We start from the raw sequence: 144,179 nt of genomic DNA, 5'->3' as shown, positions 1-144,179 counted from the left end.
CACATATTGATAAATTCCTAGCGAACCTACTGTTATCTTTGATGGTGATTTACTCCAATGCTCCTGTTATCTTGGACTAGAAATATCCCACATGAATACACATAAGATTAACCGTTATCACCTGGTAGTATATAATAATTATGTGAGAGGCATATTTCATACAAAACTTACTCATTACAAATCAAAGTCGAATAGCAACCGCCTTAGTTCAGGATTTCGAAATTGCCTTGCATGGCCAGGTGGTTAGGGCGCTCGACTGGTAATCTCAGGGTAGCAAGTTCGAATCCCGGTCACATCAAACATGCTCGCCTTTTCAGCCGTGGAGGCGTTATAATGTGATAGCCAATCCCACTATTCGTTGGTAAGAGAGTAGCCCAAGGGTTGGCAGTGAGTGGTGATGACTAGCTGCCTTCTCTATAATCTTTCATTGCTAATTTAGGTACGGCTAGCACAGATAGCCCTCGTGTAGGTTTGCGCGAAATTTAAAACAAACAAACGTTTCGAAACACTGATTACATGATAAGCCAGGCATGGTCTCCTAATGTGAGGGTCACGAACACAATCGTCCATTATGGTTGCTGTTTGGGCCAGCTACCGTAACGCAAAAATTCTTGGCTTAGATAAATCTTCACTGCCAATCCCAAATTAAATGGGTTTTGGTTTGGTTCGTTTTGAATTTCGCGCAAAGCTACACGAGGGCTATCTGCGCTAGCCGTCCCTAATTTTACAGTGCAAGACTAGAGGGAATGCAGTTAGTCAATACCACCTACCGCTAACTCTTGGGCCACTCTTTCACCAACAAATATTGGGATTGATCGTCACATTATAACGCCCTTACGGCTGAAAGAGCGAGCATGTTTGGTGTGACGGGGATTCGAACCAGCGATCCTCGGGCCAACAAGAAGGATTAAGGTCAAAATAGGAAGAGAAATGACACAATCCTACTGAAATAAAAACTCCCAAGTATTTTCTACTTATGTTGCACACACTGTCTTTAGAGAACGATAAAATTACGAATACTGAAAGTTCATTTAACCAAAGTAGAATTTTGCCGGTTTAGTGTTAAGTGATGGCAATATATAAACTAATTGATTTATCAATTTGAAGTGAAATTAAATATAATTTTACTGTATTTTATCTCTTTGATCTTTCGAACTTTATTTCGATTTATAAGTTTTGCTAGTTGTTTTTAAATTTACGTTTTATTCTGAATACACGAAACCACTTAGCGCACGTCATGTGAGAGTGAAGCGTGCGAACATCTGTAGGGTTGAAATAAAGACATTTGCAAAATTTGATTATTATTATTTTTCACTAGTTTAGTTTCTAATTCTAAATATTACAGAATAGAAAAAAAAAACAGTTAAATGGAATCTTTAACATCGTTTCTTAAGATAATTTCTTAACGTAGTTGGGAATAACTGTAACTTTTCCATTAGAAAAGACGTAGTTTTGTGGAGCCTTCTCTATAAATAAACAAACTACATCTGAATGCATTTTTCTCAATGCGCTTTACTTGACTAAATCAAACACTGTTTATGTTTCTTCAATGAATTATAAAATGTCGTCCATTTAGCTGTTACTGCAACAGTAGATGGCCTAGCGCGTAAGGCGTGCGACTCGTAATCCGAGGGTCGCGGGTCCGCGCCCGCGTCGCGCTAAACATGCTCGCCCTCCCAGCCGTGGAGGCGTTATAATGTTTTGGTCAATCCCACTATTCGTTGGTAAAAGAGTAGCCCAATAGTTGGCGGTGGGTGGTGATGACTAGCTGCATTCCCTCTAGTCTTACACTACTAAATTTGGGACGGCTAGCACAGAATTTGTCGTTATTATAACCCATAGATGTGAGGACCGAAGTAAATGAAGGGTTTTAAAAGTTTGTGAAGGGAACAAGCTTGATTTCATATACTTTCACTTTAACTTTTCTCTGGGAACATTTATCGTTAATTGCGAATTTTAGGGGTTTCCTAGCGTAAACCGTGTTATTTTGCTGTAATATTTGAATAACATTTTCCAAACTTTGCGATTCAAAAGACTTGAAAGGAAAACTTTTCTCAGATCATGTCAGATCAGTTTTGTTTGTTTTTGAATTTCACGCAAAGCTACTCAAGGGCTATCTGCGCTAGCCTTCCCTGATTTAGCAGTGTAAGACTAGAGGAAAGGCAGTTAATCATCACTACCCACCTCCATGACTTGAGCTACTCTTTTACCAACGAATAATGGGATTGACCGTAACATTATAACGCCTCCACGGATGAAAGGGCGAGTATGTTTGGTGCGACAGGGTTACGGGTTCAAATCCCGTAATCTCTAAATCTATTATTTTTTTCGTAAAATTTTGTGTGGAACTTTACTTCAACCTGGAAATGCTAAAAATAGAGTTTTAGCTCATTCCGAGACTATGTTAGACATTAAGCTAAAACTCTATTTTTAGCATTTCCAGGTTGAAGTAAAATTCCACACAAAATGTTACGAAAAAAATAATAGATTTAGAGACGCTATCGCAATTGTTTGGCTCCTATAGAACACAGCAGTAAACAAAGAACTTACCCACTCGCCCTCTTGGCTGGCATCAAGCTAACTATTTTTGTGTTCTTGGCTATTTGTTCCCATTATTGTTCATATTTTAAAGAGTAAATACGAAGGCCTTGACTTTGGCGTCAGTGGGATAATTCTCATCACCTTGATCAATGGTACTTTTCCAATTTCAGTGCAACTCGCCTACAATAATACTGGACTGATTGTACTGTAGGTTCTAGAACTAGACTTCAATCGACGAAAGTGCCATCTAGCTGTTTCAAAAATTTGTTCTTCAATGTACAATCTCTCTTTCACTTCTTTGAATGTCATCAACTAACACAGCAGTGTAAGAATAACTTTTCTCTCACTACAATCTTCTAATAAAGCTTGTTGCGTATCGTTGACAGATGAGGATAGTTTTGTGTCATCGGATTTCATATAAATGTCATTTCCAGTCACGTTCATAAGACCATCTGGATCTCCTGGGAGTAACATGGTAAATAAAATCTTTAATATAGTCATGCAGAACACAAGCAATCGATTGTTTTTGTCAAGAGCACTGAAACTGGATACCATCCGTAGAGCTTCTTCATATGGAAAGCTTGATACCTCTGTAGACTCGATACCAAAGACCTGGTTCCTGTGCCGTATTAGAGTACTGCAACAAGACCTTGAACGCCTTGCTTTCACACTTGAGTTCTCGGATGATATGCGCCGTTTCTTCAGTGTAACAAAATCTAAGGGATTCTCAAAAATATTCGTCTTCATCACTCTTCAATTGAGAAACGTAATAAATTTTCCATTTTTCTTTCTTCGTGTCTTTAATTTGTTCTATGGCTGTTCCCACTTTTTTTTCGTGCCATTTTGACCTCCGAGTTTAAATCGTTGCACCCACGCTGACATCGAAGACATTTCTTACAATCTCCACAGATACACACTGTGCACCTACAGGCTAATTTCTTCTTTTACTTTATTGACGTTGTTTTATCAATACAAGTTCGATCCTGACCCAACAAGTTCACAACAGCAACTGTGTCACTTAACAAGTGTAATTATTTTGTTGTAAACAAATATAACTATATACAATATATTACACAAATTACAATGTACAAAATCATATAATACTGTTATATGTATATTATAATAAATACTATTCATCATGATTTATAATAACGTGTATATTTGGGGTTTTGTTAAGTAACTGTCCAACATGGAAGTAGCTGGTACATATGAATATATTGTATTATCAATTAAAATATTTTAACCAACAAAGACTTCTGCTAGAATTGTTCAGTGTGTGTGTGTTTTCTTAGAGCAAAGCCACACCGTGCTATCTGCTGAGTCCATTGAGAGGAATCGAACATCTAATTTGAGCGTTGTAAATCCGTAGACTTACCGCTGTACCAGTGGGAGACAAAAATGTTTACTTCAGGAACTTAATAAAACATTTAACAGCATCTTTCAAATTAAATTTTTATGTTGAAATAAGTGAATAAAACTCTGAAATCAACAATGAATAATGAATCAACTTCTAAATCGTAAATAGTAAATATAACAATATTACAAGGAAATAAAAAACCATTTATATATATGTAACGTAGTATAAAGTCATTGATAGCCAGCAAGTCATCGCTGCAGATCGAATCCATTGAATATGTCAGCAAATATAGGTTCGCCTAATTAAGTCAGAAAGAATATATAGAATATTATACATAATAAGTATATATATATATATATATACATTCTAATAAAGACAAATAATCCTAAACAAAAATAAAAAACACTGTACACATTAAAAGGATCCCCAGGGTACAAGATATAATGTGAGATATAAAATGTAGCCTAGGTTTTGGAGGTTACTACGGAAGTAGGACCCATATTGCAGTAGGAGATACACCGTTTATCTGTCAGCCTCCGTTTGCCAGTCTCACATGAAGAAATTTATAAATAATAAAATAATCAAAGGAATAGAAATAAAAATTAGGAAAGCCTGATGTGAGTGTTAAAGCCCACAATGTTCCACATCTATATCACCCTTCACTGCCTCCAAACAGTTGTGGGAACATGACTGATCTCCAAAGTAAATAAATAATAATAATAATGAAGTACTACCACTAGAAAGTAATTAAGATAAACTTACCTCCTAAAGTTCGCATTCCAGCCCAATAGTGGTAAAGCACTAATTAGTAGCCCAGTAAACGAATTAAACTAGCATGAAGGGCCCTAACTAGTTATCTAAACTTACTAGTATAACACCCAACCACCACACGTTAAGTATACTGTAACCACCAATACACAAAAGGAGATATACAAAACTGTACAATTATACAAAATATAATTTTATACAATATAAAAATGACTATAATTTATATTTTCTCTTAAAAATGTAGCGAGTATAACTTTGCATAGACGAGAAAATGAAGCAGTCGCTATGAATTTTGAAAAGTAATATTGATTCATTAGTGGTTCCTAGAAGCACAGAGACGCTACACACATCTCTGCCAGCACCAATCATAAAAAGAACAGATAGAACCTTGGGTTCATAGCTATTAAGTGTAGCTTTTTCAGAAACAAAGTAACGAATGAATGTCTAACTATTTTTTATACATTTTAGGTATTTGTGAACATAAAATAAATTATTTTATAAAAAACAAGTGAATGCAAAGACATATTTTAGCCCATATGTGAAATAAAATTTGACGATAATCGCTGTTTGTTTACAGCTAAGCACAAAGTTACACAACAGGCTATCGGTACTGTTCTCACCACGAGTATCAAAACCCGGTTTGTTAGAATTATTATCTTTCAGACATAAAAAAAAGGCCCGGCATGGCCAAGCGTGTTAAGGCGTGCGACTCCTAATCTGAGGGTCGCGGTTTCGCATCCCCGTCTGGCCAAACATGCTCGCCCTTTCAGCCGTGGGGGCGTTATAATGTGACGGTGAATCCCACTATTCGTTGGCAAAAGAGTAGCCCAAAAGTTGGCGGTGGGTGGTGATAACTAGCTGCCTTCCCTCTAGTCTTACATTGCTAAATTAGGGACGGCTAGCACAGATAGCCCTCGAGTAGCTTTGTGCGAAATTCGAAAGCAAACAAACAAAAAACAAATATACAAAAATCACTCATATGACCATCAAAGTTGTATTTATTAACGACAAGCTTTTGTCACATAAAAATGTCGCGTTTAATTTACTGTGACCTCGGGTCATTTGTTCTTGTTTTGATTTTAATTTCACGCAAAGCTACACGAGAGCTATCTGCGCTAGCCTTCCCTAATTTAGCAGTGTAAGACTAGAGGGAAGGCAACTAGTCATCACCACCCACCGCCAATAGTGGGGTTGATTGTAACATTATAACGCCTCCACGGCTGAAAGGGCAAGCATGTTTAGTGTGACGAGGATTCCAACTCGCAACCCTCGTAGAATTCGTGAGGGTACTACAGGTGGAAGGGTCCGCGAATCATGTTCGAAATTTAATAAACAAAATATTTTTTTTAAAATGTATCATTTGTAGAACAAAATTATTTTTGTAAATTGTATTCGTATGTATTAAAACATTGAATTTCGAAATACAGCGTTGCGTTCATGTACACGTAATTTTTTTCTTTGAACAAAAACCATCGACAGCTTTGTGAGTCCGCGAAAAACATCTTTAGTTAAAAAGTTTTAAGTTTTCTCGGATTACTAAAGGTAGAGATCTGCTGTCATAAAATATGTACAGATGTGTCAGTTAATACTTGTAGTTCTCTTTGCCTTTAACTCGGGATGGAAATGTCGCGATCTTCTGTTTATTTATTTATGTCTGTCTTCGGGCAGAGTGAAAAGCTTGCATTTTGCAGTTCACGGAGAAAACCAGATTCCCATACTTTATTTATATACTGCTAGGCTTCAGTTTGTGTGTTTTATCAATGCTATCCATGTACGTGCTAGTTGATTCTGCAAAAATAATCTTTCGACATTTAGCGAACAGTAGTATTGACATTCACGTGGCTTTCCAATGTGAACATAGATGGATTAAGTTATAATTCTAGAAATATCTTCGTTTGCTTTGACATAAAGAATTCCTTTCGCGATATAAAGCTGTCAATACAGTGCAAACACGTCGTATATCAATCTTTTGCATATCATTCTGCCAATACTGTGTTTCTGAATACACTTTTGTTACCGGGCACACTATGTTACAACATTGCTAATCCAGTTCTTACATTACATTACGTAGAAGACGTTTTATACAAACAGTCAAATATTTAGTTGTTGGGTTGGGCAAAATACCCACATAAAGATATATATGAATATATGTATGTACATCACAAATACGTATGTGAACGCAGACGAGAAAGAATTAGAAATGTGTCGTCATTTTGCAAGTAAATATCGAATATAATGAAGACAGTTTTGAAGGTTGCATTTGAGTTTGTTTGCCAATTATAAATATTTAAAAGCGTAGGTGTTGGATAAATATTTCTTTAAACAGGTTGCTACGTCTAAAACGTTGTGACCTGTTTATAAACTATTTTTCCTCGTTGTAAAAACTGTAACAACAGTCTGTCTTCACTCCATCTACCTCGTGGAGTCGAACCTCAGATATTAAAATTTTGTAAGTTTCTCAGCTTACCGTTAACCTATCGTGAGATTAGTAATGTTAGTATTCAAATGATAGATTGTTCGTTTGTTTTCAAATTTTATTCAAATTTTATGTTTATTAACCTTTAAACAGGTTGCTACGTCTAAAACGTTGTGACCTGTTTATAAACTATTTTTCCTCATTGTAAAAACTGTAACAACAGTCTGTCTTCACTCCATCTACCTCGTGGAGTCGAACCCCAGATATTAAAAATTTTGTAAATTTCTCAGCTTACCGTTAACTTATCGTGAGATTAGTAATGTTAGTATTCAAATGATAGATTGTTCGTTTGTTTTCAAATCTTATTATGTTGCAACATTATATCATAACCAGGACCATCTTACAAAACATAAGCTGTCGTGGAAGAGTCGAGTGCAAGATATAGACATCTATTCTGGTATTTCACCATACATCTTGGGTGTAAATAATACGACAATAATTAAGTTTATTAACCAAACTAAGGACACACTCTAATCGTATATTCGTCGAGGAAGAGGTTGTGTGGGGTTTTATTTGTTTGTTTGTTTTTTGAATTTCGAACAAAGCTACACGAGGGCTATCTGTGCTAGCCGTCCCTAATTAAGCAATGTAAGACTAGAGGGAAGACAGCTAGTCATCACCACCCACCACCAACTCTTGGGCTACTCTTTTACCAACGAATAGTGGGATTGACCGTAACATTATAACGTCCCCACGGTTGAAAGGGCGAGCATGTTTGGCGCGACGGGGATGCGAATCCGCGACCCTCAGATTACAAGTCGCACGCCTTAACACGCTTCGAAATGCCGGGCCCAGCGCAAGACTAGACGGAAGGCAGTTATTCATCACCAGCCACCGTCTTCTTTTACCAATGAATAGTGGAAGTGATCACAGCATTATGACGCCTTCTTGGAAGAAATGGCAAGCATGTTAGGTGTGAGGGAGATTCGAACCCATAACCCTCAGATTACGAGTCGAGCATCCTAACCACCAGGCCAAACCGGGCCTCGAGTGATCTAGTTGTTTTTCTTGCATTGGAGGATAGGTAAGTTTAAGTAAATGTGGCCCTTGCTTTCAGCAATCTTTCACATGTTTTGTTTCATTCAATTAGTTTTCGTTTGTAATCTCTTCACCAAATCCAATGGATGAGCTAACTCGAAATAGAACAAGGAATGGTAATTATCTGGCTTTCTCCAGCCACGAGAGGTCATGTTTCTGATTAATCAACCTTATTATTTTGCAGACCATTAATCTTTTAACAACAAAAACAGAAGAAAACAATAGGGCACTTGAATGGATTTGGTTTGAATTTCGCGCAAAGCTACACGAGGGCTATCTGCGTTAGCCTTCCCTAATTTATCAGGGCAAGACTAGAGGGAAGACAGCTAGTCATCACTACCTTCCGTCAACTCATTGGCTACTAATTTACCAATGAATAGCGCGATTGACTGTCATATAATAACGACCCCAGGGCTGAACGGGCGAGCATGTTTGGTGCAACAGGGATTTAAACCCGCGACCCTCGAATTAAGAGTCGAGTACCTTAACCACCTGGCCATTCCGAGCCTGATTTGAATGGGGGAGAGAGGTAATTTTGTGAATAACCACTGATTCTATTTTATCATTTTTTAAATTAATTATACCCATTGTGATTCAAAAATTCTGAGATATTTTAACACTTATAGTTCTTTCTAGATAGACCCCCCAGTGCCATAAGACTGTGGACTTACAACACTAGAATCCAGATTTCGATACCCGTGGAGGGAAGAACACAGATATCCCATTGTGTAGTTTCGTGCTTAATTACAAACAGACAAAGCTTTTTTAAATATTTAGTCTGTATGAAACACCAAAACCTTTATTGTCTAGACTGTTCACTTACTACACTTAAATATAAAGTATTTGTAAGTCGTTGTGCCAAGAATTGGGAATTTATTCGATAAGATATCAGAGGACTAATATAATTGTGATACATAATAAACGTAAATAAGTGTTATAGAAATGACGTTTGACTTCAACATCAACCTTGTGCACGAGATATTTAAGCAATGTTCGAATTCCACTGTATGTATTGAGCATGGTTAAAATAAACCACTGTAAAAAAGTCCATGTTTTAGTTTTCTATCATTACAGATGCTAAAAACATGTGACATTTAATCAAAAAGTTATAATCTCTCCATCTCAAAAGAAAGTTTCAGGGTTGTATTGAAATATGGGATGTTTGCTCATTTTCAATCTACCAACCATCGCCAGATGAAGAAAACGTGGTTAATGCACTCGACTCATAATCTGAGGGTCGTGGGTTCGAATCCCCGTCATATCAAACATGCTCGCTCTTTCAGCTGTTGGGGCGTTATAGCGTGATGGTCAATTCCACTATTCGATGGTAAAAGAGTAGTCTAAGAGTTAGCGGTGGGTGATAATTACTAGCTGTCTTCCATATAGTCTTACACTGCAGAATTAGGGACGGCTAGCGCAGATAGCCCTCATGTAGCTTTGTGTCAAGTTCAAAAACAAACAAAAACAATACTCACACAAACTTCAAGCAAACGAAAAGCATATCAAATTGTTATTTAAGCTGCTTAATAATGTAGAAGACATGATTGCTGTATGATACGTACAAGTGAATCTTCAAATCTACAAGTGGATTCTTCATCAGTGAAATTGTGTACTAGTGACTCTTCAAATCTACAAGTGGATTCTTCATCAGTGAAGTTGTGTACTAGTGACTCTTCAATGAAGTTGTGTACTAGTGACTCTTTAATCAATGAAGTTCTCTACAAGTGTCTCTTCAATAAAGTTATCTACGAGTGACTCTTTGAGGAAGTTGTATACAAATGATTCTTCAATGGAGTTATCTACAAGTGACTCTTCAATTAAGATGTCTACAAGTGATTCTTTATCAGTGAAGTTGTGTGCTAGTGACTCTGTAATGAAGTTATCTACAAGTGACTCTTCAATTAAGATGTCTACAAGTGATTCTTTATCAGTGAAGTTGTGTACCAGTGACTCTTCAATGAAGTTATCTACAAGTGACTCTTCAATTAAGATGTCTACAAGTGATTCTTTATCAGTGAAGTTGTATACAAATGATTCTTCAATGAAGTTATCTACAAGTGACTCCTCAATTAAGATGTCTACAAGTGATTCTTTATCAGTGAAGTTGTGTACCAGTGACTCTTCAATGAAGTTATCTACAAGTGACTCCTCAATTAAGATGTCTACAAGTGATTCTTTATCAGTGAAGTTGTGTACCAGTGACTCTTTAATGAAGTTATCTACAAGTGACTCTTCAATTAAGATGTCTACAAGTGATTCTTTATCAGTGAAGTTGTGTACCAGTGACTCTTTAATGAAGTTATCTACAAGTGACTCTTCAATTAAGATGTCTACAAGTGATTCTTTATCAGTGAAGTTGTGTACCAGTGACTCTTCAATGAAGTTATCTACAAGTGACTCTTCAATTAAGATGTCTACAAGTGATTCTTTATCAGTGAAGTTGTATACAAATGATTCTTCAATGAAGTTATCTACAAGTGACTCCTCAATTAAGATGTCTACAAGTGATTCTTTATCAGTGAAGTTGTGTACCAGTGACTCTTCAATGAAGTTATCTACAAGTGACTCCTCAATTAAGATGTCTACAAGTGATTCTTTATCAGTGAAGTTGTATACAAATGATTCTTCAATGAAGTTATCTACAAGTGACTCCTCAATTAAGATGTCTACAAGTGATTCTTTATCAGTGAAGTTGTGTACCAGTGACTCTTTAATGAAGTTATCTACAAGTGACTCTTCAATTAAGATGTCTACAAGTGATTCTTTATCAGTGAAGTTGTGTACTAGTGACTCTTTAATGAAGTTATCTACAAGTGACTCTTCAATAAAGTTGTCTACAAGTGACTCTTCAGGGATGCTGTCTACAAGTCTTGCCGTACAGCACTGATACATTTTTTACCTCTGATAATTTCAAAATGGCATATTGACGCATGATATTAAGCTATTTAAACTTGATAAGACAGATAGCTGGAAGCATACGATGAGAGTATGAATCCAGGAAAGTGTTTGTTGAAGGGCAGATGTAACGAAGCAGTATTGTCGCTATAGCAATAGCGACAGCTAAGAAAAGATTTAATTCTGTGTTGCAATGTTCAAGGTATTTACATTTGTATTTGTTTTTTTTTTCCATACTTTGTTTCACTGCAGTTCCAATGGAAAATCTCACGACGTGAAAGTAAAAAACATTTAGCAACACCCAAGTAAAAATTAATAAGCACTTACTGTAAATAATGTATAAGTATATATATATACTTGGAATTCTTACGTATACTGTCCAGTCTATTTTATGTTACGTTTAACGATATAATGAAGCTCCCTTATTCTGATTGGCTCACAAACGAATTTCCTGACGTTTCACTGTCGCAATTACGTTTCCTCTCTTTCCTTCTTTTTTTTTTTGTTCAAGCTCGTTTTCACAATATTTACTTATTTCAGTCAGTTATGAAATGTAAGCTTACGGTATACTGTTGGGTTGGGATGGGGGTGTTAGTTATACTGTTGGGTTGGGATGAGAGTGGTAAGACGTGCCCCGGATTGAGTTATTTGGATTTGAAACACAGAATATATTCTGAACCTCAGCATAATAAATGGCTTTATGCTTTGGGATTGTTTGTCTCAGTGAATTGTGACATCATTCTGAGAAGGGCCCGGCATGGCCTGGTGGTTAAGGCACTGGACTCGTAGTCTGAAGGTTGCGAGTTCGAATACCCGTCACATCAAACATGCTCACCCTTTTAGCTGTGAAGGCATTATCATGTGAAGGGTCAGTCCAATTATTCGTTGTAAAAGAATAGCTTAAACTGCTAAATTAGGGACGGCTAGCGCAGATAGTCCTCGTATAGATTTGTGCGAATTAAAACAAACACACAAAACAATCATTCTGAAGAATATTGAAATATAATTTTTAAGACATAGATACTTGTATGTATCAAAGAGAGGCTATAACTAATAGTCTACGTTTTCATAATGTCACCCGCTAGTACAGCGGTAAGTCTACGGATTTATAACCGTAAAATCAGGGGTTCGATTCTCCTCGGTGGACTCAGCAGATAGCCCGATGTGGCTTTGCTATAAGAAAACACGTACACACATTTACATAATAAGGTTCCTTCGATATTAAGTTATACTGTAACTTAACAGTTTCCTCGGCAATCACAAAATAACTGAGCACGTTTCTGTTGACGGTTAGTACTTCGCTGCTAACTTATTGTTCGTTGAATCCAGAGGCCCTCAACTATTTTAGACTAAGGTCCATCTCAAACCATTATACACCCTATCTAACGGTATAATATAAATTTTAAATAATAGATATTATTATAACAGATACTAAGATAACAGAATCTACAATTATATAGTATATTGTTATAGACACTATAATAATAGGTACTATAACAATATACTATATAATTGTAGATACTATAATAATATACTATACAATCATAGACTCTACAATAATAGACGATCTAATTCTACCTTTATTGTCATTGCAATCTGTTTTCTGCAAAACATCTTAAACAACGTTGTCTAGTCATATTCAGTGCAATCAATGAAACTGTCGCTGAACGTACTTCTGTGTCCTCTGTCATGGAAACTTGAAGGAGAACAATGCTATAGACTTTTATTGTTTCTTTTTTAATTTCCCGCAAGACTACACGAGCACTATCTGCGCTAGCCGTACCTAATTGAGCAGTGAAAGATTATAGAGAAGGCAACTAGTCATCACCATCCACCACCAGCTCTTGGGCTATTCTTTTATCAACAAATCGTGAGATTTGCCGTAACATTATAATACCACAAGGCTAAAAGGGCAAGCATGTTTGGTGCGACGAGGATTCGAGCCCGCAACTCTCAGATTACCACCTACAAATACTGATGACCGATCTTTCAAATAGGTCGTTTTAGATCCGTTTAGGAAACAATTACACTACAAGGAAAATGATAAAGGAACACGAAGTAGGTGACCATACCTTTTATAAAGAATGTGGCTAAGTTTTATAATTTTGTTTACGATAATTCGTCCGTTGTTGACCTATCCCAAAATAAAAAGGCACGATCTTGGAACATACCAGTAGTGTTGAATAGTATTTTCTTTTGTAGCCGAGACCATCTTCTGAGGTTGTTCATGTGCTTGCTACGAAGTTAATGAGTACGGTTCGTATGGTTGTCACGTCTCGAATTGATTACATTGTTGAATGTCACTGTCCTTTCACTAGAGTGTTGGGGGTTTTGGTGGCCACTCGTTTGACCCTGTAAGCTTACTGACTCAATAACCGTGTAAAAATAAAAAAATGATGTCCATCAGGTTTGGCCGACTGTGATTAGGCTACTTTACTTTCCAGGTCTGTTTTGCCGCTAGAAGTCGCTCTTTCCCTATCATCCGATACTTTATTTTGATTATTTCTATTTTCTGTTTCTTTTTGTAAGTCTGGTTGGGTTGAATATTTGAGAAGTTCAATTTATTTTCATTCTAACATTCATTTATTTTTATTCTAGTAATTTTCGTGTTTGATGTTTTTTATTTATTTACGTTTAAGACACGTTTTTTTCGACTGAGGAATAATAAAGTTATTTTTTTTTAATTTCTTCTAACTCTGTATGTTTTTATAATTCTCACACATTATAAGTTAAAATATAATACCCAAATTTTATATGGAAGTCAAACTAGATTAAGAACTTAGCGTTAAAAGTGTAATAGGCCTAACATAATGTATTATGACAAGTGTAATAAATTAAAATCATGTTTCGCTAGCTTATAAAATGTCTTCACACTATAACAGTTGTCTTGTAATAAATGGCTTATGTCAAGAGTGTTCCGGTGTTTGTTATTACCAGGCCAGGCTCAAGAGCTCTCAATTGAGCGAAATGCGTCGTCAAAAAGGATATGGCGAATATGGTGTGGTTGAAATAATATTATTATACATTTCTCTTACACTTGAAAATCCCTAAAGGACTACATTAAGAATACAGTGTTAGAAATACAATAGGCCTACTAAATGTCATATGACAATTATAATTAATTATAATCATAATTTGCCAGCTTGTAAAAGACGTTCACATAATGTTTTTGTTTGTTTTTGAATTTCGCACAAAGCTACTCAAGGCCTATCTGTGCTAGCCGTTCCTAATTTAGCAGTGTAAGACTAGAGAGAAGGCAGCTAGTCATCACCACCCACAACTAATTCTTGGGCTACTCTTTTACCAACGAATAGTGGGATTGAACGAAACATTATAACGCCCCCACGGCTGAAAGGTCAAGCATGTTTGGTGCGACGGGGATGCGAACCCGCGACCCTCAGATTACGAGTCGCACGTCTTAACACGTTTAGCCATGCCGGGCCAGCGCTCACATAATATCAATGAATATTCTAGTTTCGAATACGTTTACTTCTACACCAATAACATTGTTCAATAAACAGCACATAGAGAGTAAGACAAGTATTTTTACAGAATGAATCAAATTTGATACGTAATTTGTATCTGTTTCTTTGGATAACAAATAATTGATTAAATAAAACGTGGTCAGTGCGCTTTTAAATAATTATGGGACGTATCTTTTATCATGCACATTGATTACGCCCTTTTAAGTATTTCCAGTTTTTCTAAATATTTGGCCATGTCGATATTCGCGGGAACAAGCTTTCTGACCCGACACATAAGGACATCTATTCTGGGGCTGTCACAGCCACCCCTGTCCCATACACGAACTACAATCTGTATTAAAGACTCGGCTTCGCGCCAGTTGGCAGTCGACTTGGAGGGAACATGAAAACACGTTTTTTCACATTAACTCTCCCGTTCTTTGGCCGTCTTGTTTCCGTAAAGACTGGAAGTTTTCCTAACTAAGCTACGCATTGGTCACAGTTTTTAACTTATCGTTTTCTTTCAACTCGGTCTGATCCACCAACGTGTGGCCTTTGTGACACTCGAGTCGTGACAGCTCACGTTTTACTGTCGTTTCTAACGTTGTTCAATGTCATTGGTGATGGTGATACTATCCAACGTGGTCATGTTTTTGGGTTTTGTGGTCCACAGGACTTTTTAAATTCTACCTACGAATGTTTCACATAATATTGAGGCTTTAGTTTTAACTCAACTTAATTTTACATTATATAGTATTTTATTTTAGAGAGATTTACCAGTTGTTTGGCGCCAGGTATTTATTTTTTTAAATTACTAATTTGTAAAAATTTACAATATATCGTCAGATACAGTATTTATATAAAATTCAAATAAACAATATTTTTGCTGGTAATTTAAGTTTATAATATCGAGGGCCTGGCATGGCCTAGCGCGTTAAGGCGTGCGCTTCGTAATCTGAGGGTCGCGGGTTCGCGCCCGAGTCGCGCCAAACATGCTCGCCCTTCTAGCCGTGGGAGCGTTATAATCCCACTTTTCGTTGGTAAAAGAGTAGCCCAAGAGTTGGCGGTGGGTGGTGATGACTAGCTGCCTTCCCTCTAGTCTTACACTGCTAAATTAGGGACGGCTAGCGCAGATAGCCCTCGAGTAGCTTTGTGCGAAATTCCAAAACAAACAAACTTATAATATCGAACGGAAAACAAGGGTTTATTGTTTGTATAACTTTAAAACAGTTTTCAAAATTAACATTACGCATTGATTTATTACTTAGAATGATCGAAAATCCGGTACTTGGAATAAAGCCGTGCTAATCTTTGCTGATACTTTAATAAGATAACACGTCTCATTAATCTTGTACCAATTTAATCGTTTCTTTGAGATGTTGTGACGTTGTATAGTCACTTAATTTGTTAAAGCATAAGTGTCTCGTCAGGCTTATAGTTATGTCGATAAAATGTAATCGGTGAGCATAAGTTTGTCTTTGAATATCACACAAAACTATACAAGGGCTATCTGCGTTAGCCGTCCTTAATTTAGCAGTGTAAGGCTACAGAAAAGGCAGCTGGTCATCACCACACACAGCCAACTCTTAGGCTCCTATTTTACCAACGAATAGTGCGATTAAACATGACGTTATAACGCCCCCACGGCTGAAGAGCGAACATGTTTGGTGGACGGGTATTCGAATCTACGATCCTCAGATTACGAGAGCCTTAATCACCTGGCCATATCGGGTCTGAGCATAAGTTTATAAGTCGAAACAAGTACCGTGTTTCTCCGAAAATAAGACAGGGCTTATATTAATTTTCACTCCAAAATATGACACTAGGGCTTATTTTCGGGGGATGTCTTATTTTGATATATTAAAAAAATGGAGTTACAAAGTAAAACTATTAAACTAACCATTTAAAATAAACTATTATTAAACTATTAAACTAACTGGTTAATACTTAAACAAATAAATTAACTAACTATTAAACTAATTAATAAATTAATTTTTTTTTATTTCTTTCCTCTTCCTGCCACTCTTAACTAGGGCTTATTTTAATGGTAGGGCTTATATTAAAACTATCCCCAAAAATCACACTAGGTCTTATTTTATGGGTAGGTCTTATTATCGGAGAAACACGGTAGTTAACATTAAATGTAACAACTTTATTTACTTACTTGTACTTACATTTACGCAAACGTTATAAATTCTGTCTCCAAAGGCTCGCGTATTGCATAGTATGTCAAGCAAAGTGAGGCTATAGATCATATCACGTACGTTTTATTTGCAGTCTGTATACATCTAACATGTTTTGAGGTGAAGGCTGTATATCTTACGAAGCACGTTATACAACACTTAGTAACGTTATTTCAAATTTTATGGCTATTAATATTAATGTGTTATGTGTTGAAAGGAATAAACATGTTTTAGTTGTCTGGAAATGCCGGAGATTTATATCTACGTCCCACCGGCGGGTTTGTTTGTTTTGAAATTTGAGCAAAGCTATACGAAGGCTTTCTGCGCTAGCCGTCCCTAATTTAGCAGTGTAAGACTAGTGGGATGGCAACTAGCCATTACCACCTACGGCCAACTCTTTGGCTACTTTTTTACCAAATAATAATGGGATTGACTGTGACATTATGTCGCCCCTACGGCTGAAAAGGCGAGCATGTCTGGTGTGACAGGGATTTAAACCTGACACCTGTAGGTTACGAGCCAAATGCTCTGACTACACAGCGGCAAGTCTACGGATTTACAACCTAGAAATATGGAGTTCGATTCTTTACGGTTGAATCATGAAATAGACCAATGAAGCTTGGCTCTAAAACAAGTACATAGGCAAAAATGAAAACTTTATGCCTATAGCCCAATCTGGCCTAAGAAAAAACAATTTGTAGGCAGGAAAAAAATATTCTCTATATTTGATCCACCTTTCAATATTTCTTGTTATTTGTTTGCCTCAAAGCTATGATATTAAGAGAATAACAGATCACCGAAATTCTACTTTTATGAAAGAAATTGATTTTATACATAGAATACTACTATACGAAGACAGTGTTATGTTCATTTTAGTTCATATATTTTGACACGAAGCAGAGTTGGTTTTGAAAAATAAATGCTTTCTATAATACATCGATGTCATGCTAGCCTGGTTCCTGCAAGAATGATTGAATATGCAGCTGAAAAGTTTCCTTAAATCAATCTGTCAAGTTTCGATTTTGATGTCTAGTGCCGCCAAGTGATGAATGAGGCAATATTTTTCGGCAACGGTTACTATGACCGACTCTGTGACTACTGAACTTGTCTAATGTGGATTTCTGTTAACGCTTGCTATTAAACTGATGAATCAAAGTTTATATGCAAACTATTAACAACACATATGCAAACACGTTTGTTTTGACTAAAGGATGGATTTAATACGAGAAACTGCCATTCCGCCTACATGAGCGCATAGAAACATTAGTTAATATTGTTACATACTATTATTTAATTTGGACGAGTTTTCGATTTATTATGTTACTTATGTTAAGGTATTACTATTTGAAATGACCGGAAATTTTAATTTGAGCATAGTTGTTAATAGTATTAAATTTGTGTTATTTGCCAATAAGACTGATACACACAATTCCATTTTTTACACAAATATATTTTAATATACAAACATAAAAACACAATACAATTTAAAATAACGCTTATTACTAATAGTGATTATAAATATTGATTTATATACAACAGCTTTACAAACAATATTGATTCTTATATCTGGTCTAGTACTGAATATTTCGGCCTGGCAATGGCTAGGTGGGTTAAGGAGTTCGACTCGTAATCTGAGGGTCGCAGGTTATAATCCCCGTCGCACCAAACATGCTCGCTCTTTCAGCCATGAGGGCGTAATAATGTCACGATCAACCCCCCATTATTCGTTGGTAAAAGAGTAGCCCAAGAGTTGGCGATGAGTAGTGATGACTAGCTGCCTTCTCTCTATCCTTACACTGCTAAATTAGAAACGGCTAGCGCAGATAGCCCTCGTGTAGCTTTGAGCAATATTCAAAAAACAAACACGAAATACTGAATATTATATCAAGGATCCAAGTCCACGATGAGCAAATTAATTCTGTTCGTTTGTTTGTTTAGAATCAAGCACAAAGCTGCACAAGGGGTGTTATCTGTGCTCTGCCCAACACGGGTATCAAAACCCGGTTTATCGCGCTGTGAGTCCGCAGACATACCGCTGTGCCATTGGGGGGGGGGGCAGCTTAATTCTGAGCTAATATTATCCCACATCATGCTTAAGTTATCTAGATCGGTTTGCTTCCCTAGCGACGTCTTTCTTGGCTAATCTCAGCACTCCCTTATGAGTTCACTTTTTACGGCGAGGGAGATATTTAATGTCCTAGCAAAAATAATAACGTCCGAAGTAACTCACAGAAGTGCAACGGTTCGTAATGTTCGTAATCTATAACTTTCCTGGTCTAATTCTGTAGTTTTCCGGTTAATAAGACGTTAATGACCACTATAGCTTCCTAGACCTAAAGCGTACTGACTATAGCTATCCAACAATAACCTCTGTGTCTCTCGGCGTGTCAGATTTTATATATACAAATCACGAGAACCTCTAGGATTTTCAATAATGCTCTAGGGTGCAATCGCAAACACATATTGTTGATTCCCACTGTCAAGAATTCTCTATAAGTTTCGCAATACTTAGTCAACAATATAGATCACATACAATAAAAAAGGAAAACTATACCCGAAACAAGCGTAGGTATTATAATACGCGTAAAACGAGAAATCCGTTACAATATAAATATTATCTTATTATAATCGATTTTCTGGTGTTAACTCGTTGAGAAGTTAGAAAATGAAAGCGTGATGACATTTAATAATAATTACAAATGTTTTTATATGTTTTAACGATTTCTATATATCTTTTTCATGTACAAATAACATGGAAAGAGAGAAACGTCTCACATATGAGTTGTTACAATTATTCCTTGTTAATTAGAAACGTTTTGTTTACTTAACATCATTCGTTAATTAAATACTCTAAATACACGTGTTGTAAAATGAACATTTTTATAGAATTTATTTTTTCTCATCTATTGGTTGATCTATTAAAAAAGCTTTTTTTTTGTTTTGTATTTTCTAAAAGGCCCGGCATGGCCAAGCGTGCGTCCGAGGGTCGCGCATTCGTATCCCCGTTGCGCCAAACATGTTAGCCCTTTCAGCCGTGGGGGCGTTATAACGTGACGGTCAATCCCACTATTCGTTGGTAAAAGAGTAGCCCAAGAGTTGGCGGTGGGTGGTGATGACTAGCTGCCTTCCCTCTAGTCTTACACTGCTAAATTAGGGACGGCTAGCACAGATAGCCCTCGAGTAGCTTTGTGCGAAATTCAAAAACAAACAAAAACAATTTTCTAAAAACCACCGCAATATCAACTATCAAATGCTCTTTCAGCATCTTCTAGTTGCTTCGGTGTTCTTAAAACAAACCTCAGTTTGTTAATCAAAGTAAAAACTTAATAAGAAAACTTATTTTCCATCGGTGGACTCAGCAGAATGTGGCTTTTCTATAAGAAAAACACACTTTTCACACATATTTCAACACCTGGATTTTTTTAAAAAAACAGTAATGAATAAAACATAACGTTAGTAATTCTGCGGCGTAATTCAATAAATAATTCAATTCCATATGGATTGTGTCTTTTTTAAAATATAACGTGTGGAAATTTCTTTCTTTCGAATTGTTTTGGACAAAGCTACACAGAGCGCTTTCTGTGCAGAATTCACCATATATATGAAATGCTAAACTATACAATAAAGTTAATACTCTCTCCCTTACATTTTCACAACTGTAAATCTAAGCCTCCCCTCCAGTGGCACAGAGGTATGTATGTGAACATACAACGTTAGAAATCGGATTTCGATACCCGTGGTGAGCAGAGCACGGATTGCTCGTTGTGTAGATTGTGCTTACTTCTAAATAAACAAGTAAATCTAATGAAAGTGCACTCATTTTCTGGTTAAGAGCTGTTGTTGTTTTTTAATTTAATGGAAAGAAATTCTAGCACTCACATGTGAACGTTTTTATGTGAAGGGAAGATGGTACGGATAAACTACGGTTTATAAAGTACGGTAGGCACAACATCACATATGTACAGGGAACGGTTGGTAATACTACTGGTGTTGTAGGTTTTAGACAGTGGTTGGTAATGCTACTGGTGTTGTAGGTTTTAGACACTGGTTGGTAATACTACTGGTATTCTACGTTTCAGACAGTGGTTGGTAATACTTCTGGTATTCTACGTTTTAGACAGTGGTTGGTAATAGTACTGGTATTCTACGTTTCAGATGGTGATTGGTAATACTACTGGTATTCTACGTTTCAGACAGTGGTTGGTAATACCGGTGGTGTTCTACGTTTCAGACAATGGTTGGTAATACTAGTGATGTTCTAGGTTTTAGAGAGTGGTTGGTAATACTACTGGTATTCTAGGTTTTAGAGAGTAGTTGGTAATGCTACTGGTGTTCTAGGTTTTAGACAGTGGTTGGTAATGCTACCGGTATTCTAGGTTTTAGACAGTGGTTGGTAATACCACTGGTGTTCTAAGTTTCAGACAGTGATTTGTATACACGTGTTTTTTGTTCATAATTCAAACAATACTCAAGTTAGAATGGTTCTTCTGAAAGCACTTACGGCGTAAGGGGTAATTAGTAAACGTCAGGCGTTTCTTGTAGTTTTAAGACATTTTTAGCTAAAACTACTATTAATCTGTGTAGTTTTTTTAGTCAGTCTATACCACGTTTCTGTTACATAATCAGAACCTGGATGTTCTATCAAACGAAACTTTACCGAGTCTGATAATTTATGAAACGTGTTTTCTCAGGAGATTAGTTCAGTCTTTCGTCGCATGTTTATATATTATTCGTCATATTTTTGTTGTTGACTTCCCCGGATCGACGGCGAACCCGTATGTTCTTCATTCCTGTGATAAGTTTTCATAATTCAACTTCTCTTCCAAATCACTGAAACATTTGTCTGATATGGCACATGATAATGTAGCGTTTCACATTCTTCAGACAATTCTGCTCGATAAAACTGTAAACAGATAAATGTAAATTAAGATGACAGGACGAGAAACTTTTTTAAGACTAGCACTTAAAATTTCGAAAGATTCGATACATGTCGCTTTAAAGTTATCCGTTTTCTTAAGATTTTGCGCTATGTTCCCGCCCTTTAGTCTGTATAGACTTGTCTTATAGCTCATATCTTGTCTTTACTTCAACGTGATGTGTTAGTTGGAAAACTAATGGAGGTAGTGTGGTCCGCAGGTTGTACACTTGGAAATACGCACTACTAAGGCAGCAAGTAGCACATCTTCCTGAATAAATATCACGGAGGCGGCTAGAGATGAACCTAGCAGGCAAAGCAAGTTAGTTTTATTTCTACTATGGTTTAAGCTCCATCATACGGTTATATGAACAAAATGTCTTGAAACGTGATGGACGCACTTTTAGAATCGTGTATCATTAATGTTACATTAAGCAGGAACTGCATAAATAACTTTTGGTAAGCGTAGATCCGTTAATGGCTTGTTTATGCAGTAGGAAATCCAACTTTAAGAGAATATATTGCAGTTATTTCGACAGGAAAGTCTTAGTTAAGACTTTCTGATTTTGAGACATCTCGTTCACTTGATGTTCTCACCTCATTGTCTAGTTTAATCATAACATCTGATAGATATATCTGTTAGAAATAGCATGTAACGGGGTGGGAGTGGGCGTTCGTGTGTGAGTGAACACCTCGAGAGTGAAGTGTGAACAAGAAATATTGATCACCTTCTTTTAGGCACTACAAATTTAAACTGAATAGTATTGTGTGTGTACATATATAAATTTGCGATAAAAGCAGAATATTAGTCCCCATAGTCCTATTGCTTATTTAAATTCCTGATTGTTGAAAAACAATAATTATTATAAATGCATAATCTTGATATGTATTTTATATTTTTGTAGCTACGTTTCTCTTTCCAGTTCTATAAAGGGTAGGCCCCCGCTAGTACAGCGGTATGTGTCCAGATTTACAATACTAAAATCAGGGGTTCGATTCCCCTCGGGGTATATATCCCTTTGTGGCTTTTCTATAAGGAACACACACACACTGTGAAGGGTAATAGAATTGTTTCACTAATTAATTTATAACAGAAATTCATTACTTCAGTAGTTTAATTTCTCAAATTTATTTAACTATTCTCAAATGGGTTAATTATTTTCTATTATCCAAAATATATCCTTCTTATTATTAATATTTATATTTTTAATTTTATCAAATAAAATATTAAGTAATTTACTTAATAATATGATCGATTGTTTAATAATTGTTATCACTTAACTAGAAATACATCCGTTTAAATTTTTATTGTTTTGAAAATTGGTTTATTCAAAATTATATAAACCCAGATATTTTTTTCTTTAACTCACAGATATATAGATAATTTAATTAGTATAAATAATACTGAAATAAATAATATTATTTACCTTATTTATCAGGTAAGATTAGAAATTGAAAATACTTGAATATATAATGTATAGGCACATTATTTAGATTCAGAAATTAAAATAACTGAGAATGATATTAACCTAAATATTCTTAATAAAAGAAAATATTTTACTTTTCCTTATTGGCCCAGCGTGTTAAGGCGTTCGACTCGTAATCCGAGGGTCGCGCGGGTTCGAATCCCGGTCGCACCAAAACAGCCTTGCCCTTTCAGCCGTGGGAGCTTTATAATGTGACGGTCAATTCCACTATTCGTTAGTAAGAGAGTAGCCCAAGAGTTGGCGGTGGGTGGTGATGACTAGCTGCCTTCCCTCTAGTCTTACACTGCTAAATTAGGGACGGCTAGCGCAGATAGCCCTCGAGCAGCTTTGTGCGAAATTGCAAAATTTGTAATATATTACAAATTCCATTATTAATGTTGAAATATTTAATAGATTTCATAAAGAAACTCTAAATAAAATTGTTAAATATTTTGTGATAAACATATAAGAAGTTTTAATGAATGTTTCCCATAAGTATTTTCAGTTTTTATTATTTAAAGAACTTGACATTACTTTATGTGGACGAACACTTTGTCGCATATAAAGGCTTGGGTAAAATCAGAAAAATTTTACTTGCAGTGAACTTATTGGGTTTTCTTTGGAGTTATAATAGTTAGTTTAGGTAACTTGGTTGGTCTTTAATAACCAGCTCTATACTAATATAATCGGCCCCGCATGGCCAGATAGTTAAGGCACTTGACGCGCAATGCGAGGGTTGCGGTTTCGAATCCCCATTATACCCAACATGCTCGTCCTTTTAGACGTGGGGCGATATAATGTGACGCTCAATCCCACTATTCGTTGGTAAAAGAGTAGCTCAAGTGTTGGCGGTGGATGGTGATGATTAGCTGCCTTCCCTCTAGTCTTACACTGCTAAATAAGGGACGGATAGCGCAGATAGACTTCATGTAGCTTTGAGCGAAATTAAAAGAAAAACAATCAAACCAATCCCTTCAAATTCGCTTTTCTTCAGAGTCGGAAATTCAGTTTGTGCAGTGCGTCACGTGACTCGTGGTTATTTGGAACAGATCGCCTAGTTGCTTTGCGTCTTTAAACCCCAAATAACCGAACAATCACGTAGCTCGTGTTACTTACGAGTAAAACGTGCTCTGTTTTTGTACCTCCCTTCTCTTAGATTCACGATGTTAGAGAAACACATAGGCTCAAGAAATCTTTTAAAAATGCTTTATGTTAAAGTACATATTTTGTAACCTTTTAAAAAGCCCATGAAGCTAGTTTGTGATAGTATAAAACCACTATGAAACCAATAACTATATGAACAAAATTCCTTTTAAAAGTGATATTCAGATTTTAAAGTACATTTTGTAACTTAAAAACAAACTTACAACCTCCCGTGTACACATGTGGTGACAACTTAGTTTCTTTTACAAAGAAAAGATCCTTAGTGAAACTGTTGTTTTTTTTATATAGATGCAACGACAATAGAAAAGTTGATGAATACTTTTATGAAGTGAAAATTCTTTATTAAACTCTCGTTTTATTGTTATATAAACAACGACAATGGGTATTCTGATGGACACTTTTATGAAGTAAAGATCTCTCATTGAATTATCGTTATATTATTATAGGAACAACACAACGGGTATCCTGATGGACACTTCTTTCGTTGGAGTGTTGTTTATTAATATTATAGAAACAATGACAACAAGTATCTTCAGAGATACTTTCGACTGTAATAATGAACAGTTTCATGTCTTTGTAATGTTTTAATGCTGTTAAATGGACTAATTTATTGTACTTCATAAAAGATTTGTCTGTAGCAAAACAGACCTTACTTTTAACAGGCCTTGAACAACGGTGATTTGAGGTAAACAAATGAATGAAATGCAATCTCTAAACTTTGCACAAACTTCGTGGAATAATCAAAATGAATACGATAGAAACCATTTCCAGTCAAGCAATACTTTTTTCTAATCAAGAACGACTGATTCTGCCTGATAAGTTTACTATAAACATTACACGAACAATGATTCTCAAGTTTTCTATACTGGTGGCTTTAAAATGTGTAGAAAAATGTTAAAAGCTGTGATGGCCTAAGTAATACGATACATGTAATTGATATCATAAGGCCTAAAAGCACTACAGGAAGGTTTATCAATTTGATTAGAGTGTAGAGAATACATATAAAAATCGAACAAAAGTTACTTTTGGCATAATTTTGCTGTAAACGATTCTATTCAGATGAAAGTTGAAGACGAACCAAAAACATCCTTTTGTCTCGAAAAAAATGTTATATGTTAAATCATAACTTTAAGATTCCTTCTGTGGGAATAGCTATAAGAAATACAGTAATCCCTAACTGTTAGATATTGGCCTGGCATGGCCAGGTGGTTAAGGCACTCGACTCGTAACCTGAGGGTCGTAGGTTCAAATCCCTGTCAAACCAAACATGTTCGCTCTTTCAGCCGTAAGGGCGTAATAATGTGACGGTCAATCCCACTATTTGTTGGTAAAAGAGTAGCCCAAGGGTTAGCGGTGGGTGGTGATGACTAACTGCCTTCCCTCTAGTCTTACACTGCTAAATCAGGGACAGCTAGCGCAGATTGCCCTTGTGCTGTTTTGCGCGAAATTCAAAACAAACGAACAAACTGTTAGATATTAATGTGAGTAAAACTTGTATTTGTTCTCCTGAAATAAGCATAAAAATAGAAACATAGATCATGTTTTGTTTGCGATATTTTTAGTAACATAAATTAAATACATCTTAATAACCAATTAAAATATTTTAAGGATTAAGTCTTCTTATTTGAATCATGTCTTGTAAGAATATGTTAATGCTGTGTCGGATAGTTGTCTTGTATGAATATGTTAATGTAGGTACGTGTATGAATGTGTGTGTGTTTTTAATGTCGTCTTTTATGAATATGTTAATGTTGGTACGTGTATGAATGTGTTAAGTCTTCTTAGTTGAATCATATCTGGACTTTTTGTCACATTCGCACTGTGTTGGTTATTGCTCAGGAAGAATCCATATATTAAAATAGAGCATGCAATAGTTATTATCTATAGAATAACCTTCCAACAAACTTAGAGTATGCAGTATGCACTACCTGGAAATAACTTTGCAATAAACATAGAACACAAAGCGATTGTTGCTCAGGATGGACCATCTATTTTGTTCTACCATATTTTTTTTATATCTCATACGTAGAAGATGTTTATTTATAAAACTGTTTTCACATTAGTTTTGTAAGTCACATGGCACATAGTAGAGGACTGCATAAAGAAACGGCCATGATGACAAATTCATGGAAATCTTGGAACACGACAAATAGAATAGAGATTGTTCGACATGCTGCCAGGTGAAGTTATATCTTCGTCATTACAGCTAAACATAACACAGTTGACAGATATATTGACCAGTGGTTCCACTTAAGTGGGGTAATAAAAACTAGCCTATGTCCATGCTTCTAAAGTTGCCTTTTTCAGGATTGTTCGACATGTTGCTAGGTGAAGTTATATCTTCGTCATTACAGTTAAACTTGACATAGTTGACAGTCACATAGACTGGTGGCTCCTTTTAGAGTGGTCATAAACGGTAGCCTCTGTTCAAGCCTCTAGAGTTGTCTTTTTCAATTTTGCTCTCATTAAGCCAGTTATGTCAAAAAGACATTTAAAGTTTTATTGTTCGCAAAAAAATCGCAAAAAATGTTGTTTTATAGTTCAAAAAATAATTAACTAAGTTGACTCCTGAGTGACCTCCTGTGAAAAGACTGGTTGCCTTTTAATCTTTTGAAATAAAAAAAAAACCTTCGGACAAACACGTTGCTAAGACACCAATATCACAAAAGAAGAAATTCGTGTGCTTGCTCGTGAAAAATGCTTTTAACGAGGTTTTAAACCTTTTTTTGAAAGTTTCCGACGTCTTAGAAGGAAAAGAACGTTCTATCAAATAATAGTATGCAGGATATTTAAGATCGAACTACTAATTAGTTATTAGATTTGTTTTAATATCGTTATTACTATTAAATAATAAAAAATAATTAATTTATACTGTGCGTTTTGGTTGACAATTTACTGTTTCTTTAAAGGAGTCACAAGGAAAATTGTACGATTTGACATTACCCAAGATTCGATCCTGGTTCTTAAGATCACAGGGTTTGTCAGTGTTATCTGATAGCCTCCAGGACAATAAAATCCACAACCCACTGGTTCAACAAGAATAACAAACGTATAATCAAAAACACTGGTCACCAGTACAACAGTATAATCAACACCGATAGTCACGAGTACAAAAATATAATCAACAGTAATTGTCACCAGTACAAAAGTATAATCAACACCAATTGTTACCCAGTAAAAAAGTATAAGAATCTGCATTGTCTGTCTTTCTACTAGTAAGTCCAAGAATGTAAATTTCCAACTGTATTTCTGTCGATGATGAAATGTTTGTTTGTGGATGTAACCTGGTTCTACAGTCTAATTCATATTTTGTATGTTTTCGTGCTCGGTTACCGAGTTTGGTGACCTCTTTGTCCAATTTTTAAACTATTGTGTTTTTTTGCAGGTGATACAGTGAATTATATTTTTGGTGGTATATGTAAAGAAGTGTTGTATGTTGAAAGTTGTGTTTTCCTTGTATATGTTTGATGATGTGTACGTTTGGGCATGTAACACATCTACTTCATTCATATGTGTAAGTTCGTTTAGTAAAACGTTGTTGTTTGTTTTTAGATTACTGTGTAACAGGATTTCTGTTTTTTCTGTAAGAGTAAATGGGTGGGTTCTTGAAAAGGGATTTAGTGATAAGGTCAACAAGTAATCAGTAATTGTTTAGTGTAATATCTTTGATCTCTTCTTGGTCTGATGGTTAGTAGTAGTGGAATTCGATAGATGTGTTTTTGTTATGTTTTCTTGATAGTGTGGAAACTTTGATGTCGGATGTATGAGCTTTGGTGGCTCCATCGTGAATGAAAGAATCAGGGTTGTGTGTTTGACAATGTTTTCTGTCTTTAGAATTAGATTTATAATATTTATCGTCACTAAATAGTTTTCGTTGTCGTAAAACTTGTGAGTCAAGCATTATCCTTTGTTAGTGTACAGGAGAGAAGATTCTAAGTGTAAGAACGTGTGCGAATGTGTTTTTCTGTAATGTGCACTAATGGACAGATGGTTGGCTTGTATGTATACATTAATGTAGGTACTTGTAAGAATGTGTTTTTTTGTAATGTGCACTAATGGACAGATGGTTGGCTTGTATGTATACCTTAATGTAGGTACTTGTAAGAATGTGTTTTTTTGTAATGTATACTAGTAGTCAGATGATCGTTTTGTATTCATATGTTAATATAGGTACGTGTATTAACGTGTGTGTGTTCTTAATGTCGTCTTGTATGAATATGTTAATGTAGGTACGTGGATGAATGTGTGTGTGCTTTTAATGTCGTCTTGTATGAATCTGTTATTGCTGTGTCAGATTATTCCCAAGTAAAGTCCAAAGATGGGTGGGAAAATAAAAGTGTAATATATATTCTAAAAAAAGAAACGCAAAAGGCAAAATATGAGACATATTGTTAACAAGTTTATTCCGGGTAGTTCTGTATGACATGTGTGAAACTTTGCACATTCACTGCTGAACATCCAAAGTCTGCAAAGGCGAAGTCCACGCTCACTAGTTGAAGTTTAACGTCACTCAACGTCAATAACGAGTATGTCCCCCGTGAGCATCAATAACTGTTTGGCATCTCCTGCCCATGGAAGCGATGAGATGACGAAGCACATCCTGGGAATGGCTGTCCACTCAGCCTGCAAAGCTGCTGCAAGCAGAGGTAGTGTCTACAGTTGAGGTTGTCGTCGTCGCAGACGTCGGTCCAACTCGTCCCAAAGATGTTCGATGGGGTTTAAATCTGGTGATCTGGATGGGCCAGGGAAGAACGTTGATGTTGTGGTGTCTCAAGAAGACAGTGGTGAGTCGGGCTGTGTGAGGACGGTCGTTGTCATGTTGAAAAACGTCGTTGACGTTCACCATGATGGGTTGCACATGGGGCCTAAGAATCTCGTAGACGGGTGCGCACGGTCTGATCGGAAATCCTACGCAGCCCTGGTAAGGTTGAGACAGTAGACGTCGCAGTGGTGGTCCTATCCCGAAGGTGACGTAACCGGATGTTGCGATCTTGTGCGGGCGTGGTCACACGAGGTCTGCCAGATCGTGGACGGTAACGAGTTGATCCATGTTGTTGGTGACGATTCCATAGCCTTATGATGGTGCTTGGGTGGACATTCACAGCTCTGGCAACATCTGATCGAGATTCGCCAGCTTCCAAGCAACCAATGGCGTTGTTGCGTTGTGCTTCAATCAGTCTTGGCGTAACTGTATTGCGTGTCGGTGGCTTAACACTGAGCTATGAAAACCGAGAACCCGTCACTTTTATAGGGATTTTGCACATGTTGCACTTGCAGAACATGCAGATCTCTCAAACAAGTTTATTGGGCACGCATGTGTTTTGGCGAAAAATCCGATGTTTTCCTCCGTTTTCAAAGTGCACAACTTTTATTGTCATTTTGGTCTGACAATCAGTGCCTTAACACGTGTAACATCACATACTGTGAGCTTATAACGTTATTACATATATTTCTCTTTAAAATAACAAAAATATCCCTTTTGCGTTTCTTTTTTTGAAGAGTATAGTTTGTAATTCAATACTAATCGTTATATGTGTAAAAACGGCTGATATGGATAGAGAAAGCACTGTGTAGAGGAGCAAAGAATCTTCTTCCGTCACCGTCAGGTTAACAAAGAAAGGATAAGGTAACTGACCGATATCTGACCACATGTTTGAAGGCTGTTGTGTAATTGAGTGTAGGAATGTAGAGGGCGTGCTTAGATATTGGATATATTTATTAATATAGGTATAAAGGTATATCTTTGTGTTGGTTTCTTCCGTCATCGTCAGGTTAACAAAGAAAGAAAAAGGTAACTGACCAATATCTGACCACATGTTTGAAGGCTGTTGTGTAATTGAGTGTAGGAATGTAGAGGGCGTGCTTAGATATTGGATATATTTATTATTATATGTATAAAGGTATATCTTTGTGTTGGTTTCTTCCGTCATCGTCAGGTTAACAAAGAAAGGAAAAGGTAACTGACCGATATCTGACCACATGTTTGAAGGCTGTTGTGTAATTGGGTGTAGGAATGTAGAGGGCGTGCTTAGATATTGGACATATTTATTAATATAGGTATAAAGGTATATCTTTGTGTTGGTTTGTTTAGGGCTTAAGTTGTTGTATAAGGCTTCTTTAATTTTACATTTGTTTGTTTCTTTATTTAGTATTTGAGTGTATTTTATGGTTATGTTGTGTATATTTGATTTGCAGTGTTCGAAAACGTGTGAAGGTGACACAGAAGTCCCAACCACTAAAGCCTGCAAGATAGTCTTAGAACTCTCTATCTGAGACCCTAACTCATTAATAGACACTGCAAATCAAATAAACACAACATAACCACAGCAAACACCCAAATAATAAATAATGAAACAAACATAAACAAATGCAAAATTAAAGAAGCCTTACTTATACAACAACTCAAACCCAAAATAAACCAATACAAAGGAACACATTTATATCTATATTAATAAATATAATCCAACATCTGTGCACGCCCTCTACATTCCTACACGCAATTACACAACCGCCTTCAAACATGTGGTCAGCTATCGGTCAGTTACCTCTTCCTTTCTTTGTGAACCTGACGATGACCGCAGAAGGTCGAAACGTTGTTCGCTCCTCTACATAGTGCATTCTCTACGCATACCAACCGTTTTTACATATATAATTTTCTCTAAAAGTGGGTTTCCTCGTCATTATGTAATATCAGGCATTGATGCAATTCATGGTAGGTCGTCGTAATATCATGGGTAATGATCCATTATATTGATTAAATACAAAATTTTCGGTGTATCCAACAAAAAGGGTAATAAAAGTGGAACCCATTTTAATCCCCATAGCGATTTCGGCTAAACCTAGAAGTTTGCGTGTGCTGGAGGGTCCACTATGGGTCTTTTGACTGAGAAATATTCCAAGGTAATTTAGTCCTCATTGTGTTTGATAGATGTGTACAGTGTGACTATAGTGAAGACGTAGAGTTCCTTACCACATAAGTATGAGTGCTTGATTAAAGTAATGACATGCGTGGTGTCCTTTATGTGTGTCTGACACGACAAATGGTGATAAAACTTCGTTAACCTGAAGATGACCTAGGAAGATCGAAACGTTGTTCTATGCTTGTCACTAAACGTGTTAATACCCATATCAGCCGTTCTGGAATACATTTCTATTTCAAGTGGGTTTCTCGTCATCAAGAGAAATATCGTTAAGGTAACCAGAAATTAGCAGATTCGATGAGCCGGCGCGGGTGTCCATCTTTATGGATTTTAGGGAAAAGACAGAAAGTGGTAATTCTAGGTTCATTTACTATGACTTTCTAAGCTGTAGTACATAATTCGTCACTATGAATCATACCTTCAATTACTGATGTTGCTAGGTTCTTGAAGTCAGAAAGTGGGTTGTTTTGGAAAGGAGTACACAAAGTACTGTTGTTAAATTGTTTCACAGCTATAGATCTTTGTCTACTTTTGCATCAAGAATGTCTGGATGACGTACGAGTATAAGGAACATTTCGTGACAGTAATCACGGCCAGATTAAAACAACTAATAACACATAAAATGTTTTGGAGTACTTTCATGGCCACGATAAAGGATCGTAATTGGTGTAAAAACCGCTACAAATATCCATAAGGTACTGATATAAATTTTCAATAACAAATGTAACTGCCACGTAGGGAAATAAAAGTCCAAAGAGAAGCTTCTAACTGAAATAGACTAACTATCAAACCCTCATGTGTCAGTCAATCTTCTTCATCATCCTATATTAGATCTATAACTAAGAAACAGTTGAGTCGTATCGTACCTGACAAATGCTCAATAGAACAGCACCCGTGGTACCTGAGCACGTGTGCAATAATTGATTTTTGTGAGAAGCAGTATCAAAGAGGTTCAAATTCGGCACACGTGAGATTCCAAGAAATACAAAACCTGATTTTAAATTCGAATTCAGCAACTCTACACATGTGGTCTTAGGCTATCTTCATGCCTGGTTTCTCTTTCAGATGAAATGTAACTCTATTTGGTAAGAACCTAAGTCAGAAACACCCTCGGGTCATCCTTGTCAATCTGCGAATTTTAGTTCTGCTATATCCAAAACTGCTGGAAGAGTTAGCCAGACGTATCTGCGGACTTGAAATGACAGAAACAGGATTTCGATATCTTTGGTGGGCAAAGCTTTGTGCTTAACTACAAGCATACATACAATGCTAGCGAACTAGTATAAAACACCAACGCACCGCTGTGTGACTCAAAGGCCTTTTCACAGCTCACAGAAGATTGAATGATAAAAAAAAACACCTTAGGATGTCTATCTGAAGCACCTGTGCCTTTTGTAATGTTAACCACATTTAGATCGTGAGTAGGGAGAGGTTATGAACAGCTTCAAATGGCTGATTTGGAATCTCGAGAGATGGAAAAAACACAAAATTCAGCGCTACATTCGGGAACATCACCTGGATTATATTCCAAGAACATTCCAGCCCCCTCTCTTGACGGAAGACTACACCATATACATGAGGACACCTCCCTCTTGCTGCACCCGAGTCTTCCCCAGTTTTGGTCCTGGTAGTTCCACTTCTCTGTGAAGAGTTGACTGGACGTCCATACATATAACGCTACTAGCTAATTTGACATAGGAGTCCCACTTTATTCGATTAAATTACAACATTGTGGTTGAAAAGGTTCATACTTTTGATAGGTTAAAGGGACGTTAGTTATGGTAGTATTAAAGGGACGTTAATTATTATATTATTAAAGGGACGTTAATTATTATATTGTTAAAGGGACGTTAGTTATGGTAGTATTAAAGGGACGTTAGTTATGGTAGTATTAAAGGGACGTTAATTATGGTACTATTAAAGGGACGTTAATTATGGTACTATTAAAGGGACATTAGTTATGGTAGTATTAAAGGGACGTTAATTATTACATTATTAAAGGGACGTTAATTATTATATTGTTAAAGGGACGTTAGTTATGGTAATATTAAAGGGACGTTAATTATTACATTATTAAAGGGACGTTAATTATTATATTGTTAAAGGGACGTTAGTTATGGTAGTATTAAAGGGACGTTAATTATGGTGCTATTAAAGGGACGTTAATTATGGTACTATTAAAGGGACGTTAGTTATGGTAATATTAAATAAACGTTAGTTATGATAGTATTAAAGAAACGTTAGTTATGGTTGTATTAAAGAAACGTTAATTATGGTACTATTAAAGAAACGTTAGTTATGGTACTATTAAAGAAACGTTAGTTATGGTTGTATTAAAGAAACGTTAATTATGGTACTATTAAAGAAACGTTAGTTATGGTACTATTAAAGGGACGTTAGTTATGGTACTATTAAAGGGACGTTAGTTATGGTACTATTAAAGGGACGTTAGTTATGGTAATATTAAATAAACGTTAGTTATGGTAGTATTAAAGAAACGTTAGTTATGGTTGTATTAAAGAAACGTTAGTTATGGTTGTATTAAAGAAACGTTAATTATGGTACTATTAAAGAAACGTTAGTTATGGTACTATTAAAGAAACGTTAGTTATGGTTGTATTAAAGAAACGTTAATTATGGTACTATTAAAGAAACGTTAGTTATGGTACTATTAAAGGGACGTTAGTTATGGTACTATTAAAGAAACGTTAGTTATGGTTGTATTAAAGAAACGTTAGTTATGGTTGTAAAGCAAGAACTGAATAATCTTAATGATAAATTGTTTTTGAACTATTTAAAGGTTATGATGAACGTACCAACCTGAAACTAAACATTAAATAATAATGATAAAATATGTGTAGTATTTTTGTATTGGGGAACTTACAATGTTATAATAATAATAACATGTCTATAGTGCTTTCATAATGGGGAACCTATAATGATACAATATTGATGAGATATGTATAGTGTTTTCATATTGAGGAACTTAGAATGATACAATAATGATAACATATATGTAGTGTTATCGTATTGGGGAACTTTTAATGATACAATAATGATAACATATTTAAAATGTTTTCATATTGGAGAACCTATAATGCATTGAAAGGAAACAGTTGCACGTAAAAGACCAATCTCAGTCTTTCTAACTAGAGCACTAACACATTAGCACAACAGTCTTTTTGAAAAGGTTTGCTTCCTGAAAAGTTTTTGCTGATTGTAACAGGTACCTGGTGGGTATGCACAAATATAGTTTTGGTTTTGCTGCATCACGTTTCTAAGAATTCTAAGAAATAGACAGTTAACTGTTTACCGTATTTAATTGCGTTTATATTTCTAATACGACTTTAAGTTCAACATAATTAAAAGTGTTTTGCTCCTGATTTTCGTTTGTATTCAATGTCCGGTGCATCACGTCGCAGTGTCCAACAGTAGTCAGCAAGCATTGTAGCAATGTCCTGGTAAAACTAAAGATTTCGATGAAACGGTATGTGATGGGCAAATTTGGATGTGATTTTCGTGATCAGCAGCCAAAAATCTATAAGGAACACCCAACAGTGTTTAAGAAGCAAAAACTTTGTTGTGCAGTGTAATATGCTTTCCATTTCCCAGAACATGGTGAAAAATACAAACGCTCTATATTATAGGGTTGACCTTTTAGACATGGTACGCTACAAAATAAAAAGTTAGCCATTTTCTATTTCACTGCAGCTTTTAGGATGATGCTATTGCGTCATGATGTAATATTAACTGTATATAAGAACCAATAGCTTATACCATAACTACAAGGCATGTCTTACTTTTATATCCTAGCAAGATATCCTGTTATCTGGCGCTTATTGGTGTTTTTTGTCTTAAAACTGTCTAGACATAATCAAACCTCAATAACGCTGCTTACGGCCTCTTTTTTGTAAATATCAAAGTCTGTTTCGCTGAGTCTACTACCAAACCAATGATATTAAGGCCCATCAAGCAGAAGGAATTGTTTCCAGTGAATGTTCCTCATGTGTCTCTGAATAAGTTGTATGACCAACTTCATTGGTACTCTTACTTAAAGACAAGAATTTATATGAATTATATTTCATTCTGTATAAGAGCCAGTAAACTTTGACATTTAACATTGGAGCAAACAACTCTCGATATTTGTATTTTTCTTATAGCAAAGCCACATCGGACTATCTGCTGAGCTCACCGAGGGGAATCGAACCCCTGATTGTAGCATTGTAAATCCGTGGACATACCGCTCTACTAGCGGGGGCAACAACTCTCGACATCATTCGTAGGTTTTCTGAATCAGATCAAGTGATCCAATAAAATTATATTTTTATTATTTTTTATACTGTCATCCAAGTGGGTTAGATTCATGTCGGCAATTTTGATAGCTTAAAATGGTTTGGATGATAATATGTATGTGATTGAAAATACCTTTTAAAGTATGTTCATACTATATCAGTTATAAAACTACCTGGATGATGTCAACCTTTTAAAGTATGTTCACATTATATCAGTTATAAAACTACCTGGATGATGTCAACCTTTTAAAGTATGTTCATACTATATCAGTTATAAAACTACCTGGATGATGTCAACCTTTTAAAGTCGTATAACTTACAAAATATTTTATTTTGTTGCGTAGATTAAAGACTAATGTTGTTTTATTGTAGTTAATACCAAATCTATACGATGGGCTATCTCTGATCCGCCCATATGGAAACGCGGTTTCTAGCATTGTAAGTCCGCAGACATCCCGCTGTGCCGCTCGTGGGCTCAATGTGAAGAAAGAGCTGAAAAACGTCATGCACTTCAGACTTGCTTTGCACTGAAGAGAAATACTTATAATATTTGAAATAAGCACGAATCATGACGCTTGTATGGATTCTGTTTCCATGATGTGGTTGGAAGACACGTAGCCATGAAAAAAAACCAAAAAAAAACTTAACTTTCGCCATTAAGAAACGTTACAAATTTAACCTCGTTATTGACATCTGTGTGGATGGTTTCTTTGAGTTGGATAACATATTATGGTTTCATTTCATTATTCATACTTTAAAAATCATTAACATATTTTTACTTGATATAGAGTAATGGACAGTCCCTTTGGCAAACAGTGAAACATTTTAGGTAAGTTGTTGCCCGATTCCCCAGCGGCTTAGCAGTAAGTATGAAGATTTATAACGCTAAAACCATGGTTTCCATACTCGTGAAGGGAACAGTACAGATAATCCATTTAACACCTGTCCTTTTCATTTTATATTTCTGTTTTAATTTGCTTTTTCTGTTTGTGGAAGTTTCTTTAGGCCTACTTTGAAACGTATAACCTAATAATTGAATTATTTTTGTTCTTCAGTCAAAGAAATAAAATAGATAAAAATACATCTGTCAAGGGTGTGAGTCAGATGTATAAACACTCAAGTTTTATGCAAGCTCACAAAAGAAAAGCGTTGTTTAGGTTTGTGCGTTACACTCATTATTATCGTATTAAGTATAATATTACCACATTGACAATACCACTACTAGCAGGTACTTCGCCATGCCTAACAACATGGTGACAGAAATTAGATCGAGATGCAACCAATGCATAGAATTATAAAAATGGATTTGTTCTTATTTGTAACTCCAGTTTTGTTTCTTTTGGCAACATTATATTTTAGCTTCTACCTAATAGCACCAATTTCTTATTATTTTCTTAATACGTGTTTTTACCATTAGAGCAGGATATGATATGAATCACCATCCTTTGGACATTCGAATTCGCTTGAATGTCATCCACTGCGTATTACGTAGTACGATGTCGTGATGTTGATTTCTCCTCGTAAGACAAAAAGTTCTGACGTAATCTCCCAAATCTTTTAGCAACGAAAAAAAGTAATACACTTATATATGCCTACCTTCACAGTTTACCTCTTTGTTGACAAATTAACACACTTATATATGTCTACCATCATGTTTTACCTTTTTCTTAACAAAGTAACACACTTATATATGGCCACCATCACGGTTTACCTCTTTGGTAATTCGCTTTTTTTAATTTTCTTTACATGTCTCCACACAAACAATATGGCGGAATTTCATTAAAGCTGAATTATATAATTACTTTACTCATTTATCAGTTATGTAATCCTGACAAACGTTGAGTGCTTCATCGTCTTTTTTAACTGAAATATTTCCATTTTTATTGCACAAATTTTAAATCAATACTATTGGTTATTCTACTAGACTTATACTCTTTATTTTTCCATTTAATCTGGTGTTGAAATCTCGAAAGCAGCCATCTTCCCGCCCAAAACTGTTTTTTTTTTCTCGGATATCTCCTCTCTTTATAATTAGACTTTAATCACCCAGTTGCTATGAATCTTTCAAAAACATTCTTTGAAATCTAACCTCTGAAATACCAATGTTTTTCAGTAGTGTGGTATCAAGTTATATATTCACTATATATATACCTACATATAAAGTAAAATTTCTCTGCTGTCTCAAAACTTGTTACTTTAGCAGTCATTTCCTACCATTAAAATAAACGAAATAAATAATTTAAATGTAGTGTAAAAGATAATGTATTATTACAAAAAGACTTTCGATCAAACACCTTTAAAACCACATTTAGTGGTATCTAGTAGTTGGTTGACATCAGTTACGTTGTTTGTGTGCTTAATTACAAAACCAGCTGTATTCAGATATAACAGAGACAGTGTGAATGTTTTGCTAGCAGTGTTTTCTCTCTTGCAGGATTTCATAGAGATATCAAAAGGGCCCGGCATGGTAAAGTGTGTTAAGGCGTTCGACTCGTTATCTGATGGTCGCGGGTTCGAATCCCTGTCGCACCAAACATGCTTGCCCTTTTAACCGGGGGGGCATTATAACGTGACGGTCAATTCTACTATTCGTTGGTGAAAGAGTAGCCAGAGAGATGGAGGAGGGTGATGATGACTAGCTGCCTTCCCTCTAGTCTTACACTGCTAAATTAGTGACGACTAGCGCAGATAGTCCTCAAGTAGCTTTGTGCGAAATTCAAAAAACAAACAGAGATATTAATAACTGTTTCTCGTTCTCGACTTGTGCTGTGAACAAGAAACAGATATATTTTTAGTTACTTAACAAGTATTACAAAATGAAGATATTTATTGTCGTTCTCTTAGTGCAAAGTTAGGTAATGAAATATCAATACTGCTTTCCCCGGAGAATCAAACTTCTGGTTTTAGTCTGTGAGTTCATAAAGTTACCAATGACCCACCGACGGTGGAGACCAAGTTATGATAATAGTGTGCTTCATGTTACATATGAACAACATGACATATGTACAGATACTCCTACGTTAATATAAACTTCATATTTAAGCTACGTATCAAAGCCCAGTTCCAATCATTAGAACGTGGTGTTAGGATGATGCGTCTATTTAGTTTAAACACAGCACTTGGTTACGTCAGATAAAAAAGTTTATAGACCGTTGGTTCCCAAACGGTGAGGTGTGCCTGTCTGCGGAGGGGTCTAATCTTTCATGGGTCTAACATTTGAATGATGTTCTAATAAATCACAAATATAATAATTTTTAAAAACACGATATATTATAAATTATTGAGTGTAAGAATAAATAATATATGTGTGTAGGTAAACACTGGTGTGTTGTATGTATTGCAGTGCAGGCAGAAATTTCTAGAATCTCCCTTCAAATAAAGGGAATAGATGCAACCAATGCAACCCGCCAAGAAACAATATACATTATTGGTTTACTAAATATGGTACATTACAAATCGCGGAAACTGTAATTATTATTCGCGCTTGTTAATGGGGAACTTCAACTACATGACCAGAAATTTTTATAAACTTTGAACATTAAAAACCGTTTAACTTCAGTAGATTTACATCGGATATTAGTATTTTTTACGAAGACATTATATAGCTTCAGCGGTGAAAAACTCGACGCGTAATCGGCGCGTGACCAGCAAAAACCACACAGCTTCCTGTTAAGTGAATCGTATTTATATCAACTCAAAATCAATTTGTTCATCGCGATCCTTCGATAAGACCAAAAAGAAAATTAGAAATTGTTTGCAAGTTTGTAAAACTTTTGTAGATAGATCAATGTTTGTAATAACCGTTATTGTAAATTCTATAATTGTTTGCATATTAAAGTATATTCGTATTGAAAAATGAAACAGTATCAATATTGTTGGTAAGTGTCATAAATTGGATATGTATGTGGAGATTTATTTAACTTTGAAATCTAAATTACAAGTTAACTCAGTTTTAGGCTATTTACAATTGTAATATGTAACAAACTATTTTGCTTCGATCAGAAGTTATTATTAATTATATATTCCAAATCAGTTATTTTATGGTATTTGAAAGCTTTAGTTCATGATCCTTCATAAAATTACCAAATATATCTTGCTACGTTTAACCATTATAACAATATATAGTAAACAGAAGTACCAGTAATCGACTACAGCTCACTAGGTTTAGGGTAAAAGATACTTTGGCAAAACGGAACGGCGAGAAGATGCTGAAAAAATATCTTCGAATGAGGACATAAATGATGTTATTTCTACATGTAGTTCTTCTTGTTAAAGTTTAATTCAGACACAATTTCCACTATACTGAGTTACGACTATGCTACTTTATTAAGACACTTAATTGTATAACAGCTATTTGAAATGTTATACATAATGGAAGACGATACATAATTAGATGTGTTTTTTCTATAAAGATCTAACAATGCTCTTTCTTCTCCATGCTGCAAATTCTGCTTACGGTTTGAAATTAATTGTGAATGGAAGATATAGTTTGTTTGTTTAGAATTAAGCAAAAAACTGTACAATGATCTATCTGTGTTCTGCCAACCACAGGTGTCGAAACCCAATTTTCAGCTGTGTGAGTTTGCAGACACACCCCTGAGCTACTGAAGAGCGGAAGATATATACATGTTAGCACATGATTCACAACGTACAGTGAATTTCGTGATCCCACATACCTCCATAACACAAAATATCGTCCATCCCCAGGCAGAATACTAAAAAATTATAAGCTAAAATCAAGATTTTGATACCCGTGGTATTCAAATTACAGATAGCTCATTGCGTAGCTTTGTGCTTAATTAGAAAGAAACAAAGAAAAGTATGATAACTCGAACATGAAATCCTATTAATTCCCGAACGATATTCAAAAATGGTATTGTAATGAAATGTACATAAGCACATTTTGCAAATTTCGGGATATATTTCACGCCTGACGAAATTCTGTTAGTGATCTATACTTAATATATAATCAGAATCATTCAAGTATGAAAATAAAGGTTACTAAAAATAGTAAGTCAATATATGCGAAGGCAAAATTAAGTAAATGTTTTTATCAGGCGTTGAAACTTCATTACTGCATTTTGGCACGTGTCTTTCAAACGTGCATTTGTTATTCTTCATTCAAATACAGAGTTAGAAAACTACATTTGTGTTGCGTCTGAGGTCCTGAATCTTTTATGACCATCCCCAAATATAAAACACAAAATTCACTTGTTTTTTCATCTTAGACTTTTACAAAACCGGTTGCATTAGAAATACAAAGCTTCTTATTTCTTCGCAACAATGATTTATGACATTCCTACTAATCTCAAAATTAAGTTGTGATAACCTTTGAGCAAGTTAGGAAAATAAATATGTGAATAGTTTTTAAAGAATGCTACAAACAATCAACACTAATAAACGAAAGAACACTTATTCATGTTAAAACTGGGACGAAAGGGAATGTGAATGAATTTCAAAAAATGGTAAAAACAATCTACATTAGAGAAAGAAATAATAATAACACTTATTCATGTTAAAACTGGGAAGAAATGGAATGTGAATGAATTTCAAAAAATGGTAAAAACAATCTACATTAGAGAAAGAAATAATAATAACACTTATTCATGTTAAAACTGGGACGAAAGGGAATGTGAATGAATTTCAAAAAATGGTAAAAACAATCTACATTAGAGAAAGAAATAATAATAACACTTATTCGTGTTAAAACTGGGACGAAAGGGAATGTGAATGAATTTCAAAAAATGGTAAAAACAATCTACATTAGAGAAAGAAATAATAATAACACTTATTCATGTTAAACTTAAAATAAAAGAGAATGTGAATCCATTTTAAAGAATGCTAAAAAATCTACATTAGAGAAAGAAATAACAGTAACACTTATTCATGTTAAAATTCGGCCGAAAGGGAATGAGAATGAATTTTAAACAATGCTAAAAACAATCTACATTAAAAGAAAGAAATAACACTTATTCATGTTAAAATTGGGCCGAAAGAGAATGTGAACTAATTTTAAAGAATGCTAAGAAATCTATATTAGAGAAAGAAATAACAATAACACTTATTCATGTTAAAATTGAGATGAAGGGGAATGTGAATTAATTTTAAAGAATGCTAAAACATCCATATTAGAGAAAGAAATAACAATAGCACTTATTCATGTTAAAATTGGGATGAAAGGGAATGTGAATTAATTTTAAAGAATGCTAAAAAATCTACATTAGAGAAAGAAATAACAGTAACACTTATTCATGTTAAAATTGAGACGAAAGGGAATGAGAATGAATTTTAAATAATGCTAAAAAATCTACATTAGAGAAAGAAGTAACAATAACACTCATTCATGTTAAAATTGGGATGAAAGGGAATGTGAATAAATTTTAAAGAAAGCTACAAATAATCTGCAAACGTGAGAATACTTATTCTATTTAGATTGGAAAAAAAAAGAGAAACTTTACTATTCGCCAAGAAACCATAACTTATTTGTAAATCAGAAAAATGTATGGACTGAGAGTACGATTGACTTACCCTAAAAGTTTCTAAGAAGAACAAAATCAGTTAGCTGCTATTACTACCTCAGTATCTACGTAAGTGTTTCGAAACGTTTTGGAAATTTGTTTTTACTTACAAATGTTTTCAGTGTAATCGTATCTACGCAGCTACGTAGTTTCTAATAGTTTAATGTCAAATTAATAGCTATTTGTGTTAGATTGTTTGTTTGTTTGTTTTGGAATTTCGCACAAAGCTACTCGAGGGCTATCTGTGCTAGCCGTCCCTAATTTAGCAGTGTAAGACTAGAGGGAAGGCAGTTAGTCATCACCACCCACCGCCAACTCTTGGGCTACTTTTTTACCAACGAAAAGTGGGATTATAACGCTCCCACGGCTGGGAGGGCGAGCATGTTTGGCGCGACTCGGGCGCGAATCCGCGACCCTCAGATTACGAAGCACACGCCTTAACGCGCTAGACCATGCCAGGCCTATTTGTGTCAGAAAGCAAGAAACTTCTGTTTCGGTTCAAATGATCGATATAAATAAACGAAACGAGCTTTAAATTATACATCGAAAAAAAATTCACAGTTAAAGTAGTTGACATCGAGATATAACGTCTTAGTTCTAACTTAAAACTTTCTCAGTGTATGTATCTTCGGCGATGGTGTGTTGACGTGTTTGTTTCTAAATTTTGCGCAAAGCTACACGAGGGTTATCTCCGCTAGATGTCCCTAATTTAGTAGTGTAAGACTAGAAGGAAAGCAGCTAGTCATTACTACCCACCGCCAACTCTTGGACTACTCTTTTACCAAGGGAATACTGGGACTGACCGTCACATTATAACGCCGGAACGGCTGAAAGGCCAATCATGTTTGGTGTGACGGGGATTCGAACCCGCGACCCTCAGATTAGGAATCGAGGGTCTTAACCACCTGGCCATGCCGGGGTCCGTTGGTTGACCTAACAACAAAAATAGGTTTCTTTTGACCCGGTTTGTGTTGGTTTCACGTACTTTGAACTAGGGATGAAGAAATATTGTTGAGAAATTGTTTGGTTTTTAACCAGACACCAACTACGTGCATTTCAGGGTAGTCGTACCGTTAGAACTATTTTGCATGTTTTGCTTTAAAAGGTAAAAACTGTCATCACCACGTGCTCTTTTGCTTTGGTAACGACAACGGTATATCGACGCAATTTACAAAGAGAACATTATGTTTAATGGACTGTGTATAGGAGACGGTGATTCAGTGTGTCTGAACGTGTGAAGATGATTTATGACTGTTCCTTAGCAACACTTAAGGGAAATTTATATACTTTTCAATATAATCTCCATTTTTACGTCCTATCGGAATTAAACTTGACGTTTCTTTGTGGTAAACAGTTTTCGATAAGATGCCTCAACACTCTCACAATAAGTTTTCTAAGTTCGAAAATAATTAATAATGTTAGTATATTGTATGTTTTGTTTTTTTTCCATATAGAGGTATAGAGTTTATTACAGCAGTGCCATTAGATAAAGCGTTATAAGCTCACAGATCTCTTGTAAGAATTAGCAGCCACACGTGATAATAATATCGGTGTTTACATGAGGTTATTATATGATCATTAGTTATCGAACATCATCATATTTCAGTTCTCGTTCTTGAATCTGATCCGATTTTTACTTTCAACCATAATAAGCAGTTGCGTGCAGAATACCTTTGACACTATTATTCAACTGTAGAATATATCTAGTTTCTATGAAACGGAAAGTTTTATTTCTGTGAAGGCCTTTAGGAAAATAAACGCCTCCAGGGGGTCAGCGGTATGTATGCAGGCTTGCGAGGCCAAATATCGGGTTTCGATGCTCGTAATTGGACAGCAGTAAATCTATAGACTTACAATTTAAAATATGTGGTTCGATTCCCGTATTACACACAGCGAATATTCCAGTTTGGGTTTAGTCTAAAATAAACAAACAAGCATGTCACAGATGGCCTGTGTGATTAATAACACAGTAATTAATAAAACTGATGAAGAAACCTGACTAAAAAACTTTACCAAGCGATGAAGAAACCTGACTAAGAAACTGTACCTAGCGGTGAAGAAACTTGACTAAAAAACTGTACCAAGCGATGAAGAAACTTGACTAAAAAACTGTACCAAGCGATGAAGAAACTTGACTAAAAAACTGTACCTAGCGATGAAGAAACCTGACTAAAGAACTGTACCAAGCGATGAAGAAACTTGACTAAAAAACTGTACCAAGCGATGAAGAAACCTGACTAAAAAACTGTGCGAAGAGATGAAGAAACCTGACTAAAAACTGTACCAAGCGATGAAGAAACCTGACTAAAAAACTGTACCAGGCGATGAAGAAACCTGAATAAAAAACTGTACCAAGCGATGAAGAAACCTGACTAAAAAACTGTACCTAGCGATGAAGAAACCTGACTAAAATAACTGTACCAAGCGATGAAGAAACTTGACTAAAAAACTGTACCTAGCGATGAAGAAACCTGACTAAAAACTGTACCAAGCGATGAAGAAACCTGACTAAAAAAACTGTACCAAGCGATGAAGAAACCTGATTAAAAAACTGTACCAAGCGGTGAAGGAACCAGACTAAAAAAACTGTACCAAGCGATGAAGAAACCTGATTAAAAAACTGTACCAAGCGGTGAAGGAACCAGACTAAAAAACTGTACCAAGCGATGAAGAAACCTGACTAAAAAACTGTACCAAGCGATGAAGAAACCTGATTAAAAAACTGTACCAAGCGGTGAAGGAACCAGACTTAAAAACTGTACCAAGCGATATAGAAACCTGACTAAAAAACTGTACCAAGCAATGAAGAAATCTGACTAAAAAACTGTACCAAGCGATGAAGAAACCTGACTAAAAACTGTACCAAGCGATGAAGAAACCTGACTAAAAAAACTGTACCAAGCGGTGAAGGAACCATACTAAAAAACTGTACCAAGCGATATAGAAACCTGACTAAAAATTTACCAAGCGATGAAGAAACCTGACTAAGAAACTGTACCAAGCGATGAAGAAACTTGACTAAAAACTGTACCTAGCGATGAAGAAACTTGACTAAAAAAGTGTACCAAGCGATGAATAAACCTGACTAAAAAACTGTACCTAGCGATGAAGAAACCTGACTAAAAACTGTACCAAGCGATGAAGAAACCTGACTAAAAAAACTGTACCAAGCGATGAAGAAACCTGATTAAAAAAACTGTACCAAGCGGTGAAGGAACCAGACTAAAAAACTGTACCAAGCGATATAGAAACCTGACTAAAAAACTGTACCAAGCGATGAAGAAATCTGACTAAAAACCTGTACCAAGCGATGAAGAAACCTGACTAAAAAAACTGTACCAAGCGGTGAAGGAACCAGACTAAAAAACTGTACCAAGCGATATAGAAACCTGACTAAAAACTGTACCAAGCGATGAAGAAACCTGACTAAAAAACTGTACCAAGCGATGAAGAAACCTGACTAAAAAACTGTACCAAGTGATATAGAAACCTGACTTAAAAACTGTACCAAGCGATGAAGAAATCTGACTAAAAACTGTACCAAGCGATGAAGAAACCTGACTAAAAAACTGTACCAAGCGATGAAGAAACCTGACTAAAAACTGTACCAAGCGTTATAGAAACCTGACTTAAAAACTGTACCAAGCGATGAAGAAATCTGACTAAAAAACTGTACCAAGCGATGAAGAAACCTGACTAAAACACTGTACCAAGCGGTGAAGGAACCAGACTGAAGATACCCAAGAAATTCAAGATAAATAGATCTAAAACACTGAATATAAACATCTTTCGGATTTTATATTAACCACCTATAGCCACCAAACCAGCTTTTCAGTCATTTGCGCTTATCGAACGGTAGTGAACAAGAGCCAGTTGGCGGTCATCATGTGGAACTTATGAAATGTGTTTAAATTTATTCGGCAATCATAATGTGATACCTTATAAAAAATGTTTGTATTCATTCGGTAGTCATCATGTGGTATGTTATGAAAGGTGTTTAAATTCATTCAAATTTCGAAACTACTTCTATGACAAAGATCTATTTATAAAAAATCTACGTCGCTTTAGAATGTCACCCTTCTATATCCCTCCTCGAGGTGGATCCCTTTACGTAGTGACGGGATCTCACAGAGATGGTTCTGTTCTTTCAGTTTTCCTCCTCGGGATCTGAACATCAAGCTCTGTGTTTGCTGTGCGTTGCGATCCGTGAAGGGGAGGAGACAATAATGGAGGTTGAGGGGCCCACCTCAACACGCCTTGGATTTCTCAAGTGGTTGGACCCCTAGGGTTAATTGGTTGGTCCTCTTGGGCTAGAGTTAACTGAGTACCAGTGCTGGAAGTTCTCAACAGGTGTTGTTGGTATTGTGTCTGATGATGGTGCTTGGGTGTAGTGTTCAGGCAACCATAGCGCTGCTGCACTTTCTTTGTTTGACATTTTATTGCGTCCACTCGTAGGGCTCCATGGTGGGTGGGGTCAAAAGGCACTGGAATTGAATATATTCATTATGAGTACCTCAACCCATGACAGTAATAATAATAAATCTGACAAAACATATATAATTCGAAAACGACCATTCATGAATGACTCTGTTGTACATCACCATCACATTCGGATTCCGTACCTCGATTTCCTATTCTGCATACATTATCTGAGAAATCCTTTGGGCAGATGTCTCCTGTTTTTATTCAAAAAGGATTATAGGGACTTATTGGCTCCTTCAAATCAGTAAGGAAAAGATTAATTTTAGTGGAAATACCTACACCATGACACACCAATCTTCTCTTGAAATCGAAGGACATTGGGGATATATCCATCGAGGTTTGTTCTTTATTCTAGTTTTTATTTATTTAGAGATTATAGAATCCACTGTTGAATATTTGTTCCTTGTACTAGTTTGTATTTATTTAGAAATTATAGAATTTCTGTGTTGAATGTTTCTTCCTTATGCTAGTTTGTATTTATTTAGGGATTACAGAATCTACGCGTTGAGTGTCTGTTCTTGGCACTGGTGTGTATTTATTTAGGTATTATAGAACCTCTACTTGGAATATTTGTTCTTGGTGCTGGTTTGTATTTACTTAGAGATTATAGAATCTACGCGTTGAATGTCTCTTCTTGGTATTTATTATGCTGTAGCTAATGGAACATGGCACACATATGAACGCGTGCCTCACTGGTTTTACCAGTAATGCACAATAATTCTGTTGCTAACTAGATCATAGCTCTAATATAAAAACTTAATAACATTAGTGAAAATGTTTTTACGCTTGATGGTTCAAGTAAATGTATCAGTAGATACATTAAGTTTTTTTAAAGGGCATCAAATATTAGGAGAGTTGAATGTTGGATACTAAACTCTTGGTTTCTTTTTTCTTTTGTAAATATTTAAGAAGCTTCAAAACACATTAATAACGTCATTAGTCAACGATAAGACAAACAAACAAAAATACTTAAATAAGATCTCTGAAACCTGGTAAGCTTCTAAGTGGGAATTGCACGTGCTGATACAGCCAAGAAACTAGATGTTCCAGAAATAAAAATGTAGAACTCAGTTCGGAACACGCAAATAAAAAGAATGTTCACAATTAACATATAACTCCATTTACACTCTGTATGAGGCCTAAAAAAACATGGAAATATCTCTTTAAAATAGAACAAAATTCAATAATAAAAGTAATAAATATAGCGACATAATGCATACTGAAGTATACAGATTATTTTATGGAAAACACATTCAGCAGAAAAGCCAGTTGAGACGTGGTTATCTTGATAAACGACAAGGTACACCTTCATTACTATAAATTAAGTATATGGTTCTGCGGAGACAGTGGTAATAGATATTTTGTGTAGAAAATGTTACAGAACCCTTTGAATTAACTGGGTGGCAAAGTCTTGAGAAAATTATGCTCTTATTCGCTAGAAAATTGAGCCATAAATCAGTGATGTCGAGAAAACATTATTCAAAATTTACAGAAAAACAACTTAAAGCCATGTTGAACACGAAATATAAAGAACTACATGACTTACAAAACAGAAAATAAACCTACACCATCAACAGGCATGCTGCATCAAACCAGAGATTTACGGACTTATACAACGAAACATAAACCAAATCAACACTAGGAATAAGAGACAAAATATCTGCCACAACGAAAACTAGAAAACTAAGATTCAAACAACAGAAAAGACACCACGACAAACCGTTGACTAACCTCATAATTAACAGATCCGACCGACAATTAAACACAGACGAGATACATCTACTTAACAAAGGACTCAACTTCGCAATAGCACCTAGGTACATTCCAACCATAGAAATCAAAACATGTTTAGACGATCTAACCAGAAGACTTGTGATACTTTCCACAGAAAACAAAAACAAGAAAACAACCAAAAACAACCAACAGAAAGAAGAAAACTTAGACAATTTTATTGACATTCAACAGTCAAACTTCCCAGGTAAAATTAAAAATTTATATTTTCCAGAAACACCTAAAAACAACATCTTAAACGATTTTTCAAAGAATTTTCTCACTAAACCATCAACATAATTTCACAAAACAGAAAACTAAAAAACAACCTTACAAAGGGAGACATTAATTTCATTAAAAACCTAAAACAAGACAAAAACATAAAAATTCTAAAAGCAGATAAAGGAAACGCTATAGTCATAATGAACACGAATGAATACATCCAAAAAATGAAGAACATCCTATCAGACACTAACAAATTTAAACCAATACACATAAATCTAACAAAGACACACGAAACACAACTGAACAAATTACTACTAAAAATGAAAAAAGCCAACACAATTTCACAAACACTTTATTCCTACCTACGGAAAACCGACTCACGCACACCAGAAATATACGGTATCCCCAAACCTCATAAACCAGATTGTTCATTACGATCAATAATGTCCACATATGAATCGTTTAATTACAATCTTGGTAAATACATAGCATGGGCATTCTCCAAATATGTAACATCAGCCAGCTCATTCATCAAAGACTCTTTTAATTTCAAGTCTAATCTAAATCAACTTAATCATAAAGCCTTAATGGCCAGTTTCGATGTTATATCCCTCTTTACAGAAGTTCCAACCACTGAAGCCTGCAAGATAGCCTTAGAACTCTATATCCAAGACCCTAACCCAACTATAGACATTCCCAGCAACCAATTAGCAACCCTCATAGAATTCACCACGATGAAGACAAACTTCATGTTCAACAGCAACAACTATATACCAACAAATGACCTAAGTATGGGCAACCCAGTATCTCCAGGTCTAGCCAATGTTTTTATAACACAAGTTGAAACACAAGCAGTTAACACAGCATTACATCCACCTCTTTACTGGGACAGTTATGTAAATGACATAGTTGCGGGATTCACATCTACATAACACACACTTAATTTTTTCAATAACATTAACTCTATACATCCCAACATTAACTTCACATGTGAACAGGAAGAAAGCAATCAAATATCATTTCTTAACCTCAAAATTACAAGAACCGATACACAATTTAAAACAGGAATCCACCGAAAAATCACCCATACTGGACTATACATTCCTTGGGACTCAGCACATGAAACAAAACAAAAACTCAACATACTAAGAAACCAAATAAACACAGTCATAAAACTATGTTCGTCAGATAAAATTAACGATGAATTAGACAAAATAAAACAATACTTCATCAACATCAATAAGTTTTCTCCACAAACCGTAGAAAACATTATACGCAAACACCTAGACAAAACGCAAAATCAACTGACAAAAGTAAATATACCCCACGATTTAAAAAATCACGAAACCATATACTGCTGCATACCATATATTCCCGACATCAACAGAAGAATAACAAACATTTGGAAAAACTAGTTACAAAATATGACATTCCAGTTAATACCAAATGTATTCAAAACCAGGCACAAAACTGAGGTCTATACTATGTAAAACCTACATTGACAAACACCACACCAACATTATTTATAAAATACAATGTGATAACTGCCACGATTTCTATATTAGAGAAACAAGTAGAAAAATGGAAACCAGATTCAAAGAACACAAAAAGTCACCTTCACACGTTTTCGGACACTGCAAGTCAAATAAACACAACTAAATACTAAATAAAGAAACAAACATAAACAAACGCAAGCCCAAAATGAACCAATACAAAGAAATACCTTTATACTATATTAAAAATAATATAATAAATAATATAAAATTATATATTCAAACATCTAACACCGCCCTCTACATTTCGACACTCAGTTACACAACCCCTTTCAAACATGTGGCCAGCTTCCGGTTAGTTACCTTTTTCTTTCTTTGTGAACCTGACGATGACCGAGGAAGGTCGAAACGTTGTTCGCTCCTCTACGTAAAAAATTTTCTCAACCCAAACGAGCCGTTTTTACATATATATTTTTCTAGCTATAAATGGTTTTAGGACCGAGTGCTGTCAATAATTCTTGGTAGAAGCAAGTTACACACATACACTACTGGCTAAATTCTTAAGGGCAGTGAACATAAAGAAAAAATATGCATTTTGCGTTGTTAGACTCAACCACTTATTTGAGTAGAGCTTCGAAAGATAGAAATAAGAAAAGGGAAAATAAAAATAAAAAACATTTTAGCATTTAATAGGGAAAATGTGAACACTATGAAATTAGCCCAAATACTAACTGGTCAAAAGTTTAAGACCATACCAAAAAGAAATCTTAACCAGGGAAGGAAATGCCCAACAAGAGGTCTCAGTAGTGAGTTGCACGGCCGTCATTGCGACTAACTGCAAACATTCGCTTTGGCATGGTCGATATAAGCATTTGCAGAAGGCTGGCTGGAATTTTATTCCATGTGGTAAAGATGGCTTCACAAAGATCATGCACTGTTTGGAATTGACGTCCATTTCTATATACTTCCCTTGCATCCACCTACAAACATTTTCAATGGCGTTCTGTTCGAGCGAATACGCTGGATGGTCCAAAAGAATCACGTTATTTGCCATGAGAAAGTCCTTTGTCGTGCGAGCATTGTGGATTACAGCGTTGTCCTGCTGAAAGATCCAGTTATTTCCACACAAGCAAGGGCCTTCAGTCAATAAGGATACTCTCTCCAACATGCCAATGTAGCCAGCTGCTGTTTGACGCCCCTGTATAACCTGAAGCTCCATTGTTTCATGGAAGGAGAAAGCACCCCAGATCATGATGGAACCTCCTCCACTGTGTCGTGTAGAAAATGTCTTCGGTGGGATATCCTTATCGTGGCAAGGATGATGAAAGCCATTTGGACCATTCAGGTTAAATTTTTTCTCATCAAAGAATAAAACTTTCTTCCACTTTTCTACGTCCCATGTTTGGTGCTTCTCAGCAAAGTTTAACCGTGCTGTTTCGTGGTGTGAAAGGAGGCATGGTCTTTGAAGACGTTTACGATTTTTAAGGCCTTTCTCTCGTAGTTGCTGTCTTATCGTTCTTGAGCTCCATTCTGGGTTCGTAACGGCCTTAATCTGGTTCGACGATCGGCTGGTGTCTTGCCGAACATGTCGAATCCTCCTGCTCAACGCCGGCGAAATTTTCTTGGGCCAACCACTTGAAATTCTCCTTCCGTATCCCTCAGAGTCTTTTAAGAAATTTGCAACATCAGTTTTACTACACCCAATCTCACCAGCGATGGCACGTTGAGAGAGACCTTGTTTTTGCAGCTCGACAATTCTGCCACGTTCAAACTCTGTCAACTTTTTAGCCTTTGCCATGTTTTTTAACCCAATGTAACACAGATAATATCAGTGGGAGATGTTGACAACGCTAATGCTTAAACGGAAATGACTATATTTCTTTACGTGTTTACCAATTAACGCTTCGTTTCAGTATGGTCTTAAACTTTTGACCAGCTATTATTAAGGCTAATTTCATAGTGTTCACATTTTCCCCATTAAATGCTACAAAAGTTTTTTTGTTTTTTTTCCCTTTTCTTATTTTCATATTTCGAAGCTCTACTCAAATGAATGGTTGAGTCTGACAACATAAAACGCATATTTTTTTTCTTTGTATTCATTGGCTTTAAGATTTTGGCCAGCAGTGTATATCAGTGCTAACATTAATTCATAAAATAACATAGCTACCTTAATATGCTGCCAGTGCAAAGAGATGAAAGAGATAACCTGAAATAAAGTTCGATTGAAATTTTAGAAGGTTGTATCAAACTACAATTTAAGTATTAGTGTAACTTATAAGCAAGGAACCCTCACTGTTGAAATGTCCAAGGCAATTATGAATGTGTTAAAATACAAACCGACATAGCCAGATGGTTAGAACGCTCTTCTTCCCATCTAAGAGTCCCGGGTTCGAATTCTCTTCACATCAAACATCCTTATTCTTTCAGTTATAAGGGGCATTATAAAGTTACGGTCAATCCCACTATTCTCTCTCTTTCGGGTTTTGGGCATCATATATATATCCTGGAAGGTCAGGTGCTCTTTGACCTCTTCCTTTACTTGTATAGTCAAGCAGTGTTAGTTACTACTTTAGGGTCAGAATGGGCTGAACTGCTGCGACCCTTTTCAGTGCAATGTCCATATATTGGTATACATTTACATCTGTTTTGCCCTATCAGTAGGAAGTCTGGTTTGATGGTGATCTTTTTTTTTCCTCTTTCTATCTCTCTCTCTATAAATATTTTTTTCATTTATTTATTTCTTTGTTTAAAATATATGTTGATCGGGGAGAGGTGTTTAGGACTATCTTCAAATGTATGAGTTACCTGTTTAGTTCGCATAATAATTCATTTTTCATCCAATGTTTATCAAAATAAGTTATTGTACTATGTAAGAGTCTATCTGGTATGGTTGGTATGTTTGAATATTTATGTATAAATTTAGATGATATAGTTCTTGGAACTCTACATACTGTTGTGAGGAGTGTGTTTTGTATTGTTTGTAGTTTGGTTTTAATTGTTTTGTCACTTACAGTTTTCTATGCTAGAGCTACATAGTCGATTACCGGTCGAATGTATGTTTTGTAAATTTTTAGTATGTTGTCTATTGACGCTCTACTGTTCTTGTCAGTTAAACTCCTAGCATAGTTGGTTCTTCGCCAGACTTTATTTTTAATTACGTTTACACAGTTAATCCATGTTAATTTTGAGTCATTGGTCAGACCAAGAAATTTTGCCGATGTGGCAGTCTAATGTTGTGTTCCATTCATATATATTTCACGCTGTAGTTTTTTTTGTATTTTGTCAATTTTGTAAAGACGACAAGTTGTGTTTTTGCTGTATTTATATTGACAATATACGCTTATTGTATTTAGTTGTGGTTGTATGTTTGTGGCTGCTATTGTTGGTGTTGTGGCAGACTGTCACATCATCAGCAAACTGTGAGGAGATTCCATGATTAGGATTCTTCAATTGCAAATTGTTCACATACATGATGAAGAGTATAGGGCGAACGACCCTCCTTGAGGGACGCCAGCTTGTGGAGTAAAGTACTCAGAAAATGTTCCCTCTACATTTACTTTGCATTTTCATTTTTCCAAAAAGTAAGATAACCAGCGAATAATAATTCCACGCGGTAGTCCCAGTTCGTTCATCCGGAACCGTAGACCATTGTGTCATACAATCCCACTATTCGTTGGTTTGTTTGTTTGATTTTGAATTTCGCACAAAGCTACACGAGTGCTATCTGCGCTAGCCGTCCCTAATTTTGCAGTGTAAGACTAGAGGGAAGGCAGCTAGTCATCACCACCCACCGCCAACTCTTGAGCTATTCTTTTACCAACGAATAGCGGAATTGACTATCACGATATAACGCCCCAAGGCTGAAATGGCGAGCATGTTTTGGTGTGACGGAGATTCGAACCCGCGACCCTCGGATTACGAGTCGAATGCCTTAACTGTCTGGCCATACAATCCTATTTGTTGATAAAAGAGTAGCCCAAGACTTGACAGGGGTTAATGATAAATAGCTGCACAAATAAACAAATCATTACACGTTGTTTGTCACCTAAATGCATCTTGAAGTCACCCACAGACTTTGATGAAATAAAAAGAGTATACACTTTTCGTCAGGAATAAAGAAATTATTTGTTTTTTAGCCTAAGAAGCATTTTGGCTAGTTTACTTTCACAACAAAGTTTAATAGTATGGTATTACGTGAGATATCTTAAACAGCCAATGTTACAATCATGGTTCGAATCGCACCTAATGGCGTGAAATAAATAAACATTATTTCGTTCTCTTCAGTTTATAGTAAGTTATCTATCCTGACTGAGGAAGATATTTCTGTCCACTGAACCACTCATTAGAATATCAGACTCATTCGTAATGCCCCTCTCTGTCTTAGTGTTAATTATCAGGACTCATAACGCTAAAAACCAGGTATCGATATCCACAGTAGGCTGAGCACAGTTAACCCATTCTGCACTTGCTTATTAAAAAATAAACCTGTATTTAACGAGAGATAAAGGACGTTCTTATAAATTAATGTAACTTGCTTCAACAAATATGTAATAATTTGCAATATTAATAATAACGAAACCTATTAGAATTAGGTTTAAGGTCTATAAATTACACGTGATTTTGTTTGCTCCAATGTCTTTTCAAAACAAAATATTTCTCTTTTAAAACATTATCAGATCTTAGGCAAAACATTCACTAAAAATTAGCGGTAATTAATTCATTAACATTGATTTTGTTTATAATGTTTTACTATTTAAACCAGCGTTTAAATGGTTTCTGTTTAAACACATAGATTTACAATCTACTACCTGCCTTAAGTAAGGAGTTAAACTATACTTAACGTCTGGAAGAAAATGCAGTTATCAGATAAGGAAAAATAAAGGAGCGGGCTGGTTAACTGGAAAAATAGAGATAAATCGTAACATCTCACGAATAATGGATTTTTATTTTCAAAAATACACCGCTGTTGTATAATTTGTATCTACGCCCCATGTTCTGTAGTTTGTCTTCTCATGTTATTTTTGTTAAAAGATTTTTTCTATCCAAGAAATCACGGCTTTGCTAGAGAGAAGTTCAACATACTAGAAACAAGTTGTCTTTTGTAGGCTGGAAATTGATAATTTAAGATTACCATGTGGTTTCGCATGAAAGTTACTAACGAGGAATTGAAATATGTTCAGGTGTTGATTGTTTCTTTCCACAGCTTGTATTTAAATAAAGCGTGATATTTTAGCGGATAACTAGAATTTGAAGTCTTTCACAAAATAAAATATATCTTAAACCCACTGGGGGAAAAATTCTCAGAATTTTACGATCGATACCGTTATCACAACATCGTTTGGTAAAAAACAAATGTACGCCACTTAACTGCTGTGTTTTGGTTATCAAAATGAGAAACCATTCGCTTATTCTTTAACAATCGACTCTTATGTAGAACGGTTTTCCTTATTATTTACTAGTTGTCGTTTTGTTTCAAACCTATTTTACACGTGTAATTCATTTACTGATAGTTAAGTATATCCCTTTCCTGAATAACACATAGGAGACGTTGCTCAGCTGAGATTTCAACTGTTATTAGTTGATGCTTTTCTTGAGTCGTAACACTAATTGATTAAGCTGAACAACCCTGAATTACTCGTGTAGTTGTAATGCTTGAAAATGTTAGTAATCTTAAAAATTTTTCTTGGTTGGTAATTTTTGTGACATTAATAGATTTAAGGACCATTAGACCTTCTGAGTAAAGCGGTACTTTACTATTTGTTAAACTGAGACCACTAGATTCTTTGAGTAAACCGGTACTTCAATATCTGTTAAACTCAGACTGTTAGCCTTCTGGATAAACCACTATTCAAGTCACTGTAAAAGATGTAATTAACTTCCAGAAGCTTCAAGCATGCATAATTTCAAATACGAGTCCAAAGCACAAACAGACAACACCCTTCCCTGAGATGCTAAAGCACTAATACATTTTATCATAAATAACCATCCAGAAACTAACACGACATGCTTAGCTTTCTTGTAATTATTCTCATGTTGTACTTATACAGTTACTGTAATGTTTAATGGTTTCTTAATACAACAATACTTTGATTTATCTTATATTCTTATTTTTGCTATAATGTTTAGGGGCTTCTTAATACAACAATACTTCGATTTCTCTTATATTCTTATATTTTGTTGCTGTAATGTTTAACGGTTTCTTAATACAACAATACTTTGATTTTCTTATATTCTTATTTTTTGCTATTCTTAATTACTTTGATTTTTCTTATATTCTTATATTTTGTTGCTATAATGTTTTTTAGGGGCTTGTTAATACAACAATACTTTGATTTCTCTTATATTCTTATATTTTGTTGTTGTTTAACGGTTACAACAATACTAATGTTTAAGGGCTTGTTAATACAACAATACTTTGATTTCTCTTATATTCTTATTTGTTGTTGTTGTAATGTTTAAGGGCTTCTTAATACAACAATACTTTGATTTCTCTTATATTCTTATTTTTGCTATAATGTTTAGGGGCTTGTTAATACAACAATACTTTGATTTCTCTTATATTCTTATTTTTTTTTGTTGTAATGTTTAAGGGTTTCTTAATACAACAACACTTTTATTTCTTTTATGTTCTTACTTTGTTGTTGTTGTAATGTTTAAGGGTTTCTTGATACAACAATACTTTTATTTCTCTTATATTCTTGTTTTTTTTGTTGCTGTAATGTTTAAGGGCTTCTTAATACAACAATACTTTGATTTCTCTTATATTCTTATTTTTATTGCTGCAATTTTTAATGGTTTATTAATGTAAAAAAAATGTTGTACTTTGCCATATATTCTTATCCTGTTGTTGCTGTAATATTTAATGATTTTTTTTAATATAAAATTATTTTTTCTAATATTATTTCAAGTCATTATTTTATTTATGCGATTTTTACCTACTTGATAAAAAGACCCCTCAAAGTGGATTCCTGTAAGTGGTGAGAGGACCCCCAGAGAAGGTTCTATACTTTCAGTTTACCTCCTTTGGGATCTAAACATCAACCCACGTGTTTTCTATGCGTGGCGATCTTGAAGTGGAGGGAAAGATCCTGGTGGTTGAGGGGTCGAAACCTAACAATTCACTTCAGCCTTAAATTCCTATAGACGAGTGGCCTTGTTTGACCCCTCAAGGTCAATCGACTGGTCCTCTTAGACTAAGGTCAACTGAATACCAGCATCGGACGTTCTTAACGAATGTTGTGGACGTTGTGTATGGTGGTAGTGTTTGGGTATAGTGCTTACAAAACCGTGGCGTTGCTGCAATGATCTTGTTTAGCGTTGCAGTGCTTTATCTCTTAGGACTCCGTGATGCGTAAGGACAGTGGGCAATGTAAAGTATTCTATTTATTATTAATACCCTCATCTATGAACGAACAAATAAATAAAAAAAGATAATTGGTAAACGGCTACGAATGGACAACTCTGTTCAACAGTCACTATCACAGTCAGATTCTGCACCTAGATTTCTCATTTTGCATTCGCTATCTGAGAAATCCTTAGGCAGATGTCTCTCTTTATTATTCAAAAGGGATTAGAGGGGCTTGCTCGCTCCCCCAAGTCAGCAAGAAAAGTGCGCTCAGGAAACACTTTGGTGGAAACATCTTCAACACAGTACACCAAACTCTTCTTAGAGTTAAACGCCATGAGAGATATACCTGTTAAGGTTACTCGCCATTTGAATTCTTCCAATGGAGTTACAGTTGAGAGAGATTTAAAGAAGTTCCAAGCTGGAACTTCTCGTTGGTTTCTCCAACTTAGGCATTTCTGTTGTGCACCGTATCTTTACTCGAAAAGACGAAATAATGCTACCTACAAATGTCGTAATTTTGATATTTTCATTGTCTCAGCCACTATCATTACAGGATACTTAAACAGTAAGATAGGTCATATATTCCCAACCATCTCCAATGTTTCCAATGTAAGCGATTCAGTCACTCAAAGACATCATGTCGTGGTTTTCAAAACGTGCTCTTTGTGGTGGCAAAGATCACGATGCTTATGGGTGAATCTGAAACCACACTGTTTTAACTGCAGTAGTTCACAAGTTTCTACTTTCGATCTTACTCTAAGTGAGTGAAGGAGAAGCAGTTTCAATGCATAAAGTCTGTGAACAATATTCCATACCCAGAGGCTCGGAATTTATTGTCCTTCACTCCATCTCGGAGTATGCTGCGCATTCCACTGCTACAGTGGGAGTACAGACAGACTATGTCTTTCCATGTCTTAAACAGAGTTGTTTGCAAAGCATTTGAAGTCTTTTTGCTTCCATGATTAGAAAAGTTGACGAGTCAATGTCTTTTCCCATCTCTGTTCCTACCACTCCTTCCAGTGGCCCCATGTTCTGGCATTTCCTCGGGTCCATCTTCTTCTCCGGATCCGAGATGCAGAACGAATATTCGTTTACGTTCTCACTCGCTGAATTAGTCCTCCACCAACAAAGATTTTCTCACTAGACCCAGGGCAAGATCCTTGGAGGTCCATCAACCTCCTTCTAATAGAGAGAAAATACGTGGTCGAAAACGGAAGAGCTCTCCACCCATTTCTCCTCCGTCTAAGTAAAAATGACCACTTTGATACAGTAGAACCGTCGAGGTTTTCATTCGAATATCGATGACTTTAAGGATTTGTTTGATTCTTGTCATCCTTTGTGTCTATCCTTACAGGAAACGTTTCTGAAACCTGGTGAAGCAGTCACCTTTCAGCAGTTTTATTTGTACAGAAATGACAGGTTGTGTGATGGAAGAGTATATGGAGGGGCTTCATTGCTGGTTGCTCAGCATGTGCCTGCCCTATTTTTCTCTCAATGTAATCTTGGAGGTCATAGCCGTCCGTGTTTCTTAGACAGCTAGAGAGACCTTATGGCCGTCCGTGTTTCCTTAGGTCGTACCATAACTAGAAGACAGCTAGAGAGACCTTATGGCCATCCGTGTTTCCTTGGGTCGTACCATAACTAGAAGACAGCTAGAGAGACCTATGATCTATCAGACCTTGATACTCTCATAGAACAGTTGCTCTCTCCTTTTTAATCCTGGAGAATTTTAATGAACATAATTCCCTCTGGAGTGGTGCTGACCTTAATGGGAAGGGTCGTTTTGTACAGCGTACGCTCTCAGACCACAACCATTCTCACTTCAGTTCTGGTACATATTTTTATTCACCTAGTCAGTCTTTTACTGCTATTGATATTTCTATCTGCTTCCCCTTAACTTTTCTGTCATTTCTCTTGGGTGGTTGACGCTGACCCACGGGACAGTGATCATTTTGTAGAAGCAGTGACTGACTGTATTATCCAGGCAACTGTTCAGTGTATTCTTAAAACTTCGACATGTTTTTCACGGTATCCTCGTTCGTGGTGGAATCCTGCCTGCCACATGGCACAGAAGACTCAAAAATGGCCCTTGTATATATTTCATAGGTATCCTACATTTTCAAACCACATCGCTTTTCAATGAGCCTATGCACGTGCTCGGCAGGTAGGACGTAAAAGCCAGAAGGAATCTTGTATTACATTCTCAATAGCATCTCTTCAATCACCACTTCCAAAGTCATAAGGGACAAGATTTGGAAGGTCAGTGGGCAGTATACTTCCGCCCCTTTCAATATTGCTCTTCATATTTTTTAATGGACTGGTGATTCCAAGCTCGTGTGGTTTCAACACTTTCCCGTTCTTTCTCATAGGAATTTGGAGTTATTCAGAGCTTTGTCTTGAGTATCACACTTTTTAGTACAAAGAGTACTGCCATCACTAAACAACTCCCTCTAACTGTTGCAAATGGGCTCTATGTTGACGACTTTAACATCTCATGTCAGTGGTCGAACATGAGAGATATTGAGTAGCAGCTACAAACTACCCTCAATCATTTATTGAAGTGGACCACAGCAAATGATTCTACCTTCTCTCTCTAAAACCGTTTGCATGCACTTTTGCCACTAACGCGGTATTCATCCCAATCCCGAGCTCTATCTTGGTAAAGTTGTCCTACCTGTGGTCCCTGAGACAAAGCTCTTGGGGCTTATATTTGACTGTAAGTTTTCACTCCACACATCAAGCAGATATGCGTCAAGTGTAAAAAGACACTGTAATCCTCCATGTTCTCTCTTCCACCTCATGTGAAGCGAATTAATGTTTTGTCTTAAAGATCTATTATGCCCTTACTTGATCGAAACTGGACTATATGTCTTTGGTCTATGGCTCCATCAGGTTCTCGATTTTGAAAACGTTGGACCTCGTTTACCATCTGGAGCTTTGGTTCTGTAGTCCAGAGTGTATTCACTGAGTCTCATGGACCTCCTCTATACCTTTGTCACTTGCAACTGTCTTTACTGTAAACATCAAAACTTCGATCCTTTCCACAACATCACACCTGGAAGTGTTCTTTCCTTCCTCAATGGGTCATGCTTTATCCGAATAGATGGTGTGCCATTGTTCCTTTTAGTCATCATATCCAAGTGCAGCTAGCTGAATTGGGTATTTCTTATAGATTATGTTGCTGTCTTCACTGTTCAGCTATCCCACCATGGCTTATTACCATCCCCACCTGTTATATTTCATTAAATCGTCTAAGGATGGCGGATTATCTCGATTAGAGTACAGTTTTCTATTTTCCGGATGTCTTTCGAACCATTCTTCCATTTCCATTTATACCGATGGTTCGAAATCAGATGACTATGGGCTCTGCCATGGTTTGTTGTGGTTCGGCGGTTGCACACAGAATTTCCTCTACAGTTTCTATGGTCGTTGCCGAATTGTACGACACTTTTCTTGTCCTAAATCATATAGAAGCTAAGCAGCACGAGAACCGTACTATTTATTCCAAGTAGCTTTGCTCTCTACTGAACCTGGAATCGCTTTACGCTAGTTGTCTCCATGTTGTCGTCGATATTCAAAACCATTTCGCTTCATCATCCATTTCTATCCACATTTTCCTGGATACCAGGTCACGTTAGTATTCGCGGGAACGAGCTCGCTGTCATCACAGCTAAGTCCATCTTCTCTGGTACTATCACGTCCATACATGGGCTACGGTCCTGTATTCAGGGTTCGGTTTCTTGGAGTGAGCAACATGATAAAAAGCTTTTCACGATAAAACTTTTCATTGCTCTTTAACCGTCTTGCTTCCATAAGGATCAGAAGGAGGAAGTTGTCTTAACTAGGCTACACATTGGTCCCGTTGTCTTAACACGTCGTTTTATTTTATCTGGAATTGATGCATCAACATGTGGACACTCAAGTCACAATAGCGCACATTTTCCAGTCGTGTCGTTGTTATGACTCTGCACAACGACACCATTTCATACATGTTTTATACAGGTTAACCCCTGGATAGGGTTATTTTATATAGTGATACTGGTCAACGTATATGACGTTTTAAATGTTTAAGGATCATTGGTATTTTTAAATTCTATCTAAGTTTGGCTATAGTGATACTGTTCAACTTAATGACGTTTTAAATGTAAGGGTCATGGGTATTTTTAACTTCTATCTAAGTTTGGGTCATTTTTACGTTTTAAAGGGGTTTTAGTTTTAAGTGTTGTTTTTCTTACTAGTTCTTACCACGAGGGCTATCTGCGCTAGCCATCCCTAATTTAGCAGTGTAAGGCTAGAGAAAGCAGCTCGTCACCACTACGAACCGCCAACTCTTGTGATTGACCATCACATTATGATGCCCCCACGGCTAAAAGGGCGAGCACGTTTGGTGGGACAGGATTCAAACCCGCGACCCTCTGCTTACGAGTCAAGTGCCTTAACCACCTGGCCATACCGAGCAGATGTAATGTGTAATGGTTTCTTAATATAACAATATTTTGATCTGTCATATATTCTTATTCTGTTGTTGCTAACAAAGTTTTTATTTGTCTAAAATATTTACTTTGTTTTCCTGTAATATTTAATGGTTTCTTAATATAAACTTACTTTTTCTAACATTCTTTTAAATCATTATTTTATTTATGCGATTTTCTTCAACTATAATATTGAACATTGAAACTACACCTTTTCGTCATAATCTTATATGACACACTAAACAGAATTCTGTTGGATTTTTTGTCTACCTTTCCTGAGCATATAATGAACACGTGTTTCAGAATACTGGATTAAAAATATCTGTGTTATTGTCATTTCAGAGATTATATAATCCAGAAACAACTGTTTGGCTGACACCATCAGATCTGGCTGCCTTGTGATTAGTATACGTTCCACAGTTTATACATAACCCATAATTCATCCAAACTAAATACGATATGACAAGACAATATGTACGACTGTGAACACGTGGTTTACGTAAAACCACGAACATAAACTTCACGTGTTTATCCCACGTGGAAACACTGTTTATGTTTAATTTTCCCCAACGTCTGAAACTACAGATACCAAAATTTGTTCAGCCATCTGAAGATTATGAACCTAAAGAGCAACAAAATTTATCAGTTTTGTTGTGCTTAATTAACACAATACTTAAGATCGTAAAGTTGAGAAATGTAAAATGGAGCAGATGTGCATATATGTATATTGTATAATAATGAAATATACGATCGGTTTCAATGACTGTTTAGTGTAATAACAATTTCCTAGTTTGTCTTATATTGTAATTATATACCTGCAAGCAGTATCTTTCCGCTTCATAATATAACAAACTTTCCTCCTAACATTCTAGTATTTGATAAGCGATAACTAAAACGAGAAAGAATAACCAAATAGATACAAAGTTTCTTAATGATTGCCTTGGTTTCACATTTATATTAAGTTTCCTAGACATTTTATCTGAAGAACTGTTACATATATCTGCGAAATAGCTTCGTTAAGAGTCACTTACAAGTTAATTATTTTGTAGGTTTGTGAAAATGGAAGAATATTGTGTTATATCTTCATTATAATTCATCTGTGTCCCATTTTGTTCATCGCAGTGAGAAATCATGTGAACTAGAACTACCTTTATCTCTACAGTTGCATATAATTACGAAGTTGTTTGTTTCTTGAATTTCGCGCAAAGCTACACGAGGGCTATCTGCGCTAGCCGTCCCTAATTTAGCAGTGTAATACTAGATGGAAGGCAGTTAGTCATCACCACTCACCGCCAACTCTTGGGCTACTCTTTTACCAACGAATAGTGGGATTGACCGTCACATTATAACGCCCTTACGGCTGAAAGGGCAAGTATGTTTCGTGTGACGGGGATTCGAACCCGCGACCCTCACATTACGAGTTGAGTGCCTTAACCACATGGCTATGCCGGGACCTCTATTGAATTTGTTCTTTAAAATACAGGTACGTCTTCGTGGGCTAAAACGTTACTTACCACTATTATAACTGTTTCTCGGGTGCCGACCTAAATATTTAACAAATGAAGTTCTTAAGGTCTAGTAACGTTTATTTAGTTATATGTACATAGGTGCATTTTTAAGTCATTATTTTGATTTTGAAACTTTTTTATTTTCAAGGAAAATTATATGCTAAGTCTCATTTGTGTTACTTTTAACCTAAATTATATTTAGCTAGTTGTTTCTAACTTCCAAGTAAAATAAAATGTCGTACAGATTATTTTATTTAAGCGCAAAGCTCCACCATTAATTATTTATGGTGATTCACTAGAGGGCGCATTTCAGACTAATCTTCGTCTTTGTAATGATAACTCTTTGGTACAAAATTTATTAAGCTTTTTTTCATGTCGAAGATAGTGATTTTTGTTGTTCTTTTGCTGACGTTATATTTTCTGATAACTAAACTTATTATAACGTAGTAAGAAAAGCTGGAAGTGTAAAATATGTTGTATTTAAAAATAGTAAAATGACATTCGTATGTCAGACAGTTTAAATAGCTCTGGTATTGACCAAAAGGCTTCGTCGACACTCAATATAGCAAATGTAGAATGACATATTGATTTACATGTTCTTCACTTTCACTTACAAGTTATGGCCCGGCATGACCACGTGAGTAAATCGTTCAATTCGTAATCTGAGGGCAGTGGGTTCAAATACCCGTCGCACCAAACATGCTCACCCTTTTAGCTGTGAGGGCGTTATAATTGACGGTCAATCCCACTATTTGTTGGTAAAAAAGGAGTCCAAAAGTTGGCGGTGGGTGGTGATGACTAGCTGCCTTCTCTCTAGGCTTACACTACTAAATAGGGACGGCTGGCGCAGATAGCCCTTGTGTAGCTTTGCGCGAAATTTAAAGCAAAAACCGATGATAACCAATTATTTGCTCAATACTAAAACATTACGAACAGAGAAGTTCACGTTTAATTCGAAACAGAAACTTCTTAGGAGCTTTTTTTTTAGTTAGTTCGTTTGTTTTTTTTATTCAAGGTTACCTTCACACGCGCAATTCCTGTATTTTTTCCTTTAAAATATACTACCTTAAGGTTTATGTGAAGTATCACCTAAGGAAAAGAGATAAAAGATAAATAATGATATTTTTTACCAAAACATTAAAAAAACGTTGTAGTTTATATTGATACTGCTAGCTGGCTGAAGATATGAAGGTTTCCATGGATTTTATGTAGTTCTAGTCGTCAAGATAATAATTGTTTTAAAGCAAGATATCACTACTTTATCTCTTGCAATTCGGCTAATCTGTAAGAAGTACTAAGTTACATTGTTAAAAATATGATAGTCGCCTAACCCCAAAGTTTTCAGTAATAATGCCCCACCTATTAGATGTTAATATTTTTGTTTTTGAATTTCGCGCAAGTCAAGTGCCTTAACCACCTGGCCATACCGGGACGGTAATGCTTTTTTAAATTATTTATATATACGGTTGTTCGTGGATTAATAGGAGTCACAGTCAGTCGCACACAAAATGCTACCAAAAGTATTGTAAGTTATAACAGTTAATCGTCCACTATTTGCTGCCTTAGTTTCAGATGTACATTTTACGTAATTAACAATTTCTCGTGTTATTTCGATCAGTACTTGACATATTAGTTGAAGTAGGCACTCTGTATTAACATCATTCTTTGTTTTTAATTTTGCGCAAATCTACTCGAAGACTATCTGCGCTAGCCGTCCTTAATTTAGCAGTGGTAGACTACAAGGAGTTATCACCAACTACCGCCAACTCTTGAACTACTCTTTCAAAAACCAACGAATGGTGGAATTGACCGTCACATTATAACGTCCCCACGGCTAGGAGGGCGAGCATTTTTGGTGCTTTTGATAGCTCATTCCTCAAACAATTGTTTTTCAAACTTCTGATTTTGGTTCTCAGATAAACAAATATTTAGTCAGATTTCTTTTAATATTTTCAAACTTATATCATTAAAACAGATAACTTGTTGAAGAGAAAACATTTAAGGTTTTTTTTTTTAATTCGAGTAAATTTGTTACAGCTCGTACACGCTGAAGATGCTTACAAAATGATTGTATCAGTTTCGTTGAGGGTTCGGCATGGCCAGGTGGTTAAGGCACGACTCGTAATCCGAGGGTCGCGGGTTCGAATCTCCGTCGCACCAAATGTGCTTGCCCTTTTAGCCGTGGGGGCGTTATAAAGTTACGGCTAATACCACTATTCGTTGTTAAAAGAGTAGATCAAGAGTTGGCGGTGGATGGTGATGACTAGCTGCCTTCCCTCTAGTCTTAGGGACAGCTAGCGCAGATATCCCTCGTGTAGCTGTGCTTGAAATTAAAAAAAAAAAAAAAACACTTACAAGTTGTTATTGTAACTAATAATTCAGTAGTTTCTCAATGGCATTTGTTCACTTCAAGCACAAATCTCCGAAATGAAGAAATCGGGCTTAATGATTAGTCAATTCGTCTGAATAATAAAAGTTAATTCAAGAAAATAATAATTAATAATACATACTTTACGTATTATAATTTATCTCAGACGAGCTCACAATTTATTGTGTTACTTATCCACGAAAAAGTCTTCACTTTATTAAGTTACATACATTACGTATAATGAATACTTACTGCTTGTCATGTGAAATATTACATCTCAAACTTATAAAACTGTAGCTATTTGGAGTTCATAATATTTACGAGTATTAATTTCATGACGTGTAAATGTTTCCTCATAAATGATTTAGTTATATATATTTAGAGAAAGAGTAAAACAAAATGTACATATGATTAACTGTGGTGGAAAATTCACTCAATATATATGTAGAGAAAGAGCAAAACAAAATGTACATATGATTAACTGTGGTGGAAAATTCACTCAATATATATGTAGAGAAAGTGTAAAACAAAATGTACATATGATTAACTGTGGTGGAAAACTCACTCAATATATATGTAGAGAAAGAGTAAAACAAAATGCACATATGATTAACTGTGGTAGAAAATTCACTCAATATATATTTAGAGAAAGAGTAAAACAAAATGTACACATGATTAACTGTGGTGGAAAATTCACTCAATATATATGTAGAGAAAGAGTAAAACAAAATGTACATATGATTAACTGTGGTGGAAATCAGTGGGATTTGTGTCCTAAAATCTTGTTTATGAGAAGTGTAACATATATAATAATGTTTATGAGAAGTGTAACATGTATAATAATGTTTATGAGAAGTGTAACATATATAATGATGTTTATGAGAAGTGTAACATATATAATAGTGTTTATGGAAAGTGTAACATATATAATAATGTTTATGAGAAGTGTAACATATATAATAATGTTTATGAGAAGTGTAACATATATAATAATGTTTATGAGAAGTGTAACATATATAATAATGTTTATGAGAAGTGTAACATATATAATAATGTTTATGAGAAGTGTAACATATATAATAATGTTTATGAAAAGTGTAACATATATAATAATGTTTATGAGAAGTGTAACATATATAATAATGTTTATGAAAAGTGTAACATATATAATAATGTTTATGAGAAGTGTAACATATATAATAATGTTTATGAGAAGTGTAACATATATAATAATGTTTATAGACATAGAGGAGATTGAAAAAAAGTGGGCCCCCTGAAAATTGTTGTTAATTTGTTATATCTTTTATTTGATAACAAAACAATGTATAAAACTATATGTTTTTAGAACACACTAGACGAGATCTGTTCAAATATTATACCAAATCCTAATTTTAACACTGGTTTTAGTTATACTTTCTCATAAAAAACTGTTGTACACCAGGTGTAGTTTCTCAAATCTTTATATTCCAGTTAGCAAAATGATCAAAACAGTTTTTTTTGCTGTTGCGGAGTCGTTAAAAGAGATCTTAGAAATAAGAAAATTCATCTTATGAAATGGCCAGGTCAATCATCTGATATCAATCCGATTGAAAATTTATGGGTTGAGTTAAACCGAATAACGTAAGATAAACTTTTTGGTTTACTCAAAGAAAGATGGCAGTCAATCTCTCAAACCTTCACAAACCCACTGAAGGCATGCCATGTTAATGTCAAGCAGTACTGATAACCAACGTAAGGTCTACTAAAGATTAACTTGTGAAACTGGTTTGTATTATTTTCAGTTTCATTTTTACGTTCGATTATCGCAGAGAAACGTGTTTGGTTATTTTACAGGCTGATTCTAATAAGAATATCTAAGAAATTACAGCAAGTGTACAACAGTTTTTACAAGAAAATATAACTTAAAATCATGAAAAGTTCAGGGATTTACGAAAGCCATTAGTGTTAAAATTAGGATTTGGTATTATATTTCAACAGATCTCGTCGAGTACGTTCTAAAAACTTTTTCAGAGGGGGATCATTTTTCCACCCCCTGTATAACTGCAAGAAGTATGCGTACACGAATGTTTAAATAACATTTATATAAAAAAGTTATTCAAACGAATAGATATCCCACTAAAAATGAAAGTACGTAAACCATGAGTTAAACTGGACTCTTACCATTGAAGACTACAGTGAGAGACAGAAGGTAGCAGGTCGTTCTTCGGTCTGTTAATAAATAAAAAGAGGAAAAAAAATAAAAATCATACAAAGCTGAAACCAGGAGAGAAATAACGTAAAGAAACATGTAGACAATAAGGTAAACATAGAGACAATAAGGTAAACATGTAGACAATAAAGTAAACATAGAGACAATAAGGTAAACATGTAGACAATAAAGTAAACATAGAGACAATAAGGTAAACATAGAGACAATAAGGTCCAATGTGGGTAATTCTGTACACAGGAGGTATTGTTTCACCCGTTACTAAGTATAATTTGTCCGGTAATCCGTAATATTTAAACATATGGTTACAGAGACGAAAATAGCTTACTGGTAGCTAAACCAAACGAATCGATTCTTTTTCTTGATCTTTCTTCTGTGGCAAGGAAAGGAAGGCCGAGTCGTTTGAAGACATTGAGAAGTTTCCAAAGTATTTGTTTCTATTTTTAAGCGTTTACCCTTTGAAAATCCATTAGTTTACTTTAGACCAGGATTTGATGTAACACACTTTGTACATGTCTTTCAGTGGCATATCCTCTCTCTGCTGCCCAAACTATTAAATGTTCAAAACAATTTTGTAAATAGTAGCTACACGATCCCGGAACAAGACCAAAGCGACTTGCCTTACAGAATAAAACACTCGTGCGTTTGCATCTATTATTTCTTTAGTTTAGAAATTCGTTACAATTATCATAATGACATCCTGCCAATTTAGTTAAATTATTTTAAAATATACATTTATTTATTTTTTTAACAACGACTTTCGTCTGTTCCATTTAGTTATCGTCGAGCGGCGCTTCCGTAAAGTAGTGATTGATTGCAAGCTGTAAGAGGTAACAGGTGGCTTGGCGTTATAGAGCTGTGATTGGTTGGACAAAACAGCTCTGCGCACATGTGATAAAGATCCTTAACCGGTCTAAATACACCGTTAGAAAGAAGTCCGCGACCAGTTACTTCAAGTCCTGATACCGAGAAGAACCCGTTTTCCGACTTTCCGGCTGTGTAAGTATAGAGAAGAAAGAACCAAGAGCTTTCCTTTCAAAACTTAAACCTAGTGATTACCTTTCAAAAGTTTCGGGTTGCTTACTCTCTACGAAGCTTCTTACTCAAAACTGTCTTGCTTCTATTTATTTGTCACTGCATAACGTAACTTATAAGAAACTATTGGGCTTCACAGCTTTGTACGTAGGATCCAGTTTCTTAATTAAAGTTGAAAAGGAATCAAATCCAGTGAGGTAAGCTTTCCAGCATTTTCGAAAGTTTTCACATATGTTAAGTGTATATATAAGATGACAATGGTTCTTGGTAACCAATAACTTGTGTTCAGTTTGTTTTGAATGTATTCATTTCTTGTATTAAGTGCGTTTTTTTTTCGTTGTAAGACTATATTCAAAACTTATGTAGCGGTTATTGCACTATAGTTTTATATAAACCTGAATAGACAAAATTAGATTTATTTAAAATATGAAAACTAATGTGCGTTTTCACATACAATTATTTAAATAAAGCTTATTTGTTATTTACGCCTTTCAGATTGTCATTTAAAGAAGTTTTATTCGTTTAGTTTTGTTTTCAAAAGGATTTCCTTAAACGGGGAACTCAGTATTGGAAAAAATAATTATGTCTCTAAACGTGTAGTTTTTGTAACGCTGAGCAATGTATATGGAATAAAACTATGAATTCTGTATGCACTAATAGTATTAAAAATAATAATTGGATCTAAACACGTAGAGATTTTGTAACGCTGAGCAATAGCTGTGAAATAAAACAATGAACTTTGTGTGCAGTAATAGTATTTAAAATAATAATTGGATCTAAACACGAAGAGATTTTGTAACGCTGAGCAATAGCTGTGAAATAAAACAATGAACTTTGTGTGCAGTAATAGTATTTAAAATAATAATTGGATCAAAACACGAATAGATTTTGTAACGCTGAGCAATAGCTGTGAAATAAAACAATGAACTTTGTGTGCAGTAATAGTATTAAAAATAATAATTGGATCTAAACACGTAGAGATTTTTGTGCCGCTGGATAATAGTTATGGAAAAAACAATAACGAACTATTTTAACAGAAAAACTAGGTACAAATGCTCAAACAGTAAAATGGAGCTTCCTAGTTGTTAGATAAGTCAGCTTTTATGACTAAAAAAATACCTGAATGTGGAAATTGACGTTCACATAGCGGAATAAATTACTGTATTGTTTTAGAACGTTATTACACATACACATTTTGTATATACGTTAAAAATAGTTTGAAATCTCAAGCAATACTGATAAATTGTAATATATAGACTTATAATAACAAGTATAGACAGAACATCCACAACACGAATCCCATTAATCCGGTTATATCCGTTCTTCCATAACCCTAGGCCCGGCATGGCCAGGTGAGTTAAGGCGTTCGACTCGTAATTGGAGGGTCGCTGGTTCGATTCCCGTCGCACCAAACATGCCCTTTCAGCCGTGGGGGCGTTATAAAGTGACGGTCAATCCCGCTATTCGTTGGTAAAAGTGGCCCAAGAGTTGGCGGTGGGTGGTAGTGACTAGCTACCTTCCCTCTAGTCTTAGAGTGCTAAATTAAGGACGGCTAGTGGAGATAGCCCTCGTGTAGCTTTGCGCGAAGTTCAAAACAAACCAAACCATAGCCCTTTTGCCTGCTTTCTTTACGTTACCCTTTTTACATCTATAAATGTTCGTGTCAGTATTTTATCTGTAATTCTTCTTTTTATTCAAAACTTTGTCGCAAAGTTTCTCTTTTTTAATCGTATCTAACGAATGCGTGCATTTCTTATCTAAGTTTTTTGTTGTTGTTTTCCAATATCAGTAGCGTTAGGTGTTTGAGGAAAGTGCATCTTTCCAGGGGTGTTAAATATAGGTAATAAAACTGTCGTCTCGAACAAAATTGATCTCAAGAAATCGTGTTTTGCTACGTTCAGTTCCTAAATTAGGAACATATGTTTTCTTCATGTCTAGCGTATCCCATAATTCATTTTCTGTTCCTCAAGCTAAAGGCTATTGGTTGCCAAAATGTCTTAGCACAAAGTCCCTTCGAATATTACGTACCCCGTACGAGAACTACTTCGTTCAACGAACATATAGACAATGAGTATCGTAACCGTATTGTGAGTTTTGCGTATTTTCTATGACCTTCCCGACACTTTCTTGTGGTCCATAGTTCAACAACTCTCGCTGTAATCAAATACTAATCTTTATGACAATGAATAGTCCCATCAGATTCAAAGTTAAACTAAACATCTGCCAATAAAAAATTTAACTCGAACATTTGAAAGTTGACACAGAATATCATTACACTTATCCATAAGTTAAGTGGATCTAAGTGAAAATATAATTTTGATTCGTGTTCACGTTTCACTTGGGCATCTTATTTGCCATTTAACACCCGGCCAGTTATAAACTGACGTAATCCGAGAGCCAAAGGTTCGAATTCCCGTTACACAAAACATGCTCCCCCTTTCAGCCATGGAAGCGTTATAATGTGACGGTCAATCCCACTATACGTTAGTAAAAGAGTAGCCCAAGAGCTAACGGTGGGGTAGTGATGACTTGCTATCTTCCCTCTAGTCTTACACTGAAAATTAAAGAACGGCTAGCGGAGATAGCCCTCGTGTAGCTTTGCGCGAAATTCAAAACAAACAAACAATACAAATAGTATAAATTTCTTTTGAATGATTAACTTTTTACACAAAGTGTACTAGTTGTTTCATACACGTCGGTCTTGGTATTAAACACTATGAAACCTCGGTTATCGAACGTATACTTTAGTATTTGTTATATTTTCCCCAAATTATTCTAGATCTGTCGTAATAAAATTGTTAGTAATGGCAACTGCATAAACCTTGTTTGCACGTTTATCAGAACACTTCAAAGGCCTCTTAGAGCCTGATGATTAGGTCACTTTACTCGCAACCTGTAAGATGCAATTTCCAATTCCGTCACCTGAACATGCTCGACCTTTCAGATGTGTATGTGTTTTGGGGGAAAGAGGTACAATGTGACGGTCAATATAAATTTTCGTTCAAAAAAGAGCTGGAGGTACCTCATGATGACTTGTTATTTTCCCTCTAGCCTATTGCTGCTAAATTAAGGACGGCTAGCTCACCTAACCATCGTGTATCTTTGTGCGAAATCAAGCAAAAAAGAAAGAAAATAACTCTCCACTGTTCCTGATGCCTTGACTCGTTCGAACAAAACATCTTAATGTCAGATATTAGAAGGAGGTTCAAAATATTAGCCTCCCGCTAGTACGGATTTACAACGCTAAAGTCAAGGGCTCGTTTCCCCTCGGTGGGTTCAGCAGATAGCCCGATGTGGCTTTGCTATAAGAAAAACACACAAACACACGCATTCAAAATATGCTTTTCAAAAAAAGAAACGCAAAAGGCAAAATTTGAGACATATTGTTAACAAGGTTATTCCGGGTAGTTCTGTATGACATGTGTGAAACTTTGCACATTCACTGCTGAACATCCAAAGTCTGCAAAGGCGAAGTCCACGCTCACTAGTTGAAGTTTAACGTCAATAACGAGTATGCCCCCCCCCGTGAGCAACAATAACTGCTTGGTATCTCCTACCCATGGAAGCGATGAGATGACGAATCACATCCTGTGGAATGACTGTCCATTCAGCCTGCAAAGCTGCTGCAAGCTGAGGTTGAGTCTGCGGTTGAGGTTGTCGCCGTCGCAGACGTCGGTCCAACTCCTCCCAAAGATGTTCGATGGGGTTTAAATCTGGTGATCTGGAGGGCCAGGGAAGAGCGTTGATGTTGTGGTGTCTCAAGAAGACAGTGGTGAGTCGGGCTGTGTGAGGACGGTCGTTGTCATGTTGAAAAAACGTCGTTGACGTTCACCATGATGGGTTGCACATGGGGCCTAAGAATCTCGTCGACGGTTGCGTACGATCTGATCGGAAATCCTACTCAGCCCTGGTATGGTTGAGGCAGTAGACGTCGCAGTGGTGGTCCTATCCCGAAGGTGACGTAACCGGATGTTGCGATCTTGTGCGGGCGTGGTCACACGAGGTCTGCCAGATCGTGAACGGTCACAAGTTGATCCATGTTGTTGGTGACGATTCCATAGCCTTGTGATGGTGCTTGGGTGGACATTCACAGCTCTGGCAACATCTGATCGAGATTCGCCTGCTTCCAAGCAACCAATGGCGTTGTTGCGTTGTGCTTCAGTCAGTCTTGGCGTAACTGTATTGCGTGTCAGTGGCTTAACACTGAGCTATGAAAACCGAGAACCCGTCACTTTTATAGGGATTTTGCACATGTTGCATTTGCAGAACATGCAGATCTCTCAAACAAATTTATTGGAAACGCATGTGTTTTGGCGAAAAATCCGATGTTTTCCTCCGTTTTCAAAGTGCACAACTTTTATTGTCATTTTGGTCTGACAATTTTGGCCTTAACACGTGTAACATCACATACTCTGAGCTTGTAACGTTATTACATATATTTCTCTTTAAAATAACAAAAATATCCCTTTTGCGTTTCATTTTTTGAAGAGTATATTAAAATTTTGACTTTTTTCCATCTGTGAATTTACTATGTTTAATCGATTTCAAATTAGATGTCTAATCTAAATATCAAACAGTGCAACATATCACATGTGATTAGTATGGCATGGTTAAGTGGTTAGAAAGCTCGACTCGTAATTTGAGTGTTGCAGATTCAAATCCTGTTCACACCAAACACGCTCGCTCTTTCAGCTGCAGGGACGTTATAATGTGACCGTCAGTTCCATTATTCGTTGTTAAAAGAGTAGCCCAAGAATTGGCGGTGATGACTATTCTTACGCTGTGAAAATGGAAAAGGCTAGCGCAGCTATCTCTCGTGTGACTTTACGCGAAATTAAAAAAACAACAAAAACAAACACACATGATTGCCTTTAATCTGTGTTTCACTCATCATTGACAAAAAATTGAGATTATAACATTTCATGCAGATACATATAGACGTGGGTTGAACGTGGCTCAACTGTCAGTGTGCCGAACTGTGTGTTTGGAAAGTAATTTGCGTCTCAGTGCCGCGAAAACAACAAAAACAAATATATATATATATATATGTAAAAACGGCTCGTTTGGGTTCAGAATTTTTTTTTCAACGTATATGAGTGAACAACGTTTTGACCTTCCACGGTCATCGTAAAAAAAAAATTATCAACCCAAACGAGCCGTTTTTACATATACATTTCTCTACAAGTGTGTTTTCTCGACAACAAATCTCCCTTTGCTCGTTTAGGTCATGGTTACGTTATAAGAGTGACAATCAAATCCCCTTGTTCGTTTCAAGTAGCCCTCAAGTTGAAGACGAGTACTTTTGACAAGCTAGCTTTCCCTTAAGGTATTATTTCAAAATTAGGAAATTCGTTACGCATATATCTTGGATTAGTTTTGCCCTAAATTCGACAAAAATAACAACAAAAAGAATGAAGGTATATAGGAGTTGTTTACATTTTTTCTATTTCAATAGCATTATCCATTTCTGTTAATATAGTTGGTTGTATTCTCAGTTTAATCACTTGATAGACTCAAAATATTTACCTGATGATAGCCAGACCTTCAGAAAACTGCAAAAGGAAAGTTTGACTGTTTCTTAAATACTTTAACGTAAACGTTGGACAGATACAAGTGAACACCCTTCATAAAATTAAGCTAGGCAGGGGATCAGAAAAGAAATGTTAGATATGTTAAAAACACTTCCATGAAAAAAAGAAGGAAAAACATAAAGAAAGAAGTCAGGCACAGAAAGTTTCAAAAATGACAATAATCGCAAGAACTGTGGCCTTTTGGGAAGAGTTTTAGTAACAAAGCCCTTAAAGCCAAGAACTGTGGTATTTTGGGAGGAGTGTTAGCAACAAAGCCCTTAAACCATGAACTGTGGCCTTTTGGGAATAATGTTAGTAACAAAGCCCTTAAAGCCACGAACTGTGGTCTTTTGGGAGGAGTGTTAGCAACAAAGCCCTTGCAGCCAAGAACTGTGGTCGTTTGGGAGGAGTGTTAGCAACAAAGCCCTTGCAGCCAAGAACTGTGGTCGTTTGGGAGGAGTGTTAGCAACAAAGCCCTTGCAGCCAAGAACTGTGGTCGTTTGGGAGGAGTGTTAGCGACAAAGCCCTTGCAGCCAAGAACTGAGGTCGTTTGGGAGGAGTGTTAGCGACAAAGCCCTTGCAGCCAAGCAGTGAGGTCGTTTGGGAGGAGTGTTAGCGACAAAGCCCTTGCAGCCAAGCAGTGAGGTCGTTTGGGAGGAGTGTTAGCGACAAAGCCCTTGCAGCCAAGCAGTGAGGTCGTTTGGGAGTGAGCGACAAAGCCCTTGCAGCCAAGCAGTTCGTTTGGGAAGAGACAAAGCCCTTAGCCGAGCAGTGAGGTCGTTTGGGAGGAGTGTTAGCCCTTGCAGCCAAGCAGTGAGGTCTTTTGGGAGGAGTGTTAGCGACAAAGCCCTTGCAGCCAAGCAATGAGGTCTTTTGGGAGGAGTGCTAGCGACAAACCCTTGCAGCCAAGCAATGAGGTCTTTTGGGAGGAGTGCTAGCGACAAATCCTTGCAGCCAAACAAAGAGACTAATTCAGCGAATGGAATGAGCAACAACTGTGCTTAAGAAAGACTTTGGACATAACTTCAAGAAAATTCTAGTTAAATTACACCAGAAAAGTTCAATAAAATAGACAATATATCACAAAGATGCTTGGCTATTATCATATCAAAAGTGGCAATCATAAATAGTTCCGTTAAATAAGCTTAAAACAATATTATTCTCTATTACTTTTGTAATAAGTCCTGCACTATTAATTAAAATATTAACAAGTTATTTATTTTTAAATTTCATAAAATGACAATGTTGAGATATTTTAATAAATGTGCACACCATTGCTTAGGTTAAAAAAAACCACAAAAAAATATACTGTGTACAAAGCTACGTTAATAATACACTTTTAATCTTACAAACGATAAAAATAAGTTTTCAGAAGCAACCTAATGTTCATTTCAAATTTAAACTCGCGAATGTAGCCCAATTTGTTCTAAATTTACATCTATAAGGATGTAAATTCTCAACTGGTTAACAACCATAGGTGTATTTGTTGGAATCACACCTTTTTCTGTTTCTTGGAAAGTTGATATCCGAGATGGATTCTGGATTATGGTAAATATTTCGTATCTAACCCTTTTTTAAATCTTATTTGAACCATTAATTACGTACAAAATACTGTTTGAATTTTGTGCAAAGCTACACCACGGCTATCTTCGCTAGCCGTCATAAAGTTAACAGTGAAAGTTTAGAGGGAAGACATCCAGTCATCAACTCTTTTATCAATGAATCGTTGGATTGACCGCCACATTATAACACAATAACGGCTGAAAGGGTATACATGTTTTGTAGAATGGGACAGAAATTCGAACCCACTATTAAGGTTTGGTTTGTTTTGAATTTCGCACAAAAATGCACGAGAGCTGTCTACGCTAGCCGTTCCTACGTTTGCAGTGTAAGACTAGAGGGAAGGTAGCTAGTCATCACCACCCACCGCCAGCTCTTGGGCTACTCTTTTTCCAACGAATAGTGGGACTGATCGTCACATTATAACGCCCCCACGACTGAAAGGGCAAGCATATTTGGTGTGACAGAGATTCGAACCCACAAATCTCGGATTACGAGGCGAGTGCATTAACCACCTGGTCATGTCGGGTCACTATTGGGGACAAGCAGAAAAAGGTTTTAGTCATAGTGTTTGAAAAAGTAGGTATTTTTTATAATGTTGTCTTAAGTGATTATTAGTAGTTTTTTAAAACGCGTTAGAAATAGATTTTATATGTAAACACTGGGACATCGTGAAAAGCTCCATATTCTCTATGTGTGAGAATTTTATGCCGGGACATCACAAAAGCTCCATTCTCTGATATGGCTGAGGATTTTAAGCTGGGACATCATGAAAAGCTCCATTCTCTGATATGGCTGAGAATTTTATGCCGGTACATCATTTATAGCTGAGAATTTTATGACATCATGAAAAGCATGTGGCTGAGAAATGCCGGAACATCATGAAAAGCTCCATTCTCTGATATGGCTGAGAATTTTAAGCTGGGACATCATGAAAATCTCCATTCTCTGATATAGTTGAGAATTTTAAGCTGGGACATCGTGAAAAGCTCCATTTTCTGATATAGCTGAGAATTTTAAGCTGGGACATCGTGAAAAGCTCCATTCCCTGATATAGCTGAGAATTTTAAGCTGGGACATCGTGAAAAGCTCCATTCTCTGATATGGCTGAGAATTTTAAGCTGGGACATCATGAAAAGCTCCATTCTCTGATATGGCTGAGAATTTTATGCCGGGACATCATGAAAAGCTTCATATTCTCTATGGCTGAGAATTTTATGCCGGGACATCATGAAAAGCTCCATTCTCTGATATGGCTGAGAATTTTATGCCGGGACATCATGAAAAACTCCATTTCTCTATGGCTGAGAATTTTAAGCTGGGACATCGTGAAAAGCTCCATTCTCTGATATGGCTGAGGATTTTAAGCTGGGACAACATTAAAAGCTCCATTCTCTGATATGGCTGAGAATTTTATGCCGGGACATCATGAAAAGCTTCATATTCTCTATGGCTGAGAATTTTATGCCGGGACATCATGAAAAGCTCTATTCTCTGATATGGCTGAGAATTTTATGCCGGGACATCATGAAAAGCTTCATATTCTCTATGGCTGAGAATTTTAAGCTGGGACATCGTGAAAAGCTCCATTCTCTGATATGGCTGAGGATTTTAAGCTGGGACAACATTAAAAGCTCCATTCTCTGATATGGCTGAGAATTTTATGCCGGGACATCATGAAAAGCTACATATTCTCTATGGCTGAGAATTTTATGCCGGAACTTCATGAAAAGCTCCATTCTCTGATATGGCTAATAATTTTATGAAAATGACGTATTCTAAATGTTTAATTTAAAAATATAATCTTCTGGTTACGATTAGTTATGGTTAATAACAACACCTAAAATTAGGTAACGTATAATTATTTCTATCTGGATTTGTCGTCGATTTACCAATTATTTAATATTTAAGAGTTGTTTTCTTTACTTTTCCATGGTGGTTTCTTAGATGGTCAAGGATAGAGAAAATATCTATCTAGGAAGTTAGTTAGAGGTAAACATTTTTTTTATCATTCCTGGGCTAATAAATAAATAAACTTTATTTCATCATATGTATTTTCTTATTAGAGAATACAATGAGACTTAATTAGCGATCATATATTATATTATTATTACTATGTAGAAGAAAGATTCTTATGTTGGTTTTCTATTAATTGAAAATGTCGTCTTAAATTCATATTGTTGGTTCGTATCAGAACTTCTGTTTATTATGATCGCCTGGTGGTTGAAGCACTCGACTAGCAATCTGCGTTTCGCGGGTTAGAATCCCGACATCAAGCATGCTCACCCTTCCAGCCGTGAGGGCGTTATAGTGTAAGTCTTTCCCGAGGATTTTATCGCATTAGATAACGCCGACTTGTCACACACAATCTCGTCTGTCTCTGCCTAAGTGAATGTGTAAAACATTGTGCAATATTTCCTTAAATAATGTTCAACATTTTTGAGAATGTTTCCATGTATAATGTGCAACAGTCTTGCATAACATAGTTAAATAAACCTTTCATCTAACTATTTAAAACAATTTTATTTAGGCAATTGTAAGACTGAAAAGGAAAAATACAAGTAGCTTCTAGCTTCTGTTATGATAACCTAAAAACAAAATCATAAAAACGTTCATCCAGATTGGAATCCAGCACGCGAGGTAGTTGACTCCAGAGTCACGTTGGCTCGTACATATTTGCATACACTAATGGTGGCAGTGGGAGCTGTTGTGTCTTCTACAGCCATTTATGAGACAAAATTCATTTCCTTGTTTATTGAGTAAAACAAAATTTCACTCTCGGGTCATATCTACAGCCGTCTGTAAGTAATGATATCCTCTATCAAAACCCCGATACATTGAACTGGGGGGAATTTAAAGGAGAGCAATGATCAATATTTCATGTCCTGCATTAGTTCTTGGCTTTGTCACTTAACTGCGAAAGTAGCGGTTTTGTATACTTATTAAATTGGCGAGATGGTAGGCCTTTTCCAATATGACAGTTTATGTACAAGTTTTAATTTTTGCTCAGTGAAGAATGCATTTTAATGGTACCTCGGTGGGTCGGCGGTAATTTTAAGGTACAAACTGAAATCCGGAGTTCGATCCTTCGCGGTGAACACAGAAGATGTGATTTTGCTCAAATAAATAAAGCATCTTAATGAAGCTCGAAGTTTATTTGTTTGTTTATTAAACGTAAAAACAACCATACATCTGTGCTGATGGCCCGGCATGGCCAAGCGCGTAAGGCGTGCGACTCGAAATCCGAGGGTCGCGGGTTCGCGCCCGCGTCGCGCTAAACTAAATAATTTTGTTACAGCTTATTCGTAAGTACTCGCTTGTGGCAGGACCAGATGGTTAAAGCACTCGATTCGTAATCTGAGAATCGCTGGTTCGAAATCCCGTCACGCCAAACATGCTCGCCCTTTCAGCCGTGGGAGCGTTATAATGTTACGGTCAATCCCACTATTCGTTAGTAAAAGAGTAGCCCAATAGTTGGCGGTGGGTGGTGATGACTAGCTGCCTTCCCTCTAGTCTTACACTGCTAAATTAGGGACGGCTAGCACAGATAGCCCTCGAGTAGCTTTGTGCGAAATTCCAAAACAAACAAACAAAACATCTGTGCTGTATTTATCGCAGATATTGAAACCCGATTTTAACGTTAGTAGTCTTTAGATGTGCCACCGACATCAAAGAGCACGAAGTTTGAGCAAGAGACTCAATCAATTTTCCCGGGCTCGAGAAATTCTGGAGTTTTAAAATCACTGGTAAGTTTTAATGTCGACAGCTCATATACGGCCGAAACCATATTTTAATTTTCAAAGAGTATAATATGGAAACAACTGATTAATTAATGATTTGGTACTCCTTCATACAATGGTTACAATTAATATTTATCTAAACCGCTCAGCCCCGACATGGCCAGGTGGATTAAGGCATTTGACTCCTAATCTGAGGGTCGCGGGTTCAAATCTCTATCGCATCAAATATGTTCGCCCTTTCAGCCGTGGGGGCGTTATAACGTTACAGTCAATCCCACTATTCGTTGGTAAAAGAGTAGCCCAAGATTTGACTAGCTGTCTTACACTGCTAAATTAGGGACGGCTAGCGCAGATAGTCATTGAGCTGCTTTGCGTGAAATTAAAAACAAAACAAAAACCACTCAAAAACAGTTTATATTCGGCGTAATGCCTCTGATGTATGTGTATGTTTTGTTATAGTAAAGCTGCATCTGGTTGTCTGCTGAGTTCCCTGAGGGTATTCAAACCCCTGATTTTAGCGTTGTAAATCCATATACTATGCAGCTGATAATAGTTGCGTTCGCGCTTCTCTTCGACGAATGCTTGTAATCATTTATTAATATGAACATTGTCCAATGTACGTTATATTTACTTTCATCAACACAGTATTCAGCTATACATTGATAGATAATTCAAATTAACTGTTTCTTTATTCTTTGTTGCTTTCAAGTTTTTCATCATTTCCATCAAGACTTCGATCATGAGATTATTCCTAAATGATTTGGCAACTGTGTGAACGTGGCTTCACAGCCATCTGGCCTGGCATAGCCAGGTGATTAAAACACTTGACTCCTAATTCGAGGGTGGCGGGTTCGAGTCCCCGTCGCACCAAACATGCTCGCCCTATTAGCTGTTAGGATGTTATAATGTGATGATTAATTCCACTATTCGTTGGTAAAACAGTAGCCCAAGAGTTGACAGTGGGTGGTGATGACTAGTTGCCTTCCCTCTGCTTTTACATTGCTAAATTAGGGACGGCTAGCGCAGATAGCCCTCAAGTAGCCCTGCGTGGTATTTAAATGAAACCAAATCCACGACCATCTCTGTTTTCTTTGATTGTAAATAATGGCAAGACTACAGAAACCACCAGATGATTTATCAAAAAAACGTGACAAACTAACTTCATTACAGGTGTTTTACAAATATTTTTGATATATTTTATGCCAACCAATGTGTGCTTCTGTTGATTTGCGCGCAAAGCTACTCGAGTCCCCAATTTTCAAGGGATAGACTTGAAGGAGGACATCTGGTCTACACCATCTACCATCAACATATGTGCTACCCTTTACAAACGACAAGTAGGATTGAATATCACATTATGACGCCCTAACTGCTGAGAAAAAAAGTGTGTTATATGACTGGCTTTAATTTCGCGACCTTCAGATTGATTGTACATATTTGTTTGTGTTTATTTATAGTAAAGCCACATCAGGCTATCTGCCTGATCCACTGAAGGGAATCGAACCCCTGATTTTAGCGTTGTAACTCTGTAGACTTGCCACTGTACTAGCGATGACCCCATCAGATTGAAAGACGAGTGCTCCAACCATTAGTATTTATTCATTTATATTGTAATACATTCATATATATATATATATAAATGTTCGTGTTTGTTAAGTTAAAAATACGACAGTTTGCTTTTTTATTTCACATATAACATTTGGCTGAAGAAGGAATTATTTCTGGTTTTGCCCCTCGGTGGCTTACTTTTAAACATGGAAACATTCTAGACATTTGTATTAATGTCTTATTATATATTTCTGTGGACAGTAACATAATGGATAAAATCATTCGTGTTAATTAGATTTTTTTGAAACATATATATAAAGTTTTATTTATGTTGCATGTTCTCAGTGTCAAAAGTTATTAACCAATAAACATCGTCAACTTTTGTGTAGACGTAGCAAGTAAATCTATTTCCTCCTCAGTCTGTCGTGTAGCGAATGGAATCTCCATAGGGCTGTTGCGAAAACTGCATTTTTTGTGTAAAAGTATTAACACCTGCAGCCCCCACCACAGTGGCTCAGCAGTATGTCTGCGGACTTACAACGCTAAAAACCGGGTTTCGATACCCGTGATGGAGAGAGCAGTGTGTAGCTTTGTGCTTAATTCAAAACAAAACACAACTAAAACCTGTGAAAACAAAATTCTAATTCTACTGTTTTTGCCTTATTGTATTGGCACGTATAAAAGCAAAATATTGGATAAAGAAATCCTCACTTTATCTCATTAAATGATTTTCGACAAATGTGAATTTAAAATATTTAGTTAGAAAAAATATGACGCTCCATAAATCTCATTCAACGGATATAAGTCAATATTTCTTCAAACTCAGGTCTTTTGAAATGGCGCATTGAGCTATAAACATATTGAATTCCGCGAGAGATTCAACATGCTTAACATGGTTGGTAATAGCCTCCAGTTGTTTATTTTCCACGAGTCCAAAACTTGAATATAGGATTTATTGTTTGTTTTTAATTTCGCGCAAAGTTACACGAGGGCTATCTGCGCTAGCAGTCCCTAATTTAGCAGTGTAAGACTAGAGGGAAGGCAGCTTGTCATCACTACCCACCGTCAATTCTTGGGCTACTTTTTCACCAACGAATACTGGGATTGACCGTCGAATTATAACGGTCCCACGGCTGAAAGGGCAAGCATGTTTGGTGTGACGGGGATTCGAAGCTGCGACCATCGGATTACGAGTCGAGTGCCTCACCCAACTGGCCATGCCGAAGCAGGATTTATTTTCAAGATTAAAAGCTTGAAAACTACCAGTGAACAAATTCTAGACACACCAGTCTTGTGTGTGTGTGTGTGTGTCTGTGTTTTCTTATAGAAAAGCCATATCGGACTATCTGTTGAGTCCACCGAGAGGAATCGAACCCCTGATTTTAGCGTTGTAAATCCATAGACTTACCGCTGTACCAATGATATTTTACAACTGAACAGTGATGCAGATAAATTATTCTCTGCAGACTTTATTTGTAAAGTAATAATTCGTTACGTATTTCATAATTTGTCTGTCCTTTTTGTCTCTCACTTAAATTACGCCAAAATTATAAACGTTACGTAGTTTTCTTATTAATACTGTTTTATCCCAGCCGGCCTGATAATCCAAATAAAAATATAGTGTTAAAAGATATAATTATTCTAATACTATAGTACTATGTCAAATGCAATTGACGACAATTATACTGCTCTAGCAAAAATAAAACAAAAAAATGTTCTACAAGATTTCTCCAAGATTAATTTTGATGTCGAAAAAAAAAAAAAACATTATGTACGCATGTTTTATTTCGTTATGCTTATAACGTACGAACAATACACAGTTAATAAAACCAGTTCTTTATAACAGTTTTTCTAAGATGTATACCCCCTACCCAAACTGGCACAACATTTACGTTGTGAGGACTTAGAACGCTAGAAATCGGGTTTCCATACCCGTGGTGTGCTGGGCACAGAAAACCAGTAGTGTAGCTTTGAGCTTAATTCTAAACACACAAACTCAAATGTTTGAAAAGTCTGTGATTTTTTTATCTGAGGGTCGCGGGTTCGAATCCTCGTCACACCAAATATGCTCGCTCTTTCAGCTGTGGGGTTGTTATAAAGGGACGATCATTACCGCTATTCGTTGGTAAAAGAGTAGCCCAAGAGTTAACGGTTGGTGGTGATGACTAGCTGCCTTCCCTCTAGTCTTACACTGCTAAATTAGGGACGGCTAGCGCAGATAGCCCTCGAGTAGCTTTGCGCGAAATTCAAAACAAAACAAAAACAAACTTATAAAACAATCCTCCATTACAGTCAATGAGTTCACGGAAAAACTAAGAATATATTTAAGTCAGTTGATCGAACTCTACTGGCTAAAGACATGCTGTAACTAGAAGTAGTGGCTTCATGTGACTGTGACGTCTTTCAGTTGGCTGTCAGATGTTTTTCGTTTGAGCATTTCCTTTATACACAGCCCTCCAGGAGCTTAGCTATGCATTTAGGGCTCATAACGCTAAATATTGGGTTCGCATATTCGCGTGGTTTTCAAAAAACAGATAGTATATTGTGTAACATTGTGGTTATAACAAAAAAAAATTTAAATAAATCTTTTTTTTTCAGCATTTTAATTCTGAATAATTCAAATTTGTTCTCCTAGTTTTATAGAACCACAATTCATATATTTATTTGCAAAAATTACCATTTGAATTGAATTTCATTATGTTGTAAACACTTAAGATAAGAATATTTTTATGACATAATTTCGTTTACGTTACTGGTTTACCTCCTTGTTTTATTTTATACAGCACTATAAACTCAGTTTACGAGTTTAAAAAACACGTTTAAGTGTTAAGAATTTTTTGAAAAGCTAAAATTGGATTAAAATAATTAAGCTGAGGCTTTTATACACAAGTGTTTAAAAGTGAAGTTTTAATAAGAAATAAACGTTCTGCTATTGAACTACAAAAAAAAAAAAAGAAACATCATTGTGAACAGTAGCTTATAATAAATGTTAGAATTTTGTTTTCACCTGATGACTCTCACGCTTTGTTTGCTATGAACGTTGAGAGCTACGTGTTTGAACTTCACTTACTGTTAAAACGATTACAGGCTTGCAAGGCGTGACAACTGAGGGAAAAGTGGAGCAAATATTACCTAGTGCAGATAAACCATGAGCAGTTATTCTGCTTATTTTCTAGATACTTGCAACAACAAAATCTTGCATGAATTTGACGCGTCTTTTATAAATGAATCTAAGCGCTTTAAAATAAATATTATTATTGTTATGTATTGTGTTTCGTTTGTTTTTTTGAATTTCACGCAAAGCTACTTGAGGGCTATCTACGCCAGCCGTCCTTAATTTAGCAGTATAAGACTAGAGGGAAGGTAGCTAGTCATCACCACCAACTCTTGGGCTACTCTTTTACCAACGTCACATTATAACGCCCCTACGGATGAAAGGGCGAGCATGTTGGGCGCGATCGGGATTCGAACTCTCGACTCTCGGATTACCAGTCAAACGCCTTAACACGCTTGGCCATGCCGGGCCGTATTGTGTTTTACAACGGTTAAAACATATTAATAAACGGTAGTTTTTGAATATAGAACATCACACAAATAAATTTCATATTTTCGACTTTGCTCGGCTGATTTCACCAGTTCATATTACCATAGCTATGTATAGGTTATCAGTGCTGTATGTATTGCAGGGATCGATTCCCGAATTTTACCACTATTAGTCCTCAAGCTTACCAAAATTACTTTGAATTGGTTTACTAAGATAACGTCTTTGGAAATTATTTGTTCGTTATGATTTGTTGTCTACATTTTATAAGAATAAATAGTTGGTTGTTACTAATGTTAACACCTGTACGTTTGTGCTAAATATGTTAAGATTTATAGTGTTAAATGAGATCACAGTTTTGCTTGGTGTGGCTCATATTATGTTTATGTTGTCAATATTAATTTTGGTAGTTTTGTAGTAATTATTGTTCTTGTCGTGAATCAGAGAATTCTTGGTTCGTGTCCCCTCACATAAAACATTCTTTCCGCTTTGAAGCTACGAATACACTGTTAAAGTGTCTGTTAAATCTCACTTTTCAGTCAGTTAAAATTATCTCAAGAGTTGGTTTGGGTGCTACTGACATGGTGCCTTCCCTCCAGTCTACCATATCGAAATTCTGGCTATCTATGTGCAGGAACAAAGAAACGAAACACAAACTTTATTTATGAGATATATCTTAAACTGGTTACGAATGAAAATTTTATTCACACAATGATACAAATCCTTACGAAAAATAGAAACATTTTATTGTTGGAATACGTATGTAGATTAATAAAATAAAAAAGAGCGACTTCTCGTGTCAAACGTATTTCTTAGTGTGGCCGTGCAATGATTTATTGCTCTGTTATAAAGAGTGGCGTTACTATTTCAAGAAGCAGAGTATAATTGGTTTCGTTTAGTTTGGCGTGAAAGCCACTTGACGAGTTATCTACGCTCTGGTAATCGAACTCCAGATTTTAGCTTTGTAACATTTGAGAGACTCATAGAACAACTAAAATTAATGTCGGAACAGCAACGGAAATTAATTACAAAAAATAATGCAACTTATTTAGAATCGTTCCTAATAAATATGATGGCAAAGCCTTTAAATGTTTTGAGAAGTTGGCGCTCTGTAATAGGCCTGGCATGGCCAGGTGATTAAAGCGCTCGTCTCGTAACCCGAGGGTCACGAGTTCGAGACCCGTCACACCAAACATGCTCGCCTTTTCAACCGTGTGAGCATTAGAATGATACGGTTAATTACACTATTCTTTGGTAAAAGAGCAGCCCAACAGTAGCGGTAGGTAGTGATGGCTAGATACCTTCCCTCTAGTTTTACACTGCTAAATTAGAGACGGCTAGCGCAGATAGCTCTCGTGTAGCTTAGCGTGATTAAAAAAAAAAACCAAACAAATTCGACATTATACAACCTTTAAAGTTTAAATGTTTTAACTGGAATACATTACAGCATTAAATGTTTTGAATAAGCTGTGAAGATTTTTGCGTTCATTGAAAGATGGCTCTGTATGGCCAGGTGGGTTAAGGCGTTCGACTCGTAATCCGAGAGGCGCGGGTTCGAATCCCGGTCGCACCAAACATGCTCGCCCTATAAGCCGTGGGGGCGTTGTAATGTGACGGTCAATCGCACTATTCGTTGGCAAAAGAGTAGCCCAAGAGTTGGCGGTGGGTGGCGAAGACTAGCTGCCTTCCCTCTAGTCTTACACTGTTAAATTAGGGACAAAAAACAAACATTGAAAGATTATGTTATGCTTAACAACGGACGTGTATTGCTGTGCCAACCAAGCGTATTGAAACCAGGTTTTGAGCGTTAACTTCCGAAAACAGTCATTCAAGTTTATAAGATATTTATTGTAATTTTGTATTGGTACTCTTAGTACATTTTATATGATAAATCGTAAAATTATAGTATTTTCTGTGGTAGAGAGCAACTCATTAATCCATACCCGTAATTAACGTGCGAATAGTCGCATTTCTTATTAATGGCACTAAAAATAAACGTAGTATAATCTTTATGAAAGATAATACCAGATGTATATATATAGAATTATATTAGTGAGTTTGAAGAGAACATGAATTCTGTTAATAAGAGGGTGATAAAATTCTTATTTGTAGAAGACTGGTGCTATTGTAATTGTGCAAATTATGGGTCACACTTCTTTAACTTACTTCGATAAATTAGAAATAATTCAAGATACTAATGGTAACAAAATGTATTAAGTCTATGCTATTCTTACACTTTATCAATAGTTTTATCCGCCCAGTTTTAATAGCTTTAATGCTTGAAGTTAGTTTTTGTTTGTTATTAAACACAAAGCTACACAATGAGCTATCTATGCTCTGCCTACCACGGGCATCGAAACCCAGGTTCTAACGTTGTGAGTCCAGATACTTACCGTTGTGCCACTGGGGGCGTTCAAGTGAGAAATGACTCTATGACTGACTCGTTATTTAAGTTTTTGTAAGTTAAATAGGTAAAACCATTTAATGGTAACAGTAGCAAAAATTAGCTAGTTTTGATTAATTGATTTAATATTATTTAATTAATGTGATTTAAATACAACTAAAACTTCTTTTGAAGAACGTATTTTTATTTACTTCGCGCGTTACACGAGAAGGCAAATATATATATATATATATTCAAAAACTGATAACTATCGTCCTGCTTAAGGGTACTCAAAACAATACAATTTGTTTTTGAGCTCAATTCAATACAAATAGATTTTAGTGGGTACAGAAAACCTTTTACTTTTATTCAAATGAAGTATTCGGTAAAATATTAAGCTACCTATTACAGCAGTTTAACAAAAAAATCAATACTCTTTGGTATGAGAGAGAGCAAACCAGAACGCGTAAAACATAATCCATCCTGTATGTTCCTTAGTTCTGTTATTTCTTGCCTGAAGCAATGAAGCGATTTGCCTATACGTGAAATTGTTTTTAATTTTATTTACCTGTGAATAAGATGATATTATATGACAATGTTTCTATTCAAAGGTTTTATGAAATGGCTGTATGTTGTTTTTTTTTTACGCAGATTCCTAATCAGCCGAGTTCGTAACCACAACGAGATACTGCTTGAGGTAATAAGGTTAGATGATGAAGCCATGAAAGTCATCAATGACGAAGCTCTGAAGCAAGATAATCATAGGATAAAAGTCGTCTAGTTATCAATACTATTCAAAATGATAAGCACAAACAAAGAGATGTCAGGTTTCCGCTGCTTTAAGATTTGTGTGTTTTATTATTTTGTAGTCCAGACGGACATCGCTGTTTGAAGCTGTATAGCTTTGGCAGCGAGTAGAGAAAAAACAAAATAAATCAACTTAGCTGAGAAGGACGTATTCGCAATTCAAAATACATTGGATGTTAGTAAATTTGATAAACATATATACATTTCTTAACGCCTTTATACAGATGCATGGGTAGGATTTCTAATCAAACTTATTTCAATCTTGTTAGGAGTGAACCAAAGAAATATTGATAGGTTAAACAAAGAACTCAGACTATTCATATTCAACGAACTGTTCTCAGCGAACTACATAGTATTTTTGAACTGTTCACAGGTTTAACGTGTTAATGTACCATCTAGACGAACTAATATGCGTACATTCACTGGAAACCATATTTCTTCCTGAAACGAGTGTGATCTAAACCAGATCTATCACAGTTTTGTAGCTTTGAATTAAACAATTTCATGTCGATGGCAAGTGAGTGAATGCAAACAAACAGATGGAAATGACATATCAGATCAATACTTCCGATTTAATCTACTTGTTGGCTTACCTTAACAATACCGTCTACTCGAACGAAACTCTTTCCTGGCCCAGCCAGCCAGATGAAGAAACCGTGAAACCCTACTACGGCGATCACTTGGAAACCTTTAAGGCAAGATACATTCCAATTCATGGATATCTGAGTCTCATAATTTGTATCTTTGGAATCATGACAAACATCTTGAATATCATAGTTTTAACCAGAAACAACATGGTGTCTCCAACTAACGCTATACTAACGGGTTTGGCTGTAGCCGACATGTTTGTTATGGCGTCCTACGTTCCATTTACCATTCACACCCACATCCATTCTTATCAACAACAAGAAGATAAGTATTCGTACGCATGGGCCGTTTTCACACTTTTTCATGCGCATTTTACTGTCGTGTGTCACACCATCTCCATCTGGCTGACGGTTACGTTAGCCATCTGGAGGTTCTTGGCTGTCAGTTTCCCTGCCAATAGCAAGAAATGGTGTACCATGGTTAGAGCAGAATGTGCCATCATTTCTACATACGTGACGTGCGCATTATTTTGTATACCGATGTATTTAACATTTACCATATCAGAGGAACAAAAGGACACGTTACAGTACAAAGTAAACTTTAGCGCTATTGCCACCAGAAATAACCATTTCCTGGAAAAAACAAACTTCTGGGTCTTTAGCGTTTTGACAAAGCTGGTACCGTGCGTTCTACTTACCGGACTCAGCGTTGGACTCATCCGTGTTCTCTACGAGGCGGATGTGCGTAAAAAGAGGCTGAAAAACAGAGCCAGCAGCGACAAGTCCTCGGACCGAACTACCAGGATGCTACTGGCCGTGCTTCTGCTCTTCCTTATTACCGAGTTTCCGTCGGGAATCCTCGCCTTGTTGAGTGGTATTCTCGGCAAGCCATTTTTCTTCAACGTGTACCTCAACTTTGGAGAAGTAATGGATATGCTAGCGTTGATCAACAGTGGTGTGAACTTTGTTCTCTATTGTTCCATGAGCAGACTGTTTCGTAAGACTTTCGCTGAACTTTTCACTCCAAAAATTGTGTCGAAATGGATGTCTGTACCCAACGAACCCACTACCTTCGCTACTACTTGTGTGTAGATGTGAATATTAATAAAATGCTGCTGTGAAATATGTATTGAGCTTAACTTGCGACTTATTGTTATTCAAGAATAAATGTAGATTGCAAATCTTCATTACAGCGAAACTTTTCGTGCTCTCAGATTAGGCTTACTCTCAAATCGTTGTCCACTCTTCCTCCTAGATTGAAAAAACAACAACAAGGAAACCTTAAACCCGTAAAGGTCAAGTTGGTCAGCCATATGTATGACGTTACTACTAGCCACTACCGACTGTTTAACTTTCCGATCAAGGTCATCTTTTCCTTAGAGACTTCCATTTGAGGCTACAGTTCATCAGACATAATGCTGTTGTGGCAAAGAGTAGATTGTCTAAAGATGTTCTGATAGAGCAAAATGTTAACACGAACTTTGTTTTCTTAAAGAAATATTCTTTCCTGTTCCTGCATCTCACGCTAATTACATTTATTTATTTCGGTAGTTAATAGATAAGTTATGAACACAGATTAGAGTATAATTACATTTATTTATTTCGGTAGTCGGTGGATGAGTTATGAACACAGATTAGTGTGTAATTACATTTATTTATTTCGGTAGTCGGTGGATAAATTATGAACACAGATTAGTGTGTAATTACATTTATTTATTTCGGTAGTCGGTGGATAAGTTATGAACACAGATTAGTGTGTAATTACATTTATTTATTTCGGTAGTCGGTGGATAAGTTATGAACACAGATTAGTGTGTAATTACATTTATTTATTTCGGTAGTCGGTGGATAAGTTATGAACACAGATTAGTGTGTAATTACATTTATTTATTTCGGTAGTCGGTGGATAAGTTATGAGCACAGATTAGTGTGTAATTACATTTATTTATTTCGGTAGTCTGTGGATAAGTTATGAACACAGATTAGTGTAAACGACTGTTACAGAGCCTAAGAGGGTTTATATGCACTGGATCTTGCCTCGTGGTTCAGTTGAAAAGTAGCTGTGTCCATGTTTCTTTTTTAATAAGACTACACCACTGGGGTAACGGAATTCAGTGCTTGGGGCTATAAATCCTCTTATGTCTGTTACAGAGTGTTAAATGTCACTACATACTGGGTATTCACTAATTAGCTCCGTGAAGTGATTTAAATATTATTTGTTTTGTTCGATGACGTATCTTGTTATATTATCTTGAAAGATGTATATCACTTTCTTTGTTCTATATTCAATAATATTTGTCTTGTTATAATATATATATATATATTCTAAGTATTAAGAGCACCACCAATGATGTATTTCTTTGAAGATAGAACGTGTTTAATTTTGATTTTGATCACCCAATATTGTACGTGCACTGAATATTAAACTTTGCACTGTCTACCAATGTGTCTCAACACTTATTCGCTACCCAGCTGCTTCACTTATACTAAATTTTCACATTTTTTTTCAGAGACATTTATACGAAACACGCCCTGTTATATTGATTTACGTTATAAAACAACGCATGGTGTAGTCTAGAGACAAATATTATATGCATTATTTTACCCCTAACGCTATTTTTCGGAGACAGCTGAAAAGAATAACAATACAGGTTATTTGAAAATCCATAGTAGCATTAATTAATCATGCGTTTTCAATTTCTGTCATTCAGGAATTTATTTCTGTTCAAAATGAAAGCAAAATCAAGTCCAAATAGTCTCTGAAGCGATTTATTTTATGTAACAGTTAAAACTGCAATATAAAAAAAATGAAGATATAATACAGGGTGGCCCGTAAGTCCCTACCCATCCATATATCTTATGTATCCAGTATATCTGTGTGCTGTCCCTCATTCTCGCTGCATAATATTATGCGACGTCATGTTCAGTGAGATATTTTCCTCAACATATCAGGGGTTATTGTCCCAAATGCCGCGGTAACAGCTGCCTTCAACTCATCATTAGTATTATTGAACATAACATAATAACATATGGATGGGTAAGGACTTACGGGCCACCCTGTAGTTCGATATAAAATTATGAATTATTTCCTAAATTTTAACTGAGAGAAAATATACTGAATTTGATATACTAAGAATCCACTATTCTGGTCTCTGTATTTGATCGTATTATGTTCAGTACATTTTGCACACCTAAAACATAATACAAAATTACCACGAAACTATTTTTATGTTGCTCGCAACATATAATGTTATATTTCACATGCCATATACACTGAGTGTTCACTTTCCACATTTATCCACTGTGCAATAACATGTGATTGTTTTGGCATCCAGATCATATGGAAATTTTTCTTGTAGTTTCCAAGGACCACAGTACTAACATCTCGTTAGCACCGAACGCCACTGCGGTGAGCTACCTTTCACTGAATACACCATCGCGACTGGCTACCTTCCACTAAAAACTCACCCAAGATTCTCATGTTTACCCGAAGAGACTAGGAACGTTTCATTTTCTTTGAAATATTGAAAAATATGCCCATCTTGCCATGAATACAGACAACATTGTCCACCTATCATTCGAAAATATGTATTTATTTAGCATAATATACTAAAGACACTTCAACCGAATTTAGTTTATTCGATTTGTTAGAATATATATAGTGTAAGATAAGAAAAAAATATTAAAAACATATTTTGTATGTAGTCACTAAGAATTAGCTTGAAGCTTGACCTGATATATTTCTTTAAAATTTCTATCAGTTAAGAATATAGTGCCCATCTGGTCGTAAATATTTGATGGTTGACTATAATTATATGTCTTTTAGTAGATTCAGAAATGTAACAAAACTCTGCTGTGTGCTTATAAGAAACAAACATATCTTTGCAACCATTTATAATGATAAATTTGTTGAAAGCAGTTTGGAAGTCTGAAAAGAAAAATCCAATAATCCGTAATTTTTTTTATCTCGAAGATTAGATCCATGTTTTATGAAAAACAAAACACGAGTTATAAATTACGAGTTTAATTTCTTTACAAAACTTGAAATACTTGCTTTCATTTTTGTTTATATAGTCATAAAGTTAGAAATTATGCAAAGCGTAATCTCTCAATTGTTTACATTCATGAACACGTTTAAAATAAAAGAAGTTTGTCGCAAATAATAATATAATATAATATAATATAATATAATATAATATAATATAATATAATATAATATAATATAATATAATATAATATAATATAATATAATATAATATAATAATAATAATAATAATATATTATTGTTTGTTTGTATTTCGCGGAAAGCTGCACGAGGACTACTCTTTTACCAATGAATAGCGCCCGGCATGGCCAAGCGTGTTAAGGCGTGCGACTCGTAATCTGAGGGTCGCGGGTTCGCATCCCCGTCGCGCCAAACATGCTCGCCCTTTCAGTCGTGAGGGCGTTATAATGGGACGGTCAATCCCACTATTCGTTGGTAAAAGAGTAGCCCAAGAGTTGGCGGTGGGTGGTGATGACTAGCTGCCTTCCCTCTAGTCTTACACTGCTAAATTAGGGACGGCTAGCACAGATAGCCCTCGAGTATCTTTGTGCGAAATTCAAAAACAAAACAAACAAAAACTAATGAATAGTGAGATTAAACGTCACCTTATAATGGTTCTACGACTGAAAGGTAAAGCATGTTGAGTGCAACAAGAATTCGAATCCACATCAAGTCGAGCGCCCTAACCACCTGGCCACGTCTACATATTACTGAAATATATATATGGAAAATATATTGACATTTTATTAACCCTTTAACAAATTATGTGTTATTGTTTATCATATCAAGTAAATTATTACACAATGATAGACAACACTGCACAACAAAGTTTTTGCTTCTTGAAGACTGGTGGGTATTCCTTATAGATTTTTGGTTGCTGATCACGAAAATCACATCCAAATTTGCCCATCAAGTACCGTTTTATCGAAATCTTCAGTTTCACCAGGACATTGCTACAATGGAAAAACGATATCAGGACAACTGGAATCCGTCAATGCTTGCTGACTACTGTTGGACACTGTAACGTGATGCACCGGACATTAAATACAAATGAAAATCAGGAGCAAAACACTTTTAATTATGTTGAACTTAATAGCGTATTAGAAACATAAACGCAATTAAATACGTTATTGCCGGTAAACAGTTACCTCTCTATTTCTCAGAGTTACTACGTGATGAAGCAAAACCAAAACTATATTTGTACATACCCCCCAGGTGGTACCTGTCACAATCAGCAACAACTTTTCAGGAAGCAAAACTTTTAAAAAATTGTTATGCAGTGATATTAATGCTTTTGAAACAACGTTCATTTCGTTATCAGATATATTTTATTTGTCAGTTTGTATCCGGATATTACATTCTTGAATTGCAAAAACAATTTTTACGCGAGTTGCTTACATTTAGAGAGTTTTTGAGTCGCCCCTTCAATACACCAGAGTTCCTGGTTTAGTATGTAATTTGATTATAAAGAAAAATGTTTTCGTAACCCTAGATTTTTGCAATGGCACATGCTCTCCCCTAACAACGGGTAAATATTGTTCTAGTTTCACAAGCCTACACATTAGTAAACATATTGTAAATTGTCAATACTTCATTTTAATCGAGTATAAAGTAGGTTGCCAAATAGAAGTTGAAATAGGTATGTATTTCATTGAAAGTAAAATATATCGACTAAAATTTGAATCTCCTTTGTCAATGTTCAGTGGTCAGTCCACTGAAGAATACGTTAGTTTATACACGTTTAGAGTTCAGTAATAATAAAGTGAGATCATTATTTTCCTTTAAATAATAAATAAATGAATGAAAAATAGCTTGGTTATTAGGGAACCTGACTAATAATCTGAGGGTTGCGGGATTTGATCCCGTTACGAAACAAGGTGCGGTTATGAATTTCTTGGTGCAGAGTAATCCATGACTTGATGGTAGGTAGAGTTATCACTTTAAAATTAGCGATGGTGAAATTGTTTGTAATTGAGCACAAAAACACACAATGGGGTATCTGTGTTCTTCCCACTACTGGCATTGAAACCTGGTTTCTAGCGTTGTAAGTGTGATAGTTAAAGCAGAAAGCACGCGAGTGAATTTGCGCGTTATTTCAAATCATTAACCCCTACGTTAGTGCCATCTGTCGTGAAATCACACTTTTTTAAATATAATTTTACCAATAGACTCAAAGAAATGCTAACTTGATAATAAATAGACCAAATAAAATTAGGTTTTCAGTAACTAACGAAAACGTTAACCGGTTTCAAAGCAAATTTTTCTAAATTGTTTTTATAACACCGTATTTTGTTTTTCTTTAATAAGCGAATAAAAAATATGACTTTAAATTTTCAAATATTTCTATTTATACTTGACGATGAATCTTAAGATAATAGGTGTGTTTGAATATGTATATAAAGCTAAAAACCGGCTTTCGATAACCTGTGATCGAGAGAGCATAGATAATCCATTGTATAGTTCTGTGTTTAGCAAGGAACAAATACATTTATCTTTCTCTTTGAGTCAGATGGCAGTGCCACACTGTATGACTTCATTATTCGAAAGTTAAACACACCCAAATCCTGGATGAAACAGAACATACAATTAGTGATTTAATATCATACATCTCATATAAGTTTCAAAACTTTACTAAAAGTGAAGATATATAACTGAAGAAATGATGTATTCTAACCTTTATACGTAGATACGTGAGTACTACATTTGTTATACTATTGGCCAATTTGATTTTTAGCTTGAAAGTTTGATCTGATCCTACGCTATTGTTATTGAAAGAAATATATAGTCCACATTCAGACGACCATCTGTAGAAAATACAAACACTGGATCAAAACTATTCTAAAGGTGACCTTTCGGTAACATTTTGTAACAGTGGTATTGGATTCTGAACGATTTATTTCATTATTGTTTTAAACAGCTATTATCTCGAAGATTTATTTAAATAATTTCGTGATAAAATTATTTTGTAGTATTAAAACAAATCGTTCAGAATCCAACATCGCTGTTACAAAATCCCACTCCACATTTTAGGATAGAGTGTACATCATGAAGCAGATAAGTCAAATCCAACCTATCTTTTAAATTATGAAAGTGCCAAGACAAATCCAACCTACTACTTAAATTATGAGAATGGCAAGTCACATCGAACATATTACATAAATTAGAAAAGTGAAAAATCAAATTCAACCTATCATGTAAATTATGAGAGTAACAAGTCAAATGCAATTTATCACCTAAATTATGAGAGGGCAATGAAATCTAACCTATTACTGAAATTATGAGAGTGACAAGTGAAATTCATTTTATCACCTAAATTATGAGAGAGCAATAAAACCTAACCTATTACTTAAATTATGAGAGTAACAAGTCAAATCCAATTTATCACCTAAATTATGAGAGGGCAATGAAATCTAACCTATTACTTAAATTATGAGAGTAACAAGTCAAATACAATCTATCACATAAATTATAAAAGTCACAAGTCAAATCATATTTATTATTTAAATTATGAGAGTGAAAAGTCACACCCAACCTATTATATTATGACAATACCAAGTCAAATACAACCTAACATTTAATTTATGAGAATGACAAGTCAAATCCAGCCTATTACTTATATTAAGAGACTGGCATGTCGAATTCAATCTATCAGTTAAGTTATGACAGTCACAAGTTGCATCCAATCTATTAGTCAAACAATGAGAGTGACAAGTCACATACAACCTATTGCTTAAATTATAAGAGTGACAAGTCAAGTCCAACCTATCGTTTAATTTATGAAAATGACAAGTCACATCCAACCTATCGTTTAATTTATGAAAATAACAAGTCACATCCAGCCTATCGTTTAATTTATGAAAATAGCAAGTCACATCCAACCTATCGTTTAGCTTATGAGAGTGACAAGTCAAATCCAACCTATCACTTTAGTCTAACTATTAGTTAGTAACATTTTCATGAAACTAGCTCTTCTTTTCTTACTGGCTTTTATCATAAGTTTTGTCTATTAATCTACTGTGGTTTTCAGGGATGTCATGAAAAAATTTACTTCTGAGTCAGTATATTGGCAGGATTCGGCCCAACCCCCCCCCTACCTCCTGCGAACAGCTATAAGTTGTTGTTGTTGTTATTCAACGTTTGGTATTACTGGCGCACACAAATATTTAATTACAAAACTACGTCTGTGTCTGATTGTTCACGCTTTCAGTTCCTATGACAGTAGGCTTATAGAGATATGGATTTAGTGCACCCAGGTTTAATACCGTGTTTCTCCGAAAATAAGACAGGGTTTATATTAATTTTCATTCCAAAATATGACACTAGGGCTTATTTTCGGGGGATGTCTTATTTTGATATATTAAAAAATATGAAGTTACAAAGTAAAACTATTAAACTAACCATTTAAAATAAACTATTATTAAACTATTAAACTAACTGATTAATACTTAAATAAACTAATTAACTAACTATTAAACTAATTAATAAATTATTTTTTTATTTCTTTCCTCTTCCTGCCACTCTTAACTAGGGCTTATTTTAAGGGTAGGGCTTATATTAAAACTATCCCCAAAAATCACACTAGGTCTTATTTTATGGGTAGGTCTTATTATCGGAGAAACACGGTATCTGTCATATCACATTCTAAGCATCAGTGAAATTTTTGTAATCTCTCTTTTTTTATATACTACAGAAGATAGGGAGATAAACCACATTTAATTTTATATCTAATTTCGGAAAAAAAATACTAAATCAGCACAACTCGACACAGTAATACAGGCTGACATAAGGCAGGTGATGATAAGGTTATACCCCCATCTAGTCTATATAAATAAACGTCAATATGTGAGTTTCTGTCATACGTTTCTATATTTCTTGATCAGTCAGTAATAACTTGACACAGGGATACAGAATGACGTAAGGAAGAGGAGAGGTTTCATCAATTAATTTTCTCTAATTTTGCCTAAAATTTTGCATTACAGTGCCGCGGCTGTTGAGGGTACCCTTTTGTTTTGTGTTTGTTTTCGTTACAACCTTAGTATCAATTAGTGATGGTCCAACCCGTATTTTCTTAGCCAAGAACCTTATACTCGGAGGGTGGCTGCATATGGTCGGCAACCATACAGGAAGAACATGTTTGACGAGAGAGGTTTGAACTCACGACCCTCACAGTGCAAATCAAGTGCTCTATCCTCCACGTTATGCCAACGCCGAAGTTAACAGTAATGAAAACAAATGATCCAGAAACTATACTTGAAGAACTGAAGAATTAATAAGTGGAAAATTATATATTACTTTCATGGTTTGTTTGTAAGACTCCGCGCAAATCTACTCGAGGTTTGTCTGCACTAGTTCCTAATTTAGAAGTGATAAACCAGAAGGGAGGCATTTAGTCAACATCACCACTGCTAAATCTTGACCTGCTCTTGTATGAACTAAAAGTGAGATTGATCGTCAAGTTATAACGTTTCCATGATTGAAAAGGCAAACATGTTCTCTCAGAGGATTCGAATGCGTTACCCACAGAGAGCGAGTCGAGTGCCCTGACCACCAGGCCTTTTACGTTGTTCGTATAAAAAAAAAAAAAAACGTATTTATTTTATGTAATTTCAATTTTTGATAAAGGTGTATACGAATATTTATTATCGTATACTTTAAAACTATTCAATTAACATACACAAACAGTACTTTGTTTAATTGAGCTATCTGTGCTCTGCCCACCAGGGATATCGAAACACGGTTTTTAGCGATATAAGTCCCCCCCTCAAATAAACGGTATTTTAAACATATGGTATTTCTAACATGTCTCAAACTACAATTTTTACGTTCTTAAAATTGCCGCGCTACATTTTTCATTGCTAAGGTAATAAAATAGATCCAGGTTAATGACTCACCAAACAATGTCTCACCTCCATGATCACCAATTCTCGTTTTAAAACAAACTTACTTTTGATGTTGTATTCCTTTTCATTAATACAGAGGCCCGGCATGGCCAAGTGTGTTAAGGCGTTCGACTCGTAATTCTAAGGGTCGTGGTTTCAAATCCCGGTCGTACCAAACATGCTCGCCCTTTCAACCGTGGGGGCGTTATAACGTGACAGTCAATTCCACTATTCGGTGGTAAAAGAGTAGCCCAAGAGTTGGCGGTGGGTAGTGATGACTAGGTGCCTTCCCTCTAGTCTTACACTGATAAATTAGGGACGGCTAGTGCAGGCAGCCCTCATGTAGCTTTGCTATCAGGCTTGAATGCGGTAATCAAATATGAAGTCGACCACCATGTTTTCTACTTTTTATAAATATTTAAGACATTTTTTGAACGATGTTTCGGTTGTGGGCAGTTAGTCTACATTTCTTTCCATGAACTAAATCGTCATATTTTTGTTTTGTCTTTATGCACCAAAAAACCGAAATTTTTGCAACAATCTGTAATTTCTCATCTTGGAAAAATACAAGCTATAATTATCAAATTAGATTCTTACTCTTTTGAAGTAATTTTCCTCACATAATTAAGTTCTTACTTTGAAACAAACAAACCTACAATTGCAAACAAACAAACTTTCAAAGATGTCTTCAAAAAAGTAATAAAAATAGGCTGTATAAAAAATATTTATATGAGACATTGCCCTTTGTTTACAAAACCTGATGAGATATTGTCCTTTGTTTACAAAACCTGGTGAGATATTGTCCTTTGTTTACAAAACCTGGTGAGATATTGTCCTTTGTTTACAAAACTGGTGAGACATTGTCCTTTGTTTACAAAACCTGGTGAGCCATTGTCCTTTGTTTACAAAACCTGGTGAGACATTATCCTTTGTTTACAAAACCTGGTGAGATATTGTCCTTTGTTTACAAAACCTGGTGAGACATTGTCCTTTGTTTACAAAACCTGGTGAGACATTCTTTGTATCCCTAATAAAATATCCAACAGTGCTCTTTCTGGTAGCTCTTCGGTAATTCAAAGGGTATATAACGCTAAAAATCGATATTCGACAATCACGATGTCCACTGTACGGAGAGTCCATTAAGAATTCTTGCGCATAACAATAAATAAAACAGTGACCGCGAAAATCAATTATTAATGTTTAAATCATATGAAACAATATATAATAAGTGCTATGCAGTATATATGGCATAGATATTAGATTTGTGTAATGCACTTATTATAGAAGGTACAGATATTAAATATATGCCATGTAGTTACCGTAAAATGTGTAGATATTAAATACATGCTATCTATTTACCATAAAACGTGTAGTTATTAAATATATGTTATGTAGTTATTATAAAAGGTATAGTTATTAAATATGTGTAACGTACTTATTGCAGAGGGTATAGATATTAAATGTGCGTACTGTACTTACTATAGAGGGAATAGATATTAAATGTGCGTACTGTACTTACTATAGAGGGAATAGATATTAAATGTGCGTTATGTAATTACTATAGAGGGTATAGATATTAAATGTGCGTAATGAACTTACTATAGAGAGTGTAGATAATAAATATGATAATGTACTTACCATAGAGGGAGTAGATATTAAATGTGCGTTATGTAGTTGCTATAGAAGGTATAGATGTTAAATGTACGTAATTTACTTAAATAAAGGGTTTAGATATTAAATGTGTGTTATGTACTTACTATAGAGGGTATAGATATTAAAAATGCATAATATACTTACTATAGAAGGTATAGATATTAAATATGTGTTTTGTAGTTACTGTAAAGATATCGATATTAAATATTTATTATTTAGTTAGTATAAAGGTATAAATATTAAACATGTGTTATGTAGTTACAATAAAGATATAAATATGTGTTATGTACTGAACAGTTCTCCAATTAAAGAGTTATAATTTTTGTTTGTTTGTTTTTTTGCACAAAGCTACTCGAGGGCTATCTGCGCTAGCCGTCCCTAATTTAGCAGTGTAAGACTAGAGGGAAGGCAGCTAGTCATCACCACCCACCGCCAACTCTTGGGCTACTCTTTTACCAACGAATAGTTGGATTGACCGTAACATTATAACGCCCCCACGGCTGAGAGGGCGAGCATGTTTGGCGCGACTCGGGCGCGAACCCGCGCCCCTCAGATTACGAAGCGCACGCCTTAACGCGCTAGGCCATGCCAGGCCCAAGAATTATAATCCTCTTGGTGACTTTTTAAGATCATATTTTCTTTTTTTTTTTAGAATCATCTTTTGATTCTTTGTATACGGTTTACTGAAATGTAAGAGAAGAAATGCATACACTTAGATGCGAAATAATATAAGACTCGTAAAACATGAGCTCTACTGAGTTAATTAATTAAAACCACTTTAAAGTATTACAGAAGCAGGTGAGCGTATAAAACATTTACAAAGATTAAATCTTGTTTGTTTTTAAATTAAAAAAATGGAAGTATGATCACGAAATTAAACTTAGAGTGTGATTAAATAGTTGTTGTCCGTTTTCACGTAAATCATTCTATTTAGCAATTACATGTAAGAACACTGACTTCAAACTGTCCGCTTAGGTTACAGACACAGCTGAATTTTATTACGAAGAAGAAATATTTATTTTTTGTGCTCACACTTAAGGAAAGTACTCTCCCTATTCACGGAAAGTACAACGGACGTATTTATTTTCAATGAAAAATACTTCAGCGTCAACAAAATCGTAATAATTCAGAAATATGCAAATATTTATTTGAGATATTAGGCCCAGAACAAATAATAGAAGATTATATAATGTATCAAAAAATAATGGATTATAATTCGGAAAGCAGTTTACCGCTTATGTATTCTCAAGACGACTGGTATGGGTATTAGCACTTTAATTAAAGTACAGAACAACGTTTTGACCTTCTTAGGTTTGTTTGGTGTTTTATGGCGCGAAGCAACTATGCTATCAGCGCCACCTTCAGATTAACGAGTCCACACGCTCTTACTAAATAATAGAATATTACATAAATTGTTAACAAATCATGGATCCTAATTCGGAAGACTATTTATTTCCCAGAATTCACACACACTTGGTAATCTAAATGCTTACATTACTCAAGAGTTGGAATGTTATAGGACGTTACAGCAATTATTTATATCAAAGACGATACGGTCACTGTTGAAAAACAAACTCCCAAAGTCACATGATTTTAATTTTAAAAAACAATACAAACTTTAACAGACTAACACCCTTAATTTGATGACGGACTTGTAAAACCTTTGTATACCAGTATTCATCTTATCAAAATAGTATATCGAGTTGTGGGTGAAACGCTCGAATACACCAGAGAAATCCACGAACCATCACCACTACAAGACTTATTAGGCTCCAGTTGGTTTATTTCTGTCAAATAATTACTTTGGACTACTAATACAAGTTATTTTTAAGCTAAGGGGCATACTATAGGCAAGCATACCATCTTAGGTTTGTACGAAGCTTGAATAAGAAAAAAAACTGACATAGGTGAACTTTGTGGGAATGTGTTTGTGTGTTTTTCTTATAGCAAAGCCTCATCGGGCTAGCTGCTAAGCCCCCGAAAGGAATTGAACCCATTATTTTAGCATTGTAAATCCGGGACTTTGTGGGAAGCTTGAATAAGAAACTAACTAGAATGGGTTGACTTCATGGGAAGCTTGAATAAGAAACTAACTAGCATGGGTGGACTTCATGGGAAGCTTGAATAAGAAACTGACTAGAATGGGTGGACTTTGTGGGAAGCTTAAATAAGAAACTGACTAGAATGGGTGGACTTCATGGGAAGCTTGAATAAGAAACTGACTAGAATGGATGGACTTCATGGGAAGCTTGAATAAGAAACTGACTAGAATGGATGGACTTCATGGGAAGCTTGAATAAGAAACTGACTAGAATGGATGGACTTCATGGGAAGCTTGAATAAGAAACTAATTAGAATGGGTGGACTTCATTTTAACACTTTTTGAATGACAATTTTTGAGGATGGATTTTTTTAAACCAATATTACGTTCAGATAAATTGTTCAGATGACCCCTGAGTGGCACAGCGACATGTCTGCGGACATAAAAGTGTGAGAAACCGGGTTTTAATACTCGATGTGGGAAAACCACAGGTAGCCCTTTGCATATCTCTGTGCTTAACTATAAATAAACAATCTTTTTTTAAAGCTACCATTTTATAGCGTATATTTCAACATAAGAATATATTGCGCAGATAGCCCTTGTGTGGCTTTGCGCGAAATTCAAACAAACAAAAACTAAGCTCTTTACGTAAAACGAAAGATAAAAACTTGGGCCAAACTCATACAAGCCAAAACAGGCAGACACACACACTCACATCAGTATTAATAAAGTCTTATAAGTTTATGAGAAGGAAAGATTTTTCTTCTTCCGATTGCATAATGAAATGGAGCGAAATTACTGAGCTTCATAAATTTTATGTGATTTCCCAAACCCTTTACATCCATGTTTTTATTTTTTAATATCATGAACACGTTATGTTTTAAACTATCATTCTTACAACCTACAACAAAGACTATGACACTATTCTTGCATGACATCATCTTTAAAACAACACCTAAAGAATTGCGTGTAACGTCTTCTTCACGCTCAAATATAAAGAGGAAATAACTAAACCTAAAACAATTTCTAAAGAAAAAAACAGTAATCTTAATATCTCTTTTGTGCAATAAAGGCCGTCCATTGTCTTTAGAAGAAACACTCCACCACACTTTACTACTATTAATCAAAATAATCCGAAACCTCTTGACAACTTTGGATACAACGCACTCCTTCTAAGAAACAGTTAAATATCCTCTTACAAAGGCTTAGCATTGTCCACCAGAGTTAAAAGATATACTAGCCTGTCTTCGTACAACAATGAATTCAAAGCGTTAGGGCTACTGTACTCGTAGACTAGGGGGTGGCCAATTATTTTAATAGTTATGCCAATTTTCAGTAAGGTGGCGCTAATCCGAAAAAAAAATCATTTTAACCAAAGTTTAAAACTGAAAGGTAAAACACAGTAAGTGACATAGTTGATCATATGACATACAATTTAATAGTATTTTATGTATTTGTTCCAGTTCCAAACAAAATGTTCACTGTGGGCTACAGCATGTGTTATTTTGCGTCGAGTACAGCTGGTGGTATCAGTGTCAATGATTGGTTACATCTTGTAGTTTGTCAGATTTTAAAATAAATCCATGAAAAACATTTCGCTGGTACAAACCTTGCGCAGCAAAAAAGTGTGACAGAGAGCGTTATTTATTCTTTGAGATAACAAAACAGATAAAACATTCATTGCTTGTTTTAATAAATACTATTCATAGAAAGAGTAAAATATAACGACAACACTGTTCACATACAAAGGTAAAAAAATATGAAGCCGTTCACACAAAGATAAAAAATAACTATTAACACGTTCACACAAAGACAAAAAATAACTATGAAGCCGTTCACACAAAGATAAAAAATAACTATTAACACCATTCACACACAAAGACAAAAAATAACTATGAACACCGTTCACACAAAGATAAAAAATAATTATAAAGCCGTTCACACAAAGATAAAAAATTGTTATGAAACTGTTCACACGTAAAGATAAACAGCTATAAAGAACATTATCTTAAAGATTTTTGTTAATTTTTTGAAAAGTACAAATCTATACAATGAGCTATTTGAGCTCTACCCATTACAGGTATCAAAACCCGATTTTTAACATTATAAGCACATAAACTTACTGCTGAGACCTAGGGGGGAACACAAAGATCCTAAAGAAAATTTAAACATAGAATACTATTGCTAAACATAAAGATACGTAATGGGCTAATTGTGCTCTGCCTGTTATGAGTATGGAAACACAGTTTTTAGCGTTTCTAATTCTTTGTCTATACTCTTGCAACTGATGTTTCTAATTTTTTGTCCATACTCTTGTAGACAATGTTTCTTTTCTTTGTACATACTCTTGTAGACAATGTTTCTTTTCTTTGTACATACTCTTGTAGACAATGTTTCTTTTCTTTGTACATACTCTTGTAGATAGTGTTTCTTTCCTTTGTACATACTCTTGTAGACAATGTTTCTTTCCTTTGTACATACTCTTGTAGACGGTGTTTCATTTTTTTGTACATACTATTGTAGACAATGTTTCATTTTTTTGTACATACTATTGTAGACGGTGTTTCTATTTTTTTGTTCATAATCTTGAAGACGGTGTTTCTAATTTTTTGTACATACTCTTGCAGACAATGTTTCTTTTCTTTGTACATACTCTTGTAGACGGTGTTTCATTTTTTTGTACATACTCTTGTAGACGGTGTTTCATTTTTTTGTACATACTATTGTAGACAATGTTTCATTTTTTGCCATACTCTTGTAGACGGTGTTTCATTTTTTTGTACATACTATTGTAGACGGTGTTTCTATTTTTTTGTTCATAATCTTGAAGACGGTGTTTCTAATTTTTTGTCCATACTCTTGTAGACGGTGTTTCATTTTTTTGTACATACTATTGTAGACGGTGTTTCTATTTTTTTGTTCATAATCTTGAAGACGGTGTTTCTAATTTTTTGTCCATACTCTTGTAGACGGTGTTTCTATTTTTTTTGTCCATACTTTTGTAGACAGTGTTTCTTTTCTTTGTCCATACTCTTGTAGACTATGTTTCATTTTTTGGCCATACTCTTGTACACGGTGTTTCATTTTTTGTACATACTCTTGTAGACGGTGTTTCATTTTTTGTCCATACTCTTGTAGACGGTGTTTCTTTTTTTCCTCTTACTCTTTCGTCTCACGGATAAAGAGACGCTCCTGATATTTCTGGACAAACTGATGGAATGATCCAGTCCACAAGAGAACCAGAGATCAATGGCGAACTGTTTTTACATTCCGAAAAGAAACAACAATATACACACACGACTGGGTTAAATAATACTGCTCTCATGCACCTGTTGTCCAGATTAGAATTGTTTAATGTCTTGTGAGCTTAGTAAACCAACAACACAAAAAAATAAAAACAACAGATCTGTGTTTGTACGAAACAACTGTTCAAACAAACGAAAGCGACAAAATCAACAAAAAACACAGATTTGCATGTAAGCTTCTATACATTAGAGTTTCAGTGAAAAAAAATTCAACATTCACATTGTCCATCAAACCAGGAAAACACTCATCTACGGTGTACACCGAACCGGAAAGGTAATTCAGAGGTTATAAAGGACAAGTAATTACAATCAATATCCGTGAAAGGTAATAAATTCGAAATCGTACAAGAAAAGACAAAAGAAACGTATAATCATAAAATATTTATAAAAAAATAAAGGTATTGATGGCTATATTATCAAAATTAGTAAAAACTTATCTTTCGAGATTTATTTTCTTTTTTAAATGGAAATCATTTTCATTAATTGCATGAAAAAATCGATTAAAAATTTAAATCCATCCCAATAACAATAAATATTGTTAACAATAAATTACAATAAGTATTTTTCTCATTGTTTTCAAAAAGAAAATGAAAAACGTAGGAGAACAATTTCTTGTTAACCCTGACTGATAAAATAGGATGTCATTGTGGTCTCATATGTAAATAGAAACTTATAATAATGTAAATAATATTACAAATACCTTTACAAAAATACCTTACAAAGATATACTATTATTACTAATATAGAGAAAGCCATACAAGTTCTTCCTCGTTTCACCCCCCTCACACCAAAACATCTTTTCCCTTACAGCCGTGGGGGCGTTATATTGTGACGGTCAATCCCACTATTCGTTAGTAAAAGAGTAACCCAAGAATTGGCGTTGGGTAGTGATAACTAGTTGCCTTCCTTCTCGTCTTGCCCACAACTAGTATAGCGGTAAGTCTACGTACTTGCAACGCTAAAATCAGGGGTTCGATTCCTCTCGGTTTTTAGCGGTGTAAGTCCGCAGACTTACCGCCGTGCTACTGGGGAGCCTAAAAGATTTATCACATAATCTAATGACTTTTCAATAATTTTCTCGGTCCAGAAATACAAATTCCCAAAATTAAATTTACCAAAGTTTCACGTTCAAATATACTTCACTTCTGAGTTTATAATGATTATACTACTTTTAATAAACAAGTATTTATACAAACGGTGATTGTTCCAATAGGAATGAACTTCTCTTGACCAATGAGATGGCCAGATGGTTAAGGCGCTCGACTCGTAATCCCAAGGGTTGCGCGTTCGAATCCCTGTCGCACCAAACATGCTCGCCTTTTTCAGCCGTGGGAACGTTACAATGTGCGATCAATCCCACTATTCGTTGGTAAAAGAGTAGCCCAAAAGTTGGGAACGGGTGGTGTTGACCCGTCTTACACCCCTAAATTAGGGACGGCTAGCACAGATAGCCCTCGAGTAGCTTTGTGCGAAATTAAAAAACAACAACAACAAACAAATCTAATAGTGTTATTCCACCTATAATGTTAAAAGGCATCATTATATGTCAGCTAAAAATATTTTTAACAGCTTGTAATAATGATAAAGCTTTTACGGATAATGCTATATTATTCATAAATAAAATTCAAAATAATTGTTACAAATGCTAGAAATTAAGAAACGTTTTTACAAATATTAAAATTAAAAAAAAATAATTTTTCAACAGGGAAAATACCTTTTATCTCTAGAGGCCGTTAGCTACTGTTACGTTGGTAAACTGATAAACTTAAAAGTGTAAATAATTCAATATAAGGGTAGGGAGAGAGTAGTTTGGAGCAGATGAACTTGTGTTGTTGTTCCTGTGTTATGGTTGAATACATTTTGAAGAGAAAGGGGTGGGTGAGACTATGAAAGTATTAAAGGTATGGCTTGTAGTTCTACTTGAGATCGTTTGTTGATTTATGCATTTTGTAAGGGCGAAGACTGGAAGTAGTACATAATACAGGGTGGCCCGTAAGTCCCTACCTATCCATATGCTATTATGTTATATTCAATAATACTAATGATGAGTTGAAGGCAGCTGTTACCGCGGCATTTGGAACAATAACCCCTGCTATGTTGAGGAAAATGTCTCACAGAACATGGTGTCGCATAATATTATGCAACGAGAAGAAGGGACAGCACCCAGATACACTGGATACATGAGATATATGGATGGGTAGGGACTTACGAGCCACCCTGTAGAAATACAAAGGTGATTTACTGTCCACTTTAGGAATTACAAGGATTTCTAAGTGTAACTACCATCCCACAACTCGCTGGAGGTAGTAAAATCCTGTACCAGTTCTAATGTTGTACCGATATTTTTTGAAAATGATTTTGCTACTAAATTAGTAATGCATATTTATGTGGAGTTCATTATTGTTTTATAATGCTGATTTTAACCGCCTATTAACAGTTAATATAATTCTGTTGTATTGTAAAATTATTACCAGAATATTGTAAAACTGTGTTTGTTCTGTTCATGTTATGAAAGTCCCTTAGAAGGTTGAAAATCGTTAATAAGCTGTGTGTGTGTGTGTGTGTGTGTGTTAATTGGGAATTAGGCCAACGTTTGTCGAAAGTGAAGTTTCAAGATAGCTGTATTGCTTATTTCAACTGAAGTGCACCAACCACTAGAAACCTTTCAAATTGTTGCAGAATATTCATTATAATTAGTTGATTCGTTAGATTTCTATAGCTATACCAGTATTACGTTTGCGTCTGTTTTCGTGTAGGTACTTAACATCTCTTAGCGAGACTGTCTTTAGAATACTGGTTATATTCGGGAAACGGTGGGTTAAGCATAGCGATTTCGCAGAGCACTTCTCAGATTTATTCAATTGGTTAAAAAGCTTTGCATTCTGTACCCTAATAAGATTATTCTCTGTACATACAGGCTGAGGCGGCCATCAATGGCTAATAAATCTTGTTGCTACAAGCTTAAAGAATACATTTTGTTTCTGAGATAAATCGATGTATCCTCTATTTTGTCGTTTTTTCATTAATGTATTAAGACGCATTTAAATGTAACCCGATTTCGTAAATAGCTTTGAATCTGTTGTTTTCATAGTCACTGCGATTGTTTTTCTTCCAAATGACAAAACGAATAGCCTTTAAACATGAATTAGAAAAACTTGACATTCTAATAGAAAGCGGGTGGTTGAATGTCATTTCTTCACAGGAAAATGTAACTCTGTACGACCTTCATTTTCGTGTAAGGATAGGAATTTTCTTTATAAATCGCTACAGCATGATAAACGAATAATCCCACCCTTTCTCAACATCTGGCGTATTGTTTTCATTCCTGTGTGTTTGTAAATACTGTCACTTAGTTTTCTTTCATTCTGATCAGATTTGGTGCAGAGGTTGAATGTCCTCAAGAACAAACCTGTACATCCACAGATAACTGGGAATTCTGTCACCGAAACTAGTTGATTGAAATATATAAATTTAGTTTTATTCATCGTGCCAAAAAAAAAAAAAAATATTTTCTTCAATATTCCCTCTTCATATTGTTTGATTGTTTAGAGGTCAGCACGAAGCTAACAATGTGCTGTACTGCGCACACCACGGGTATCAAAACCCGGTTTAGCGTTATAGTCCACAGACACAGCTGAACACTTGGAGAAGTGTCATTAATATAATGACAGTTGTAAACACAAAGTTAGTGAGGTAATTTTTACGTTTCTCGTTTTTTTTTTAATTTCGCGCAAAACAACACGAAGGCTATCTGCGTTAGCCGTCCTTAATTTAGCAGTGTTAAAACTAGAAGGAAGACAGCTAGTCATCATTACCCAACACCAACATTTGGGCTACTCTGACCAACGAATAGTGGCATTAACCGTCACATTATAACACTCCCACGGCTGAAAGGACAAGCATGTTTAATGTAACGGGAATACGAACCCCCGAACGTCAGATTGCGAGTCGAGCGCTCAAACTATTTGGCCATGACAGGCACTTTTCGTTTTTCAAACCAAAATCAATGTGTGTGTGTGTGTGTGTGTGTGTGAGTAAACACCTTAATAAAACACTTAATTTATAATAGCAAGATCCATTCACGATGGATCATTCTTATCACGTTTTACCAATAGTTTAAACATCTAGGTCAAATATTTTAACACTCATTGTAACCACACTGAATTATCCAACTTCCATTTTTAAAAATATAATAGATGCCTCACAAACATTCTCGCCTAATCTTTACTTAACAAGCAAATATTTAATTCTGAATAACCCCATACAACGGGACACTAATGTAGGTTACATGTTAACTGAAAAACTCTTCATCCCATATAGATGTGATGGTAACTGTTTTAGTACAGTTTTCCACAGTTAGTGCGAATAACCATCATCCATCGTAATCTGTTATTGATCATGAATACAGATATATCGAAATTAATTTAATTATTCATTGTAAATGACTACTTGAAGTAATTCATATTTGTTTAACCCCAGTTACGTGATGTATTTGTTGTAATACTATAATAGACACAAGTACACGTGAATAATCAGACTAATTCGGGTTTGATTTGTTGTTAAGCGCAAAGCTGAACATTGTACTACCTGTGTTGTACTTTTCTCGGGGATCGAATCCCGAAGTTTAGTGTCAAAAAAACTTCAGCTTTACAGTTGAGCCACCTGTGGACTAATTAAAATATAATCTGAATTTAACTTTTAACTGTAAAACTCAGTTGTTATAATTATTATGTAAAATCAGGCACGTGATGACCAATTAAATGGCCTGTAATTCAACTGACTGGGAACGAATGTTTTATTAAAGGTGAGATGACTTTACTTTTTTTCTGGGAATTCTACTTATCTTTTGAAATATGATTGCAACCAGTAACAAGGACAGCCTGTCACTCGTGTTCTGTAGTTTAAATTAGAGTATTAATGTGTTTTTATTAGGTATTCTCGACTACTACTTAAAGCTCTCTCCATAGGTTTTTAATGTCTGGAGTTTCTTGACAATGTGTACAGCAAGTATCATCAGAAAGACAATTGACATATATAAAACCGTCTTCTGTTTTGGATAATGCCTTGTCCAGATATTTCTATAACAGTATTGTATATTATTGGTTTAGAAGTACTTCAACATTCTGTCAAACGATGGTGTGAAACATTTAAATCGAATTATGCATAGCTTGCTTAGATTCACTAGCTACCATGGTCTTAAGAGCCCTCTACACGAGTGAAACTGTAAGATTCGTATACTATCCTTTCGGAGGCTGTTTCCACAAATAGAACTAGTATTCACGTGATCCCTCTCTCTCGAAGGCTGTCCCTGTGAGTGAAACAATTAGGTTTACGAGCAACAAGGTGGCCCGTAAGTCCCTACCCATTCATATGTTATTATATTATATTCAATTACGCATGTATTATAATTTTGTTTCTTTTTTTATCAGAGAAATATGTCCGATGTAAGCCCATTTACACTTGAAAATGTCTCGCAAAACATGGCGTCGCATAATATTATGCAGCGAGAATGAGGGACAGCACACAGATACACTGGATGCATAGATATATAGATGGGTTGGGACTTACGGGCCACCCTATACAATACTTCTGAGGGATTTTTTCACACGAAACTACTCGAGAAATGTGTGTACTAGCCGTCTCTAATTTTGATGTGATAAACTAGACGAAGTTGGTTAACCAAGGGCACTCGCCAGCAACTCTTGGATTACTATAATAGAAAAGCAGGATTGGCCGAAATATTATATTGCCTCCAGAGTCGAACATGTTTGATGGGATTTGAACCCGCAACCCACAGATTATAATCTAATAATTATTAGTAAAGTGCCCTAACCATCAAGCAATGCATGTAATTTGCATAACGTATTGATTGAATGACCAGTTTACGTTTCGATACTCTATATCAATTTTTGTAATGACATAGCAGTCGCTACAAATCCTGTTGTGGGTAGTGTGTGATATTTATTACAGCATCCACGGATCCTGTTATATTATTGAGTATTGTGAATGCAGAAATCAGTGTTTTATTACCCTTACAAACGAACTTAATTTTTTTATGATTCGACGCAAGACTAATTTGCCCAGATTAACAAATGTGATTTTTGTTGTTGTTGTCAATGTAAACTCGTATAATATTTCTTCATAAAAGAAGCTTCGAACGCTACAGTGAACTGAAATTCGACCAAAATAACAGATGAAAACAACTGTCTGAAGCTGTGTCCTGAATGTATCCATTAAGCCATACAACTATAGTGAACACGTGAAAGTGTAAACATTATTTTCCTAGCCTTTGAACTATTTTTTTCGTTCCAAAACAGTTTTTTTTCGTCAACTTGGCTGACATGCAGCTGTTATGTATTTCGCATGCTCCCAGTGGCTCAGCGGTATGTCTGCAAACTTACAACGCTAAAATCCGGGTTTCGATACCCGTGGTGGGCAAAACACAGATAGCCCATTGTGTAGCTTTGTGCTTAATTCAAAAACAATTTTTATGTATTTCACACTACCACAGAATAGTTACCATTTGAAAAATGGATTGTTTCGTGTAAATATGTTAAAGCATGTTTTGCGTAGAGAACTTCGATTTTTTTATTAGCATTTAAACAATATTCAAATATCTGAATAATTACTACAATTACAGAACAAAAACGTTCAGTTTGAGCGTTTTCTCTGTGTCAGAAAAGTAATCTTCTATTGTCAGTTCTCCCGCTACTGAACACTCTGTCAGCCGTGAGAACATAATTAAATAACAATCAATCCCATTTTCGTTGGTAAGAGTAATACAGCAGTGAGTGGAGTAAACTAGCTGCCTTCTAGTCTTTCTCTGCTAAATTAGGGACAACTATCATATAACTCCCGAGTAGCTTCGCTCGAAGCTTATCTAACAAACAAGCTTTATGAACTCAGTGGACCCTATAACATTTCCTCTTCCACTGTTCTAGAATGAACTTTAGTGGTGAAAATAAAGGACTGTGTTGTGTATTATTATCAGCTGGATGTACTGATTTGTCAATGAGCTCATTAGACTCGGTCTTCTGAGAAAGCGTGTAGCTAATGTTAGAAAACTCTCCACCTTGTGAGACGAGCGTCTTTCGCACACAGTCGTAACGAATATGAGTAGTTATTAACTAAGACATATTAATAGGACTGGGCTCTAAATACAGTTTTCCAAACAAACACCAGCAACTGATTTCCTGATTGCAAAACGCGCAGATACACGCAACCTGTCTTCCCACGTTTTGCTATTGAAAATGCATCACCAGCCTAGAAATGCTTTCTATATTCTAATTGCTTAAGTTGAACTTTATAATATCACAGCTGGGTTCGAAATGTAAACAGTGTTTGGTATACTATTATTCGAACTGTTAATTTGGAGTATTCTATACTAAAGGGTCTCTAATTTGCTGATCGAAAGATATTACTCTGTGATATATTCTTCAAATGTTAGCTATAAATGTGATAATGGTTTGTAGTTATTAAAATGACGGCGTCATTAGCTATTTAAATGAATGTGGTTGTTCAGTTCTAGACAACACATAACTTTGTGTTAAGTTACTCCGATGTTATGTTTCTCAAAATTATTCGCTGTATAGTTTCGTAGTTATCCGTTTGATTTGCTAAAACTCGTTGGATTAGTGGATGTGAAACTAATGCAGTAATAACAATATGTAATAAAATTTTTACTTTTTCTTGTTTCTGGGCAGAAAGTGTTATTTTGTTAATTGCTTATGCTTAAAGTAAGTGGAAAAGACCGATTTTTCTCTTCAAACTTTGCTTTTGTGACCTGGGAAAGTATAACGAAAACATGATGGGAGACTATATGTGGGAGCTGATACGTGAAAGTGTTTTACATTAGAGTAGTAAGTCTCGAAAAACTACTCACTTCTATGTATTTTTCTACATTTTTGTATAACTTTAATATAAATATTGATTCATACGTTGTTTTATTCAACCGTATGTAAATGAAAATGTGCAAATTTGCCCATTTTTACATAGAAAATAGATTAATTTCTAAATTTCATTATCCAGGTCACAAAGCAAAGTTTGAAGGGAATAATGGCCATTTTCTGTATTTTTACAATACAAGCAATTAAGAAATACCATATACAATCCAGGAACAATATTTGTTACATAATGTAGTCGTTGATTTCACTTGCTGACATAAAGTGGGTTTCACGTTATGATCATAGAAGTTGTACACACTGTACTTCAAGGTTTGGGTTAAGGTGTAACAATATATTTTTTAAGTATCGTCTGTTAAGCCTACTTTTACGGATACAACAGTTTTGAACAATTGTTAAAGTATGTTCTGTGGGGTTATTTTTGTTGTTTTTTTTGTTCCGACAATAATACATGCAAGTTTATTATTGGTGATTTTTCTCAAAGATTTATCTGCAGGTCCCCCTCTCCTTAAGATAGTCGTCCTTAATTTAGCTGTGAAAGACTAGAGGAAAGGCAGCAAGTAGACACGCACGCACACACACACACACACACACACACACACACACACGCTTAACTACTAGACCATGTCAGGCTTACCGAAGCAGTTGCACATTGCGTTTTTTAATGAGAAAAGGATACCAGCATATCTTAACACAACCAGTTCCGTACGTAAAATTAATAAATAAACGTTGGTACCCTGTTGAGATTTTAATTACTCTATACTTTCATTTTAGGCGAAGGCCCGACAAGGCCAAATGGTTAATGCACTGGACTCGTAATCTGAGGGTCGCGAGTTCGAATACCCATCGCTTTAAATATGTTCACCTTTTCAACTGTGGGGGCGTTCTAAAGTGACGGTTAATCTCACTATTCGTTGGTAAGAGTAGCCCAAGAGTTGGCGGTGGGTGGTAATGACTAGTTGCCTTCCCTCCAGTTTTACACTGCTAAACTGGGAACGGCTAGTGCAGATAGCCCTTGTGTAGCTTTGCTCGAAATTGAAAACAAACCTTCTGAGACACTGATAATTCTCCAATCTTCCTGCTAGAAATACAAAATATGAAACAAGAGTTGTGGTGCGATTTTGTTGTGACGTTTGTGGTTTCCGTAAAATTTCAACTGTATTGCAAGGCAGCCTATATTTATAGTTTTCTCAGTTCCCCAATATAAACTTGAGACAACTGTATTGTAAGGCAGCCTATATTTGTAGTTTTCTCAGTTCCCCAATATAAACTTGAGACAACTGTATTGTAAGGCAGCCTATATTTGTAGTTTTATCAGTTCCCCAATATAAACTTGAGACAACTGTATTGTAAGGCAGCCTATATTTGTAGTTTTCTTAGTTCCCCAATATAAACTTGAGACAACTGTATTGTAAGGCAGCCTATATTTGTAGTTTTATCAGTTCCCCAATATAAACTTGAGACAACTGTATTGTAAGGCAGCCTATATTTGTAGTTTTATCAGTTCCCCAATATAAACTTGAGACAACTGTATTGTAAGGCAGCCTATATTTGTAGTTTTATCAGTTCCCCAATATAAACTTGAGACAACTGTATTGTAAGGCAGCCTATATTTGTAGTTTTCTCAGTTCCCCAATATAAACTTGAGACAACTGTATTGTAAGGCAGCCTATATTTGTAGTTTTCTCAGTTCCCCAATATAAACTTGAGACAACTGTATTGTAAGGCAGCCTATATTTGTAGTTTTATCAGTTCCCCAATATAAACTTGAGACAACTGTATTGTAAGGCAGCCTATATTTGTAGTTTTATCAGTTCCCCAATATAAACTTGAGACAACTGTATTGTAAGGCAGCCTATATTTGTAGTTTTCTCAGTTCCCCAATATAAACTTGAGACAACTGTATTGTAAGGCAGCCTATATTTATAGTTTTCTCAGTTCCCAATATAAACTTGAGACAACTGTATTGTAAGGCAGCCTATATTTGTAGTTTTCTCAGTTCCCCAATATAAACTTGAGACAACTGTATTGTAAGGCAGCCTATATTTGTAGTTTTCTCAGTTCCCCAATATAAACTTGAGACAACTGTATTGCAAGGTAGCCTATATTTATAGTTTTCTTAGTTCCCAATATAAACTTGAGACAACTGTATTGCAAGGCAGCCTATATTTATAGTTTTCTTAGTTCCCCAATATAAACTTGAGACAACTGTATTGCAAGGCAGCCTATATTTGTAGTTTTCTCAGTTCCCTAATATAAACTTGAGACAACTGTATTGTAAGGCAGCCTATATTTGTAGTTTTCTTAGTTCCCCAATATAAACTTGAGACAACTGTATTGTAAGGCAGCCTATATTTGTAGTTTTCTTAGTTCCCAATATAAACTTGAGACAACTGTATTGTAAGGCAGCCTATATTTATAGTTTTCTTAGTTCCCCAATATAAACTTGAGACAACTGTATTGCAAGGCAGCCTATATTTGTAGTTTTCTTAGTTCCCCAATATAAACTTGAGACAACTGTATTGTAAGGCAGCCTATATTTGTAGTTTTCTTAGTTCCCCAATATAAACTTGAGACAACTGTATTGTAAGGCAGCCTATATTTGTAGTTTTCTTAGTTCCCCAATATAAACTTGAGACAACTGTATTGTAAGGCAGCCTATATTTGTAGTTTTCTTAGTTCCCCAATATAAACTTGAGACAACTGTATTGTAAGGCAGCCTATATTTGTAGTTTTCTTAGTTCCCCAATATAAACTTGAGACAACTGTATTGTAAGGCAGTCTATATTTGTAGTTTTCTCAGTTCCCCAATATAAACTTGAGACAACTGTATTGTAAGGCAGCCTATATTTGTAGTTTTCTTAGTTCCCCAATATAAACTTGAGACAACTGTATTCTAAGGCAGCCTATATTTATAGTTTTCTTAGTTCCCCAATATAAACTTGAGACAACTGTATTGCAAGGTAGCCTATATTTATAGTTTTCTCAGTTCCCCAATATAAACTTGAGACAACTGTATTGTAAGGCAGCCTATATTTGTAGTTTTCTCAGTTCCCCAATATAAACTTGAGACAACTGTATTGTAAGGCAGCCTATATTTGTAGTTTTCTTAGTTCCCCAATATAAACTTGAGACAACTGTATTGTAAGGCAGCCTATATTTGTAGTTTTCTTAGTTCCCCAATATAAACTTGAGACAACTGTATTGTAAGGCAGCCTATATTTGTAGTTTTCTTAGTTCCCCAATATAAACTTGAGACAACTGTATTGTAAGGCAGTCTATATTTGTATTTTTCTCAGTTCCCCAATATAAACTTGAGACAACTGTATTGTAAGGCAGCCTATATTTGTAGTTTTCTTAGTTCCCAATATAAACTTGAGACAACTGTATTGTAAGGCAGCCTATATTTGTAGTTTTCTTAGTTCCCCAATATAAACTTGAGACAACTGTATTGTAAGGCAGCCTATATTTGTAGTTTTCTTAGTTCCCCAATATAAACTTGAGACAACTGTATTGTAAGGCAGCCTATATTTGTAGTTTTCTTAGTTCCCCAATATAAACTTGAGACAACTGTATTGCAAGGCAGCCTATATTTGTAGTTTTCTTAGTTCCCCAATATAAACTTGAGACAACTGTATTGCAAGGCAGCCTATATTTGTAGTTTTATCAGTTCCCCAATATAAACTTGAGACAACTGTATTGCAAGGCAGCCTATATTTGTAGTTTTCTTAGTTCCCCAATATAAACTTGAGACAACTGTATTGCAAGGCAGCCTATATTTGTAGTTTTCTAAGTTCCCCAATATAAACTTGAGACTACTGTATTGTAAGGTAGCCTATATTTGTAGTTTTCTTAGTTTCCCAATATAAACATGAGACAGCTGTAGTGTAAGGCAGCCTATATTTGTAGTTTTCTCAGTTCCCCAATATAAACTTGAGACAACTGTATTGTAAGGCAGCCTATATTTGTAGTTTTCTCAGTTCCCCAATATAAACTTGAGACAACTGTATTGTAAGGCAGCCTATATTTGTAGTTTTCTCAGTTCCCCAATATAAACTTGAGACAACTGTATTGTAAGGCAGCCTATATTTGTAGTTTTCTCAGTTCTCCAATATAAACTTAACATCTGTATTGATCTTACAGCCGATGTTTGTAATGTTCTTATAAATCCCCCTATAATTCTGAATTTGATACAGCTCTATTGTTGGACAGCCTATATTTGCAGTTTTTCTTGAAAGTCACTTACACAAACGTTTTTAGACTAAAAGAAAAGTGTATGTGTATGTATATGTATACCGATATATAAACCGATAACATAATTTCTACCCTTTTATTTCTGTGTACTCAACATATTTTGTCTACTTACATGATTCAGGAATCTATATATTCTTTCTAAATAATCTGCTCGAAGTATCGTGTGCAATAGATATGAACAATTACTTACTGACAGACTTTGTTTGCGACGCACAAAGTTAAACAAGTATAGCTATCCGTGCTATACTTTCCACGAATCGAAATCCTGTTTTTAGTGTTATAAGCTTTCAGTGTTAAGGCTGAGCCTAGGAAATTATATACCTTCAGATTGATAATGTGTAAGTTAATTATACTTAGTTAAAAGTTGGGGTCCGGCATGGCCAGGTGGTTAATGCACTGGACTCGTAATCTGAGGGTCGCGGGTTCGAATCCCCGTCACACCAAACATGCTCGCTCTTTCAGCCGTGGGGGCACTATAATGTGACGATCGATCTCACTATTTGTTGATAAGAGAAGCCAAAGAGTCAGCTGGTGATAACTAGCCTCCTTCCCTCTAGTCTTGCACTGCTAAATTAGGAATAGCTAGCGCAGATGGTCCTCGTGTGGCTTTGCCTAAAATTCATAAAACAAAGCTAAAGTTAAAACGAGTTTGGGAAGCATTTCGCCACATCTCTATTTTAATGCTAATACGGATAATGAAACATTGTGAATTTGAATATTTAATTACTACTACATAATGTAATCACCACGGAGTAACATTTATTTTTCAATGTATTTATTCTACTCTTAAATGTTTAGCAAAAAGATAAACGTTTAAGAAAAAAGAACTTGTGGACATTTTGACATTTTTCAAAATTTTGAATTCGTCAGTTGCAACTTCTGTGTAAATAACAACGTTAAAATGTTCAAGAAATACAAGATAATCCTATGTGTCTTCCATAACACAGGTTTATTTAATAACAAGGAATTTACCAATGTTCAGAATTCCCACCCACCTGGGCCCGGCATGGCTAGGTGGTTAAGACACTCTACTCGTTGTCTGAGGGTCGAGGGTTCGAATACCCGTCGCACCAAACATGCTCGCCCTTTCAGTCGTGGGGACGTTATAATGTAACAGTCAATTCCACTTTTCGTTGGTAAGAGTAGCCCAAGAGTTGGCGGTGGGTCGTTATGATTAGCTGCCTTACCTTTAGTCTTACACTGCAACATTAGGGATGGTTAGCACACACAGCCCTCGAGTAGCTTTGCGTGAAATTCGAAACAAACCAATTCTACCCACCTTACATCATGCGTCATTACAATTCCCTGGAGTGTATTAGGGTTTCTTTAAATACTCTGGACGTGTGGGTTTATAGGGTTGGCGCTTGAGAATTTGAAATGATGAATGCTGCTATTTACGTATTAGTCTTTCAGTAACGACGGATGTATTTAATGTAAATATTAGAGGTGGTGTGTCTACTAAAAACACCTCGATTATTCTCTTGTCACGCGCAACAGTTCCGTATTGTGTGTATGCAGCAGAGGACCTGGGATCTAGTTTGCTTTAAAAAAGGCACATTATGCTGAATTTCCCCGACCCCTGACTTCTATATTAGGTGCGATGAACTTTGAAATGCCTCTTATAAGGTTTTGTACTTTTGTATTTTCTGTTATATAGAATACGAACCCACGCACAATTCTAAGGTAGTTTTCTACAAGGTTAGGCTAAAGCAAGATGATATAAAATCTCATAAATGTAACGGTCCAGTATGACCAGTTGGGTTAAGGCGTTCGACTCGTAATCTGAAGGTCGCAGGTTCAAATCCCGGTCGCACCAAACATGCTCGCCCTTTCAGCCGTGGAGGCGTTACAATATGACTGTTAATTTCACTATTCGTTGGTAAGAGTAGCTCAAGAGTTGGCGGTGGGTGGTGATGACTAGCTGCCTTCCTTCTAGTCTTACACTGCTAAATTAGGGACGGCTAGCGCAAATAGCTCTCGGGTAGCTTTGCGCGAAATTCAAAAACAAAAACGAAAGTGTAACCTCGCACCTACTGTAAACTACTTACTACAGTACATTTAATAATATTAAGTACGTAATACATCTTAAAAATCGGATCGAAACGAGATCAAGGATATGCGTGCGTTTTCAGTAAAGTCGCCACACATTTAAGAGAAATATTTAGGATCAAGTTGACGGAATGTATTTGTGGTTTCTAAACTTGCCGTGGGAGATTTGTTTTTAAGTTATACCTATTTCAGAAATGTTTTTTTACTTTCAACCTGATCAAAAAATGTAAACTCATTTTGATATTGTTCAACATCTTAAAATTTGGCTTACTGGGTAGCATGAATATAATCTCGGATTGCCATTCATTTAGATTTCTTGATAGGTAAGTAACTTCATATCGTTGAAGTGGATTTTGGTCATAAACTAGCTCATACTAGACTGTACCTTTGGTTGATTTTCTGCTGGTTAGTTGTAAGATTAATAACGTAAAATCTGTGACTACTTAGAGCTTAGAATTCTAAATGCTTACGGTATTAATATAAATTGCATTATATATTAATAGAAAGACTCGTCAACTTCATATGAATACTTTGTCGATAACACCTACAAATATTTAGACAAGGCTGGTTACTTATTATGTTTTGAATCTTATAATTCCAAAGAAGGCTAAGCCACTACATAAGTATTACCCTTATTCCCGTTAGGCCTAAGTTTTCGCCACAAGATTTTGATTACTTTATCCCTTTGTTATCCCAGTGATCCCTGGTGTATTCTAAAGGGTTAGCTGTCATTTATGTGCTCAAACGTCAATATTTCTGCGCAAGAGAACTATGTGTTTCATATAAGTGTTTATAGCACCACCTAGAATAAAATAACGCGCGCCAAGAAAAACAATAAATGAATTTAGTTTATCTTTCGTGACGTATCTGACGTATGTAATGTAGTCTAACATGAAAATTTTGTAACGTAATGTATGGGGCTGAAGACGGAACCTATTACAATGTATGATTGTGCCTTACTCCAGCTCTGGTGAGATTGTGATTTTACCTGTATTTAATACTGGTTTGACTTGTAGTTTTTTATGATGTATTTCTTTGTAGAAAATAATATGGTAGTCTTAAATAAATGTGTGTGTATGTAAGTGGAATTCATTACACATGATTGTCAGACACGCGAAGATTAAAAATAAATCAAATTTATATCGGATATTTTCTCCACATTTTTCTCTCTGAAAGCATTCGTTCACTGTGTATTTCTTAAATTTTTCGATTAAACTTTCTAAATGATCTTGATATTTTAAGGTGAGGAATTAATTGTTTCTTTCTCTTGCACTTAAGCCATGTTGGGTTATGTGCTTACAAAATATTCTGAAAATGTACTATAAGAAATAAGGCTAAAGAAATATTGTAAAGGTCACCACAATATATGTCATTATCGTTAATACAACACTGCGAAACGTGACGCACATCTTCATTAGTGGATTTTTAAAACATTGACGTCTAGTAACACATCTTTATTTTGGTTTTCTATGATGCTATAGCAGCTTGATCAGTGATTTATTAACGAATGGTAGATAACTTGTTTAATCATTTTAAAATAGTCATTTGGAGCAAGTATTTAAATTAATACTTCTTAAACGACCTTGAGAAACAGGAGGTCTTTGGAATATTACTGGAATAATATCGAAAAAATTGCTTTAGTGACTAGTGTTAAAATAATTCGTACAATGTGTAATATTAAACCAAAACTCACATGAGTTTTATTGTTTATAGCTAAGCATAAAGCTAAGCAATGGGCTATCTGTGGTCTGACCACCGCAGGTATCGAAATTAAAGTTTTAACGTGAACCTTTTGGAACGAGGCAGTATTCTTAGTAAATCATATTAAAATATTGTTTTAAATGTTAGTAGTTAATATTGCATTTTTGTACAGAACGATTCACAAAGTTCAAGTAAGTTGTTCGAAATGGCCTGATAAACTTCGTTAAATCTTTATGTGGGTAACTTCTGGTCCGGCATAGCCAGGTGGTTAGAGTGCTCGACTTGCACTCTAAGGATCTCGGGCTCGAATCGCCGTCACACCAAAACATACTCGCCCTTTCAGTCATGTGGGCATAATAATGTGACAGTCAATCCCACTATTCGTCAGTAAGAGTAGCTCAAGTGAGTGATGATGACAAGATGTCTTCTCTCTAGTCTTACACTGTCAAATTAGGAACAGCTAGCGCAGAGAGAGAGCCCTCGGGTAGCTTTGTGTGAAATTCAAAAACCAAACAAGCAAGCGTAATTTATCTGAAAGCTTACAACGTTGTTAAAGTTTGAGGGGCAGAAATATTTTCGAACAGATATGTTTTATTACTATGTTCTAGTTTTATGGATGGCTTGTCTTTGTGCAAGAGATGTGAAGAATCTGAAGGATCACCAGAAAAGATATATTACTTTCTTTACCCACAAATTTGTGATGGATGTCACATTGCTGCCACACCATTAAGATGAATGACTTACTTGAGGTTTCAAAAATATTATTTAAATAGTTTTCTTGTGCCTGATTATTGTAAATAAGTTTTATTTATTGAATTGTTTGTTTTTGAATTTCGCGCAAAGCTACACGAGGGCTATCTGCGTTAGCCGTCCCTAATTTAGCAGTGTAAGACTAGAGGAAGGCAGCTAGTCATCATCATCACTCATCGCCAACTCTTGGGCTACTCTTTTACCAACAAATAGTGGGATTGACCGTAACATTATAACGCCCCCACGGCTGAAAAGGCGCGCATGTTTGGTGTGAAGAGGATTTGAACTCGCGACCCTCAGATTACGAATCGAACGCCTTAACCCACCTGGCCATGCCGGGTCTTATTGAATCGGAACGTTGTTGTTAACTGGAAACCTATTTTAAAATGTTACATAAACCGTTTCAGGATTACAGCTATGTTTCTTTTGTTTTGTAATCCAGAGTAACATAAATGCTAAACAGCAACAAAAATCCTTCAGTAAAAGTATTTTTTGTTCTTGTATCTGACACTTCAGTTATCAAGTCTTACAATATTGGTTTCATATTCTTCAGCAGCTAATAGTTAACGTACATCTTTCGTTTACTATCTTTTGATTTATAGAGGATTTCTTGAAAGATTTTACCTTCTAACGCTCCATCACCGATTCAGTGTCTTTGAAAGGTGTTGGCCGTGACTTAAGGGTTAGCATCGTAACAGTCTATGGTTCGCGCCCCTTTTCTGCAAAATTTATTTTCACACTTTTAAGGCTATGAATGCATTATGAGTGACGGTCAACTCCTTCTATTCGAATAGAGTAGTCCTACAGAGGTAGCTGCTGTCATCTAGCTACCTATCCTCTAGTCTATCAATTCAAAATTAAGGATGGATAGCGCAGATAGCCATTGTCTTAGGATGACTCAGCAAAGAAATGCTTCGAACTCATCCGAATGATAGCAATTTTAGTTCTTCACGTGCTGAATGAAAACATAAATTACTTTTAGATTATGGTTTATGTTCACCACTAGGAAATATTTGTTAAACTGAATGGGAAACATTTTTTAATATAATTTACAATTTTACACTGTCAACACTTTTCTATACTGATTTATAATACGTATTGTACTTTTAAAAAATTCTTCTATTTGTGAATATTGTTTTTTTGGGTCATACATACTGATAACATCACACAGCTTACTTTCTATCACAATATAAAACGCCAGGGTCTCATAGGGATCTTAACTGGATACCGGGTCTTATCCTTGACTTTTCTAATGACTAGCTTTCTGACGAACAAATTATAAAGTACTATTGTTATAGATCCAAAGAACTAAATGGCTTGGAATTATATTATCCTTCAAACACGATGTAGTATCCACGTGTCCGTGACATGTATAAAGAAAGCATTTAAAATGAATGACATTCATCAAACATACGAGTTTGTGTCTGAAGTTTTTTGGACTTTTTATTTGCCAATCACGTTTTTAACAAACATTTACGTGTTAGTAATTTCCTTGCTTCTCAGATATTTCAAACGTTCCTGAATATGAAATGTGTAGTTTGTTTCCAACCAAAAATCCGCCCAAATGTTCAATTTTCTTAAAACTTACGTTATAGCGTAACGAAAAATAATTCGTAATTTCTTTTCGGGCGCATAGTTTTACTATACCAAGAGTGAAAGAAAAATTAAAATCTGTCTTTATTTTGGCACAATAAAAGGTGAAATCTATATTCGTTACATCCGAATAGTTTCGGTAACTTTAATCTTGATGATGGTAACTAAGGTGCCAAAACTAGTCGTTTGTGACTAATAATAAAATTCACTTTTTTATGTGCCATAAAATGTCTTTTTTAACTCTGTAAAAGGATCCATCTAGAAATAACATTATACGACACAGAATATAGGGAACGTTTGAAAGATTCTTCTAAAATCATTCGCTGTGATGGTACAGGTTTGATTTGATAATTTCTTATTTTAACAAAATTTATTTTGTTTCTAACACCAAATTCACGTTTAAAATATTAATGTTTCTAGAACAAGTGCTTTGTTGTTTCATGTTAAATAATCAATTTTTTAATTACTAATTTTAAACGTTTTGTGGTAATTACAAACAGGCTCCTCTGTGGACTCGGCAAACAGCTCGATATGGCTTTGTTGTTTGTTTTTTTGGAATTTCGCATAAGAAGAGACTAGAGGGAAGGCAGCTAGTCATCACCACCCACCGCCAACACTACTTTTATACAGTGGGATTGACCGTCACATTATAACGCCCCCACGGCTGGGAGGGCGAAAATTTTTATGCGACTCGGCGCGAACCCGCGACCTCAGATTACGAAGCGCACGCCTTAACGTGCTAGGCCATGCCAGGCCCATATGGCTTTGTATAAGAAGAAAACACACGTATACATCAAACCGGAATTGACCCGGCATGACCCGGTGGTTAGGACACTTGACTCGTAATCTGGGGGTCGTGGGTTCGAATCCCCGTCACACCAAACGTGCTCGCCGCGTTAGCCGTGGGAGCGTTATAATGTAACGGTCAATCCCACTATTCGTTAGTAAAAAAGTAGCCCAAGAGTTAGCCGTGGGTGGTGATGACTAACTGCCTTCCCTCTATTCTTACAATACAAAATTAGGGACGGCTAGCGTAGATAGCCCTCGGGTAGCTTTGCGCGAAAATTCAAAACAAACAAAACGGGAATAAATGTTTGATATTTTGCACTCGAGAAAAAAATAACTTGATAAAAACTGTTATTCACTTCTCTTTAAAATATACTTTCTCCGTAACAAATCAATATTACCTTGTAAACATCCGAAACGAAAGTACATTGCTACGATATTGTTTTATACAAATAATTATTATTTAAACACAATGGTTATTTCAACAACAATAAATTTCTTGTACAGTCCATATCAAATTCTTTGTTGACCAAAGGTTATTGTTTTCCTATGAGGCTGGTGAAGGACACTCTGCATGAGTGAAACCCCTAATTATGCTGTTTGTCTTAAATAGGCATCTTGTTAACTGCTCCTCATACCTTAGTAACAATAACACTGTTAAGGTCCAATTATATAAAATGCACGCATTTTTCTCTTGACACGTTATCCACTGTTATCCTGAGCAAAATTCTATACACACATTAAATGTTTCGAAAGTTTCACAAACTGATACGAGTACATTTGACACCAAATTAAGTCAATATCAACTGAAATGATAGCTGTTTATCCACTTTTTGTTACTTTACTAGTTTTTTTTTCCTTCGAAGATTAAAATAATGGGAGAAATCTAACGTACGTTTCACATCTGAACGAACTAACTTAACATCTAGTTAGTTTTTTTATTACGGTTAAATCACAGCATCCCTGATACTAAACATTCGTATAAACTGAACAACAGTGTCTTCTACTAACCACGTAATTAAACAATAAGTAAATCCTGTTACCTATGTTACCCTGTTTCCTCAAGGGCTGTTATTAAATTTAGTGTTGTTTGTTTGTTTTTTAATTTCGCGCAAAGCTCCACGAAAACTATCTGCGCTACCCGTCCCTAATTTAGAAGTCTAAGACCTGAAGAAAGGCTGTTAGTCATCACCACCCATTGCCAACTCTTTGTATATTCTTTTACCAACGAAAAGTGGGATTGATCGTACATTTTAACGCCGCCACAGCTGAAAGGGCTAGCATGTTTGATGTGATAGGGATTCTAATCCGTGACCCTTAGATTACGAGTCAAGCAACCTAACCACTTGGTCATGCATTTAGTATGTTTTAGAAATAGTCATAAGTCTTGTACTTAGAGGGATTTAAGAAAAATAGTCTAATAAATATGTTGGCTTAATACGTTAAGAATGTCTGTATTTGTGATCCAAAATGTCCATGCTACATCCACCATTATTACAGTGGCCTAGTGAAAAGTGTATTGGAGTTAAATAAGCGTAATTTCTGCAAGATACGTATTATAGATCACATTAATTCAAAGAAGAAGTGTAAAGTGTATTTCAAGGCTTAGCAATTATCTGTTCAACTTCTGTTAGATATTCTGTCTTCCCGTTTCCTGTTAAAATGTTTTCTTTTATATTTAAACAACACCGATTATTAAGCATGTGCAACATTAATCCATCATTGTCATTATTCCATTTTTATTGCTTTCAAGACATCTGATGTCAGGAAACTGAGTTGAATATTAAATTATCGTTTCTACCTTTTAAATACACTTTTTATTGTATATTATATCGTATATTGTATTGCATATCTAAACGTTATTTGGAAATGCTCATATTTTGATTTTCTCATTTTGATTTTTTTTTATTAAGAAATGTTTTTTGTTTATAACAAAAATAAACAACCTTGGTTATAAGGAAAAGTCTTGAACAAAGACAGTATCAGGTTACTTGAAACAGATACTATCCTGCTAGAAGAAGTCCGTGTAAACAACTCGCCAGAAACACGTTTCTGCTATCGGTGAACCAACTTTCATTAAAGAAAGTACCCATAGTGACTTATACAAAATGTCCTGTTTCCACAGAGACCTACGTTGAGGACAAGAAACAATTTATTGAGGATTCAGATGACTTGGGCAAGGTTTAGTTTTGTTGGTTTTTTTTGTTGTTGTTTTTCATTTAGCGAGAAAAGAAGTTAGTAATCTTTTGAAGCATATTTTAGTATAAAGAAACGAAAGATAAACATAATTTAATACATATCATGTGCAAGACGTGAGGATAGATATTAAGAGGTTAAACGTAATGCACAATGTATTCCTAATGCTCTGTGGCCTATGAGAAAGTACATCTTGGTCCTGTGATCTCTAATTGCGTACGTACATACTATTTGTCCTGTGGTCTCTGATTATAAACATATATACACAAACCCTAAATTTTATGTCTCATAAATGTGGTTTAAGTGTTTAAGATTATTTATTACCATTGTTTAGATAGGTAGATACATAGATATTTTAAAAACTTAACATTTAAAAATTATTCGATTTACTTCAATGTTTTATTTCTATCTTGGAGAATATATTTAAACAATAGACTGATACTTGGGCTCCACCTTTCCCAGGAATGCATTATTCGAAATTTCGTGATATTTGATTTTTGTTGTATTTTATTTTTCTATATTTGTACCAGGTAGCGAGTCCCAATTCCCTCACCGAAGACGTTCACCTTTTAAGACGTGGATGGCATTTCGATGTAACAATCAAACTCTATTAATTAATAGAGAGTGGCCCAAGAGTTGGCGAACGATAGGTGGTGTTGACTAGCTGCTTTTCCTGTAGCCAGTCACTTCTAAACTAGGGACGACTAGCATTCTGCAGTAGTTTGTGTAAAATTCAATAAAACAAAAATACGAAGAAATTATTTATGCTAAAGTATTGAGTTAAAAAACAACGAGTTTAGTTTCTGGCATCCCCCCTTTGTAAAGTACGGTCATTGCACTAAATATGTTTTTACCTCTTCGTTTTCAGTATCCTAGCATAACAAACTTTATGGAGAATTTCTGTTCTAGCACCCTTAGAAGAAATATTTTATTTTAAAGTGCAGTGGAGCCAATCGCACATCAGCCAACGCATTCTGCTTCCACGTTACGTAATCAATGTATCATTTCAAACAGATGAGACGATGTTTGTCAAGGGCATAGAACATTTCCCGAGGGTATAACACGAACGCGTCTTCCTTTCGCTTTTAGATTAATTGCATTAAAACTTCAATTGCTTTTAAGCTAGCTTAATCTTTTAACTACACAAATTATTTTTTTTATTAATCTTTCGAATCTAGCGGTTCAGCAACGAATTTAGTTCTGCTTTTAATATTTATCCTTCGCCTACTGTCTCGCAACACTCATGTACAAATATATATGATTCTAATAAACAAATACATACAAGGGCAAAAAAAAATCAAACACTACACATATCAAAGAAGAGTATCGAATCCCAGTTTTTAGCGTTATAAACCTTCAGACGTTCCGCTAAGCCATTACGTGACACATCTAATAGTAATAAAAGTATTACAATCTCTTGGTAGCACCGGATAATTAATCATGCTGCAAAAAAATTAACTGTTTGAGTTATTTACTGACTCCAAATGTTATGTTGAAAGCTACTGATCACTTCTAGTTTTCCCCATCACGCTAAATATGCTCGCCCCTTCAGCCGTAGTGAACGTTATAATGTGACTGTGAATCCCACTATTTGTAGGTAAAAGAGTAGGCCAATAGTTTACGGTGGGTGGTGAAGAATAGTTGTCTTCTCTCTAGTCTTCCCCTCGATTTGAATTTTTGTAGTTTCTTTTGAACTTTCAGTGGAACACTCTAAGATTAATCGGCTAGTCCATTTGGGTCAGGGTCAACTGAGTGCCAGCGTAGGACGTTCTCAACAGGTGTAGTTGACATTGTGTGATACTGGTGTTCGGGTATAGTGCTCACGAAATCCTGGCGTCGCTGCAATGACCGTATATGGCACTGTAATGCGTCCTCTTGTAGGGCTTCGTGGTGGGTGGGGTCAGTGGGCACCGAAATATTCATTTTTTTATTATGGATACCCCTCAAATAGCGTAGAGAAAAATCAGACTACTGGCAAACGACTGCGCATTGATGACTCTGTACGGTCAAAGTCACAACTTGAATCTGTTCCACGATTTTTATTAATTATACATTCTTTAACTGAAAAACTCCAGACGTCTCCATTTTTTATTCAGAAGGGTTTAGAATAGCTTGCTGGCTCACCTAAATCTGTATAAAAAAATTGCGGTCTGGGGACATTTTAGTGGAAATAGCTTCATTACAAAATTCCAAACTCCTCTTGAAGTCGAAGGCGATTGGGGATACACCCATTGAGGTTACTCCTTATTCTACTTTGAATTCTTCTTGAGGAGTTATACTTGAGAGGGATTTAAAGACCATTCCTGAGTCAAAGATCCTAGCAGGTTTCACCAGCCAAGATGTCACAGACCTCTTTCACTGCTCTTTCGGAACTTTATTCTGCCATCTTATGTAAATCATCGATAGATGATTGTGTAGCAGCAGTAACTAACTGCATTGTCCAAGCAGCTGCTCAGTGCATCCACCAAAACCTTGACATCTTTCACACGGTATCTTGGATTAAATATACTTCCTGCATTTCTTCAAACTACCAGTTCAAAAGTCATATGGAACAAGAGTGAGTGGACGGTATACTTCTGTGCCCTCTTTATATTAATATTCAAAGGCATTGCCAATACCTTTTGGTGAATGTTTCTCTCATGTATCTAGCTCTTCAAACTCATTCCCTTCCTTCTTTAGCTATTAAAACATGAGCTGAACATTTGCCTCTTTCCTTTTTCCCTGATCATCCCTATGACCACAATCGCCTTCTTACACTGGTGGAACTCAAACTTGCACTTCATTGATCTGGCAATACATCAGTTGGACCTGATGATATGCATTATGAGATGCTATGCCACCTTTTTCCTACCTCTTTTACTATTTTCCGGGCTGTCTTTAACCGGATATGATAGGAGAATGTCTTTCCTGATACTTGGCGCCAAGCTATTGCATTCCCTATTCCTAAACCTGGGAAGGATCCAAAGATTCCTTCAAATTACCGTCCAATTGCTTTGACGAGCTGCCTCGGTAAGATCTTAGAGGATGATTAATGCTCATCTTGTTTGGTTCTTTGAATCAAACAACCTTCACTCACCCATTCAGTGTGGGTTCCGAAGACAACGCTCCACGATAGACCACTTAATTCGCCTTGAAACATCAGTCAGAGAAGCCTTTTTCAAGCGACAACATCTTGTTTCTATTTTTTTTATTTAGAGAAAGCTAATGATACAACCTGGAGATACGGCATCTTGCGAGACCTTTAATCATATGGATTGCGTGGCAATTTGCCACTTTTTATGGAGCGTTTTTTAATTAACCGCCGATTCCAGGTCCGTGTGGTCTCAACACTTTCCCATTTATTCCCACAGGAACTTGGAGTCCCTCAAGGCTGTGTTCTGAGTATCACACTTTTCATTATAAAGATTAATGCCCTCAATGAACAGCAACCTCTTACAGTTGCAAATGGTCTTTTCGTTGATGATTTTCACATCTCATGTCAGTCATCAAACATGAGGTTTATTGAGCGACAGCTGCAAACTTCAATCAATCATGTACTTAAGTGGACCACAGCAAATGTTTTTCAACTTTTTCTCCCTAAAACTGTTTGTGTACATTTCTGCCGCCAACGGGGTATTCATATAGATCCAGAACTTCGTATTGATGATGATGTACTTCCTGTCGTCCCTGAGGCAAGGTTCCTAGATTTTATATTTGACTGTAAATTAAACTTTACTTCCCATATCAAGCAACTTCGTGTCAAATGTATAACAGCACTGAACATTTTCCATATCCTTTCTTCCACCTCTTGGGGAGCGGATCGATACTCCATGCTAAAATTTATCGTGCCCTTATCCGATCCAAACTTGACTATGGTTTATGGTTTTGCCAGAACCTCAGCACTGAAAATGCTAGATTCTATCCACTTTCAGGGGCTTCGGCTTTGCACTGGGGCCTTTCACAGAATCCCCTACACAGTTTCTGTGTTCACTGCCGAATTGTATGTCATTTCTCTTGCCCTGAATCGTATTGAACCTATGCAATATATGAATTGTACGATCTATACTGATTCACTCAGCTCTCTATTGGTCCTGACATCATTCCATGTTAGTTACCATCCTATTCTTATCAATATCCAAAACAAACTGGACCATCTCTCTCTACCACCTGTCTCTGTCCAGTTTTGTTTTGTCTCTTTTTTTATACCAGGTCATGTTGGTATTCGTGGGAATGAGCTAGCTGACAGAGTGGCAAAGTCCATCTGCTCTGGCTCTATACCAACGTACCTGTTCCATGCATGGACCATGGTCCAGTTATCAAAACCCGACTGTACATCATTTGGCAGTCAACCTGGAGTGAGCAACGAAATAAAAAGCTTTTTCAAATCAAGCCTTTAGCCTTTTGGTCATCTTGTTTCTGTAAAGATCGAAGGAAGGAAGATGTTTTGACTAGGCATTGGTCACAATTTTTAACTCGCTACTTCCTTTTGCCTAGTCTTGATGCACCAATGTGTAATATGTGTGGCACCTAAGTCACAATCATATTATTTTATTATCTTTCCGTCGTTACAACCAAGAAGGATGACTCCATTTTAAACATATTTTTAAGGTAGGTTTGCTCTTGACTTTAGCCAATGTCATAGGTGATACTGCCCACTTTACTCATGTTTATTACATTTTTAAGAGCCATTGGTCTTTTTAACTTAATTTAAAGTTTTTTGAACTACATACTGTTTTAACATTATTTCTTTCACACATTTTACTTTTTATTTTGACCTGAACCCAGGAATGGAAAGGCCAACTTCAGGTTCCAGTTTCAGTCTTCCTGGTCTTAATTTTACATATTTTACGTGTTTTACCTTCATTTCCATATACCATTATAATATACGACATAGCCTAGTAGCTTTGTGCCAATAAACATGAAATATCTACCTGCCTACCTCTCTAGTCTTACACTGCTAAATGAGGGAGGTTAGGACAGATAGCTCTCGTGTAGCTTTTCGCGAAATTCAAAACAAACACCTAGTTTGGCATTATAATAGATTTATTGAGAATATTATTATATATATCTTGAATATTTTTTTAACTTTATTCAATAAAAATTGCATTTAAGAAAGTATAATTTACATGCTTTGGTAAGTTTCTTTCATGTTCACAATTATGAACAGGAATCGATGGCGTAGTGTTCCCACTGTACAAAGGTACAGTTTTCAATCTAACTTAAGATGAGTCGATAAAATCTCCAATCCTGAGGATAACCACCAGTAGTCAGTTGTTGCATTAGTGCATCAACATTTGTACAGACACACACAGTATCTTGCATGCTTCACTGAGAACCAATTGGTCAATTAAAACTTGTTCCTGGGGCTAATAGCTTCCATTGCTGTACACGAGAGTCGAGGAGTTCCCCATGCTGCTTTGATAGACAAGTCACGAATCAAATCACTTGCTTACTTTTGTGTGATCAGATGGTGCATTTTATATTGATATGGTGGAATTACTAGGTGAATATTATTTATTTTCTTCTTTGCAAGATAACTTTTCTGTTTTGTAATTTGCTGGTAGATGTGGCACTGGAAGACCATCTCCATGAGGTTACTAATTTCGCTGCAGATGCACCATCTGGATATTTAGTGCACTGCTTAATTTTGCTTGAATATTCAAAAACATTAGTTCTGCAAAAAATACGTCAGTTAGATGATTTTTAGACTCACGCCTTATATTGGGAACTACAAGTGGCACACATGCGCTCTTCTTATCTACCACTATCTAACATGTGCGTGGTGCTCAAAGTTTATCTATGTCACCAATTGCACACACAAAACAGTGGTAGTACGTAACCTTTGCACTGTATGTATGATGTTTTTCTCGCGTCAAACTGTAATATATCTTCCATAAAGGTAGTTGAACCTATATGGTTGTTGTTGGTTGTTTGTTTTTTGTATTTTCGGACTCTACTTGAACTGGAGGCAACCAGTACTTGAAATGATTTTAGAAACAATAATTTATATTTACAGAACTAGTGTTTAAAAGATTTTAAAAACAGGTTTACAGAATTTGATTACGCAGCGAGATGATGTGAGAAAGAAGATTGGACCTTGTTTTGACTTTATGCAAAGCGAGACGAAGTGACCAACTGAGTTAGTGAGAGGCACCTGACTCCATTCCTCTTGTGCTCAGTCGAGGGACTTTGCGAATATTCTAGCAAACTGAGCACGTGAGGGTTTCGTTATTCCTGGGCGCATCAGGTGTACAAAGGAATGAAGCAAAAGTGGTGAAATTCCTCACAATGAGATCGAGAACAAAGAGCATACATGAACAACATATTTGTAATTTTACCCCAATTTGTTTATTTGAATTTATCAAGCATATGTGTTTTACCCGTTACGTTGTTTTAGTAAACTTAATTTCACAACGTAAATCTATCGTACTAAGTTTATTACATGGTATTTCACAAAGTGCTGATAAAATGTTCAGATATTACAATGACTTCACATCTAAAGATAATGAACACATATTGTCTACATTTTTGAAATCGAGATTGTGTATAATTACTTAGAATCACATGAGTTTTCTCCAATTGATGTCCAGCATGTTCTGCACTTTTAATTCAATGTTTCTGCAATGATTTCATATTAATCTTGTGACATTTTATCAGATACGTTGAAACACAAACTTTAACAGTATTCTTTATACGGCGTAGGCTGTGTCCCATTTCTCCTCATGTGTCGGCCTTTTGAACATAAGCCTTTAATTTTATCTTTGACCACCTTCATTCTTCCCCAAGACTTTCAAAATCAGTCAGATTTTATTTCGAGTAGTTATTAGTGAGAAAGAAATCGTAATAATTATTCAGTTCATTGCTAATTTTTGTTCGCAATAGATTAATTAGAAAAAAAGGTGTTTAAAATAAAACAAGGTGTCCTTCCATCATATAGAATATACAAACTAAAATAAAACAAGGTGTCCTTCCATCATATAGAATATACAAACTAAAATAAAACAAGGTGTCCTTCCATCATATAGAATATACAAACTAAAATAAAACAAGGTGTCCTTCCATCATATAGAATATACAAACTAAAATAAAACAAGGTGTCCTTCCATCATATAGAATATACAAACTAAAATAAAACAAGGTGTCCTTCCATCATATAGAATATACAAACTAAAATAAAACAAGGTGTCCTTCCATCATATAGAATATACAAACTAAAACAAGGTGTCCTTCCATCATATAGAATATACAAACTAAAATAAAACAAGGTGTCCTTCCATCATATAGAATATACAAACTAAAATAAAACAAGGTGTCCTTCCATCATATAGAATATACAAACTAAAACAAGGTGTCCTTCCATCATATAGAATATACAAACTAAAACAAGGTGTCCTTCCATCATATAGAATATACAAACTAAAATAAAACAAGGTGTCCTTCCATCATATAGAATATACAAACTAAAATAAAACAAGGTGTCCTTCCATCATATAGAATATACAAACTAAAACAAGGTGTCCTTCCATCATATAGAATATACAAACTAAAACAAGGTGTCCTTCCATCATATAGAATATACAAACTAAAATAAAACAAGGTGTCCTTCCATCATATAGAATATACAAACTAAAATAAAACAAGGTGTCCTTCCATCATATAGAATATACAAACTAAAACAAGGTGTCCTTCCATCATATAGAATATACAAACTAAAATAGCTTTACAAAGGAGAAGAGATATAATAGTTTGTTTTATCTGAACAGATCAAATCATTGTATCCATTTACTAATATTATATACACGTTGTTTTTTGTTGAAGCTATCAAAATGTATAACAAATGACAAACTGTTTTAATCATAACTATATATGTGAGTGTGAATATCAAAAACCTCGTACATTAAGAAACTGACACTAATGAGCGAGAAGAATTGTTATTGCAACTGTTATTTTGTTCTATTTTTTTCCTTATTAACCATTAGACGTAATTGCATATTTTATAAACTGCTTGCTATGTTTTATTATACTTGATTTTGAGCCAGTCTGTCTTTGCAGTAGTATGGTGTTCTCGCAGGTTTGTCTTCTGAAGATTAAAAAAAAAATAACAAAGCGTCAATATTTTATCTCGTTTTGTAATAGCTTTTACTCGAGTATCGTGAATATTTATTGAGTTTCCTTCTGAGAACCTTACCAACAGACATTAGAGTAATTCTTGTAATTCTGATTTTCCAGTTATCGGGAAAATAAAAAAGGTTTCAGCCTATTTTCAATATTTATTGCTATAAAACAACTCCGTTTGACTGTTAAATTGTACGCTGTTTTGGCCGGCCCTTTTAATATATCACACTGGTAATTAGTAACGTAAAAGGTGTTCATAGTAATAATGACTTTGTTTTAAATTGCTTATTTTAATGGTAAAATAGAGTAATAGTGAAAAATATTTTATTCAGTAAGAAGAAGAAGCATGTTAGGAAAACGTGTGACACGAGAGAGAAAAATGACACCATTAAGTAGATTGCATTTTGGGCTTGCCCTGGGTCTCTTGAACCACTGCTTAAAATAAAGACAGACCTCGGGTCTAATTATGCTTATTTTCTTTGTGGATATTTATTTTCACTTCGCTTCTTGCACACCCGTATTTTATCCAACCTGAGTTGGAATCTTTTATCACCACCAGGCCCGACATCGCCAAGTGGTTACGGCGCTCGACTCGTAATCTGAGGATCGCGGGTTCGAATCCCCGTCACACCAAACACTCTGGCTATTTACACTCATGGGGTGTTATAATGAGATGGTCAGTCACACTATTCGTTAGTGAAAAAGTAGTCTAATAGTTGGCGGTGGGTGGTAATGACTAGCTGCCTTTCCTGTAATCTTATACTTCTAAGTTAGCGACGTGTAGTGCAAGTAGCCCTCGTGTGGTTTCGCGACAAATTCAAAACAAATTTACTATCACTACGCGTAAAAAGCTAAACTGTTTAAAGAATAACCTGCAAAGTATCTTGCAAACACGAAGCTATCCAGATATAACTAGGCCCGGCATGGCCAGGTGGGTTAAGGCTATCGACTCGTAATCCGAGGGTCGCGGGTTCGAATCCCCGTCGCACCAAACCTGCTCGCCCTTTCAGCCGTGCGAGCGTTATAATATGATGGTCAATCCAACTATTCGTTGGTAAAAGAGTAGCCTAAGAGTTGGCGGTGGGTAGTGATGACTAGTTGCCTTCCCTCTGGTCTTACACTGCAAAATTACGGATGGATAGCGCAGATAGCTATCATGTAGCTTTGGGCGAAATTCAAAAAAAAAAAAAAAACATAACTATTACCGAAACAGAGTGAACGACGAAATTCAGTAAAACAAATATGTTTATACCATTTCTCAGTCATCACAAACAATGACCGAAACCATAGAAGAATACATGAGAAGTAAAATAACAGTAACACAAATCAATGTAGCTACACAAACACGTAAAACAGAGCACCAGGTGCCGACAACATACAAGCAGTACACCACTCAAAAATGGATATCTGTTATTACTTGAACATTTCAAAGCACTATTCAATCTCTTCCCTCAAAACAGGGTATATTCCGGTCTCTTGGAAGCAAACAAACACTCGTGTTTCTAATGGAAGTAAAACCAGCAAATAAGCCACAAAGTTACAGACCAATCAGCTAAACCAGCTGCGTAGCAAATATTTTAGAAGGAATAATAAGCGAAAGATTAAATCTTCACCTGGAACATAATTCTAAATTAGTGGAAGTACAAAATAATTTCAGAAAATTTCGGCAAATAACGGATCATTTAGTTAGACTGACTAAAACAACAATAGATAGCTTTGAAAAAGATTGTGCGATTGTTTGTCTTCTTGATTTAGAGAAGACTTTCGATACAGTCCGGCATTCAGGTCCGAGGTTCCGGATGTTAGAGACGGAACTACAACGAGGGGTTATTTGTTGGTTATTAAACTGTCTAGAAAATAGAAAATATCCTATAAATGTTGAGAGCATTTATTCGGTGTATTTTATTCTGAGGCACGGGTGCCTTAAGAGATGGGGGGAAGTAATCCCCACACTCTTGATTATGTATGTAAGTGACATGTCATTAAACGAACAAAATTTGATTAACTTCACTATTTGTAAGCGATTTCGCTATTTTGGAGAACTCCGAAACACCAACAATGGCGGCCATGAATACTGTTCTAAGCAACGCTTCTCCAAACAACTACATCAGCAAAACGTCTTGGTCTCACCTACGACACAAAATTAAACTACCAGAAACATATAAATGAAATTTCAAACATAATCTGGCAAAGAATAAATCAAATTAGAAGTCTGTCAAGAAATAATACAGAAACACCACCAACTAACCAATGAAAAATATACACAATATATTCAGCCAATCATAGAATACGCTTTTCCAGCCTAGATCAATGTGGCACCAAAGGAAGTTAAAATTAAACTACAAAATCAAAAAATACTATACTTATTAGCGTCTATAAAATTCCCACTCAATAAATTCTAAATCCCTATATAAATACACAAACTTACGTTCACTTCATGACAAACATCTAAGCAGCTCATTCATGTACGTCAAGAAAAACTTGCATTAAAACGAAATATTAGGCGCATTAGACGATGAAAAACGATCCATGTTCCTCCAACCATTAAATATACTATAAATTTATTGCTATATCACCTGTTATTGCTAGACCATCATAACTCATAATTTTGTTTTATCATATATTGTATTAAAAGAGTATTTATTTATAGGCCTGGCATGGCCAAGCGTGTTAAGGCGTGCGACTCGTAATCTGAGGGTCGCGGGTTCGCATCCCCGTCGCGCCAAACATGCTCGCCCTCCCAGCCGTGAGGGCGTTATAATGTGACGGTCAATTCCACTATTCGTTGGTAAAAGAGCAGCCCAAGAGTTGGCGGTGGGTGGTGATGACTAGCGGCCTTCCCTCTAATTCTTACACTGCAAAATTAGGGACGACTCAGGTTTCTCCTCCTGGTTGGGGGTTGTGCAGTAGGCTAACAATCTGCTCACTTAAAAAAGCAGCCTGTTAATGAATCCGCAAGCGATTGCGGCCCTATGTTCCTTCATGGAATCGAGTGGCATAATAAATAATAAATAAATCAAACATAGACTATTTGTATAGCGAGTGTGTCTCAATGTACAGGCTGAACTGAACGTTACAGTGTAGATTATAGGGGTTTGAAATTCATATCAATGAACATTTGTAAAAGCAATACCCTCTTTTATGTTGCGTAAAATTATTAATAACACCATAAATGAGGGAAGAAGAGGTCAACATTATACCTGACCATCCCAGGCCCACCCAAAGGACTTAAGTACCAATAATTACAAATGGCCAAGTGGTTAGACGCTCTACTTGTAACGTGAGGGTCGCGGGTTCGAATCTCCGTCATACCAAATTGCTCGCAATTTCAGGCGTGGGGGTAATTATAATTCGAAACAAATACCCTTCCCTTGTTGTTTCACAGTAAGTTTGTTGTAATGCAACAAATCGTGGCCACAGCTTACGTAATATTGTCGAACTTCGCTCGTATACATGTGAGAATCTGTTACACGAACGTATGTGTATTTACACGCTTTGCCTTTTTGGACTTCGTGACATAATAATAAACTAACGTGTTTCAAAATTTTAAAAATAAACGCTTTGAAGAAGTTCGAAGCTAGTGAACAATCACTGGCAGAGCTACAAGGGTAAAGAGCACTTAGTATTAATAGTTTATAAGCTGTCCAGATTGTTTTAAAGTATGTTCATCTCCAAAAAATTCGAATATTATTTTATGGCGAAAATACTTAGATGTCAAAATCTCTACAAAATTAGTAGTTCTGCTTTACATTTTAATGGTGGAAAAATATTTTAACACATGACTCTGTGAAATAGTTACTGATTATAAATCTGGGCTAAATTAGTGTTCCTTTTGAAAATCATCACTTCTTTCATGTTCAGTCAGCTGTACGTTTACAGACACTTACGACTCTTAAAATTTGATGTTCGATTCCTCGCGGTGGACGCTGCTGATAGTTTATTGGGTCTTTGAGCTAAAACACACCAATCTGACGTTAAGCTAGCAGGTTTATTCCTTTTAATTGCCTCTTTTGTAAAGTGTAAACCAACACCTTCATAGTCGAAATAATTGTTTAAAGATGTCGCTTTTATTACCATAAAGCTTTCTTTAACGATTATTATACATGTATGCGAACAACACTTTCTAGAATATCTTTGCCTCAATTCACTGAAAGCACATGTTTTATTTAGCATCAGTGGTGTAAGTTTAATGATAAGCGACTGACAGACCAGTTTTAATATTTATTACTCTTACAATATGAGTAATTTAATAAACTATGAAAATAGATATTGCACTGCTAAATTTAAGCTTTGATTCTAGGGTTATTACAGTTATTAAAGCAAGTAGTATCCTAGATAATTAAAGACAGTTAAATATAATTAGGTAGAAGAATACGTCCAGTACAAGAAGAAAACTGAGAGGGTTAAAACTATGGTTACCGTTAAAAGAGGTGACCACGAATGCATAATATCTAAACAAGAGACTGTAACTACAGCGCGATTAAATTCAAAACAATTGCCTGTAAAAGGAAAAAAAGCAACTTCGCCGTGACGAAGTCTAAACATTTTATAGACCGTGGTTATAAAGTAATTAAACCAGAAATACCTCTGTAATAAAATGTAACTATAATGTGATAGTATCTAAAAGAAACCTTTGTAGTCAAATGTAATTTATTTGTTTCAGGTTAACCATAAAGCTACGCAATGGGCTATTTGTGCCCTGTCAATCACGGGTATCAAAACGCGGTTTCTAACGGTGTAAGCACGCAGACATGCCTCTGTCTCACTGGGAGTGCCTAAGGTTTTATTTATTGTGTGTCGACAAATACCGAAACGATGGTTAATGTTTGACTTTCTTAGATTGGATTGTTTGCTTGTTTTGTTTGAATTTCGCACAAAGCTGCTCGAGGACTATCTGCGCTAGCCACTCCTAAATTAACAGTGTAAGACTAGAGGGAAGGCAGCTAGTCATCATAATCCACCGCCAACTGTTGAGCTACTCTTTTATGAACGAATAGTAGGATTGACCATCACATTATAACGTCTCCATGGATGAAAGGGCGAGCGTGTATTAACCACCTGGTCATGCCGGGCCAGGAAAGAAGGAGCATGTCAGTCTTGATTTAGGTGAGACAGATGGGGATTGGACAAATTAGAATTTAAATCGTGATGTTCTACGTATGTCCCCAGAAATTCGATATATCATGTATAGGAAGTGAAATTATCCAACACTGTCTCTAATATCGATAGTTGATTTGAAAGTGGTTGTGATATGCCGATTATGGGTATCACAGTTATCGCTGAACCATTGAGAAAGTGGGAAGGGAGTCTAAGAGAAAGATGTTAAAGGTCCCTTACGACACCGTTGTTCTAAATGCCGTGCAATGTGTTAATAAACAAGTATTGGTGGTTTAATCTCTTCACGTTTCGGATTGCTTGTAAGTGTCTCTCTAAGCGTCAGACTTTATTCAATCATCAGAAATATAACTGTAGTTTAAACTAAGCTTTAACGTGTTAAGTAACATTTATTCACCTTACTTTGTACTCTATGCTTATTTCTATCGAAAAGCTACGCAAAGGGCTTGCTGCCTGCGTTTATGAGCTTTTAACATTGTAAATGATATTACCTGTAGCCATGCTGGTTACAGTACAAACAATGTGTTTCTGTGTAACTATTTTCTTAAGAAAAAAGGAAACAGAGTTAATATATCAGCAACCTATTGCCATTAGGTTTTTGATGGGATATGTGTGTGTGTGTTCTTATCGCAAAGCCATATCGGGCTATCTGTTGAGCCCACCGCGGGGAATCGAACCCCTGATTTTAGCGTTGTAAATCCATTTCCATGGTTTGCGCCAAAATACACGCTCCGCACTTTGGTGCCTGGGATTGTGTTATAGGAGTTACGGTCATCTCCCATTATTCAGTATGATGATGAAATCCCACGAATTGGTGTTTACTTCCACCTAGTCTATTACTTCAAAATCAAAGAGGGGTTGCAGTTAGCGTTGATAATTCTCGAGTAAGGCCCAGTATGGCCAGGTGGGTTAAGGCGTTAGACTCGTAATCTGAGGGTCGCAGGTTCTAATCCCCGTCTCACCAAACATGCTCGCCTTTTCAGCCGTGAGGACGTTATTATGTACAATCAATCCCACTATTCATTAATGAAATAGTGGCCCAAGAGTTTGCGGTGGATGGTGATGACTAGCTAGCTGCTTTCTCTCTAGTCTTGCACTGCTAAATTAGGGACGGCTAGCGCAGATAGCCCTCGAGTAGCTTTACGCGAGGTTAAAAAAACAAACAAAACAGTTCTTGAGTGGCTTTGTACCAGATTTTAGAAGTTATCTCAAACAAATAATAAGACAACATTTTGAAGACTATCTTTACATAACCATTTCTTATTTGTTCTTTTTCTTCCATACGTAACGTTCTAGATCGTGGTTGTTTTTTTTATAAGATACATAATTAAATGCTTGTCACGATCTGAATAACCACCTTCAGTGACTATCTCTCCCTTTATGTTGAGGTTTGTGGTTTTTTGGATTATGAGTTACCCACTTTGTGATTTATCTAAATACCCTACTGGTTCCTTCATTCATACAAACAAGGGTGAGGAAAACCTATAAACAAAAGTGAAGGAAAATTTTTAAAAATAACATATCTTAGATACTTGGACAGAAGCCAGGGGCAACCAGGAAAGACGCAAGTTTTCTCTTCGTCCTTAAAAAAGACGCGGAAGTCTTGAAAAGCTCCAAGTTTAAAAGTATGAAGGAAAGGAATTTATCAGTGCTTGAAGACAGCAGGAAGAGGAACAGTTGTTTTTTTTCTGGAAGTAGAACATTCAGAGCTAAACCGGATAACTGAAGACAAGAAAGGAAAGACTTGCTGAATTATATTTGTTTCATTCTGGTGGCGTGAAATATTCGGACAAAACGTAGGGTGGAGTAGAAAATAATCCATTGATTTTGACGAATCCCATATTTGGAAATATTGGATTGCTTTGGACAGTATTGCAATAAGAGACATAAGAAGATATTAGAGAATACTTTCAGCTATATATATATATATATATAATAGATAAATAGGTAAAAGGAAGCAATTACTAATGAGAAGAAAAATAAGTAATTTATTCCCTGTTATAAATACATTAGGAGACTGATATGATTAATGTCCACTTTAAACAAATCTTAGGTACAAGCAGAGGAAGAAAAGTCTCGGGTTTTGTTATACTGAGATTAATGTATTAAAAATAGAGTTTGAGATTCTATAAATTTTTAGTGTTTGTTACTTCTAAAACAATAGCTTGAATAATTAGAATGACTTTCCACTAATTATAGGAAGGGAAAGACTTATTCAACTTTCTTGGAGTGTATGAATAGCGATATTATCAGAAGTTTATAATGAAAGAATATTTTGATGAGTAAAATGTGAGAAAAAAGAGTGAGAGGCAGGCCGAGACTCGTTGGCTTTTAACGACATTAGAAAATGGATTAGACGTAAGGAACTGAGGACAATGGTGAACCACAGTCGAACCCCCAGAACGGGGCTGTCATAAATGATTGATTGTTGAATGAATAAATAAAGACTTACCATAGAACGAATTATAGTAGCTATATTGTGGTGGTAAGACGATCTGAAGATATTCTAGCTGATAGACTAGCGAGGAAATTAAAAATACAACTACGTTTATAAAACGCTAAGGCATATCATGGTCAGGTGTGTTAAGGCGTTCGACTCGTAATCTGAGGGTCGCGGGTTCGAATCCCGGTCGTACCAAACATGCTCGTCCTTTTAGCCGTGGGGGCGTTATAATGTGACGGTCAATTCTACTATTCGTTGATAAAAGAGTAGCCCAAGAGTTGGCGGTGGGTGGTGATGACTAGCTGCCTTCCCTCTAGTCTTACATTGCTAAATTAGGGACGGCTAGCACAGATAGCCCTCGAGTAACGTTTTGCGAAATTCAAAAAAGCAAACAAAAATAAACCTTGTTTCTTTACAGTAGTTCATTATCAGCCTTAATGTGCTTGAATTAGTAACACTTAACTGAAATACAAACATCTATAAACTACAAATATCTAGCTAGTTGTGTATGTGATTCTTTTTTCTTCCAAACATAATTATTTTCTATAAAGTATTATTAAAGGTAAACTTTGCGCGAAATTCAAAACAAATAAACACTATAAAACGCTGAATGAAATTCTTTCTTTTTACATTTATGAATTCTCACAGATTTGCGACAGCACATTTTTTAAAAGAGTGTATTAGTTTACAAAGACAGCTCGGTAGGGCGACTAATCCTATAAAATTACTTTTACGTGACTTTCGTTTATTAGATAAAGAAAGTATCTGGAAAGACAGCTGTGTAAATATGTGAAAAACAACAACAAACTAAACCTATACAACATAAACTCTCAGCTCGTGATAGTTTTAAGTACCCTAAAACTATATTTCATATCCCGTCACAAAGAGTAACCAGTTTCTTCAATTGTTAGCTACTACTAGTAAACCTTAATTAGAAATATTAGTTTCTTAATAGCAACAACAATAAAAACCTGTTAACCCGTCCGGTTTCTATGTTAATGGTATCAGCATCTAACAAATGTTATGTATAGGAATGGATCGACGAATATCACTCGAGTTTATAAGAGTCCCTCTGTTTATTATGTATGTCTCGACTACGTCCCATCTTCGAAGACCTTTCTGCTTTTGGTGGGAATCGCGAAACATGAAGTGACGTACTAGTAACGTGGAAAACTAAAATTACTACAAAAATTAACAATTTCTTTTCATCTATTTTCGCAACAGGTTCACATTTTACTATTTTGGACTTATCCTTGATAGGATTAGTTAATATTGGCTCGAAACATTAAATGTGCTCCTTGGTAGATAACGAATAAGTTTACGGACATGCAACACTAAAGTACTAGGTTCGATTCCCATGGTGGAGAGAGCCCAGATAGTCCACTGTGTAGTTTCTTTGTTTCGAATTAGGCACAAAGCTGCATAATGGGTATCGAAACACGGTTTCTATTGGTACGAGTCCGTAGAAATACCACTGTGCCACTGAGGGGCCAACTGTGTAGTTTGTATTATATATATATATATTTATTTAAGGACCAGTAGACTTAGCGCTTAACTCACCCAGTCTCGGCACTTACTGTATATAAGATGGCAAAATATAGCCACTTGCACTAACCATTATTACAGGCCATTAACGAGAGGTATTTATATCGCTCGAGACACAGGGGGCCCGTCCGTGTTATTTATAACAGACTAAAATTATGTTATTACCAGCTGATATGTGCAGGATCTATG

At 35.7% G+C, this 144,179-nt stretch overlaps 1 protein-coding gene and 1 long non-coding RNA gene across 2 annotated transcripts; one reads left to right on the top strand and one right to left on the bottom strand.

Annotated features, from left to right (window-relative positions):
* Positions 1–46,324: 46,324 nt before the first annotated feature.
* Positions 46,325–89,456, bottom strand: LOC143233309 (uncharacterized). The gene is made up of 3 exons (XR_013018093.1): positions 89,339–89,456; positions 67,824–67,871; positions 46,325–46,481 (listed from the first exon to the last, which is right to left on the bottom strand). It is a non-coding gene; the product is annotated as an uncharacterized LOC143233309 (long non-coding RNA).
* Positions 68,790–91,080, top strand: LOC143233308 (G-protein coupled receptor dmsr-1-like). Its single transcript, XM_076469439.1, has 2 exons — positions 68,790–69,101; positions 87,898–91,080. The coding sequence occupies exon 2, from the start codon at positions 88,593–88,595 to the stop codon at positions 89,730–89,732; it is 1,140 nt and encodes a 379-aa protein (XP_076325554.1). The 5' UTR covers positions 68,790–69,101; positions 87,898–88,592; the 3' UTR covers positions 89,733–91,080.
* Positions 91,081–144,179: the final 53,099 nt, after the last annotated feature.

The sequence above is a fragment of the Tachypleus tridentatus genome, chromosome 12 (assembly GCF_004210375.1).
Source record: "Tachypleus tridentatus isolate NWPU-2018 chromosome 12, ASM421037v1, whole genome shotgun sequence".
Lineage (NCBI taxonomy): Eukaryota > Metazoa > Arthropoda > Merostomata > Xiphosura > Limulidae > Tachypleus > Tachypleus tridentatus.
The sequence above is the reverse complement of the archived record's forward strand: the minus strand, read 5'-3'. Positions and strand labels throughout refer to the sequence as shown.

What these genes read in the sequence shown, in the direction of transcription:
- LOC143233308 (XM_076469439.1), top strand. Translation starts at nt 88,593, where the DNA reads ATGGAAATGACATATCAGATCAATACTTCCGATTTAATCTACTTGTTG.